Here is a 133,710-nt window from a genome sequence, read left to right as displayed (position 1 = left end):
CTGCATAGATAAGGTCCCAGACATTCCTCTGGCTGGAAGTGGGAGGTGGGATCTTACTGGCACAGGTGATGTGGAGCTTGGGATAAGTTCTGCACTCTGGGACTGGTGGGCTTTGCCTTTCAGATGCTGAACATTTGCAAAAATCCAAGGTGCTCAGAACAAAATCCCTGTTAAAGACACAGCAAATCACTGCTGAAATGTGGATGAGGATGTGGCACTCTGGGATGTGTTTTAGGGGTGACTAGGGCTTGGTGGTGGGACTGGATGGTCCTGAAAGTGCCTTCCAACCTCGATGATGCTGTGATTCCATGATTCCCAAATGCTCATCCCAGCTGCAGCACTTGGCCTGTTGAACCTTGTTGCATACAGGTAAAGATATTATAAAAGAAACCTCATAAAAGAACCTTATAAAGTATGGTTTAGGCCCTGCTACTCTAGCTAAGCTAACAATTAGCTTGAGAGCAGTTAGCACAACAAACTGTTCTGGTAAGAGAACCGTTTGCACCTGCAAAAAACAAGAAATCTGTCCCATGGGAATCCGTGAACAAAATATATAAATTATCCAGGAACAGAAAGATTTGATAGATAGGTAAAATGCCATTTACTAACCAATGAATTGAATAGCAAGAAAGTTATGAACCAACTGGAGTTATACATGAGGTGTTGAAAACTGTATAAAAATGGGATGTAACATTAAAGATTGGCTTTTTCTGCATGAAGAAACTGAGTCCCATCTGCTTATTACTGCAACAGAACCTCACGAGGTTCTTGTGGTCCCATTTCCCAAGTTTTTCCAGACCTCTGTGGGCTGGCAGTGGGACTGGGAAATCTCACTGGTATCTCCCAGCCTTGATGATTCTGTGACTAATGAGCTGGGTCAGACACAGCTTAATTAAAGCCATAACAAAATAATTCAGACTACTTATAAGATTAAAATACTCTCAGAAAAGTGTCTTAAGTGCTAGAAGGTGGAACATAATTTACAAAGTTAAGAATTTCAGAGTCATGTATCTTTTCCCTTCTCCCCTTTGTTTTCTGGTGAAAATCCTTACGATTGAGTTAGCTCTCAGATAAGGAACTTCAGAAAGTCAAATTTAATTCAAAACACAATTAGATATTTTTTAATATGATTTAGTTAATTCCTAAATATTGACATAAACTCCATAGGATTTTCTCCTTTTTTTCCTCACTAAAATGTATTCCTTGTTTGTTTGACTTACCAGTACTAAGATTTACCTAAGGTGCAGAAGGTTTTAGAAACTGAAACTAGAAAGCTATTTAGAAAAAAGTTAAGCCAATTGTTTTACTGAATATGAAAAAGGGCTGTAGAGAGGACAAAATACTTGCATGTTTGAATCCTAGACAGATACTGAAGTAGACACATAGATCCAGATTTCTGAAGGGAAAAAAGTGTATGGGTTTAGTGTAGATGTTTTTGCTATTCTAATTGCTCAATACTATTTAGTGAAAGAGCTTTTCTGCATAAGTATACATAATATATTTAATATCAGAAATAAAATTGAAAGGATGAAAGTATGTTTGCCTCCACCTAAGTCCTGTTAGCAAATAAAAATTAATGATCAAAATGACATCAAGAGGTGTGAATTTTCTCATTCATTATTCAGCTTTTCTTTTGTTGCTACATACACTATTTATGGTTCTTTGAAAATGAAGCTGTATGCATAAAGTGCCTGTTACCACTCCTATTATTGTAGCTCCTTTGCTTGGCCATAAGTCCTTAAATTATCAAGCAATAGTTTTTATAAGATTAATATATTTACATCTCAAATGCATGTGCATGCTGTTGCATGAATAAACTGAATGAATCACAAGCGTCAGAATAACAACTGCAGGCCACAGTGGAAGGAGAGATTTTGCTTTATTTTATGGGTGTGTGTGAGAGAACACTGAAGTGAGATTTTGGGAAGAGGAGATCAGACTTTATCTTCCTGCTTCCCCCAAAACCTGCACTCAGTAAAAGGTTCAGACACTCTAAAATTATAAGGCCAAAATGCAAATGTTGCACAAGTAACTACACTGAAGAATAATAATTATATGGTAAGAAAACAACTGGCAAAGGCTAACCAGACTGGATAGCACTACAAGCTTTTAAAAATTCATGTTTATTAATACTGATGTATGCAGTTAAATGTAGTAAATTCATATTGTTGGAAGCCAGATGAAATGAACCCCAGGGGTAACCAATTAAAGGCAATGCAATTATACAAGGATTTATTTGGAGCAAAATATTGAGGGGAGAGATGATATTAGGAGGCTTAGAGAAAATGAAGACATCAACAAAAAATCATAGAATGAAATTAAGATGGGAGGTAATCAGAAATGGAATAGGGGGAGAAAATCAGACAACTTCTACTGGAACTTGGGATGAAAAGGGTTTATTGACTGGGCGATTTTGCAGTGGGGTGCTTGTGTAAAATAGTTTAAAGCTCTAATTCTTTGTGTGATGATCTTAATTCAAAGAGATACCAGAAAAACAAGGGAGTACACAGAAGGGGAAAGCAGGGACAGGCTGCCTGGTTTGTGCCCCAGGGCATTGCAGAGCATGCAGGGTTGGCAAAACCAAAACTCAGCTGGAGTTGAATCTAGCAAAGGATGTGAGGGACAAGAGCTCTCCCTGTAAGTACATTTTGCAGTGGAATGAGGGCTAAGAAAGATGTTGGCCTGGGGCTGGGGAACCTGTGCCTAATAAAAAATAGGCTGAGGTGCCATTTTTTGCCTGGTTTGTCACTGCTGAGGTTGGTTCTCTGGCCCTTCAGGAGTCTGAGCCTCTTAGCAGAGCCCATGGGAGCCAAACCACACCCAGAGAAGAGAATTAGTGAGTGCTTGGGCTAATTAGCCATAGACAGGCCCATGAGAGGCATCTGTGGAGCTGGGGAAGTGGCCTCTGTCACTGCAGGGCCATTCTCTGTCACTCATCACAGTGAGGTTCCCAATGACTGGAAAAAGCCAAATAAAACACCCAGCCTGAGGAAGGACAAGGAGTGCCTGGGGAGCTAGAGGATGGCCCAGCTCAGTCCCTGGGGATGTCACACAACCAATCCTCTCAAGAAGCCATTTCCAGGCACAGGAAGGACAAGAAGTTGATTTGGAAGAGCTGAGGTGGATGTACCCAGGGATAATTGTGCCCTTCCAGCCCAAACACTTCCAGTGATGGCATGACAAGCTCTGTGTATGGAGGGAGAGAAGTGGACACCATATTCCTAAACTCCAGCCAGGCCTTTCACAGTGTTTCCTTCCATATCTTTATTGCCAAACTAGTGAGATATGGACTGGATAAATGGATGATAAGGTGGGTGGAAAACTGGCTGCACTGCTGGGCTCAGAGCATTGTTTGTAATCTGTCAGTGAGCCAAAGTCCAACAGTGACCAGTTACCAGCAGCGTGCCTGGGGGATCAATACTCAGACCTGGAGTGGTTTAAGCTTTTATTAATGACCAAGACAGCAGGACAGAGAGCAATAAAATTCCCACTGTGGAAGCAGTCAATGTACTGGGCTGCTATTTAGAAGGACCATGGCAAATGGCTCAGCACTAGTGAGGCCATGTGTCCAGTTTGGAGCTCCCAGAACAAAATATGGACTTTCAAGAGAAAGTCCAGCACAGGGTCACCAAAAGGTCAATGGGCTGGAGCACAGGATGTACAAGAGTCAGGGTGAGCTGGGACTGTTCAAACTGCAGAAGAGAATTGAATTCCCAGCACAAGGGAATTTATTGCTGCCTGGCTCACGGGAAGTTGCAGAGGACGGAGCCAGGCTCTTCTCAGAAGGGCAGGGTGACAGGACAAGGGGCAGTGGACACAGGCTGAAACGCTGGAATCTCTGAGTAGGTACCAGAAAAAGGAAATACAAGTATGAGTCTGGTCAGACTGGGGCCCAGAGAGATTTTGAGGTGGAGATCCTGAAAACTCAGTTGCACAAGCCCTGAGCAGCCAGGGCTGGCTGACCCTCCCATGGGCAATACTCAGTGACCTGCCTTTCACAGAATCACAGAATATTCTGAGTTGGAAGGGACCTGCAAGGTTCATCCAGTCCAGCTCCTGGCCCTGCACAGAGCAGCCCAAGAACTGATGGATTCTAGTGAGCATAAATTTGAAGACAAGAGAAGAAGGTACCGAAGGCATGGACAGGAGCTCTTTGCAGAGCTTGGTGCAAGGACATATCTGTGGAAGGTAATAGGAGGAAAACCTAATCTGAGTTTCAGGGAGAATAGCAAATCCCTTTCTCCAAGTTTCCTTTATCTATTGTATTTTTAGGACTTAAGCAGATCTTTCTTGTTTTAGCATATGATCTCTCCAGAGCTTTTCTTTCTGCTCAGTTTTCTGTCCAAATTAATTTAATTAAGAAGGCAAAACACCTAGCAGCCCAGTCTAGGCACAAAGTTGAGCAAAAAACCTCATTATAATAAAATAATTTTTCATATTATCTTATACACTCAGTACAGTAATTTTGTTTGTGGGCTGTTGTTAGAGAACAAAATTTCACCATCAGCCATAAGGAAGGGAACTTGTTTTTCATATCTGTCTGGTTGCCTGAGGAATTACCATAACATGATAAAGAATATTAACAGTTAAATATAAAACTGAGCTGAAGGTGCCCTTTTGTGCCTCGTCATATGAATAAATCAAAAGTTTGAACAGTGACATTTCCGTTGGGCTGCTTTTCTTCTCAAGGGCTTTTATTTTATAATCTTATAATTAGTACTTGCACAACAACTCTGTTCCTCTCAGGCACATTGCCAGTCAACTGTGCCCATCACGTGCTGAGTTTTGGGGCTCTCAGCACTCCAAGTCACAGGGAACAAATTTAATGCACACAACTCAGTCTGGCCCAGGAAGAAGGTGCCATGGAACTGGCAGGGGAACCTCTGCACTTCCTCATGACCAAGGGCTCCAGGTCACACAGCAAAGAGCTACAGAGGCATAGATAGCAGCTGATGGGGGCTTCAGTGGTGCTAAAAATTTGGATTTCAGTTTGGTTCCACAAGGCTTGACCTCATTCTAACTTGGTTTCCTTCTCTCGGCTATTAAATGGGGAGCAGACAGTAGCTACCTGCCTGGCATTGTGAGGATAAGCACAATAAACAGGATCCAGACACCACAGTGTGAAAGGTAGATTGTCTTTTATACAAATAAGGAACTGCTAGGCCTTCTAGCAAAAAAAAAAATTAAAAAGGGAAAGAGAAGGACTGAAGAAATGTGGCTACACTTGTCCTGACACCACGTGTGTTAGCACAGCAGGGCCGAGGTGTTTGCACCTCTCCAATGTGGGCAGTGCACCAACAAGCAGTCATTGATCAGCAGGACTTATGTCAGCACCTCTCATCCAGAAATTCTGCACAGGCAGTGCTCCCTCTCCAGAAGACGGGAAATCCATCAAGTGTTGCTCTCCCCCGTATTTTAATCTAAATTGGTGCGTGGGAGAATGGGTCAGAAAAAAGCTTGGCGAGATCTTGCTGTGTTTTATCACGTGCATTTGGACTGTTGGCATCGGGGTTTTTGGAGCTGCTCCGTTTTTCTTCCTCTCATTCCGTGTTGCTCAATCTTCTGGTCACAACTGGGAGAACAAATAGCATAGTTTATAATCTCCGAAGCATGAGCAGAACATGCTATCTTAAACTGCAGGCTAGCTATAAAAATAGCTGCAAATACTAACTATAAATATATAGTAACATAGAAATTTTAGGGGGAGAAAAAAAGCTAAAATGTTTTCAGAATGCCATTCATTTTCTCAGTTTCTGCCCAGCTCTGTGTGGAGCCATATCCATGCCCTTTGGAGGATAACTGTTTTGGGGCCCATGTTTTCCCTCTTTTTGTGAGTCTGCAGAGCCCCTATAGCCTGGATTCTCCCTTTAGTTAATGGTTAATGGAATTTTAGCTGAGGTGATACATCCTGCTTCCACCTACACAGCCCCTTCCCTCCCCCTCCCAAAAGAGGGTTAAGGGGGGATTTACATTTCTGCAGCTCCTCCCCTGCCTCCACACTGCTGCCCTTTGCATCCCCGTTGGGGATTGCTCCTGGTCTGAACAAAGGGAAGGGTCTTCAGCCAGAAGAATGGGGGTGCCATGTGTCTAAATAAAATCACATCAGCTCCTGGTGTTTCTGTTGCTGGTTTTGTGTTTTCCTTCTGGCTCAGCACTGGTTTAGTTTGTCTGGCATTTTCAGGGAATGAGATTGGGTTTTAGGAAAGAGAATCCCACCTTTCAACCCAATGATTGTGAGATCTGCATGGCAATTCTCATGACTGGGGAACAGGTTTTTTTGGAGAGGACACTGACAGACAGACAGAATGACAGGGCTTCACATGATTCCAGATGCAGATGCCTAAATTTAGTTTCCTGACCTGTAGGTGACTTCATGTGAGCTAAGCTTCTGCATCAGGGTAAGCTGAATTGCTCTCCCAACACTGCACATTGTACAGTGGAGTCTTAGCCAATTAAAGTAGTTCAGGACACCAGCATTTGAGATTAATTCCCCCTTTCACTATTCTATCCTGAGTCAGGCTTTTGAAATAATTTTGGATGCTACACTTTTCTTATTTTCTTTCCTTTTTAAGATTAATATCCTACTTTAGGGTACAGGCAGAGACACAGCACTGCTTTATTGTGACAATTTCATATTTGCATTATTTTTAGCTATTTATTTTATTATATTTCCATAGGGAATCCAGTAAAATATTTTAATCTTGCTAAATCTACTGCTGCAGAGTGGGAGGAAAAACTTGATTGGACAACCATACCCCAAGAGCAGTTTGCAATGTTTCACTGTCAAAACAGTGGCAAATTCTGTATAAAAGACTTCTAGGTCTACAGAAGGTGAAAAGTGGAGCATCAGTCAGCAATGCTGTGGATTTATGAAAATAAAATAAACAGAGGCTGGAAGTATAAATGAGAGCAGTGCCTGTGAATGGAGGAAGGAATCTTTCCTCCCTGCTCCTCCACTGGAGTTTTTTAGTCAGGAACTGACTGAGAAAGCCCCATGGAGAGTGGTTGGAAAGACCAGGATCAAAACCTCCCTCCCAGGACTTCCAGGGAAATGCTGTAGCCTTGTTTAGCTTAAAGCAGTTGTAGGCAAAGAGGAGAGTAAATTCTGGTAATGCTTCACGTGCATAGAAGCTGAAAGGTGTCGTAGTTTCTGCATCACTTTAGGATTTTGTGTCCAAACCATGTTAAATTTTTACTCCTTTGATGTACATACCCTGGACACAATCTGCAGACTAAACAGAATTCAACCAATAATTCTGCTTTTGAAAGCACATAAACTGCATACATGTTTAAAAACCCCAAATCATGTCACTGTGCTCATGAACAGTGGTCAGGGCTGCTCTCCCTGAGTTGTGGAGTTGTTCCTTAGCAACTGCCAAGGTGGCCTTTGGAGACAGGCCACCACCTGGCAAATGATGGAGAAATAATCTCAAATCAATATTTCATGGAGGAGATATTGTTAATAGATTGCCTATATGTAATTTACAGATACAACTTTCTGCCTATGAGTAAACTGTCAGGTAAAAATTCCTCTGATTAACAACCACATTGTTATTTCATTTCTTATGTGTGTTAGTATTAATCCTGCCCATTTTATATGTTGAATATTTGAATTCCAGCATTTGGTAGCTGCTGTTGTGGAAAAAAAAATCATGCTGATATGAAGTTTGACATTAAAATAAACTGATCAAGCAACTGCTAAAAACTCAAGCACTGTTTGCTTCCCTGGCTTGGAACTGAATTTGGAAGCATGGGTCTGGGTGTAGAGGAAAGAGGGAGAAAGAGGAAGAAAGTGATTTTGCTCAGTTACAGAATTAAATTAATGTCTGTTGAAGCTGTGATCAGGAGCTTCTGGAAAAGTCCAGCCTATAACCTGAGCCTAAACACCAGATCATCCATGTCATCCTCATGGATGGACCCTGCTAATCCAACTTGTAGTCCATTGCAGAATTGCTAGATGAGTTTTACCATCCTCCTTAGCTTGTATTCCAGTTACCCACTGCTTCTGAGGACTTCTTGGTATTTTTCAGTTCCTTCCCTGTAGAATAAGCCTCTTGAGAACTACACTGGCAGAATTAAATATCCTCAGCCTGAAATAGCCTAACCTGGTGAATAAGAATGTTCCTTGTGAAATTAGCTGCAATTTTTGTATTATTCCCAATGGCAATTCCATTGCTACTTCTCAGAGTACTGCACTGAAAATGAACTCAGTCATAAATGAGCTTTTTCAAAAGTTAAATATCCTCCCTCTCTTCTCCAAGGAAGTTCACTAATATGTGATATTTATCATGTGCTAGAGATTGGCTTCCACCACTACACTGAGGCAGGAATTTTCATCTTTTCCACTTGCCTATTCAAAGAAATTACTGCTGCAAGGACTTGTGGCAACCTATTTGGGAGGACTTAGAGAAGAGGCTAGAGATTCAAATAAAAGACTGATGTACACGAAGAAATTCTTATTTGCAGTAGGTGCAAAATCATCCCAATTTCAAATTTCAGGCCTAAAAACAAGCACACAAATCTTGGGCTGCAGGAACATGTTGCCTTTAGCAGAGAAGTTCTGTCTCAGAAATCCTCCTTGTCCTTGGCTGGTCAGTCCCTGGCCACAGCTTCTGCTGCCTCCTCTGCAGATGTGTCAGGGTGGCCTTGATGTAAACTCTGCATTGAGTTGGCATAAATCTCCTCTTCCTTTCCCTTTATATTTTGATTTTTTAGCTTGCTTAATTCCAGCCTGGGTAATAAAAACACCAGCCAATTGTTGCACAGGGAAGCAGGGAAGTGCCACTCTGGGAACGGAGCTGTTTTGTAACACTGCCTTTATTTGATGCTGTGGAGTACCCTTCAGCTCAGAATCAAATATTTGAGTTCCACAGGCACTGCAGAGTGAGTGGGAGAGGGTGAGAGTTGGACACCGAGGGGCTTGAAGCAACGGAGATGATAGAGGCAAATGGAGGAGCAAGTAACAAAATTTTGCCTGAAAGACACGAGACTTTGCAGGGGAGCAAGGCTGTGTGTAAGGTGTGGACCAGCAGCAGTGAACTGAAAGGAAAATGCTCTGAAGGAGACAGAATTTGGGAAGGGATGTGGAAGCATAAAGGGTGGCTGTGAAGGAAAGCAGAGAAGGAAGAATAGAACAAGAGAGTGAAACAGCTCCCTCTGGAGCAGACCTGGAACAGAGGATTAACAGAGATTTACCCTACCAGTACTGAAAGGTTAGAGAAATAAACACTTTATCAAGCACAACCAACTCTGGTCTTCAGCAAGGTAAAATACCCCAAACTTCTGTAAGGGACGTTTGATGGACCATTATGTTAGAAACAAGGAAACATGGAATGGTTTGGGTTGGAAGAGACCTTAAAGCCCATCCAGTGCCACCCCTGCCATGGCAGGGACACCTCCCACTGTCCCAGGCTGCTCCAACCCCAATGTCCAACCTGGCCTTGGGCACTGCCAGGGATCCAGGAGCATCCCCTTCTCAATTTGCCTGGAAGCAGCAGGGAGGCTGAGGTGCCACCTCATATCAATCACTTGCCACAGAAAATTCCCAGCTGCTCCTTTGTCTTTATTAATTGTATCAAGAGAGATGGAGCACTGGGTGTGGAGGGAACACACACTCTATTGCCACGTGCTAATTTGGACAAATCCCGAAATATGTTTGGACTTGTTCCTCTACTGCAAAAGACCCATCCTGGTCACCAAAGAAAAAAAAAATTACCATGCAGCAACAACCCCTATTCAAGTTTGTGACTTGCCTTAAAGCACAGCTAAAACCACTTTTGTTTTTCTGCAGAGTCAGACATTTATAGATCAATCATGCAAGGAGGTTTCCTGCAGCTCTGATTTTTAAAGACTTCCCAGGTGCTTTGTGTCTCCCTTTCAGCACTCTCAGAATCTATATAAAGTGAGGAGCTTGTAGGGAGCTGCTCTTTTGCTGTTTTTGATTGTTTGTGTTGCTGTTTTCTTAAAAGGTGATGTACATTTTGGGCTAAAGGATGCAATTAATGCAACTTTCCTGTGCTAGGAGAGGCCTCACCTGGGAAGATTATTCCATGAGACAGCAGGTGAGAATGAAAACATCTCCGTGCTATTCTCCTTTTTGTTTGCTTGGTTTTGCTTTCTGTCTTTTCACCATGAACCTGCCTGTGGGCACCTTTCAAAACAAGGTGGGGGATGAAAAGGTTGACTTTTGCTTTAGTAAAAGGAAATTGCTGGATTTGAGGGATCAAAGCTTGGCTGGTGATTTTGCCTGGCTGCTGGGAGCTTCAGGAAGGGAGGATACAGCCAGAGGAAAGCAGGTGGATATGGAGGACTCTAACATGGAGCATTGGTTAACAGGATTTGAGAGCCACAGGTGCCCTCAGCTCACCCCAGTGGGGTCCAGACTGATGAATTCAAGTATTTGCCTTTCACTTTTTCACTCTACACAGATTGGAGGTGATTAAAGACGAACTTGCAATAGATATCCTGGGAATGGTGGATTTCACATGCTTCCAATGTTCCTTTGTCATTAAAAATCTGTCATTTACATATTACAACTGCTTAACAAGCAACTGGAATATCGTGATAATAATAAACACCACACTGAGGTTATAATTGAGCCTTATTCAGGCATCTCCTCCTTTGACTGAGTCTCGCTTTGAGAGCCTGATTTTGTGCCCTGCCTGAGCAGTTTTGTGTTTTCTGGATGTTATGCACAGAAATAGTGAATGGCAGAGCTGAAGGACTTGTTAATGACAGTGGATGTCATTAACTAAATACATAAATAAAATTTCAACTCCTTAGTGGCTGCTGTGTCTAGATCAGTGTGTGACTTGCTCTCCTCACCTAGTCCTCTGTCCACTCCTCATTTTGGGGTCTCACTGCCTGAGTTTGAGGCTGTGAGTGTTGGGCTCTCTCTGGAAGGTCCTGTCTTTGTGCTGGTCCTGGAGGTGCTGCCTTTGTACAATGGTGAGCCCTCACCTGAAGGCTCACAGTGCCTTTGTGGGGCTGCAGTAATTAAACTCTTTGAAAGATTCCCTGGGGTGGGGTGATCTGAGGGATGCATTTGTGTGAGAGACACACGCGAGGAATTGATGGCATTTAAGCATTTTGCTGAAGACACCAGCTGTCCTGGAGGAACAGGAAAGCTATTGTGGGCCTGGACCTGCCTGCCTTCCTCTGGTGCCAGTGCTGCACAAAGCAAGGTTTTGTACCTCTAATGCTATTCAGCTTAGCAAAAGGTACAGCCTGGGACCAGTCAGAGATCATAATTAAAGAATTCTCAGCTTCCACCCCTCATATAAAGGTCATGTGTTCATATTTCAGTTATTTAAGCCAGCCTCCAGTGTTTGTAAAGTGGCTGATGTTCTCCTAGTGCTGTGTAAACAATATCAAAAACAAGGTAGAGTTAATTTTCAATTAATCTGAGGCATTTGTAACAGGGATTAGAAAAATAAACAAGTTTTAGAGTCATCCCTCCTCCTTCTATATAAGCATATTCGACCTTGTTAGACTAATCAGATTTTATTTGTAAAATTAACTGTAAAATTCTGTATTACTAATCCCAGATAATCAGCAATGACTCAAGCTTCATCCCCTTTTATTCCCTCCAGGAATAAAAATTATTTCTCTCCAGGAGAGAAATAATTTTATTTGGGTAAAAAAAAATGTTTGGGATATGAACAATCTCACTCTCTTTTTTAAAAAAGTTTGGCTTTCTGTGTTTCATGCTACATTGATAGTCTTCAGAATCTTTTTTAGCACTTCTGACATTTAGAAATATTTAAATATTATTATTGCTGTTAAATGAAACCTGAGATTCTTGCATAATAGCTTGCCTTTAGGAGTTTATATTTGAGTTGAAAAAAACAACAACATGGGACTACTGTGATGAAATCATAAGAACTGGCAACTCTTTTAAGTTTTGAAGTCAGGTAGGGAAGCATTTTAAAGGAGAAGAAAACAGCCTGGCAGGAGACATTTTCCTGATGATGAAACCCCATGGAATAATGAGTGGCCAGAGGATGCAGAGGGGAGATTTTAGGCCACTCTTCCCACTGCAAGCACAAGAAAACTTGAATCTTCAACCATTGAGTCTGCCTTGTATTCATGGCCTTTGCTAGGCTAATCCCTCTCTCCCCAGCTCCTTATCTGCTGAAAGTCTTTCTTTATCCTGATAAATGTTTGAAATGCAGGAACTTTGGGCACAGTCTCTGTCCTGTGCCAAGGGGGTGCTTGGGGAGGATCCCCAGGGCAAAAGCCAAAAGCAGAGATTGTGACTGATTTATCTGTCAGTAGGGTTTAAATGATGATTCAAGACTTGATCAAAAGGAGGAGAACTGGGCAAGGCTTGCTCCCTTTTCCCCAAAGGACTCTTATCCCCAGCACCAAAAGTCTGGAAAAGTCCTGGCCTTCAAAGAGGAAATGGTACAAGTTTGTCAGTGGTGTTTTAGCACTGGACAAAGGCTCAGAGAGCACTGAAAAGGAGATAACCCAGCAGTCTCTGGTTTCTCATTGTGGTGTAATTACAGGAGAGCTTTCCTGTCACACAGCTAAGGGTGTCCCTGGGTGATGGGAAAACTCTGGTGAGATCTCACTGCTGTGACTCCTCTTTCAGCACAGAGCATGAACAGGCGTGTCTGGTCACAGAAACAGCACCAGGGTGCTGGAACCGCTGGGAATTTTAGACTTTCTGTGCTGACAGGCACTAACCCCCAGGAAAACACTGCTTTTGACCTGAGGCCATAAAAAAGGCTTCTAAAGTTGAATGATAAAACTAAAATTATGAATGTGTAATTTAAATAAAAGTGTATAATATCACATAGTGGAAAACTTAGTTTTAGAATGTAGTAATGCATATAAAAAAATAAAACTCAACATCAGGGTTCACTGCTTTCAGCGGTATGGAGAGGTATTAATTCATGCTCTGACAGCTCATCCTACCTCTGCTTTTCTCTCAAAGTGCTGGATTTCATAGCCTGCCATTCAGGAGGGATGGCCAGAGTGTCCTAGCGTGAACTGCAGACTCGGTGTAACACAAACCCCTCGGTAAGAACTGAAGAACTGGGGGAACAATGGAGCCTGTGTGCAGCTCCCATCTGATAGTGGGAGCTCATTCAGCAAGAGCACCGAGCACAGAGTGGGCAGGAGGGAAATCTCCTCCAGAAAAGCTGACCTGGCACCCAGGTGATGGGAAGTGCGTCATGCTGAGCTCCCCGAAGGAGCAGCATCTTTATCTGCAGCTTCCCTGCTAGCCAGGGACACGACCCTGCTTGGGTGACAGAGCCCAGCTGGTGGCTGACCCTGGCACCTTGGGCTGCCCCTGGTGCTGCTGTGCCCTCTCTTCACTCAGGGATTAAACTTAAAAAGGAGGCAGTTTGATTTCACACCATAAAAAAACCTAACAGTATTGTTGCACCAGTGAATTGTCCTGCCCGTTTTGGTGAATCTGCCGAGAGAGAGACTAAACAGTGGTTCAGTTTCACATTGGTTTCTTCCTAGTATGAAAAACTGAAATTCACTCTGAGTTTGGACTGTATTGGTGCTGCTTCTCCATCCTTCTTCCCCTCCCCACGTTCTCTGACCTGTTTCAGGCTTGTGCTGCTTTTTTGGGAAGCTGTTGGCTTTGTGTTGCCGTCAGAGGGAGCAGGAGAAATGGCCCTTCCAAGTCAATCCCCTCTCAAAGTATGTTCAGCTTTGATTGGGAGGGGTGGGAAAAGGTTCTCCTATCTCTGTTTGACTCTGTTTTACTTTGAAACCATCAAACATCATTCCCCTGGCTTTGTCTGCCTCTCAAATTTGGGAGCCAGCAGAGGGAATATGATGAAACAGGTATTTAAGGCAATTAAGGAGCAGGCTGGAGCACAGGCTGAGTTATCAATCATTGCAAGATGTACCTGGAGACATGAAAGAACAGTGTAGGTTCTCAGCACATTCAGTACTGCAGGTACACAAGAGGGGCTGTCTGGGGATTTCTTTGTATTTCTCTTTTAGCTAAATCTGCAATGAAGTGGATAAAATCGTTACTTTACCTGCTCAATGCCTTATGGTTTCAGATAGTGCTCCAAATCAATACTCTGGAAGAGAGAAAATCAGGAAATAACTTTCCCAGAGTTCTGATCTAATAAAAGTTTAAGACTAAAGCAGGAGATGGACTGAGAATCCCAAAGTGACACACAGCACTTAGCTTTGGGTCTTCTTAATAAAAACCTCATGCAGTTCAAGTAATCAAAAACAGAACTCAGCTAAGGGAAATCCAGAGGATGGAAATGTTTTAGCCCACAAAAAAAAAAAAGAAATCTGTCAAGGATCTGTCTACATTCTACAGTGTCTTCATGTTGTTACTCCTGTTTATTAAAACAGAAATTGTGTGCTGATTTTTACAGTGCCCACTGTAAAACCCCTGCTAACTGCATTGATAATGTATTAGTGAGTCAGCAATAAGATTTTAGGCAAGTATTTGATTTTCTGTTGACAGGATAATATTCTAGTCATTACAAGGGGATAAAAATGCAAAATTCTGCCTGTCTACAGTTTAAATTATTGGTCACAGTCCTGTAGTTTGGAGGTGTGCTGGCCACAGAGCCCTTCTAGCCAGTAATGCTGATGAGCTTGTTAATGCCAATGGATTCTGGGTTTAGGGCATGAAACACTTCCAGAATGTGGCAGTGATCTCCTGACTTCAAACCCTGAGAAAGTGAGCAGGCTTAGAAAACTTTTGGGGAAAAGTTAGCTACACTACCTAATGAGTAGCTTTTTTTTCATTTTCTTCTGCTTTTACTTAGAGTTAGGATTAAGACACGAAAAAAAGACAAATTTTTTGTTCAGGCTGAGTTGTTTATTAAATTTTATTTAAAGTAGAAAGAGTTCTTTAGTACTTCTGGCTATCAAGCTAAAAGTGAAAAAATGAAGATGAATTTAGCTAGTTACAAGGTCTTTGAAAGCTAAACAGTCTAAGAAATAACATTTATGTTATTTATACTTTTGACCCCATAACTAAACTTTTGTGACCTGCTGCAGGATTTTCTATTTAACCAAATTACTTAAAATCATGAAAAAGAAGGAAAAAAAACCCAACAAAAAGAAACAATGTCCAAAAACTTCCATTTTGTTCCATACCTATTACTGTACTTTAAAACCCTAAATTCAAAACCCTTCACCATGTGACACTACACACTTCTATTCAACTACACACCCATGATTTTAACTCCATCACTCAGCTTTAAAAGCCTTTTTAAAAGCCTCAAATCAAAAGCAATGTTCCCTTAAGAGTTAGTGTCAAAAAGCACAAAAAACTTCAAAACTCCCAAGCTTCTGAGTTACAACAGGAAAATAGACTGGGATTTTTTTTCCTGTAGCTTCAGCAATTGAATTAAAAAAAAAATAAATATGTGTGATAATTTTTTTTTTAACGAAGAGGTTTTGTGGTGTTGGCACTTAAGCAAAACCCCACTAGGTGTCCCCAGTATGTCAGAGTTACTCGGAGGAGAATGTTGGAATTACTGGAGTCGGGGTGTGGAAGCAATGCTGGAGCAGCCTGGTGAGGTTTGGGAGGGTTGGGGCTCTCTGCTCCTCCTCCTCCTGATGCCCCCAAAACAGAACTCAAATTTGGTTCTGATCCTCAGAACATACCTGTGTCACTGGTGAGGCGTCCATCAGTGTTTTCATGCTGCAACAAGACTTTTAAATGTGTGTTCCTCTGGGTATGACCTCACACACACACACTGTAGGTGTGCTGTGCACTTAGAAGAGGATCAGACCTCCAATCCCAGTAATTTAGAACCTCAATATTTATCAGCATCCAGTGTGGAGATACCCAAGTGCATGTGCAGGCAAGCAGATTTTACCTGAGCTTGGAAACCTCTCGAGTCAGTGAAGGTCACCTAGCAATCAGAAGACTTTTTTTTCCTGAGTTTTTTGGTTCATTTTTTGCTGTGGGGTTAGGAATGCTCCAAGCACTGCTGTGCTACTGCTGCCTCAGATTTCTCCTTTTGCTTTGCTGGAAGAGGTGGGAAGGGTGTGGAAGACTCCAAGTCTCTGCATCTCTTCAGTGAACCCCATTTAATCTCATTCGTTGCCTTTTGGGTTGCCTTTTTGGACAGCAGAAGTTCAAAATCTCTGCAGAAAGAGGAGGTGTTTGAAGCCTTTCAGGCAGAAAATTAGCATGCTGACAAGGACTGTGGTTCAGAGTGTCTGCAACCCAAATTTAGCCTTACTAAATAAAAACCAAAATAAAAATCCCGCTGGTTATTTTCTGTGCAGTTCCGTCATTTTTGTGCTGGTATTCCTAATGAGCTTTGCAAATAATCTTTACAAGTAATCAAAATCTGGACTAAAGCTCTGTGAGGGGCACAGTGACCTCATGGCTAAACTTGTAATTGTAAATCTGTGCTCAGTGTTGTTTATGGTCTACTACACATCAGTGCCAAAGGTGGTTGGATTTTAGATTTTAAGGGGGCCGAGAGGGAAGGCAAAACCATTAGGAGGCACAAACCCAGGTACCCTTAGGTATCTATTCCAGTGCTATATTTGTTTTTAATATTGAATTCTGCTTCTGAAACATAAGAGTAAACAATCTTATTTGAATGTTTCAGTAATCTTTTTAATAAGTCTGAACACTAGCTCTCCTTGGGACCTCAAACGTTGCTGTTTCAAAATATTGAAACCATCCTCTATTTCCACGAGAAAATTGTTTTTAATGAACAGAGACTGCAAGCTCAAAACACACATTAGCAAAAACCAGATTATTAAGCGAGCTGAGCGCTCATGAGACTTGCAAATTGATAACTGGAGAGAAGAAAGTTCCCCATGTAGCCGCGGGGCAAATAAAGCAAGGGCAGAACAAGCACAGGACCTGACAAAGTGCTGCAATGTTGGCCCCAGGTTGCCCTGTTTCCAGCTTGGCTGAATGCTCAGCCTCTCTTCCCCAGGGCTGCTGCTCTTTCTCCTTGTTTCGAGTCCTTCAGGGCACATCTGTGGCCCTGTAACCTCCTCTGGGTAATTGTTCCCCCTTGTCCTAATGCTGGTGTTGCTAATAAAACTCTGCAGTAGCTCTGGCGCCTTCGTGCTTATCTTGCTGTGAAATGGGAGGCTGGACCTGCCTTGAGCAGTGCCGTGAATTCCCTGAAGGAAATCCTCCATGAGGACATCCAAGAGGGGACCTTGACCTTTTCAGCAAGGCAGACCTTGCTTTTGTGTCCTAAAAGGCAGAGTCAGGAGCTGGGGTGACTCACATGGGTTTGAGTGACATGTTTCCTGATCCAACACTTCTCCCAGCGTATTTCTCATCTCATTCTGATCTTAGTCATAAAGTTTTATGAGTGCTTTTCTTCCTGGCCTTTTTACCCTAGCTCAACGCTGCTAAGCAGCCCTTTGTTCCTTTTAGTCATCCACCCACAGCTTTCCCAGTTTTATTACTGCCAAGATGAATGCTCCTGCTTCTCTAGGCCATTCAGCACATATTGATTCACCCAACTTCTAATCAGCCTTTTCTTATTCTCCCGTGTGGGACTGGGAATCACCTGAAATTTAAATAGAATCCTGCAGATTAGGATGTCTGCAGAAGCAGATCCTCTTTTGTATGGGGCAGAAGATAAGCTTTAGGTTTCCAAATGCTCCAGCAATCTCTCTGACATGATTAGCACTCCAGGGAGTGTTCCTGTTATCCAGAAGGGCTTTAATTGTGCCCTTGGGGTATTGTGAGGTGGGAGGGGAGCCGACCTGTGCTAGGAAAAGATAAATCATCTATCACATATCTGGGTGTTTTGAAAGCCCCAGCAAACATCAGGTTGGAGCAGGAAGCTCAGCCACCATTCCTGCTGGGGGGGAATTAGCTCAGGGATAATTCCCCTGGCAGGGGAGGTTGGCACATCACCTGCCTCCAGGAGATCTGCTGTGTCCAAGGCACTCTATGGGAAGACATGGCAGCTTTTGGGGCAGACCAGGTGTGCTGTGGCTGCTCCCCATCACTTACAGTGCTGGCAGTTCAGGCTGGGAGGGATCTCAGCCCAGGGACTCCTCTCTGGCCTCATGGGCAGCAGATTTTGTTATTTTTATTTTTTTTATTTGTAACTCCTTTATAGGAATAGCTATCACTAAGGTCAGGGCTTCATCTGGTAGAAGAAACCTTGTTATCAAGAAGCATAGAGAGAGCAAGGATATAATTTTTCTCTGGTCTTTAATTAGTGGGATTTTTTTAATGGTTCCTTCACAGGCTAGCCCTTAAGGTTGCTGCTGTTTCCGACTTGTCTGGCTCTGCTGCCTCCTTCTTTCTCTCCCTCTCATTTCCACGTTTGGGTCTTTCCTTCCCCTTTTGCTGCATTTCCCTCCCCGCAGAGTTTGATGCTCACACCTACCGCAGGCTTTGCCCGACCTGCAGGAAGGGTTGACACTGACCTGTCATCGCTGTTACTCTGCCGTGCCCCGGCTGCTGCCAGGTGGCCAACAGAGCTCTGGCTGCCGAGTCATTGTTTGGAGACCTCTGCAAGCTTGGGCGTGTGGAACTGTCTCTGCTTGGTTCCTTTTACTTTGGCAGGGCTCCCCTGTGACAAACAAGGGCTGGAGTCTTGTCCACTAAAAACTTTGAAAAACAAAACAACCCGCAACTCGCATTTAATGTCCGGGTTTTCAGCCGGAGCAAACCAGGCTTACAAACCACGTGCTCTGCTATCTTTCTGCACAGACATGTCCTGTTCTTTGTGGAGCTTAACTTTTGCTGTAGGAGTAGCTCTGAGACTGATATTTAGTGAGCTCCCTAAGCCTTAATATCCACGGAAATATATATAAAAATACCCATCTATGTTTTCATAAAGTTTGGGATGGCTTGCAGGCCAGGTGCATTCTAGAACAAAAAAAAAAAAAAAAGTCTAGTTAGTTATACCAAGTGGGCAGCATGAGCAAGAAGCTGAACAACATTTGGTTTGAGGATATTTTAATATAGAATTAAATTAAGTGAATGGCACACTTGAGTCGACTCTCACCTGAGTCAGGTCCACAAAAAATGAGAATGATGCTTAAAAAGGAGAAGCTAGATGTGACCATCAGGCTTCTCACGCAGAGGAAGAGCAGACACTAGAGCAGGGGTGCATTAAGCAAGCAGAGAAGAGGTGACTGCTCAGAGGCCAAGCCCTGGTTGCCCTCTCCCTGCACACCCCAGTGTCCTCAGCCTGGCTCCCTGCCCTGGTGTGGGCGGAGGGAGGAGGAGGAGGAGGAAGGAAGGAAGGGGAGCAGGAGCTTCCACCCGTGGAGCTGAGCCTTGCCATGAGCTCCTAGCTGGGAGCAGGGCTTGGAGCTCAGGGGGCAGAGCAGGGACCCTGCCAGGGCTGCTGGGGATGGAGCTGGGTGTGACCCTGAGCTGCACAGCGAGATCTGGGAGGAGATGCTCAGAAAAAGGAGCTGTGTTTTCTTCCTGAGGATGGCTTTCTTTGTTTTCATGGCTTTATTTGAAATACCTTCACTGAAGAAATAATTTTCCAAACACCAGATTTCTTGGGAGAACAGGACAATTATTTCAAAAAAATTTTTTTTTTGGGAGGAGGAAGTGCACACACACGAAGTCTGTCAGGGATAATCCTTGGTAGCTTTCACGAAATATGATTCTAAAATCTAGGCATCTTTCGACACAGGAATCTAATTAATAGGCACAGATTTTTCTTCACAATGAAGCAATCCTGTCTAAGGCTGTTGTGCCAGCTGTGTGCTGGGGCTGAGAATTCAGGTATTTGTAGACAGGTCACTCGTGGGATGCTGAAAGAAATGATCTCTCGTTTCTTGTGACCAGGGGTGACTTGGTGATGAGTGTCTGTCCCAGTGCCACAAGGTAGAGCCTGGCACACACAGACTTGCCCTGTGCTGATGATACATTATTGATACAAGAAGTATTTCACCCAGTTACCCTGCAGACCTCTCCCACAATATCATCTTGTGCAAGTGCATTGAAATCTCTGTTGACACTGAGTGTGTCCGGCTGTGTCATTATGTTTCCAAACAAGCCACTCCTCCTCCCCATTGTTTCCTAAACCTCTCGCCGAAGAAATTATTTATTTCAGTGCTGAGCCACAATGAGAAAAAAAAAATATATATATATATGTACACAAAGCAAGCCCAAAAAGTCTGTAGGAGAGCACTTTTCAACTAGTAAAGGAAGGAAATGCTTTTTTTTTGGGGAGTGGCTTTAGGGGCAATTCTTTCATTACATTCTACTACATTGTTTTTCTTCTCCGTGCTGAAATTTTTTCAGGAGAGGGAGATGACTTGCACTAAGCAGATCCATTGGCTGACAAGTGTATCATCTGAATTTCAAGAATTAATTGCCCTCAAAAGAAAAAGAATTGCCTTTTCTGTTTTTCTGCCCTAAACATGAATGCTTTGGGATGGCAACTTGTCTGTTGACATGTTCTCTTCCTTCTCGAAGTATTCATCCACATTTAAAATATTTAGGATTTTTTTCAGGATAGGAGAGACTCTTGGGGTTTGGGGGATTTTTTGGAGTTTTTTGGGGTTTTTTTCATTTGTTTGTTTGGATTTTTTTTAATCATAGTGTACATAATCATTTAATAATAATTTAATCAACATTACTGGGTTGAATAAAGGTGTGGAACAAAGGGATCCTTTCATATAAGCACACGTTTACTGTCAGCACGGGAATATCTTGAAAAATGTACAGAGGTCAGAGCTTAGGACAGGTGATATTCTGTATCTCCACAGATATGAGTAGATAAGGAGATATTTACAGGCAAATGAAACCTTGTATTCCTGTCAGTTGAAAAGTTTATATGTTATATGCCAACTATGAAACTGTCTTAAAAAAAATTGGTCCATAAATTATTCAGATTAGAGCCTGTCCATTGCTGCCACTGGATTTTCAGGTGTCCAGTTAGAACTGGAATTAGGGCATGTCATGTCCTCACTTCTTTTAGGATCAAGCTTCTATGTTGAAAAACACCTCCACTGAGGAAATAAATATTATATGGCTTGGATGAGTAGAAAAGATACCATAAAAGTCTAAATGTTCTAAGAAATCCAGCTCATTAGGAAACTATAAGGACATTTCTATCCTGTGTAAGTGACTTTAGAAGGGTGGTGTGAAGCTGCCCAGAAAAACCTGAAACTGCACCAAAAAAAAAAAAAAAAAGAATTAAATTCTGAGGTCAGAGTAATTTTTCATTCAAAAATATTTTTGTCAGGAAACTCAAGCTTGTGTATGGAAATGTATGAAAATGGCAGAGATGATTTTTGTGTAACTGCACGTACAAGTGTTGCCTCCTGTATGCAGTCTGCAAAGCAGTCAGACAATGATAAAGTTCAAGTGAGTAATGGGGTTTTTTCTTAAGGGTTTATGTGTGCAGGGATTTATATATCCTGTTGCAATGAGTTATCCTGTGTGGTAACTTCAGAAATAGATTTAACTTCCTTGCCAGTTAAGGAAAGTTGTATATGTCAACATAGTTATTCAGTAAAATGCCAGATTACAGAGCAAGCTCTATAAGACCAATGGTAATGGTAAAAAAAAAAAAAAAGATAAATCTGGTGAGTCTGTAGTCACCCTATACTCAAGGATAGCAAATGTGGCCACTGCTCCAAATGAGCAGGAGCCTTATGTCAACTCATTTGGTCAGTTTTGAAATCTGAATTTCTTCATGTTTTAGAAAGGAGCCTGCCAGGTGCTGTATGCCTGTCTGCTTTTGGATTCTTACCCAGTTTCCTTATTTGAGCATGCTTCTAATTGTGCCAGTTAAGCAGTAAAACGAGGTTAAAAAACTCATTTGGATCAGAAATATCCACGGTGGATAAGGTCAGCATGACTTTTGGCTGCAGCAGTTTGCCTTCAGTGGCAGGGATTGTGCACCTGAGCTTTGGTGCCAAGGGATTGCCCATAACAGGGTCTGAACCTGAGCTCAGCCCTCATTTTTTTACAGCCTTGCTGATTGCTGGCCCTGCAGTGCAATGGCCTGGGTTGCAAACACCTTAGCAGGTAGCAGCATCCTAAATTGCAGCTGTTAAACTTGGCACTGCCTGCTCGACCCATGCCCTGCAAAGCTTTGCTGGAACTGCTCTCCTTTAAGCTGGTAACAACGAGACCTTTGCAATCTCTGTGCTTGTTTTAGTAAACTGATCTTATCTGCAGATCAAAATAGATTTTAAAGGTGCCAAACGCTGGCAGTATATCACCTATAACAACACTTTTGTTGCAACAGGTGAAGGTTTAAGAATGAACAGAACATTGGGCTTGGCTGCTCTTTGTGCTCCCTTCAGCTTCAGGGAGGCTGTGGGAGGGATGTGAGCCCCTCCACTGTACAGAGATGTGACTTTTGGGGCTCTTTGCAGTGTGCATTGCACTCTGGGCTCTGATTTGGGCTGTTATCACCATGTTTCATAAGGACAACATTTGCTTTGACACACGTGGTGTTTTTCTTTCCTGTGCCTTACTATTAAATCCACAACTAAAAGCACGTTGCTGTGTAATTACACACACATGTCTCGCTTTGGGTTTAGAAATAAAATTGCAGGCATCTGCAAGAGGCATATCTATCAAATCAAACAAATAAGACCCCTCTTTTAAAACTTGCCTTGCTTCTCCTTTCAGCCTCAGCTGGAATGAATTCTGCAATCACCTTTGGTGGCAGAGGTCTGTGGAGGTGCCAGGGTTTTATTTTCCATCTTCAGAAATGATGTTGTGATGATGCTGAGACACTCTACAGCACTTAGAGGGTGTTATATAACCAGTTAAGTGTGTGCTTGGAGGAGCTGGAGCACTTTGGCCAGGAAATTGAGCTGAGGAGAAGAGTCATCGTGGGTCAAGCCTGTGTCAGGGTGTGTGGTGGGGAGGAGGTCAGGCAGCCTTGGGATTTTGGAACAGAGCCGGATTGGAGACACTGCTGCTTTGGGATTTCTTCCCAAAGACTCTGACTGTGAAGAAACATTAAACCACAAAGGAGACAGGGTGTCAGTCTGTGGGCAGTGATGGAGAGGGTTGTCCTGAGAGCTGGACAGAGAGGTGCTCCATCAGCTGTGCCCTAGGTGGTGAACGTCTGCTTGTGGGCAGAGCTGAAGTCAGGGGGACAGAGGAGGTTCAAGGGCTTTCCTTGCCCCCTGAGCCCCAGCTGCCCCACAGCCTTGAGCAAAGACAGCACAGGGTCACATCTTTGCACTCTGCTGTCATAGTCACAGCACCTTATGGGACAGGAGATGGTGGATGAAACCCAGCCAGGGACAACACTGCCTGTGCTTGGTGGAAAATTCCCTGTCCATCCTGTAGTCCAGCAGCAGAGCTGGACTTTCCCTGCCAGCATCCCCTGGAGCACACCCAAAGCCTGCAGTGAGTTTGCACTTGTGCACCTCAAAGCTGTGCTCTGGATGCAGCAGGGAGCTGGACCCCCCAGATGTTTCCCAGGTGCATCATAGGTGCTATTAAACACAGGACGGGGAAGAAGAAAATAGACTTGTCTAGTGCTGTTTTGTCAAAATACAACCAGGACAAGTGCAAACTAATTAGAAATCGAGACAACTCCCATATAAAACGCAATGGTGTGTCATGTGTGTGCCAACAGGCAAAGTGATTACTCAGTTGTTGTTCAGGCAAAAATTCCCACTGAGTAAGGTCAGAGTAATCACCTCAGGATCTGTCCCTCCTGTGCTTGCCCCCAGTTGCCACCGTGCTTTCCATGTGAGGAGCTCCAGGCACTTTCTGCTCAGGGCTTTGCTGACTCAAGGCAAGGCTTGGCACGACACCTGGGCATCACCCATGCTCTGGGAGAGGAAACACAACCTGGTGGGCTCTGCCCGTGGTCCTCCTCCATCCCTGTGCCCACTGAAATTGCCACAGGGATTAGGCAGTGCTGCCTGTGGGAGTGATCACAGTCAATTGATCACCTTTCCATGCCATGTCCTTCACCCACTCTCCCCCAAAAGCTGTGCTGGTCTTTCCCCCACTGCAGGGTGGTGAGGGAGGATTGCTGGTACCTGCTGTATCCATGTGCCCCCTGAGCCTCACAGTGTCCTGAGGCAGGACCAGAATAAACTTCCTCTTAAAAAATTTTATCATGATACTAATAAAACAAAAGTAAAAACTTATTGATTGATGACTTCTGAAAAAGACCATTTGTGAACTTGGAAATCAGTCAGTGCAAGAGGATGCTATGAGGTTTAGTGTTGGACCTGAGCTACTCAGTTTTTCAATCTGTGTCTCAGTTTTGAGACAAATTTCAGGAGAAAATTCCCTGGAATTAATGTTTCCTCTAAAGAGAAGGGCTCCAATAATCCCTTTTTGCCAATGAGAGAAATGAATACCTGGGTGAAAGTGAAAAAACCTCTGTTTATTAATAAAAAATATGGTCTTGGGTAACCTCCAGGTGTCAGTACAGAAAATAATAATGAAGAAAGCCAATAGCACAGTTTGTACTAGTACAGTGTTTTGCTCCATTTGTACATTTTTGGGGTTTGTATGCACTGGGAATTCCTCTTGTGTTCTCTCAAGATCTGTAATGATAGAGCCATGGTATTTTTGGTGAAAATCCTGGATGTGTCAGACCCTTCCCACTTTTCCCTGAATCAGTGTTACTCCTCACAGCCCACCTCCAGGGCCTGTCTTTACCCTGGAGGTCCTTGGCTTGGTCTGGTTTCCTTATTCTGGGTCAGCTTTCAGGATCCTGGACCAAAGTTTTTGATTCCACAGGGCAGGAGAGGGTGGGTGTGCTTTTTTTGAGGGGTAAGACTGGTGGCTGCAGTCCTTTTAGTAGCTTGGGTAATCCTTAACATCAGTGTAACAAGCACTGCTAGACATTAAACTGTGTCACACTGTGTTCCCACCCTTCTATTTCAGGGATTTTCAGTTCCCTGCATCCTTTCCCCCCCTCTTCTGCCATGTCCCTGCAGGGATGGATTGCATTCCTAACTTAAATACCAGGGGCTCTCATCATCCTCCCACTGCTCCCCACTCACTGTCCTGGGCAGGCTGCACCTGCCCCTCTCCTGAGCTCTGGGTTTCCCTCCTGGATTTTTCAAACCTGCCCCAGGCCAGCTCCCCTCTGCTTCCCTTTCCTCCCTGGGCCCCACCCAGCTTTGTGTTGGAGACAGACAGAGATATGACACACAGCTCTGTTCGCCTGGATGATGATCTGTCCACAATTAGCCCAAATGCAAGCTAGCACAGCAAGAAGGAAAGAAAGTTACAGGGAGGGCTTGAGAGAAAATGTCCTGCTCTGTTGGCAACAGCAAAGGAAGAGGAAAAAGGATTTTATTTACAGAAAAAATTAGGCTGCAAGGTGGACTTCTGGGCCAGTTAGCAGGACTTTTCCACAGACAGGACCGTCCCCATTTGACTTAATTTCTTGTGCTCAGTAGTGATTTTCTCTTTATACTTCTCTTTATGTGCCCCTGGCTTGATGAACCTTAAAATCACAGAATGGTTTGGCTTGGCAGGAACCTTAAAGATCAGCTCCTTCCAACCCCTTGGCATGGGCAGGGAACCTTGCACTGGAAAAGACGGAGATGGAGCTTTTAAGATTGTGTAACAGCATTGCTCTGGGAGGAAATGTCTCCCTTTCTGCTTGTGTAGGTATTAAGTGTGGCTGCTGGGAAGGAAAAGGCCTGTCCTTTGGGAGAGTCTTATTAAGGGAAACCAGCTATTAACAGGTATATATGGAAAGGGTGGGGTTCCTTATTACTGCACTCATTTCAGCATCTCCTATCTGCCTCAGGAGTGCATCATGGTGATATCAGCCTTTATTAATATAAAACTGACTATTACACACCCCTGATTACCCCACAGGTGTAATTCAGTGGGTCTCTGACACTGCAGCCTATCTGATTAAAGTGGCAGCGGAGTGATCAGCGACACCAAATTAAGCTGTCAGTGTCAAGGATCTTTTGGTGTAAAGTTAAATTATATCCAAGGATTAAAACCTGGGAGACTGTGATCTAATTAGCTGAAGTTTATCCTGTGAGTGGTTGGGATGTAATAACTTGGTGATGCAGAGATGAAAATGCCCAATGGCCAATTTTCTCTGTGGGAAAGTGAGAAGTTACTTGGGCTTGGTATGTGCTGCATGACTCTTCTGTTTTTTTGATTTTTTTTTTTTTTCCAGTCTAAGGAATATACCATTGTGGAAAGATGTAGTCACTTTAATTCTTTTCCAAGCATGTATGGATTACAGAATTTTCCCTCTCTCTTTGAGGAAAAGTATCTTTATCTCATTCCTGTCTTTATTACAGAGTTGCCACAAAACTCTAATTAGGGAAAGCATGTTTTTAGTGGCGGAGCTGCTAAGAAATTAGTACTTCTGTTCTGAAGTCCAGTGTTGACATTTAAATGCTGTGTGGGAATAAAAAAGCTTGCATTTCTTGCAGAACGACACCAAATTATTCCCAATGAAAAATTTCCAGAAACCTTTCATTTTTATAGTACAGATGTTTTATACTCTACTTTCATACAGATTTTAATAGAGAGTTACTAGATAGTTTAAAAAACACCTTATCAAAGCAATTTTCTCATTAATTTTGTTAATATGAAAAATTGTTTGTTTTCTTGCTTTCTTGATAACACTCTTACCAAACTAATTCTGAAAAATATTTAATTCTGTTTAAAATTACTTTTTCTGTTGTTTTAGTAGAAAACTCTTCCCTCAGACCTTCCTGATCACCTTTATTCAGCACAGGAGTGGCTCAGTGTTTCACCTGGGAGCTGCAGGGTGGCTTCAGATGGGTTTTATGGGACTCAGCACAGCTGAGCATGAGTCCCACAATATTTACCCAGGCGTGAGACAGCCAGGTGTAATTATACTGGCTTTTATCATTTTCTCATGGCTGCCTTGCTGATAAGCTGTCCTTGGTGAGGGCTGCACGTTTCTGTGGCTGTGAGTGCACACAGAGACACCAGGGCTCCCCACTGCACCATTCCAGCCCCAAGGGGAGGGGAACTCTAGAATTGAAACTCTTCTTGTCCTGCTGTTGGTAGTGGGGACTGATGTGTTTCAGTCATGGCTCAGGATGCCCCTTCCCCTTTTACCCTTCTCCATACTTCACCCTGTGAAATCAAATCCCTCAAGCTGACCTTTCTTCAGAGAGCTTGGTGCCCAAACTGGCCTCATTCTGCACGACTTGGAAATAAAAAACCTTTCTCCAAGTTCCACTATGCTGTGTCCTCATAATAGTTCTTGCTTTCTCTTCTTTTTCCTCCTCTAAACTCAGTTGATGTGCAGAGGAGCCCAGTCAGTTCTGCCCTGTCAGTGAGCAGAGGTGGGAAGAAGGTTTTTATCATGGGCCAGTCAGAGGATGCATGTGAACAGGTAGGAGAAGTCAAACTGGCCTTTAAGGCAAAAGATGAGCTGAAAAAAAGGTGTATTTCAATTATAGTGAGAAAGGGATGAAAAGAATTGTGTGCAACTTAAGGAATGAAAAACGTCCCAGATCCTTTTTTTCAATTTCTTTTTCTATATGTCAATATTTAACTGTACAATTTTAGGGAAGGGATATCTTGGGATCATTACTTGTATTTCAAGCAGTGCCTTTGACCCACTCACATGCCAAGCTTGTCACTCGGTGTCTAAACAAAAGCTCTGCTGATAAGTAACCAATGCTGTTCCCGAGTGGACTGTACAGGAAATGTGCTGGCTTTTTACTCACTCGGTTTGCAGCTGGGGATGCAGACACCGGAGTGAAAGCTGAGCCTAACTCGTGACTGTCAATGTCAGGCATTGGAAATGGTCATCACTGCTCACAGCTGAAGTCTGCTTCCCATTCCCCAGCACCTTGTGTTGTTACTTTGTCAGGTTTCTCTCTTGAAGGATGTATTTCCCAGTCTTCTCACCTCTCTCTCTTTCCCTCAGTATTGCAATTCCTGTGGAGCTTCCTCATACCTTTAAAACAATTCCCACACCTCTTGTGGCCAGAAAATTCCCCATTCACCTCCAAATTATCTCTGGGGAGAAAGAGCAGAGGTATTGGGGATGATGTGAGGAGCTGGGGTTACATTTCTGCAGTGGGTTTGGGATGGTTATTTTAAGGGTAAAACCTGTAATTTGCTCAGAATTTATATTAATTTAATGAAAACAAAGTTCTTCTTCATGTTCCGTTTTTAATTGGCACTTTTAACATATCCTACTGTGTGTTAGCAAGAAGAAACATGCTCTCTTTATGCTTCCTCCCACTTTTTGATTGTTTTCCTTTCACTCTGTTCACTTCCAAGATCTGATCAGCCAATTTGTCTGCCTAAGGTTTCTCAAATATATGATTTGCCATGTGCACCAAAACATGCTAAATGGATAAAAATAAGGAATGTTAAGGTTTAGGTCCTCCAATCTCTATATATTATATTAATTTTCACAAGAAAAGCTAGATTAATTATTTTGGAGATGTTTCATATGGTGAGGACTCTTTCAGGCTTCCTCTCTTGATGCCTTTTTTTCCCTTAACCAGAAATACATGTTCTTTTGCCTGATGCCATTTTTATGCTCCTACCATTATCTCCCATGCATACCTTTTCCTTTAAGTATTTAATTGATGCTGGAGACTGTGCCCTGTTCAAAAACAATTACATTAATTCCTGTATTTTTCACATAATGTGGTGTGTGTCTGCTGCAGCCTACAAAGGCTTAATAACAAGGCTAAATGCTCTCTGTGGGTGCAGTGAAGATTAAGCTGGTCTGAGTATGGAAAAGTGCAGAAAGTAAAGTGGAGGGGGAAGGCTCTTTGTTCAACTGAAATGGGGTGAGAAACCTTTTTCTCACCTGGGGCCACACAGGGTTCCCAGGTACCACTGTGTCTCTCAGTGGCACACAGCAGTCTTTATTTCTTTATCACCCAGACCTGGGGTGAGAACACAGCTGCAGATCCCAGTGGGGTCTGTGCCCCTTCCTGCCCCACAGCACCAGGATCCTTCAGCCTGGAGCCCCCAGGGATGACACAGCCCCCACCTGGCACCTGTGTGGAGTTCTGCTCACCCAGCTCTGGGGCTCCAGCACCAGATACTGAACTGTGGGAGTAAAGATGATCAAAGGGCTGAAGCACCTTTCCTGTCAAGACAGGCTGGGAGAGTTGGGGTTGAGAAGAGAATGCTTCAGAGACACTTTAGAGCACATTCCAGTACCTAAAGGGGTTATAAGAGAGCTGGAGGAGGACTTTCCACAAAGACATGTGGTGATAGGACAAAGGGGACTGGTCTTAAGCTGAAGGAGGGCAGATTTAGATGAGATATTAGGAAGAAATTCTTCCCTGTGAGGATGGTGAGGCACTGGAATAGGTTGCCCATAGAGGTTGAGGACTCCCCATCCCTGGAAGTGTCCAAGGCCAGGTTGAATGGGACTCTGAACAACCTGGAATAGTGGGAGGTGTCCCTGCCCATGGCAGAGGGTTGGAAGAAGAAGATCTTTTAGGTCCTTTCCAACCCAAGTAATTCTATGAGTGGGGAAACAGGAGTCCAGGAGCATCCTTTGGGACAAAAGAGTGGAAATAGAGACTGGACAAAGATCAGTAGAGAGGATGAGGAACAGGGGTGGGAGGGACTTTGCAGGGCACCACTCTGAGGGATTTGCCATCAGGATGGAGGTTTCACACCTCTGTGCTCAAGTCAGCTTTCAAATCCAACCAAGCAAGGAAACAGCTCAGCCCTAGCCCTGTGCAGTGAGAGCTGTGTGTGGACAGGGATATTCCCTGGTGGAAAACTGCACTTGTGCTTGCAGTACAGGGAGAAGCTCATGATTTTGGGGAGGGTAATGACAGGAGAGGAGGGAGGCCACACTGCTGTATGTACAGACAAGGTGTTGCAAAATTATAGTTGTGTCAGCAGCTGGCCAAGCCACGTGGATGTAGTGAGGCAGAACTTGTTGCCTTTAGCCTCATTCTAGGGAGCCAGATCGGGTGAAGCAAATTTATTAACCCAGGATTTAATTTATAATTTCTCCTGGAGGAGAAAATTCAGAACGCATCTTGTTCTTTTCTCCCCCCTGTGCTCTTGCCATGCCCGAAAGGAAAAGTAACCAGCTGAGGTTTAAGGTGTCAGACAGCAGCCCTGATGCAATGGCAGTGCAGGGTGAAATAACCAGTTGCAAACCCTGCCTGGGAGCGTGGAAGATTTGCTGGTGCCGTGCTGAGGGACAAAGCTGCCCCTGGTGCCCGTGGCTTCCCAGGCACTGTCCCACCCTTTTACCTCTGGTGTGGGCACTGCCCTGGGTGTCACTGCCTCAGCAGACAGAAGTGCTGAGCCAGGTGCTGTTCAGGAGGGTTCCCATCCTGTCTCCCACAGGAATCAGAGTTGCGTAAGGGCACAGACTGGAAGTCTTGGTGGGGCATGGGGGAAAGGGAAGTTGTAATGGGATAAGTGTATGCAAGGCAAGATCCTGTGGGAGAAGAGAGGGTGACAGCCAGGTTTCTCTCTGCTAGCTGGGAGAATGGATCATTCACCTGCTGGTTGTTTTTCAGTCTCAATCTGCTCGTCATTCGTGTGTTTGACCTGATGTAAATTCCTGTTACCTGTTCATGTATCCATGCTCTTGTCCCCAGCGAGTCCCTGTGCCATCACTAACAGCTGCTGGAAGTGTCAGACTTGCTCTTCAAAACTAGATTCCTCCCACTGGGTTCAATTTCTCCTGGAGATGTGTACCAATGTGCCCTTTACACACCCCTGGATTGAGTGGCTGTGAAGAAACTCTCACGTCAAGCACACAAACCCTTCAATAATAAAAGGGAAAACCAAGGTAACATGATGTGAGGGTCTGTAACAGACCTCTGTGGTATGGAAAAGGATGCATAGTGATTTAAATAAAAAAAATAAAAATCCCTGTCATGACTGTCTGAGGGTGGGACTATGTGGTAAACAGACATGTCACTCTCCCAAAGGTCAAGAGAAAAATGTCAACAGGAGGAGGAATTGTGTGGCCAGGTTCCTCCAACATGGGAGAGACAGCTCATCTCAGAAATGGGAGGCAGCTAATAATGGACTGGCTATTTCAGTATCCTTCCTGGTTAACAGCAATGGATTGAACAATCCAAAGGTGGGAGTGAACTGAGTGATCATAAAAAAAGCTGGGTCACCACGATAATAATCGTGGATTTCAGGAAAGGTACAGAGCTGTTTGGCTGTTATCTGGGACAAGAGTCTAAAGGGTAAAGATGACTGGCATTAAGGTACTGTATACAAAACACGCTGGTAGACTTTCCTGATGCAGCAGCCAGCTGGAAAGCTTTGTCTGAAATGCCCTGCAGTCCCTGGAGACAAGTTTGGTACAGACAGACACAACCCTGCTTCAGATGTGGCACAAGCTCAAATGTGGGGAGCAGTTCCTTGGCAGCAGCAGAGCAGAAGGACTCAGCTGTGAACAGGGCACAGAGGATGTCCAGGGACAAATCTGGCCTTCAGAGAGAATGAACAAACTCTTAAAAGATTTGTGCTACGCTATGGGCTCTCTGGATTTGTTTTGTTTTGGGATTCCAGCACGTTGTACCTCGAGTGTTTCGTGTCCGCAGGAATGTGAGCAGCATGAAAATCAAGATTAGGGTGATTGAAACGGTGCTGTTTGTTTGCTAACCTGGTTCCAAAAGGTTATTCCGCTTTGTAGTGTGCTCTGAGTTATAAATGGAAGTATCCTGACATCTGGGTCTGCTCAGAAACGTGCAGAGTGAAGCCAAAGGTTCACAGTGCCCTGAGCAGTGCTGACGTGTTGGTGCAGTCTGGGGAGACAAGGGATAGAGCTCTTGCTATAATAATATTAATAATAATACTGATGAAAAACGAGAGATTTGAAAGAAATCTCATGTAATTACCAAAGCCCGGTGAATCAGCCAGCTTTGTTGTCTTGCAGCCCTCTTGCACACTAAATAAGTTCTGTTAGCTGCTGCTAGAGGTTCCTTTTACTGTTACAAAGCTGGAACATGAAGAGAAATATGTGCCATGTCCAGCTTTTCCTGTTCAGGGAGTCATTTTTTCCATGACGTCTAATCTTTTTCTTTTGCTGAACTGTCAGCAAAGCCAGACCACTTTGGCTTGGCATTTTGCCCACATCCACCTACATATTTTTCTTAACAGCAAACAAACTAATTAAATGCCTTTATCTTATGAGGCATTCCTTTCTCTCAGGTAGTTACTGATTAAAAAAAATAAATAAAACTTCTCACTATTTTGAGAAAACAAGAGATGAGTCAGTGTGTTCACAGCTTGGTTTATTATTAAATAAGAAACCAGGATCAAAAAAAAATGAGCAAGGTGGAAAAAAATGTGAGTGCTGTCATATTGTGTTTGTGGCCAGTGAGAAAAAGACTGTTCTCCCTCCAGTGAGCATTTCCAATATCTATTAAAATTCATGAGCAATACATTTGCACATGAAGGTGGACAGGGGTACATAAAAGAGGCAGAGGTACCTCTCATGTGAAAGATTATTGTAATAAAATGTAAATTTTAGAGACCGAAGTTCATATTGCTTCGTGCTCAATAGCCCTTTCAGTAATGCCAGCTGGAAGTAGAAAGGCAATTATTCAGAGTCAACAGAGGTTCTCCAACTCCAATAGATAACAATGGCCTTAATAAGAAGACAAAACTTCAACTAGCAAGTTTAAAAAGAGTCATGCATTTTAAAAGTGAATTAATTGGGAATGGAAAATTTCAGACAGGTCATCCAAGCCAACATTTGCTATTAGGGGTGTGGGGGGATAGCAGGATGTGTTCTCTGGAATTTGTAGCTCCCATGCAATTCTCCTGCTGGTTTAGATAAATTCCCTGGATATATGTTGTGTAGTGGGTGTCAGGACACATCTGTGCTGCAGGATGGCACAGGATAACAAGGGAGCAGGACACAGAGCCTGGCTGGGTGGTGCCATGAGAGCAGTGGAGCTGGATCTGAGATGGATTCTCACATCAGGATTGAGGAGTAAAGGTGGTGCTGGTGAGGGCAGGTGACTCTGGAGTTAACCTGAACTGATCCCCATGGATCTGAGCAAAAAGGTGCCACTGTCTGAGCACTGACTGCAGCACCCTGACCAGCCCAAGGCACCAGCCAGGCAGTGCTGAGCGTGTTGATAATCTCTTGCCAGGACAGCAGCCACTGTAATGCTCTAAGCTAAAGTGAAAACAACAATAAAGAGGTCTTCAGTTGTCTCCTTCCCTAATATTAAGCCCGGTTCTAGGCTTGCCTGTGTTTGTCTGGAGAACATTTTGTGCCCCAAGACAAACCAGGAGACGCTTGCTGCTATTACCAGCAGCCCTCATTCTCCCCTGGGAGGTGTTGCAAAATGTGTAAATCAGCTTAGCTTTTCATCCCTCGGTTTTCTTAATCAGGACTTCAACTCCAGCCTTTGATGCAGGCTTTACTCACAACAGACCTATTAAGTTATTTGCTCGTGCTATTGTACATCCAGGAGATCCACACATGCCCCACAGTTACATAGAAGCCATCCAGACTGACACCAGTGTTTATGCAAATCTCCAGGATTGATCGTTTGGCAGAGACTTTTGGGATAAAGTGCCAACTCTGTATTTAAAAACTACCATGCCATGGATTAGCATCCCAGCCCCAGAAAGAAAAAAAAAAAAAAAAAAAAAAAAAAAGCAGGAGCTATTGGCTTCCAGTGGCACCATCTCTAATCCCAGCCTCCCAGCCTTGAGTGATTCAGAAGCAGGCTAAAATCTCACATGCATTGTTTTGATCCCTAATTCTGCCTGGTCCTCCTCCTTTGATATGCAACAGAGAGCTGCTGTTTGCCAAGGGGTGATTAGGAGACACCAGATGCTGGAGGTTTGGTAGCACTGGGCAAAGTAGAGTCAGTGTGGCCTGAAAAAGCTCATGGGTGGAGCTGAGTGAGGTGAGTTTGGCCAGACAGTGATGGTGAGGAGGGCTAAATAACCCTGACACCAGCTCCCACCCTGCCTTCCCACTGGGCCAGCTGCAGCAGAACAGGCTCTGCCAACCCAAGCATTGTGTGCCGGTAGACAAATGTGGGAGCCCCTGTCTCATCCCAAAATAGCCCAAAAGTCATTGGCTTGTTCTAATGCCAGCCCTCCCCCTGTGGATTGCTTGGGCTCCACCAACCCTGCTGTTCCTTATCTTGGCCCTCATCTTAGCACAGGACCTCTGGGAGCTCATCCTTATGAAAAACACTAATCCCTCCAGGACGCTGCGCAGGCTCTCATCCCAGGCTCCTGCATTTACCTCATGGTAAAACAGGAAATTCCTCAGCTCTGCTGAATGAAGCCCTGGCCCTGCCCTGAGCTTTCTGGGGCGTTTCCACTGCCTTTGGGCTTAGATTAGCACTGGTGCCACGTGGGTGGGTGTTGAGGCTCCTGTGTCTGAGGGACCATGAGGAAAACTAAGGGACCAAAGAGTTGCATGGATCAATGTGTCTGTGTGCCTGCAAGGCCAAACAAGCAAAAGTGAGAGTGTCATCCTGATGGAAAACAGCCATCTGTGATTTGTTCAGGTGTGTCTTGATAAAAAAATCCATGGCAGAAAGCAGGATGGTCAGGGGTTGGTTTATTATGGGCTGAAGATCTCATGGGCTTCGTGTCCTGTTCTGCTGTGTCCTGATGGACATTTAAAAATAGGATGGCTACCCTGTAGGTGAAGAGTCCTCCTTCATTTTGTGCCAACTCAGGGCCTGTAAGCAAGGATATCACCCCATCATTAGGGCTCAGGCTGCTCACAAAGCTGTAATTTCTGTTCGGTTCTTGTAGACCCGTAAAACTGAAGAGTCAGCATCACCTGGGGCAAAAGGGTCATAATTCACTTAGGTTCAGCTCAACGTCACTGGATTAGAGTGTTGAGAGCAGAAGCTGCAGAGTTTGATAGAACATGAGCATCTGCAGGGCCTGTCTGGCTAAGATAAGGGCTGATTTGTGTGGAGGCACACAGTCTTTGACTGGTTCAGAAGGCAGATGAGATTTTACTGTAAGGCTAAAAAGAGCCAGTGCCTCCTGGTGTAATCCTGCATTGATTATTCTGGGCCAGATTCAACTCATTGTGTATATATATATCTTATATGTACTGAACAGGTATTTTTGTTTGCTCCTATGAACATAAAACTACAGTGTGAAAGCAGACAGGGTTGTGGTCTAGGCTTAAAACAAGGGACAGGATGGGTGTTAGGTCTCAGAAATGCAGTTTTCCTCATTGTGAAGAGAAGTGAGTTGCAAACTTGGCTGATCCCTGGTGCCAGGAGTGCAGAACCAAATATCTTCATTTAGGACAAATGGATGTTGAGTGTTACTGGAAAGGCTGTAGTAAGTCACTTGTTCCTATGATGACCATTAGCTTGCAGTCATCTTCTAGGTAATGTTGCTCAGGTTATTTGTGTTGATCACGAAGGAAGCTTCCAGCAGCCTTTCATAGAAGCCACCCCTACAGCTCACCCCTAACCCCTAAAATGTTGCCATGCAAACCCAATACACCCAAAAGATCACCTAGCATATGCCTCCAGCTCTGAGCCTTCCCTACACCCAGGAGTCCTCAGCCAATATCTCCAACCTTTCAGAAACTTTCCTCCATGCCTCAGATTCTTAGATCATCTTCTGTCAAGGCAGAGCCCTGACACACAAGACCAAAGAAGCACTTTTAGCTCAAGGTGGATTACACAATTACCCCTAGAGACAGCAGCACTTACTGGAGGTCTTTAGTCCCTGCTAAAAGCATTATGTTAGACTCAGTTCTTCTTCTGCACTCGTGTCCACAAGCACAACCCGACCCCAGTGTTAGCCCAGGAGCCTGGGCAGCTCAACCCAGACTGTTGGACAAACAGCGTTGCCAGCAATCTCTCACAAGCATCTCTCATCAGAGGACCCATCACAGGAGATACCTGGCTCTGCTACTCCTGCACTCCTCTGCCTCCCTCAAAACTCAGGAACGAGCCCAGTGCTCCATCTCCTACACCAAAACTTCCTCTTGCAGCTCCAGTGATACCCTGAGGTGTGCCCCACGACCTTCTCACTGCTGGGCTTTCCTGTGGCTGTTTAACAACAAAGTGGGGGCAGCCTGGTGGGATTTGTCTTTCCTTTCCCTTCCCTTTTGTTTTCCACCAGCCCAGTTCTCTTGGGCTGACTGCTCTCTCTCTGGTCAGTGCAGGGCACTCAGCTCACCCAGAGGCACAGCCCCACGACTGAGAAGGATGGGATGAATAAGTACACTGTGTTCTCCTCATTTTCTCTCCAGTGGTTGCTGTGGGAGCTTTGGCACACTTGCAGGGACACCCAAAGCTGGGTGTGCTACATTCCATCTGGCTATGAAAATTTCTATTTAATGAACAACCTAAACTGTGATTGAGTGTTGCTGAGTAGCCCTATTCGCCCTGTTTTAATAGTCTCTGACTTGGTCACTTATTTCTAGCCCTTGCAAATGTGTTCTTTTGGTCCTCTGTTGGTGCTCTCAATAATTAATTGGTAAGAATGTTACCTGCTGTGGTCTGAGTACATCCCGTGACCTGGGATGTGTGGGAGGAGACCCTGCACTGCTGCTGCTGTGCGGGGACTGAATCCTTGGTGATGCTTAGACCCTCGGTGCCATGGATTTCAGCTCTGAGGAGCTGTTGTGCTGTGCTAAGGCAGTGGGCTGAACCCTTCCTTAGGACCCCTGTCACGTCTGGAACAGCCTCTGAGACCACAGATCCGTGTTCATCCTGCATGTTCTGAGCTGGAATGGATGGTAAGAGGAGGCCAAGGAAAGAGGCAGCAGTCAGAGGAAAACAAAACAAACCCACAGCCTCCTTTTTGTTACAGGCTGTCAGTAAAACACCTGGTGGAGAACTGATTTCAGCTGTTACCTGACTCCAGGTGATATCATGGTGCTGTCTTGGGTGGGGTCTTCAGAGAACAACTTTGGTACAGGAACATTAAAGATGTAATGGCTGGTTCAAACAATGGGAGCCAAGGGAAATAAAAGAGGAGGATAAGAAAGTAATTGTCATAATTAGGCAGGAGGAGAAAACTGAATAGGCTGTGTTGGAGGCAGAAAAGCGCTGCTGGGTTACCTGCTGCAGGTGTTGAGCTGTAATGGCAAAGTCTTAAAAGGAAAAATTAAGAGTTATGTAATTAATACCCCATGAATAATGCAAATAGGTGCCCTCACAAGTAGTTGTATAACTGATTTTGTTACAGGGGTGCTGCATAATTCCACAATATGCTTTTGATTTCCAGCTCTCTTCTTGATGTTCTTCCTCCACTTTTCTGTTACAGGAATTGGCTTTCTTCTAAGTTTGCCATGTCTGTCCCCATTTTCCTATGAGACAGAGATGCTTAATAACTTGGCTCAGCTAAGACAGGAGGAAGTGAAAGGCAGATCCCTGGGGACCTCCTTTGTAGGAGTCAGGGAGAGAGAAAAAACCTGTAGTGACTGTGCAGGGTAACAGACTGAGTTACAGAGGATGTTGGCAGCTGTACTCCCACAAAACTCAAAAACAGCTTCTCCAGGGAAGGAGACACCTCCAGCCACTGGAGGTCACAGTGCAGCCCTGCAGGATACAGAGGGGAGAGAAAATCTCCACTGGAGAGGGCTGAAATACATGGGCTGTCCTTGGTGTTCATTTCCTCCCCGGCCCTGTGAGTCACTGAGGGTTCACCTTTCAGCTCTGGGTGCATGAATTCACCAGGATTCCAAGGGCAGGGTCCAGAAGAGGAGCAGGGGATGCAGAGAGGTGTAAGCACCCTTCCAGTGGCAGCTGGCACAGCTGGGGAAGGGAGCTGGACCCTTGGCATGGGGGGTGACTGCAGGCACAGCCTGGGTACAGCTGGGTCACCCTGTAGTGACAACACCCCTGCAAGTGCTGCCTCAAGGGACACCAAATGTGTCCTAGATGTGGGCATCTAGGAGCTGGCTTAAAGTCTGGTGGGTGAAGTTTGCACCTGAGTTGAAAGGAAGACAGATATGTTTGCAGTTTAATAACCTTTTTCAGACAAGAGATCAGCATTTAATGTAGCCTAGGCACAAAGCAGGCACTAGATTGGAGCAGCCATTCCTTGGATAGCCTCAGAACTTCCTATTTGCATGTATGCTAGAAAATATCTCACCCAGATGTGAGCATTTCTGGTGAAGAAATCTTCCTGTCCCAGCTTCTCTTAATGGCTTGATTGAAGGATGGGATGTCAAATAGCAGCAAATTTAATCCATGGTTAAAGGATTATTTCTTGGCTCCTCAACAACAACATATTCTATGGAAACCTGGTGATCCTATGTGTGTCACAATATAATATTTATATCCTCATTAGGTATTAATCATGTCACAACTCGGATCTGCAGCCAAACTCTGCTGGCATCAGATGTGTTTGTACTGACATCTTAACTTCCCTGCTGTTGGCCAAATGCCTTTTGGGCAAAACTGGAGGATTGGATTGGTTGTTCAGGAAGAGCTTTAAGGAGTTAAAAGCACTGGAGGAGGAACCAAACCCAAAAACTGAGGCTGGCTCTGACCTGGCAGGTTTCTCCAGCAGCACCCATGACTTCCCTCTTCTGTTTCACTCAACTCTCGTGGTCTTTTGGGCAGCAGCAGAGCTACCCCCAAAGCCCCAGTATCTCTCAAGAGCTGTGCCTCTCCCAAAACAGACCTCTCAAGAAATTAAACTTTCTGTGGAGCTGAGGCTCTCTCTCCCTGCAGGGCACCCCATGCCTTGCTCAGGAGTAAATTCCTCTGTGGCTGGGTCTGCTCCTGCCTCTCACTGCTGGCACAGGAGCTTTGATATCTGATCAAGGAAGGAAGATAATTGAAGCCTCTCAGGAGGCCTTCGAGGAAGCCATAATCCTCTGGCACGACAATGTGGCTGGAGAGGAGTGGCCAGGGCTTGGCACAGAGTCCCTGGCACTCACCAGGCACAGGAAGGGGCAAGGGGATTCTTTCAGCTGAGGTACATAAACCTAACTTTGCTGGGAGCCTTCACCCACTTGGCTGGAAGTTTTTACCCCTTGTATCTTGGTCTCTGGTGAATTTTGTTAATCTGGAATACATTCAGGAGCTTAGAGTAAACCTGGGGAAACAAACAGAGCTTGGGAAAACAGCAGAAGGGCAGGCAGAGACTTGATAAAAAACAATATAGCTCTGCAAGTGCCCACTCTGTGTGTGCATGTGTATGTCTGCAATGGATATAAGAAATACTTGGTAAATCCCTTCTTTATGGGCCAAAGAATGACCCTTAGAGGAGCAACAGTTATTAAAATATGGTGAAGAAGGCAGCTGGGGGACAAGGGGAGGAGCCGTAGAATGGTTTGGGTTGGAAGAAACCTTAAAGATCATCCAGTTCCAGCCCCACTGCCATGGGCAGTGACACTTCCCAATTGGACCAGGTTTCTCAGAGCTCCATCCAGCCTGGCACAAATAAACCACAATAAACCACTGCAAAGAGATGAGGCCAAAAGTAATTTACTTGCACCTCCTTTAGCTTTTGGTGATGCAGGAGCAGCAGACCCCTGTACCATTTTGGACCCAAGTTCTTGCACCTGGGTTTGGATTTGGGTTGTTGGGATGGAATAGGGTTGGAGCTGTTGTCAAGTAGCGTTGTAGGGGAATCAGTAGGAGTTTGTATCCTGTCTCGTGTGACTGCTAAAAAGAAGGTAAAGGTGACTTATTCTGCCACAGGAGGAGGTAGAAGCAGAATCCAAAGGCAGGATGCCTATAGACTGACCAAATAAATGCTTTAAAGGGTTTTTTAATGTGTGTGAATATATATATATATATTCATGCATGTATATATTTACATGTCTGAATATGTATAACAATACATATGTATCTATTAATATCTTAAAAAGGTAACTGAAGAACAGTGTCAAATTCTGTAAGTATGTACATATTTACTATAGCTAAAGTGGACACTGTGGTAAGTGGCTAGGATGCAGAAGGCATTTTCCCTATGAGCATTGTTTCCTAACTGCTTAGAGAGGAATTATGATTTGATTTTTTTTCCTTGGGCTTTTAACACAGGAAACTCTGAGGTAAAACCAAATTTGAGGAATACTTACCCAGGTCGTGTTTTCTGAGTTGGGGACAACCATACCAGTGTTCCTGGCTGAGGAAGTGGATGTTTTTGCCTCTTTCTTTGCAGATGAGGTTTGATTTCTTTCTGAAAGCAGCAGTGTCCCATGGGGTTGTGGCAGAGCTGAGATGTGTCCAACTCCTTTGTAAGCCTCGAGGGACACACACACCCTGAGGCAGCTTTTAGCTCTGATAGACCTCAGGGAGCTGGGATGGAGTGACTAAAGGGGAGAGCTCCAAACTGCTGTGGACCAAGCAGTCAGTGGGATCAGGTCAGCAAAGTTTTGCACAAGCAGAGGTGAGTTACTGCCATCTCCATCCTCGTGTTTTAGTCTGCCCCTGAAAGCAAAGAGTGATGGCCCTGCCTGTGAGCAGCTTGTGCTCACAGTTCGGTGGATGTGTAGGGATGTGAGAGCTCCCTTCCTGGAGAAGTGGCTGATTTTCAGGATAAAAACAAGAACTGAGTGTTGTGTGAGTGGGCACAGGTGTGCAGGAGGAGCGTGTGTGCAGGGCACGTGTGTGCCTGTGCAGGGAGGGGCACGGGCACCCGGCTGTCCCTGTGGGGGCAGTGAGGAAAGAGCCATGCTGAAAAAAAGAGCTGGAATGGCTCGAGATCCCATCCCTATTGCCTCCTACCTCACCCAGCCTCACCCTGTCCCGTGTACCTGTTGATTCCTCACAAAGAGCTCAGGTGGGGCTCATCAGTGGGTTGGTTCCTTCCCTGCAAAGCCCCCCTGACTTGTGACCCTTGTGCCAACTTGTGACACTGGAAGAGCCCTGCCTGCAAGCTCACAGAGGGGACAAAGTACTGGCACACACTGTGGCACACCTCAGAGCAGTTCTGGGAATTTAACATAGGAACAACCTGACTTTAAATGTTTTTCTGGGCGCTGTAGAGCATTGGCTGGAGCAGGGTGCTGTAGTGTGGGGCAGGAGGGAGCAGTGGAGGTGGCATTTGAAGGAGCAGTTCCAGTTGTCTGCAGGCATCAAGCACAAAGCTGGCCAAGTCCCATAGGTCGGCTTCCTTCTAATTTAATGGGAGTCAGATGCATAAAATCCCTTGGAAATAGGCTGCTGTTGTTAAAGGAATGACAGCCTCCCCTGGAGCACCTTTTCTTGGCTTGCTTCAGGCTAGAGAGTCTGTCACACAGTCCTGAAAGTACCATGGAGCACAACAGTCCCTTTCCAAGGGTGAGCCTGGCGAGCTGTGCCACTGGGGACTGCACCCTCTGCCTGATCCCAAGCCAGCCCTGCTTCCCCCCTGCCCTTCAGCTGCCAGCACTCACCCCAGTGGGGCAAAAAGGGAACCCCCTCTAGGCACACACCTCTGCCAGCAGGGCAAGGCTGGTGTATTCCTCCACATCTGTTGGCCTTTTAGTTTATTTTTCCTTTTAACTCCTCCAGGAAGGAGGAGTTGAATTACCTCTCAACTAATTGAGAGGTAAGGGAAGCACAGAGGGAGGAGGGGGAGGATCAGGTGTGTCTCAGATTCCTCAGTGGCACAGGCTGGTTCTGAGCCACGATGACTCCCAAACCCTTTCTCTTCACTGGATGTGCTTGCCAGCACAGCTCAATAACAACAGCCTTCACCATCGGGCTTCACCCTGCCTCGAGTGCCTGTTTTGGTTACTAATGAGGAGAAATGAATGGATAAAGTCCAGTGGCATCTGCAAGGCTGCCTCCCTGCCAAAAACTGGCTGGCAAAGCCCAGCCAGCCCCATGAGCAGGAGCCACCTGTGCTTGCCAGCACACGCCGAGCTGGCTGCCACCCAGGGCAAGACTGCTGCACAGCTGCTGCACAGCTGCTGCACAGCTGCCTCATCCTGGCAGGCCTTTGGGAAGCAAACACAGGGGGCTGTGCTGAAAGCATGTCTGGGGCTGTGTCTCTGGCACGGCCGTGGGGATGCCGGGAGCAGTTCTGCAGCTCTCTCATTCCCCAAAGCTGGCAGATGGAAGTGAGCCCCTCAGTTTCCAACTCTGCAAAGAGTTTTTGCTCTGGAAATGACCTAGAGCTGGAGCCTTTTTGGCAGAGAAAACGCTGTCCTGGTGAAAGGGAGGGAGGTGCAGGCTGTGGGTTGTACCTGTGGCCAGAGCTTGTCTGCATCTGCGCTGATTGCCCTGGTTTGCTGCACTAAAGCAAACATCTTCCCTGGAATTGGTGAAAAGGTGTCAGGAGCCCAGAGGATAAGGAGAGAAGAGAGATGATCCTGAGAGCAGTTTGGCTCAGTGAGCAATGGAGTAGTACCACCTTTCTTTAATAAATCACCATCAGAATCTGGATTTATGTTGAGACCTGGGGAATAAAGGCTTTTCTGCTTTGGGAAGTCAGTGGTCAGGCTAAGTTAATTTCAGGGCATCCAGCATCTTCTTCAAGCTGGGATGTCCTGGCCTGCTGAATAGATTTTAAATCTTACCTTTTCTTCAAGATGTAGTCTTTTGTGAGCTGTGGAGACTGGCAGAGGTTAGGCTGACGTCAGCCTTTATATTCACCACAAATGTCTAGACTTTGATATTGCAAACGCTTAAACCCCACTGCACGTGTACTTTTGGATGTAGCTACTGTGTGATAGAAGTTTCCAATGTCAGTTATAATTGTGGCCTGCTAAACCTCCTACAACGCCCCTAGCTAAGCATCTTTGCAAAAGCAAGGCAATGCTGGGGCAAAGCCAGCCTCACTGGGGGTTTTAAAACACAGCAGACATCAGTAATTCAGCACAGGACTTGGCATGTTTTACCTGTTAGTGGACTAAGAAAAGCAATCCTATTTAAATAGATAAAAGGGAAATGTATTGGACCCGGTCCTGCTGAGGCAGGGTCAGGGCATGAACTCCTGTGAAAACTGGCTCTGCCAGGATTTATTTCCTCTGATCCGATCAGGCAGTGGAGACTGGGGTGGGGGAGATTCGCCAGGCAAATTTCTCTCCCTGTGCATGTTCTGAGTTGGCCCATGGCCCTTATCCCTGTCACGGTCAAGGGTTACTCTGTGCCTCTGGGGCAGAGCAGACGGGCTCCTGCCTGCTCTTCCAGGGGAGAGTGCAGAACATCTTTCCCCTTCTCATTGCCACAACTGCAGTGTTTTTCTTACACTTCTGCATGTTTCTACTCGAGTCTCTTAGACAAGGCGTTTCTGTGTAGATCACAAGTTGCTCCTTATTAGCTTTTAAATGGTCTTAGCACTACATTGCTGCAGAGCAAAGCCTGAAAGCCTCTCCCACAGTATTTCAAAAATATCAGGTAAATAAGGTAGTGGCAGCACTGATTTTAAAGCAGATTTTAAAATAAATTTTTTAATCCTTCAATCCCTTTGATTTTTCCTCAAACCCTGCCGAGTGTTTCTCTATAAGCTCAGGACATCTCTGGTGCAGCAGTGAGGATTTTCCAGCCCAGCTGGGTGTCATGCCAGCCTCTCCAGGGTGACAGTGCCAGTGTCCCCGGGGCACAGCCTCCCCACCCTGCTCTCCATCACAGCTCACTGCCCTCCCAGCCCCGTGCCTCGCTGCCGACAGCCCCTGACGCTCAGCTCGACATGTTGGGATCTGCCTGTGCCACCTCCCCTGGAAAAGGCTTCCTGTGCTCTTACCCTGCCCTGCTTAATCAGCACTGGCTTTGGGGTGTGAGTGTCTCCCTGGCTTGGGTTGGCAATAGTAGTGGACATGGCAGTGCTGAGTAAATGATTGGACTCAATACTCTGGAGGTCTTTTCCAACCTAAATGGTTGTGTGATTCCATAGGAGTGCCTGGGTTTGGCATTTTACCACAGCCCTGGATGAAAGAGTGTCCCAGAAGAATGGAGAGGGGAGGCAGTGGAGCAGTGAATGATCCATCCCTCTCCAGTACCAAACTGCTGTGGCCAAAGTAGTTCCAGGCTTCATGCAGGGACCTGGGCACACTATCAGGTGATTTTGGCCAAAGAACAGGACGGGCAAAGTGCAGCTGGGCATCTTCCCTCAACACCCTGGCCCCAGGACTGGTGTCTAAGGAACCCACTGCTCTGTCTTCCTTCCTTGTGTGGGTCTCCTCCAAAGAAACACATCAAAAGCCAAGGAAGGGGAAAGGCTGGATGCTCCCTCCCCAAGGCACAGGGACAACGGGATCTGAAAACAGCTGAGCCCAGAGACAGCCAGGGAGGTAACACAGCTTTGCTCCCCATGAGCATTTTAGCACCTGAAGGCTTTGCCTGGGATTTTTGGAGATGCTCATGAGCTGGTCTGTGCCTCATGCCACCCAGCTGGGGTTAAAGGAATGTGGAGGAAAGGAGATATCCCCTCCTCCAGACCTCTCTGCTAAGGGAGCCTTGCAGAGCAGCTCCCACATGCCTTGTTTTCCTGATGTTGAGTGGAGCCAAGGTGGTGCAAGAGAGGAGAGGAGGCAGGAATGAAAGGGCTGAGGTTTGCCTCGGGGGCTCTCTGCAATCACCCAGCAATTCTCTCCCCTCTCCCGTGTTTGAACCGCAGGCTTGTCGAGTCCTCTCGAGGCCTGTACAAACACAGCATGGAGCTGCAGGTAAATAAATAAAGCTGCTGGTGCTGGGAACAAACTGCTGCAAAGACAGGTAATGCAGCAGGGGCTGTGCTGTGCCCCGGGGGTAGAGGCTGGGATGGAGGAGTCAGGAATGGGGATGGTGTGAGGCACCTTGGGGCTCCTGCACAGAGAGATGGCACCAGAAGGGGCTGGCAGGAACCCAGACTGTGCCACCAGAGCTGTGCAGGCACAAAAACCACATCTAGAGATGGAAAGGTGAAGGTTATGGTCACGAACATCATCTCACTGTATCTTTTCTTTTCTTATGTTTCTCCCTGGGCTGAAATAGCCACCTGGGGCTATGGTCAGATGCCCAAGGGAAGCAGATGAGCACAGTGTCTGCAGAAGCCCTGCAAGCAACCTCTGCCTGATCCTGGAGGTGAGCAGGAAGAGTTGATGTTCATCTCTCAGCCCTCTCACCTGCAAGGAAGCAGCTGAGGACCTGGAGCAGGCTCAGCTCCATGGAGCCCTTTATGTCGCACATCACCTCAAACCCACCTCCCAAGCCTACAGGGGTTTTTTTAAAGAACACACCTGAGACTGGAAAGAGACAAAGGAATACCTGTAAGCTTTAGGTCAACGGCCAGAGACTTCAGCTAAGTCAGAGGAGTGCACATACGACTAGGAAAGTCACCCGTAGGAGACCTTTACAAAACAGTAATTCCTAATTGCTGCATTAGAGCCAATTTAGCACCCCCACTCACCCCTCCTGCCTCCAAGGAAGGCTGGTTCACAGGGAAAAATACCCACTCCAATACTGGCAGCATGTCATTGCAATCCTTTGTTGTTTTTTTTTTTTTTTTGTCTAGTGCCAGCTGTGTTGCCTTCTCTGTAATGCATGTGCCTGTTATTGTGAAAGACAGCATGGAAATAAGGACTCATGAGTGTGGCCTCATGTTTAATTAGAAGCTAATGTACTATTATTATTAGACACTGAAGGAATGTACTGGCGAAGCAGTGTTTGAGCTGTTTTAAAAGCATTTTACAAGTGTACTTTCCCCTTGCCTTGCTGGTGTGAACCACCTTTATTAGGAGGTGCAAGACTGCTGTTACCTGGTCTTGCAGCTCTTTTGCACTTCGGGCAAGTACTGGAATTTAAGTATCTTTAATCTCACAGTCACAGGAGACTGTGAAATAGAAGGAATGGTGTGTGCTAGGCTAAGCCAAGCATTTCAGCTTGAGAGACCAAGTGGTCTGTGGCTGAATTTGCTATATTGAGACAGTGATTAAGAGCAGCTTAATGAAATATGGCCATCTTATTGTCTCCAAAGAAGTGGAAGGAAGCAGTAGGAAAAGGACAGTTTTGTTGAATGAGAAGTTTCACTGTCAGCACCTTTAGGAGCAGCTGGGACTGCCATGCTCTGCTAAGAGTGGCATTGCTTTGTAACTCCCATGTAATGGCATGAGTGTGGCTTCACCATCTACTTTTTAAAACCATTTCATTCTCCACAAACAGCTACAGCATAAGAGGAAACCATCCCAGTTGTACTTCAATGTGTTACATGCATAAAGGTTAGGTTATATGGAGCTTTATTCTACAATTTTGTTCTGTAAATAACAAACACCTCCCATTCCTTCAAGCTCCTGACTTTCTGTAAAGCTGTAGGGAATGTAAAACTTAGGGCAGTTTGGGCTTCAACATCCTTCAAGACAAGGTTGGATGGAGCTCTGAGCAACCTGATCTAGTGGAAGGTGTCCCTGGCCAGGTCAGGGGGGTTTTTCAGGTCCCTTCTAACCCAGGCCATTCTGTGATCACTAAACACATCATAGTTGTGTTCTACTGTTGTTGGTCAATGGGTTTTCAGTTGCTTTACCAAAATAGAGACAATTTGTGGAACACAATTTTTTATTAATAACAGGTCACATTTGTACTTCGAAAAGAGTGAAATTAAAAGGTGTATTAAAACATACCCACTCTAGGCAATCTATTTTCTTCAGTAGAAAAAAAAAAAAGCATACAACAGGTAGAAATCCTATATACACAGTATATCAGCCATCAGCCCCTCCAAACAGTGTTTTGCAAATTGGTACAATGGTGTTAGAACAGACCATCCAGTTCCAGTCCAGCACAAATTTCAGCTCTTGACTTGCTCATTTAAGACAAACCACTAAGCACCTAGTCCAGTTTACTGATCTCAGGATACATACCAGGTAGTACTGTACATGAAGACAGCAGTCTTAAGCTTTTACTTTTGCTTAGTTTTTTTTGGACTCCTGCCTTGTTATTAAGTCTGCCTCATAAACTTTTGACTACATGTAAATCTGTAATCAATGTCTCCATTAAAAAACATAGCAGAAACCTGATTAACTGTACCTTAAACAGCCGTTTCCTCAACTCCTGTGTTAATTTCAAGTAGACTTCTATTGTGCTTATTCTACACTGGAGGCTTTCAGCCCAAAATATCAATTGCTGCAATGAACCATGAATCCATGCCATCTTTTTTTTTTCTTTTTGTTTTGAGGAAAATTAAAAAAAAAAAAAAAGCATAATGTTAGTTCTTAAATTACTTTGGCACATCAGAAAAAAAAAAAAAAAAAAAAAAAGCAGGGGTAACACACAAGGCACATCCTTCTCTCACAACATCCTTGGAAGGAGAATGTCTGGATCCAGGCAGGGTGGGCAGGCACAGAATGAATGACACAGACCAGGGCAGACTCCAGCCCTCCTGGCCTCAGTCACACTCAAACACCTCAGTCCATCAGCTGCCACCGCTGGTGAGCGCATCCCTGCGCAGCTGGAGGAGGCCCTGAGCTCCAGCAGCCTCCTCACACCAGGTAAAAAAACACGGCTCTGCACCTCATGCTTAAGTGTCACTTAACAACACCGTAAGTGAGCTACTCCTGCTCTGCTGAGCAGGTGGGAGCAGAGTATGGCACTTGGCTCTGGGCATGTCAGTGTGAGCCCCGTGCTTGAGGAGAACCTCCACCGCCTTCGCGTGCCCCCCTCGCGCAGCCAGGTGAAGAGCCGTGAACCCCTCGCTGTCAGAAACGTTGATATTTTCTGCGCTCACAAGTTCCTCCACCACCTCAGAGTGCCCGTTCTCCGCAGCGAGGTGCAGCGCTGTCCTGTTTGAAGGGCCTCTGGCCAGAACGCTGGCCCTTTCATCCAGCAGCAGCTTTGTCGTGGCCAAGTGGCCGCTGCGGGATGCCAAGTGCAGGGCCGTGTATCCTTCTGCCGTGGCCGCCTCGATGTCGGCGCCGTGCTTGAGGAGCAGCCTGGAGGTGCTCGTGTGGCCGGTCCCGGCGGCGATGTGCAGAGCAGTCTGCAGCAGCCCGTTCCTGACGTTGACATCCGACTCCAGGTCGATGAGGAGCCGGGCCACGCGGTAGTGACCCCGCTGGGCGGCCAGGTGCAGCGAGGTCCTTCCGTCCAGGGTCTGCACGTTGACGTCGGCGCCGCGCTGCTTGGCCAGCAGCTTGACGATGGGGAGGTGGCCCTGCCAGGCGGCGTAGTGAAGGGGCACCCAGTCGTCCTTGCCCTTGATGTTGACGTTGACGCCTCTCCGCAGCAGGATGCGCACGATGTTCTCCTGGCCGTACTGGCAGGCTATGTGGATGGGGGCTCTGCCCTCGAAATCCACCTCGTTTAAGGATGCGTTCTTATCAAGCAGCATTTTGGTGCTGAAGTCGTCCCCGTTTTGGGCAGCAAAGTGAAGAGCGGTCCACTGGTCCTCGTCTTTGGCGTTGACGTTGATTTTCCTGGCCATAATCAGCTCCACGATGCTTTTGAATTTCTTCTCGATGGCTATGTGAAGAGGGGTGGACCCTTTCTTGTTGGTGAGGTTAGGGTTAGCATTGTACAGCAGGAGCCATTTGACACATTCTTCTTGGCCTGCTTCAACAGCCAAGTGCAGAAGACTGGAGTTCCCATCTAAAACAATATCAACATCTTGAGGCTGGAGGATCTTCATCAGCTTGCTGGTATCTCCGGATAAAATTGCCTCCGTTAGCTTTCTCTTCTGTATGTCTGTAGTGCCAATATCTACATGGATAGAAGGAAGAACATTTTTACCATGAGGGTGGCGAAACACTGGAAAAGGCTGCCCAGAGAGGTGGTGGGGGGATGGCCCATCCCTGAAAACATTCACCTTGATCTAGCTGAAGATGTCCCCACTCATTAACGGCCCATTCCAACCTAAACTGTTCTAAGATTCCATAGAAAAGGCAGCATCGCAATTCTTATGCCCATCAAACCTTACCTGTCCATGGTTTCAGCAATGAGCAGCCTGCAGAGCAATCCACCCCTCCAACCCACAGGAGTCCCAGAACATTTTCAGGTCAGATTTGGGCCCCCACTAATTCTGTTTCTGAAGACCAAAGGATGTTGTGGTTGATCTCCCTGCACTAACCATTGTTTACCCAACTGGAAAACAGATGTCTGGGGTTTGCAGCACTGGAATGAAAGGTGAGGGGGTCTTTACCACAATGGTCCCAGGGCTGCTAAGAAGGTGGCTTGAGTCCTTTCAAAGGTGCTCAGCTTTAGGCTTGGTATAACTGAAAAAGCCACAAACTCAGCTGGTCTGACTGGGCAGTGGCTTTAATCCCACGTCAAGCAGGATGCTGGACTAGTAGTGACCTCCCTTCCAACCAACCTGTACATGACTGATTCTGTAATTGCTTTAATGGGAGTTTACTCCTTTACAAAAGTAAATGAGATTTATTATTTCTCATTAGATCGTGTTTGGGAACCACATAATTTTTTTATTTTTTTCCTTTTAAATAACAACCTCCAGTAAACAAATTTGTAGTGCTGACAGCAAGAGAAAGCAAGGCTAACAGTAATTTCCAGAATGTTGTTCTACTCTCCAACCCATTGCCTCCCATGCCCCAGTCCAAACAACTACAAAGGAAAATTTGACCACTACCTGAACTCTCCCTTTCAAAGGAAAGGGAAAGGGATCCTCTGGATGAAAAAGCTGAATCTACAGATGAAACTCCTGAAAGCCGCTTGTCACTGGAGGCAAGTTTGGACTCAGAAGAGCTGCGGCTGAGATCCTCAGGGCCTTCCATAGTCTGTGAAATCCCTGAATCCAACTGGGACAACAACTCTGACAGACTGTAATCCTTCACTGAGAGTAGAGCAGGCTCCTGCTTCTTCTGGGAAAGTGCACAAATCCCCTTCAAGAGAAGCACACAAGCATTTTAGAAAGGTCAGCAAACAAATCTGAGCATGAAGCCCTACAGAAGAAACATAAATTTGTTAGTTTGCAGGTAGCTTTTAAACACTATTTATATTAAATGAAACCTATGAATAAGGTCACTGAATTTTTTCAGAAGCAGGAGGGCAGCTTCCATCAGTACCCACAGAGCCACTAAATCCACGTGGCTCTTCTGTCTATGATGGTTTTTAAGATCAGTCACACCCATGCAGTTCCAGCCTTTATTTCCTAACTGTCCTGCTCTCCCTCCATAGAATAAGATGCACTTGCATTTGGTTCTGCCCTGAGGTTTTCCTGAGCTGGTCCATGCCCCTGCTGTCATTTGTGCATTCCAATCCTTCACCAAGACCCACTTCTATCAGACAAGGTGGTGCTCAAAAACAGCAAAGACAAAGTTGCTTGGAACCTTCCAGGTGATAAAGGAGCCTGTTCCAAAACCCAAAAGTTTGAAAAAGAAGTGAAAGAGAAAATACCTCAGGCTGCTGCTCTGGGGCATTCTTGGTGTCCAGGTCCTGAGTTATCATCTCTTTTGTTTCATCTTCTGGTTTTTCACAAAGGGCCTCTGTTTCTGAAGTGATTTCTTGAAAGAAAACAAGAGAAGGTTTTAGCGCTTGGCTTTTTTCAGAAGGAGAGTTTCTGATATACCCTGCTGCCTTTCTCTATCAATCAAACTTAAAATCTCTGAGATACTGAGGGAGAAGGACTCCAGTCCTGATCATTCCATCCAGCACCTCCTCAGTGGGCACAAGTGTGCCAAAGGTACCCAGGGCTGCACAAACAATTCATTTTCAGCCACACCAGACTGGTGTTACACAGGGGTCACACTGCAGGACTGTGAAACGGGAACCACTGTACTGCTGGCAGATTTAATATGTTTTTTTTTTTTTTTTTAAAGATGGAATCCCTCATCTCTTCAGTCCTCATTCCTTGTTTGAGCAGAGGAGAGAGAAGAGGCAAATCTCTCCCATTGATGTTAAATGAAGCTATATGGTGACAGCACTTGCTACATCCCCCTGCACACTTTAATTCATAACAGGTGCTTTGAACAAGTTCAAACCTTTTACTGGCAGCAAAGTGACTGTACAAACTGTTTCATTATAAGAAAACAATTCCCTTTCTCAACATACAACAGCACAAATTTCAAGAGCCAGTTCCTTCAACGCTTTGGTACACTGCAAACCACACCAGCTCCAGCTTGGCCTGTGTCCTGACACACTCTATCAGAAATAAACAATTTCTGGTTGAATGGACCAGCTGGTTCAGTACAAGGCTTATTCCTGGCGTGTTTACATAACACCATCATGGTCAGGCATGTCCTCAGATAATCCCTTCCTCCACAAATGAGTAAGTGGCCTGTATCATTGTCTCCACCACACAATGTGCTCTATTTGTTCTGTCACAGAGCTTCTCAGCGTTTACCCCAAGGATTAGCAGAGTCCTGAGCAATAACATGACTCATAGAAGAATAAATGGGCAGCCAAGTTACGAGGAAATCTTACCTTGAAATGTTGGCCGTTCACCAGGATCATCTTGCCAACATTTTTGCATCAGTTTGATCAAGTTATTACATGAATGAGGTCTGGATTTGGAAACAGCAGGTAGCTCTGGGCGGTGGCCTTTAACTACTTTTACCATAATATGTAAAATGTTGTTTTCCTCTGTAAAGCAAAAGCACACAAATTTAGATGTCCCAGCAAAAGGGAATCACTTTTTTTTCCAAGAACATTAACAGTGCATTAGGCTGAAAATTTGTTTTCACACATTTTTTTCTAGATTTCTCATCAATAAGAGAAAAAATTGTTGGTTGTCTTCTCCAACAAGATTCCTTTTAATGCAGCAACACCTGCTTCTCATGTAGCACTTAAAAACAATTTTCAGCGAGTGACTGTGTTCTTTTTCCAACCATTAAAGATAAAGAACAAAAGGGAAGGAAAAAAAAAAAACCTCAAACAGTTCTTTGCTACCTCTGTTTAGATTTCCATATCTGCAGTAAGAAAACAGAACCTTAGGTTTTATTTAGACCAGGTACCTGAACTATTCATAAAGGTGAAGGAAGAAGACAAATCAAGAGGTGCAGTAATGCAGCTCCTGACTGTAAATCAACCACTGGGCTAAACGGAATCCCTCACTAGGGAGAAAAACTAAAGTAGACTGGAACTTGTTGGGACATGTTTGCTATACATAGGCCAGTCACAGACACAGGAAAGTCATAAAGAATAAATAGCTGTCCATGCATTTACTGCAGGGTGGAACAGGGCTTATTCTCACAGACAGCTGTTCTCTTTTTTTTATTATTTTTATAAGGAACAAATCTGTACCCACAATCTACAAATAAACTACAGAGCCTCTCTACAGAGGAGCTGCTTCTGAACAACAGCAGAGCTGCCTGCCAAGTTGGCTTTGCCACACACTGATCTGAAGATGTGCAGCAAACTCCAGCAGAAGCAAAAATGTGCAGACAAGGGCCCCTGCAGCAATACAGGTTCTGTTTTCATGACATAGGGCAAAGGAGGACTTAAGCCTGTGATCAGAATTTGAGAGTTTAAAAGTGTCTGCCACACAAGACTATCAGAATTTGGAGGTCACGCACAAAAATCTGGTGCTGGTGGGGCAAGAACTGTGCTAACAATGAGAAAAAGGAAAAAAAAATCAAGATAACATGCAACTTACCTGCAAAAGGCTTCTTCTGTGTAAGGACTCCCCAAACCACGATGGAAAAGCTACCAAAAAAAAAATTTAAAAGGTAAAAAAAATATTTCTACAATTTTTTTTTTTAACAAAACCAAAAAACTCGCAGAAATGTAATTTATTTCCCTTGTCCCTCCACTTTTGCATCTAATTCAGCTGATGAACACACACACACAGAGATGCAGCTAAGAGCCATGATTTCAAAGTCTAGCTTTGGCAGGGAGGAACCCGAGGCTGCAAACACAGGGACTTGCTGGAGGCTGCCAAGTCCGTGGTAGCATTTACCAACCACTCCACATCCACCCTGACAAAATCAGAGAAAACCTTACAGTGGATTTAATTTAATGCTTCTGCCCTGCAATATGACTTTAAAGAAATCCATTTAATTTAGAATAAGAGATAACTTTTTAATCTAAAGCTGTGATTTCCTCTTCATAATAATCTTGCCATGAAAGAAGAGCCAAAGATGTAGTGATGAAATCCACGGAAGATAACTCAGAATTTTATCACGGATTTGGAAAGTAGGTCAGGATGTACCTTTAGAAGGGAAATTAAAGGTGGGCAGAGTGCCTCCCATTGCCAGTTGCTAACAAATAATTTCAAGACTTGGGATCACCAGAAGTTGTTAAAAGGCCTCTACCCTACAAAGACTCTGCAAAACCCAAAGCAAATGTGACACATTTCAAGACGAGGTTCAAACTGAATCTAGGGGTTTCATGCTTAAAAAAAGTAAAAAAGGGCTCATTTTGCAGGGTTCCCAAAACAGCATTTAGGTGTTTCCATAGTTCACTGACCTGTACACATCATGCTTGGTGTCAAAACACCTGTTTTTCTCCTTGATGCGCTCTGGAGGAAGATAGGCAATCGTGCCACACAAACCATCCATGCTGATGTCATGGGAATGGGACAACCCATTGCACTTTGCAAGCCCAAAGTCAGAAATCTGCAAAAAGTAAAAAAAAAAAAAAAAAAAAAAAAAAAAGGAGGAGGAAGAAGGTGAGAAAAGTGCATGGTACTATCAGACTTTCAAGGTGTTCACAAAATACTTTCTGCAAAGAACAACAGATGCAACAGGATGACCCAACAAATACTGTGAAATGCTGTTCAGAAGTATTAAGCCAATAAAACATCTCTGGAAGCATAATGCTATGGCAGGTTTTTCTTTATGGTTAAGCTAAAAGAAGAAGAAGAAAAAGAAATAAAGGCAAGCAGTTTTTGCAAGCAGCAGCATGCCAGGCCATTACATAGCAAGCACAACAAACAGTCAAGACAATTTATTGTAATTTAAACCAGTCGAATTTAGCTACTGCAAACTACTTTAATGTAATTATTGGCCCTGCCACCCCCTCTCCCTACATAACCTCACATTGTAGGATGTGCTTGAATGTCCTGGCTCTCCAATGAACTCTGCAGAATCACTCTTTCAGATATCACTGTTACACTGGCCATGCCAACAAGGACCAAGCCCAACAGCAGAGCCACCAAGTGCTCCAAAAACCCAAATGGAAACACACACACATCAAAAACCCACACAGGGAACTCTTTCTGGCAGCCAGGAGATACAGCAAGTTGGTGCAGTGACACAGGGAGCACAGCTGAAATGAGCACAACAAGTGACAGCAAGTTTATAAAAAGGACACACCTCCACTTTAATTTGAAGTGTCAAGCAAATATGCATTCATTTGCTCTCAAAGGCATACCAATCATTGAGCAAACAGATAGGCCAGGAATTTCCTTTGTCTTACTTATTTCCCACTGGACAAAAATGTCTATTATGCCAAGTGGAAATTTCAAGGAAAGTCAAGTCTTTTTGGGCCACTGATTTTTGTCTCCATGTCAGATAAGATTCCCCCTCTCCCTAACTTAAACATTCTTTTTATCTAAAAAATACTCAGGTTTTTCAATGACTCATTCCCCTTTTGATCTTCACAGCTTCTCCTTTGAGAAAGTTTTCCCTCAAAACAACAAGCATAATTAAAAAAAGCTTTGCTTTTTTTTTTTTTTTTAATAGGCTCCGACTGTACACTTTGAGAAGTTTCTCTCTAAAGATACCACAAAACTAGTTGTAACATGTGTCCATTACTGGAAAGGGAGAAAACTGCTGCCAGCTTCAGCCTCCTGGAGAACAGGCAGGTTACACAGCCATGCAAGGAATCTCCCTTTGCCATAAAACAAACAAAGCAACCCACACAGCTTCAGCAAGAACTTCTCCCATGGACAAAGAGCTCAGCAGAGGCATTCTGAGGAGCTGGAGAACTCAGCTAGAACAGAGGTATGCCCAACCTGTTGTCCCTCTTTAATCTGTAGGGTAATGTGGGAATGACTTGAGAACAAGAAAGTATATACACAGGAAAAAAAATTTTAAAAGTGGGGGGAGAAAAGGAAAAAAAAGCAAAGGTATCTGGAGGAATAGCTTCTCATCCTTGTAGAGCTGCACTATCAAGAGAGGGATTGCTGGACTCCTCAAGGAAGCAAGCCAGGAAAGCACCAAGTAGTCAAGAAACCCTGGTCCACACACCAGGTCACCCTGGGAAGACCCAAGCCGACCACTGCAGGAAATTCTGCTTGATTCTGGGGCACTTGGTGCTCCAGAGGAGAACAAAAGCACAACCCCAGCATCCCACTGTGATGTCTGTGGTGTCAGGTTAATAAAAGAACCGAACGCTGCAAGTCTGGACGGATCCGACACGGTGAAGCGCCGCTCTCCTTTGATTAACGTGCAGCAGAGGCTTGTGCACACCTCAAGAAATCCAGGCATAATTAAAGCCACACACCTCCCTCTTTGTCTAAACAATGCCGTGTTTCCTACTGCGTGAGTTAAGAAATAAAGATGAAATGCAGGCAGCAGGGTGACGCTCCTGTGTTTGGAGCCACCAGCTACGGTGTGTGAATGTAAGGCTGGGGGCTAAGGCAGAGCTGAGCACTCCAGACAGAAAAAGTCACCCTACAAACTGAAAATCAGCTAAAGTACATGGCATACACCCTCCCTGGGCTAGCAAGAACTTCACCTTGTGGAGCTGTTCCTACCTAGTGTGAAGAACTGGGTATTACGTCAATTAATAAAAAAATCACCCGTAGAGCAGGGCTTTGATCATACCAAATTCTGCAGGAGAAAGCACTGGAAATTGAGGAATTGTTATCTTTCAGGCTGCAACAAAATAGTGAGATTCTGCAGACAGCTTTTCGTGGCTTTTATTAGTTCCTCTAGGGTGAATTTTCCACGGTACATGGCAGATTTAATCAAGCAGGTTCTTTAAACACCAGTGGGAACTGCGCAGTGGGTGGAAGATACAGCCATTTAACTTGCCTTGGTTTGCCTTTAAATTGCTTGCCAGGCACCTCGTTCTGCAACACCCTTTGCTGGGGAAGGCCGTGGAAGTGGAGCACCCTTCCCCACTCCTTCCCTGCAGCCCACCCTGGGCTCTGCCCTTCCCTTCCCCAAAAATCCCGAGGGAATCCAGTGATTCCAGGTGGGAATTCCCTTCGGAAGCAGTGCGCGGTATCAGCAGGGGAGACACGGAGGCGACGGGGCGCTGCACGCAAAACCCGCGCTGGGGAGAGGAGAAAGGAGCCTTGGCCAAAGCCCACGCACACACGGGCATGGTTCATGTTCAGGCAGCTCTGCTGCTCCAAGGGCTGCAGGAGAACAAACGTGAGCGCCGAGCACGCACGTGTTCTCCAGCAACGCTCGCTCTACCAGCGCGTTGGAGGCTGGAAACAGAGGCCTCTCCAAGCTCCTCAGAGAGAGATCAACAAGTTCTAGTGAAGGTGGAAAAACGTAGTCTGAGATACTGGTGTTGAAAACAATTTCCCGTGTAGGCTCCGAGAAACATAGTTTTAGACATAATAGAACTGTGGTAAGAATATTGCTTACATTTTTTAGATAGGACAAGACAGACCATATGCGTAGTTTATACATAACCTGGCGTGCTAAGAAATCAGAATTCTGATGGGTTCAGAAGAAATGGTTCAGGTTTGTGTTTTTAGATTACTGGGTAATTTGTGTATAAGAATCTGCATTGGGGAGAGAGCTCTTGTCTCTCACTTTTCTCCTCTCCTCACCCCCACCATCATCACCTGAAGAAGAGAGGAGCTGCAGCAGCAACATCAACCCTCCCAGGGCTTCAACAGGAGCAGCTTCTACTGATTGGGACTTTACTTCAATTTGGGACTCTATGCTGAAAACTTTTAGCATGGATTGAACGTTTGTGACTCTTTACCTTTCCAGACTGATGTGCCTTTACAATAAACAACTTTATAGCAACTAAGAGCTGCTTGGCTCTTTTAAAGAAAACAACCACAACCCGACTCCAAAGGATTCCAAGATCTCAGAAGATTTCCAGTTATTTTTTTATTTTTATTTTAGTTCAGTCTGTTTTTAATGCATGTATGCAAGGCTTTCTCTGCTTCTGTCATTCATGGATCTCTCCATTCTAGATAGTACAAAAACACTCACTTGCAAAGTCTTAGATGCTTTAAGAAGTTTTTTTTGTAATTTTTTTTTTAATAGAAGATACGCTCACGTAACTACAACAGCTACTACAGTCAGCTATTCCCAAGCACTGCAGGGATCTACTTCCCAGAAATAACATGAGTGCCTGGAAAGTGCTTTTTTTTTTTTACTGATGACTCCTGACAGACTGTCCTGAACTCTGCTCTCACCTCCTGATGTCCTGAACTGTGCACTAATGCTTTATGTCATTTTCCTGCAAGCAATACTCCAGAACCCACTGCAATGGACTCAGGGACAGAGTTCACCAAAAGGTTTTCTGCATCAATTACACTGGATTAATTTTTAATCTCTGCTGGAACATCTAGTATTTGTCTCTGTACAAAGTCTCTGCACTTGGATATTGAGAATGCCCCATATTTGTCCGTGGGGTATTCAGGTGTCTGGTGGCAGAGGACATTTCCTTTGTTTGCTTTTTCTGGGGGTAGGGGAAAAAGGCTGTTCCATTTCTGTTCTTAAGAAATGCCTGAAATTTTTAAGAAATTTGCACAGGTCCCAGATCTAGACTACTAAAAATTATGACTAAAAATTAATTCCAACACAAAGTGCACTCCAAACCTATCTCTTTTTGAATAGGTTTTTTTTTTTAATGAATGCACTTCAGTTTGCTTCTAAAAGACACCTTTCTGAAACAGACTATTTCCATCGTTCTCCAACCTGCCCTGAAACTTTTAACTCCTCCAAACCCATTTCAGGTGGGACATTTGTAATGCTCTTTTCATAAGCAGCACAAACCAGAGCCAAACACCCATTTTAATCCATCATGAACCTGAATTACTGTAACTGGGATGGCTTTGTTCCCTCCTCTGTGCCACCACAATTAGATCAATCAGAGAATTGATCAAGGTGCAAACCAGCTTTGTTGGTTGGGATTAAAGAGCCATGCAACAACAGCCCTGCATGGAAACCTTGATCAGAAAGGGTGGGAAACAAGCAGAAGGGACACACAAAACAAAGGCTCTCCTCATCTGTCATAACAGGAGAGCAATTGCAGCTGATAACAAAAGTGGCTGTGCTACCTACATCAGGCAGTCTAATAAAAACAGACAACTGCTCTTTACCAGCCTGGCCTCTGGGTATTGTTTGGACCTACAGCTAACAGCCTACACGAAGAAGCTTTCTGATCATGAAATTTGCCATCTGACCAGGCTGCTTCTAACTCCACGCTCAGAAATTTTGCAGCTGAAGCAAATATAAGTGAAGACCACAGAGGCAACCTTTCCATCAAGGCCATCAGCACAGTACAACACAGCAGCAAACTTCACACTGGTTTAAAGTGGAAAACTGGGGAGGGGAGAAAAGCAACAACAGGGAGCTTAAAGCAGTGCACAGCTGAGAGCAGCTCGTTCTGCTTCAAGTTCTTTACAAGCAAAATCTGGGAGATGAAAAAGAACTGGTCAGGCTTGTCTCTCTATGTGTACAAGAACCCACACATATATCCATGTATGTCTGTGTGTGTATGTGTACATACATATATATACATATATATACATATATATATATATACATATATATATATATATATATATATATGTATGTATGTAAAACAAGATGAGGAGCTGCAAAAAGCCCAAACAAGAACTTAAAAATAATGTTTCTGCCCAAAAGTATTAAGTTGCAGGTCGGCTTAATTTTTAACACCTGAACAAAATATAAAACTCTTGACCATGAGATTTTAGAAGGCAGAAAACCTTTGAAGCAGCCACAGAGATCACGAGGGCATGGTAGCTGGCAACAAGTTGGGCATGAGATTTCTGCACGTGGTGAGGTGTTTATTCTCCTACCAAGGGCCCTACAGAGAGATCCCATCACAGCAGGGAAGGAGCAAACTCACAGCCCACGAGGGCAGCGCTGGAATGTGGTTTGCTTCCCTGTGCCAGTGATTGCCACATCACAATAACTCAGAGGACACATCCAGAATGTGTGTGGAGGGCAGGAGAGCTGAAAAATGAGCTCAAAAGTCGTGGTCCAGTTGAGCAAAGAAGTAGATGTCAGAACAGCATGTAAATATTGAAAGACTGAATGTAAGGAACACTGGAGAAAGGGGCAAGGAAGGATCTTGTTGGTGCAAATAGAAGTAAAAGATTGACATGAAGGAAGAAAAAAAAGCAGGCTGATCCCTGCTGCTGGGATATGGAATAATCCTGCCAAGGAAAGCAGTGTTTAAGGCAAACAAGATGGAGCAGGACATGGCAGGGAAGGGAACTCCCACCACCAACTCACAAGGGAGGATGGATGCATCCACCTTCCAAAAATCAGCAAAGCTTTACCTGGCGCTGCACATATTACACACAAACATTTAAAATCACCAGGGAATCCCCCAACGTGCCTTTGGTAGAGTTAATACCTGTCCATCTATATCCCTGCTCGGGATAATCCCATCCTCCTAATTATCCTCCCAGTTCAGCACACGCTTATGTAATGCCCAGGCTTTATGATATGGAGGCACCCACTTGATGATAAGTTCTGTACAGCAGCACTGCCTTAGTCACCAGCCTCACTCAGGGCTTTACAGTGAGCTCTGTGCTCGTAAAAGGAGCAGGGTGTGTTTGCATTTAACTGCAGGATGGCACAGCAGCATTTCTAATGCTCTCCTCTGGAAGACTGACTGTTTCCTGGCTCAAGGGCAAACAGTTTGTAAAAGTCCTCCCTACCTCCAAACTCTTCTTTTGCAGTCTGCAACATCTCTTCACTCACCTTAGGACTCTATTAGGGACAGGTCACATACTAAATTAATGCTGACATTTAAAAACACTTCAATCAGCAGCTCCATTAGCCTTCCAGCAAGAAAATGCACATTAAATCGAGCTGCAGGGTCTGAAATTTAATTATAAATTTCATGTCACACAAAAAGAAGGTTTGGGGCCACATTTTTAAAGTGAAGGCGCCTCACAGAGTATGTTCATCTCTCATTTTGCATATAGATTCCTGTGCCTGCTTTGCTTCTTGGAGGGCTTTCCAAGATGCCTGTGGATGTAAAAGACTGCTGTCTGGAAAAGGTTTGGATTAGACCATTCCTTTCTGAACTCCATGGAAAGGATCTGAAGACCTTCATACAGAGGTGTTTCATACAGAAGTAATAGTTCAAGGATGTCAGCAATGACCTCATCAGTGACTTTTTAATTTTTGTACATCTTGCACTTTGCCCCCTCGTGTTACATCACCACCCAGATATAAGCTGTGCAGCAGGCACTTCAACCTCCCCTAACAGTGAGAAAAACACAGCCTTGCTATCTGCACTCATGGATGAGTCAAGAATCAGGAATTTGAGAAGTTATGCAAGCAAGCATGAACTTTTAAGTAAATAAATACTTAGCAAAGGCCACTCAGCACCATTGTGTGAGAGCAGGCTTTCAACAGTTCAAATCCTGATGTTCTGGTCATAATAGCATGACCACCTGTAGATGCCTCCTACCTCAGAAAGAAAATCCTTCTAAGAAATAAATCACAAAGAGGCCTAGTAAAAAAGATGAGACCATCACAAGTGTGATTTCATCAGTGGCACACACCTCTTATGGCTCCAACCCTCCCATGACATCAGGAAATCTGTCTTTATTAATGAAAACTTCATTTTTAGAATGATACAGACAAGACCAAAGGCACTTGATCAGTAAGGGGACCAGGAAAACAGGGAACACATTGATTATGGCACTGCTAAAAAAAATAAATTAACACTAAAAAAAAAAAATAGGGAAAAAACTGTATTTCAATCTCTGGGCTCTCTAAAAAGAAAGTTGAGAAAGCAAGCACAGCCTCCTTGGTCCAGCTGACCACAGAACCTCCAGCAGACAAGGCTAACAAGTTTGCCAGTTTACTCTGGAAATGGTAACGAAAATAATTTCATGCTGTTACAGCCACAAAAAAATTCCTTTCAGTGACCTCTGGTATGTATGAACAGTCAGGACACAGATACTTCCTCACTGTACATGCTCTGAGCAAATGGAAATGAGCTGCCTCTGGGAAGGCTCCTCCAGACTCCAGCTGGAAATGAGATCTGTGCATTTAGTGGTGCAGACAAAGACCTAGAACAAGGCAACTGTGGCAACTGTGGAAGTGCCAAAGATGATTTAGAGTTTCACACCACTTTTCTCTCACTGTTCTCATCACCCTGCTGCAAGGAAATTTGTAGCAGGTCTCAGAACCAGAGTTTACTGCATCCTTCTAAAATTTCAGGAGGGTTCTCACAAGTTCCCTAACCACAGCTCTATTTATGTACTAAAGTGGTGCATGAACCAGGTGGATTTATTTAAGGGTGGATTTTAATTTGGGAAGCAGTAAAGGTGGGTCCCTGACAGAGTGTCCAGGGCATACCTTGACGTGGTAGTGGGCATCCAGCAGGATGTTTGCAGGCTTGAGGTCCAGGTGGAGCAGAGGGGGGGACATGCAGTGCAGGAAGTTCATCCCCACGGCTGTCTCGTGGATGATGCGGAAGCGCAATTCCCAGGGCAGGGGCTCGGACGCCAGGAGCTTTTCCAGGGACCCTGTTTCCATGTACTCCATGACCAAACCCACTGGCTCTCTGCAGATGCCATAAACAGGAAGGATGTAGCGAAACTTTGCCATTTCCATCTTCCTGGCTTCTTCCAGTAACTCCATGCGCTCCCTGGGTGGAAGAGAATGGGAGGTGAGGGATGGAGCAGCTGTTTCTGCACAGGCCAAACACACACAAAACATTTCTTAGAAAACCAAACATCCCATTTTGTGATCATCCCCTGACTGACCCATGCTGCATCTCACCAGCCTGCACTCCAGGTGTATTTCCATATTTACTGATTTGGGGGGTTATGCTTTCAATGGCAGGTGAGCTCTACCACAGGTGAGCCCTACATTTCCAGTGTGAATATCCCAAGTGCAGAGCCCATCTCCCTGCTCTGCTGGTTGTGCTGTGCTGTTCAGAAGGAGGGTGATACATGTAGAGCCCAGGTTTAGCACTGCTGTAACTCCTTGGGCTGAAGTCATTAACTTTTTGTGAGTCATAAGGCTGTGTTATGAAGAGAGGCCAGTCAGCATCATTTCAGCAGCCCTGCTGGTGCATCCTGAGTGTACACAGACCCAAAACTTGGGAGAGGAATCCTTGGAGCCACCACTGAGGGGAGCAAACTGCCTGCTGTAACCAGGGAGACATAACAAAAGCCTCCCCAAAATACAGATTTGACAAGTCCAAAACTGCACTCAGCTCCAGCAGGTGCCAAAAACTCCCAGCACACCATTCCCAGTGATGTAACAGCCTGGCAGCTGTAATGAGCACCCCGGGTTGTTTACAGGTCACTTCAGCCTGACCCTGCACAGGGTTAAGTGTTACTCAGTCCCAGCTGCAGCCTCCCAGGTCAAGACCCTTAATTGCTGTGCCTTTCTTCTGCACCTCCCTTACAGCCTTCTGCAACAGCCCAGAGGCTTCAAGCTGGAAAGAGGGAACAAGGGTCCTCTCCCCAGGCTGCCTGTGCCCACAAAGAGTGACCACACTTGATGGTTTAAAGAGTCTTCAGTCTGTAAAAACTGCATTATTAGTGATTATGAACCCTGCCCAGAGCATCTTTGGGCCATGGGCACTGACACATCACTACTGCTGCCACAGATTCACAAAAGAGGGCACAGGGAGGTCAGACAGGTAATATTTCCTGAGCTAGACCCTCTCTTGTTACATAACAGCTCCTGCAATGCACCCAAAGACGTGCACACTGTCTAATGGACAACAGTACCTGAAGTAATAGGACAAAGTTTGTGCTCTCTGCCACCAAGAAGTGATGCCAGTCACCACTGTGGGAGTCTTGTGGCAGAGCCTCAGCTCAATCAAACTGTTTTGGTTTTAAAATCTCAAATCCAAGGCCAGCTAGTAGCACTGTCCACTTCTAAAAAGAGAAAACACCAAGCCCAGCCTGCACACTGCCAAGTCTTTTCTTCTCACGTGTCCCCCAATGCCTGGATGATCTGGGAGAAGCTGAAACGCAGCCTGTGAGGAACTCTCAGATTTTGGGAGCTGTCATTTGTCCCCCAGATTCTCTGGAAATGGGATCTGCTGCCTGCTGCTCACCTGCTGTGGCAGCCTGCAATAACCTGCTGCAGGTAAAATCTCCCCCCAGGGCATAGCCGGCAGCAAAAAAAACATTTCAGAGGCAAGATCAGGCTGAAAAATGGTTTAAAGAAGGATGTACACGCTGAGAGAGTAACAACAAAGATAAGGGAAATCTTTTTCTCTTAACCATGTTGGCTCCTGCTGCTCCCTACAGCAACTTTCTTGTGAAATAATTGCCTTTGCAGACAAGTACCCAGTTTGCTCTTTGGCACGCTGGAAGGGAGCGCCCATGAATAACACAACCAACTCCTTGCCCCCAAGCCACACGCATAGCCAGCATAATTCACCGGGCTGAGCGCTGGAGTCAGGGATGTAAAACACCCGTCTGAGCCCTCCCAGGCAAAGCAAGGACCCAGCAACAGCCAAGGTCTGACAAGAACCACTAAGCTCCTCGGAATGGGGTTCTCAGGCTGGCAACAGCCTCAGAGAGCATCGCCAAGAGCACAGATTGGCTGCTGGAAATGGGGCGTTTTCTAAAATAGAAAAACCCAGAATTTTCTGATTCATTCAAATAATTTTTAAAACAACAACAAAAAAAAAATCTTGCTTTCTGCTTGGACCAGATCCAGTTAATTGAGTGAATTAACAGAACAACAGGCGAGTGCCCTCTGTCTAATTTGCCTGTTTAAATAAAGCCCCCATGCAACAATTACCACCCTTAGCACTTTCCCATACCCAGAGCATTCAAAACTGAACCAGCCAGAGGCTTGGGCCAGCCGGGGAGGCTTTCAGACAGCTTTCAAAAGGGCCCCTGTCACCTTTTGAAAACAGAAAAGGAAAGAACACAAAAGAAGTGAAGAGAGCCAAAGCAGTCATTAGCGGGGTGCTGGAGCGCGCTTGCATTAATGGCATTAACACAAACAGCTCGTTAAACCGAGATGTGCTGCACCAGGCACAGATCAAAGGTCTCTCCCTTGCCTTGCCTTGCCTTGCCTTGCCTTTCCCCTCGCAGGATGCCACGGGCGCCAGGCACAGACCGAGCTGTTCCCGGAGCGCTGAGGCTGCTGCGGGGATGGAGCCTCCAAATCCGCATCCCGGGATCGAAGGATGCGGCGGGGCCGTGCGCTGCTCCGGCACTCCGGAGCTCTTCTGGGACAGCCAAAGTGCAGGAAAAGCGAAGCTCCTGGTGGGGTTTTTCAGCCCAGAGCCATAGGTCTGGCTTCTCTCATCATGGTTTTTTATTTAATAGCCACGCGATTAAAGGGTCAGAATTATCTTCTCGAGGCGCCTCGGTTCCACTCCCCTCTCCGTCCAAGAGTATATCCTAACTTTATCGTAATAAAGGAAAAATAAAAAAGGGAAAAGACGGGGGGTGGAAAAAGGGAGAAGGAGGAAACGGAGAAAAAGGGGATAAAAATGGAAAGGGGGAAAAGAAGTGGGGGACAGAAAGAAGAGGGGAAAAGAAACAAGAGGGAGAAATAAAAATGGAAAAAGAAAAATGTAAAAAGAGAAGTGGACAAACAGAAATGGGCAAAGAAAAAAAAGGAAAAAGGGAGAAAAGGAAAAAGAAAAAAGGAGGGGAAAGGAAAAACATAAGGAAAAAAGTGGGGAGAAGGGGGGAAAGGCAAAGAAAAATAAAAAAGGAAAGGAAAAAAGGAAAGGAAAAAAGGGAAAGGGAAAAAAGGAAAAGGAAAAAAGAAAAGGGAAAAAAGGAAAGGAAAACTTACACACAGGACAGCTGAGGTCATGTAAATGATGGGCTGCACACACTTTCTCCTGTAAATAGTACCAAAGACAGGGGCCCACACATCAAGAGCTCCAGCACTGGGTCCAGTGCCAAAGAGCATCTCTGTCAGAGCAGTCAGTACAGATCAGTCATTTTCAAAGCAACTAGAAATATTGCATGAATTGGAGACCTCCAAAGAGCTGTCTGCTTCCACTCCACATCAGACAGATAGGGCTGCATTCCTGGGATTCTCCTGGAGAGACAAGGACCTTGCTCTTGCCCACTGTCCCAGTCCCCAGGGCCCAGCCCTTGTCCCACAAACCCTGCCACAAGAACAGCAGGAATTACAGCTGTGCCTGCATTTGCATGGATCCAATCTTTGTGCCCTAGAGATAACACTGCTGTAAAACTACAACCTTAGACTCACCAGGCAGTCCTCGAAGTTTTATATTCCCCCACCACTACCACCACATTTCCCTAATGGAGTCTGAGACAGAGCACTTAAAGTTGCTCCAGAGAAACTCAAAACTTGTAACTGGGGCCATTTGTGTGAGCCAGCTCCAGCCACAGAGCAGCCAGGCTTCTCCCAGCCCAGGGGAGATCCAGCCCTGCTCTGCACTCAGGAATTTAAGTTAGCTCTTCACAAACTGCTGGTGGTGCAGATGGGGGTCCACCAAATTACACCACCCCTGAATATCCTCAGGAACCCTTCTCCTCTGCATCATGGCAAAGCTTTTAAGAGCATACAGTGGCCTCTGCTCTGCAGGGTACATATTTAACAACTTCCACACTGCTGACTCCCAGAGAAGAATGTGAATATGAGAAGACAAGAAAAACCACTGCATGGTCAGGGCAGAGTATGTTGGGAAAAGGAAGAAAGTCCCTTTTTTCAAGTTAACAGAAGTCAGCCCTTCTAACAGACCTCTGCAGTTCTGGTACCAGAGGATTACAGGACAGCCAGGCTCTCCCCTACTCCTTAGGAATACAAGGTGACTCTTAGGTTCTCCCTACACAGAGGAGATCTTCATTCACCTTCACCACCTAAATAAATACAGCATCCACTGACAGCGAGGCATTTCTAAAACCTCCTCAATTTCAAAGTCTTGCTCCATTCCCAAATCCAGGATGTGCAGAGCGAGATATATGTAGGGCTTTGCTTGTTTTTTTTTTTTTTCTGTAATCAAGAATTTTTTTCCACCTCCACACCCTGTAGTCACCCCCATAGCCAACACCTCCAGTAAAGATCCCTCTCCAGGAAATGTTACACCTCACAGTCAGCACGTTTATGTTCGGCAGAAGAAATCAGCACAGGATTCTCTCTCTCTCTCTGAGCTTGCCACTGTTTTCCTGCAGACAACACTTCCATTCTGGCCCACATGGGTAAAGAGAAGAGACTTCACCCTCTCCACTGCAAGTGCTGGGGGAGAGACTCTTTTGTTCAGATTTACATTGAACCTCCTCAGACTGAGAGCATCCCACTGAGAAACGAGATCTCAGGAAAGTGGGAGCAAGTAAGGTGTGAGGAATGGAATTTGGCTGGATTGTCTGAGAGGGCTTGGGTTTAAAGGTAAAAAACACTTCTGGCTCTACATTCAGTTTTTCTTCTGCTTGAGACCACTTGGCTCTATGATGTGATAATTGCCGAGGGAATTACTCCAAATCTCTCACTGTCTGCAGAAACACAGTAAGAGACTACACAGAGTGTTACCACCACCAAGCCATTACAAAAAGGGTTTTAATGTGGTACCAAATAAATACATCAGAAAAAGCCTCGGTGCTTTTCACTTAATGTTTCTGATACCACTGGCAATTCTTCTAACTCTTCACAGGGTTCCAAGAAACAGCTAGTCAAGTTAATCTCCTGGATTAACAATCTAATTACACAGGCTTGTTGCAACCTGCCAGCTAAAGAGGCTGTGTTTGATTCTGTCTGTGCCCCCCACCCCACCATTTGAATAGCACAAGTTTATTAGAAAAGTTTTGGGTAAAAAGTCTCAGCATAACCATCTCCTGAAAGGAGTTTGATAAAGTAGCCCAAGAATCAAAGGAGAAATTAAAAAAAAAAAAATCAGTTTACGTTTATTTTGCAGGGTCAGCTCTTTAAAAGGCCAGGAACATTCCAATTTCTTATCAATACTCTCCTCAAGCATCTGAAGCACAACTTCTGCAGTAAAATTAATTGTTTTGAGGAGTGGTTCATTAAAATCAATCAGAAGCTGCAGGAGCCCTATGGCCTCAAAGTTCCCAAATTCTCAAGGCATTTTTTGCTTACTGAGCTGCATATTTTATGGTCTTCCAGTAGTTGCACACCCCATAGCCATGGAGGGACAGGTGGCTCTCTACTGCACATGGTATATATGGAGAACTGATAGCAAATCTCAAAATTAATTGTTCATATTAAAATAGGTGACAGCATCCTTTGTCTCAGAGGGAAAATTAATTTTTGGAGTAAATGTCTAGATTTACATTGCAAATGGAAAGTTCTAGCTTATTTTTAAGACATGTTTTAATCTTAACTTCAAAATTAATCAGGTACTATTTTGATCAATAAGCATGAAATCTAAAATCTCCTTTGAGGTTTTAATAGTAGTGGGCTTGCAGATTAGCATAATAAAATATACTCTGCAACTTAAAGGTTTTTTCCATTTTATTTCCAGACAGCACAGTTACCCTATGCAAATAGTAAACTCTTCCTCTCCAAAGGACATTTAATTTCATTTACTGCACTCTATAAGCCATGCCTACTGCAAAGTCAGCAATTCAGATACTGGAAAAGATGCTCAACTACCCCAGAAATCCTACAGAAGAGGGGTTTACAAATGTTTTCAGTCTTGGGCTAGCTTATCTCCCTCCCTCTGCAGGAAAGGCACCAACAGGAAACCTTTCGTGACTGAGCCAATCCACGTCTCAAAAACTGAACTTCAGAATCTGCTTGTGAGCTGGTAGAGATCCCAAAGATCAAGTGGAGCTGGGAAAGCTCCAGGAACACGGCTTGTGCATTTTCACCTCCCTCTGCACAGAGGCTGAGCCTGCTGGAAGCCACTACTGTCCCTACAACACAGGGATGTTTCTGACAGCCTTCCTCGTCTAGGAAAGGAGACCTGCACTCCATAGCTCCCACCCCTGAGGTGTTCCAGGCCAGGCTGGATGGGTTTGGAGCAACCTGGGATAGTGGAAGGTGTCCCTGGTCATGGCAGGGGGCTGGAACGAGATGAGCTTTAAAGTCTTTTCCAACCCAAACCACTCAGTGATTCTGCGGTCGCACAGCGTGAGAACGGCACAGCCCATTCTCCTCCCAAGGACCCACAGCGAGTGACAGAGGGCAGGGCAGTCCCACCGTGGGGCACCTTTACCTGCAGCACAATCCACCTGCACGGACTCATCCCGGGCAGACAGACACACGGAGGAGCGCTGCCCCATTTCCCAGCGCGGCTCCTTTCAGCGCCCGCTCCCTAAAGACACCAAACCCGCGGCTCCAGTCCCACACCCCAACACCCCCAGCCCCAGCCCGCTGCCACCATGTGAGTCACAGCTTCCAGGGAAAGGCCCGGCTCTTCCCAAGCCCCTGGATCCCAGGCACATCCCCACTCCTCCTGCCCGTCCCATCCCATCCCATCCCGGTGCGGGCCCGCAGTGTCCGTGCAAGCCGGCACACGCTCAGCCTGGGCAGGGCAGGAATGCTTCCCGCACGGCTCCCAGGGGACAGGCGAGATATGTGGGATATTCCATGGGATATTTCATGGGATCTGCTGCTTGTGAGACGGGCAGGGCTGCACACAGGGAGCGCTCGGTCGCCCCGCGGCTCCCCGGCTGCGCATCCGCGGGGTGACCGAGGGCTCTCAGTGCCTCTGTGGGAACAGTCCCTTGTCCCCCCATTGCCCCCCATTCCCTTTGTCCCCCCCTTACTTCTCATCCACATGGATGCTGGGCGAGCACTTGATGGCGAGCCAGGTCTTCCAGTGGAGGTGCCGCACTTTATACACCTGGCCGAACCCTCCCGAGCCGATCTTCTCCCAGCTGCTGAACTCGCTCTCCTCGAAGGTTTTGAGCAGCCCCATGGCCCAGGGGGAGCCGCCGTCCCTCGCCATGGCCGCTGCCGTGCCCGGACACCGCCCGGCCCCGCGGAGCGCAGCGCAGCCGCCGCCGCTGCCGCCCCGTCCGCCCGCCCAGGTGAGTCAGGTGTGCCGGGGGGGACCGGGCTGCCGTCACTTCCTGGGACGGCCGAGTGGGTGGGTTGTGCACAGCTCCCTGTTCTGTCCCGGGCCGGGCGAGCGGGGCAGTTCCCGGGTTCCAGCTGCCCCGGGGCGATGCTCCTGTCCGGAGCGATGGGGCGGGAGGGGAGCGCCGCGCTCGCTGCTGAGCTGTGGCAAATAAGCTGTGACAAATAAGCTGTGACAAATAAGCTGTTAAATAAAGGAGAGGGGTGCGCCAGCTACCTCATTCCTGCCTTTTCTCCTTCGCCCCATTCCTGCCTTTTCTCCTTCACCCCATTCCTGCCTTTTCTCCTTCACCCCATTCCTACCTTTTCTTCTTCACCCCATTCCTGCCTTTTCTTCTTCGCCCCATTCCTGCCTTTTCTTCTTCGCACAATTCCTGCCTTTTCTTCTTCGCCTAATTCCTGCCTTTTCTCCTTCACCTGCCCAGGGAGCCACAGCGGGTCCCTGTCGCTCCATCCCTTGACCCGTGCAATCCCAGCCTGGTGTGCGGGACTGCAGCCAGCCTGCCCCAGGCTGCTGTCTGTCCAGCCACGCTCTGAAGCAACAATTTTTAGGCTCTGGGAAGCTGTTGCCGACAACTCAGACGTCTCTGCGTTTTAGTTGCCCGTGGGATTAGAAGGTTTGATGATCCCAGTGCTATATTTCAGTGCCTGGGTCCTTTTGTGGATCTAACTGCAGGGAGCACAGGACCCCCACAATTTGGGCTTTTTTGGAAAAAACCTCCAAGATCATCAAGTCCAGCCACTGGTCGATCTCCACCTTGCCAACTAAACCGTAGCACTAAGTGCCATATCCAGTTTCTGGAACACCTTCAGGGACGGGGACTCCAGCACCTTCCGGGGTACTCCTCCCAATGCCTGACCGCCCTTTCAGTGAAGAAATTCTTCCTGATTCCAACCTAAACCTCCCCTGGTGCAGCTTGAGGCTGTGGCCTCTCGTCCTGTCCCTTGTTACCTAGGAGCAGAGCCTGACCTTCCCTGGCTGCCCCCTCCTGTCAGGGAGTTGTAGAGAGTGAGAAGGTCCCCCCTGAGCCTCCTTTTCTCCGGACAAAAACACCTCTCAGCTCCCTCAGCCATCCTTTACTGGACTGATGCTCTAGATCCTTCACCATCTCCTTTGCTCTTCCTTGGACACATCTCAATATCTTTCCTGAATTTAGAGGCCCAAACTGGACACAGGGTTTGAGATGTGGCCTCAGCAGTGCCCAGCACAGAGGGACAATCTCTGTCCTGGTTCTGATGGCCACACTATTCCTGATACAGGCCAGGTGCCATTGGCCTTCTTGGCCACCTGGACACCCCTGGGCTCATGTCCAGCTATGACTCAGACCAGGGTAACAGGGTCTCACCCTGTTACTGAGATGCTGCAGTTGGAAGGAAGGAGCCTGCACCCTTTGGTGTGTAACAGGATTGCTGAAGAGGCTGTTCCAACCTGCATCACAACCTTCACACCTATCACAGGTCTGAAGGTTAATAAAGCTTGTCTTTGTTTGCTATACTGAGTATCAAACTTGAGGTGATTGTTCCAGGCAGCCAGTGTGTGTCATTTAATCTGGCAGGTTGGGCAATAGATAGAGGACAATGTGTTTTAAAGCCAGGATAATAGCAGTTCTTTGCAAAGCTCCATTTAAAAAAGAGTCTACAGAGACATTTAATTACTTTCAAAAGACACAGGACATAAAGCCTGTTCTCAAGGCTTTATTCCACATGGATTTCTTCCTACTTAATTTACTCTGGATTAAACTAAACAATGGCTTACTCTGACTGAGAGCATCTTTGTATAAATAAATCAGGAATAAGAAATAGCTGTGTGTAGCGACAAGCCCATAGGTCACCTCTATGACCTAACAACACACCTCTATCTGGTCTCCTTCTCCTGGATATCATCCTGACTTGTTTAATTTGGGATTCAGGTCTCAGTGGATCAGCCTGGAGAGTGTGCCATGCTCTCAAGGAGCTCTGCTTAAACTGAAGGGGTTTGGAGAACCAGGGCCCTGGACATTTCTGGAAGAGTGCACAGCTTTGTTCACAGCAGATATTTTATTCCTCTAATGATACATTGTCATTCAAGCCCCTGTTTCCCTGGGAAGATGGTGGAAGTTAAGCAAGACAAAACCCAGCTTGCATTTAGCTGGCAGTTAAGTTTAACCAAAAAGTGAATAGTGCACCTTCTGCCTCTACTGTGATTTGACAATAAATTCAACAAACACCAAGAAAGAAAGGAGTCAGAACGCATGACAGAAAATGGAAAGAGCTCATCTGAGAGAATTTCAATTACTTACATGCTTTCAAAAGGGCTAGTCCTAAATAACATTCACATTTAAGGTGCTTAGAGGACTGGCTTCCCAGGCTCTGAGCTTTTTCTTTATGAAGTGTAGGAAGAATGGAAAAGGACACCAGAAGAGCTCCAAGAAGCAGAAAAAGAAACCAGCAAGGGAATTCCAGAGCAGTCAGGTCACTGAATAAAAATGAATAAAAAAATAAATAGATTAGTTAATTAATTAATTAAAAATTTAAAACATCCTAACAGTTGGCCAGGCTGACAAACAACAGTTTATTGAGGTTTATTGAGGACAAATCTCGTGCAACCAAACTAATTTATCTTTTTGTGGCAAGGTAACCAGTCTCATGTAGCTCCTTCTCTCCTGTATGTGTGTGTTAGCAGGGGCACCACGGAGAAACTCTCTTCTCATTCTGCTTCATTGTCTTACATTATTTCCCAATCCTTTCAGGATTCAATCCAGTGCTTCAGCTTGGTCTTTTTAGAATGAAATGCTTCTAAAGGGTTGCTTGGCATGACTGAACTCGACCAACCTGGTGCTTCAGCAGGTCACAGGGCACCTTTGTCCTGTATGTTAGAGCTAAAATATTTTGCTTTTACATTCTGTGAACAGACAGCAGCTGGCAGCTAGGTAATAGCTTTAAAGTTGATATAAAACAGCAGTAATATGCAAAACTGTTAAACAAAAGTCCATCTATCTGTCCACTCTGCAAATATTTAGCTGTGTTGGATTTTTTCTACCCAGATGGTGCAATAATGCAGCTGGATTAAGCTCTGAAGGAGGCTGCCATCCCCTTCTTGTGCTCCTATTCACACGGCTGCGTTTGCACTCACGTGGTTGAACAGTAACTGAACCAGCTCAGTGATCTCACTTTTAAAAAACTCCCTTGGTTAGTTTTAAGCCAGATCAGAAAGCTGGCCTGACTTACCAGGTGCTCCTTAATGTCAACAGCAAGGAGGAGAGTGGGCTGGGAGGAAATTGCCTTGGAAGGAGGTGATGAAAGGGGCAGGCTGCACCTTGGAGAAGATGCTGCAGTTCCTGGCTGATCTCACTTAAAGCACCCTCACAAACCCTGGAGAATTGTGCTGTGGGAAAATGAGCAGTGGGAAGACAGGGGAATTCTGAAACCAAATATAAGGAAAATTTTTTAAAAAGCAAGGTGCAGATAATCTTGCTGAAGTCAATGACACACTGGGCTGCTCTGGGCACATGTATGAATTTTTGTGAGTTCAGAGCTGAAGGTAATGGCAGCTCTGCCTGCTCAGTACCCCAAGAGTCAGATCCTTTATAAATTAATTTGAATGCACAAAAGTCAAGCCAGAAATTAAAAGGCAGGTTGAGGACCACACTTGGGCCTTCAGCAGAGTGGTTTTAGTGCTTGTAATAGCTGAACAAATGAGAACAGAGGTTAATAAAAACCTTGTGGCTTCCTTGTAAAGATGAGAACTTTGGAGACAGAGAATTGAGGCACATCATCATTTGCTGGAGATCACACAAACTCCTTGCTGTAGACAAAAACAGAACAAACATTGTATTTGATGTGATCTAGTGAGAAAATTACTGGTTTAGGGCTTAGGTAGGCTTTGCAGATTGCTTTTAACAGGTCTTATTTCATGAAATTATATGCTAAAAACCATATCAGGGCAGCCACTCCTCTCCCAGCCACCAAACTTTAAAGCTTGTGTAAAATAATAGCACTGCTTAGTGAACCAGCTTTGAGATTTTTTTTTCCCAGAGACAAATACTGTAGTTTTTCTCTGCTGCTTTCTTAGAAACTACTGAACTCTGTTGGCTAACATTTGTCCTCTGCAAGGATAATAAAAAAGCCCTGCACTCAGGAACCTAATTGAGAAGTGTTAAACAACCCAAATTTTATATACAGCTTGTTATCAGTTCTGTTAATGATGGACAATGTGAAAAAATAATAATTTTTAAAAAATTAATCACATTTGTATTAGCAGTGCAAATGACTAACATGGTTGTTTCTGTGGTATTGGGGAGAAGAATGCCTAGTTTTAAATTTTAATTCTTAAACCTCTGAGAACAGAAAATGCATTCTGCATTATTTCCTCCAGCTCGGTCTTGCTCCGCTTCTTGGCAGCCGCACTCTTTTTTTTTTTTTTTTTTTGGTTACATTCATTTTCCTGCTGCCGGCTGCGCTGCAGGGCATCACCTGCAGGCATGGTCAGAAAGCAGAAAGGATCTTGGGCAGCTCCTCCTGCTTCCACAGAGCCCGGGGCAGAAATCCAATTCTAATCCCCCGGGATGCCGAGGCAGGGCTGAATCCAGCTCCCAAATCCCCCAGGGATGCCGAGGCAGGGCTGAATCCAGCTCCCAAATCCCCCGGGATGCCGAGGCAGGGCTGAATCCAGCTCCCAAATCCCCCCGGGATGTCGAGGCAGGGCTGAATCCGGCTCCCAAATCCCCCGGGATGCTGTGCCGGGGCTGAATCCAGGTCCCAAACCCCCGGAATGCCGTGCCAGAGCCGCAGACACCGCGCTGCTTTTCCATCCTTTATCTGATGCTCCGGCTCCGCCAGAACCGGTCCCGGTGACTCACGGCCACCTCATCCCCGCGGCGCACCAGGAGATGTTTTCCAGGCTGGATCCCACAAATCCCGGCAAACGATGCCTCGTTCCTGGCGGAGCCTTCCTGCGGGGAGGCACTGGATGGAGAGGGATAAGGAAATGTGCGAGGCACAAGCCCCGTGTGAGCTCAGGGAGCTCCAGGCACCCCCCGCCCTCCTCTATGGGACAGCGCTCGCTGCGGAGAAATCAACTCCAGCATCATTTCGAAAGTCGGGCACAACCGAAATTCTGCTTTTCAAACCCAAATAGGTTCACACAAAGTCGTTTCGGTAAAAAGAAATTTAAATTTGCTATCAAAACAGGCGCGTCTTTTCACCAGAATGCTTTCAAATGGGTGGCATCTTGGGGTGCTAATAATCTTAACAAAAGATCGTTAAAATCTTAAAAAAATATTATTAGTTTTAACATAATATTATTAAAAATATTTACATATAATTTGAAAAAACCGCCGAAAAAACCCTGAAATTCGTCATTGGTAACTACTGCATACTGTCTACCAGAAACATGAGTGTTAGCAAAACCTCTGTATACAAACTAATACAAAACTGTAAATTCTAAAATAGATTACTGACAAAAAAAAAAAAAAAAGGTAACTTTTATCTTTGCAAACCCCTTGTGTTTGCAAGCTATGCAAACTATGCAAATAATAGTGAAATAAGCCAGGCGCCTAAGCAATAATAGAATAAAACCCTGGAGTGTCATTAAGCAGCATAACCAAGAGCAATTATTTTAAAAAATTATTTTCAAAAATAGCTCTCCATTAATAAGTTATCATCCCATTCGGTCTGACCCTACAGTTGATTGTGTCTTACAGAATGTATTTAATAGGCTCACACGAAGATGTGGGAGGGAATTTTGGACTTGCAGGCTGTATTCTTGCTCACATTCAGCTCCACAGCACAAGTACAAATCAAATAACGCCGTGTTTTAATGTGCCATGTGAAACCCTGAATGGCCTTGGTGTAAATTAACCTTGGTACCTGCACTGAGGGCAGCAACCTCCCCATCAGGCACGGGGAGTAAAATGTGGGATATTGGATTAGAGACTTCAGGTAAGCTGTTGTAAAAACCTGGAAAAGGCTCCTGTGTGTTCTGGCTGACTAATACTTTCCATTATAAAGGGATCTTTGCTTTCCATTATAAAGGGCTCTTTCTTTGGGAAGGGTTAACACCTCTGCTGTTTGTTGCAGGCCTTTGATATTTAGCAGGGGAAATCCCAGAGGCTACAGTGGTACCGATCCATTGCCCAGAGAAACGTGAGTCAGTTCTACCTGTGCTGTAAAGGATTAAAAATGCTGCCTCCCTGATTCATGCCTGATTAAAATCAGGCTGACACCCACATGTGTCTGGCCTTCCCCCTCTGCACGGATGGCTCAAGTGCTCTTGAAACATCATTTTACAGCCCGGCATATTTAATGTGATTAAAACCTGAGCACGGAGATCCCAGCTGCCTGCAAAGCAGGAGGTTTTGAGGCAGGAACAGCGCCATGGGACGAGATTTTTACACCCTTTTGTTGTGACTATATTTGTGACAGGGTTTATAAATTCCTTTGCAATATTTCCATTGTAACAAGAAAGCCCCTCTAATAACTCCTGAAATATTTTTGAAGTCACTAAATAAAGCTAAGAAACCTGCCAAAATTTTTATATTCTTTTATACATCTCACAAGCTGTTAGCTAATTTTTAATAATTAACACAGTGGGCTAATAAAAAATGGGATGTTTTACTTGCCAACTCAAACTCTTTGTCTCATGCATTGGCTCAACATTTCCCCCATTATCTGAATGTTTTTAATAAATAAATGTACACATACATATGCTATATGAATATACAGAACTTTAAAGTTTCCTCTCAAAAAGGCTATAAATGAACTTATTGTATGTGCATAGCATTGTGTTGATCTTGCATATATTCTCTAAGCACATCAGAATAATTTAACAAGAAAGCTGAGAAAACACAGTGCTATATACGAGATTTGACGAGGATAGAAGTGAAAACTTTAAAATTTGCTTTATTTAAGAAAGCAAACCTCTTCCTAAGAGTAAAAAGAGTACTTTTTTCATAGTAAAAATCCAATAAAAGACTGTTTTTCTAGAAATCTATCTGAATTCCCAAACCCAGTTCCATTCCATCTCTGCCAAAACTGTTTTGACTTGGTCAAGACTTATTTGTCACCATCTAGAGATTCTGACCCAAACCTTGGCTGCATCCAAACTCCAGTGACTTTCATTGCCATCTTTATGCCTAAGGGAGAAAAAATTGAAAATAATAAAAACACAAACTACAAACATAGCATTTGCAGCAGAAAATAAGAATAACATCTAATTAGATTGCCAAAACTGATAATGTCAGCAATTAAAAGATGAATTAGGTTGTTGTTTACTATGTGGCACTCAAACAAAAGACACTCTCTGTGATGGAACACCTGCAAGAGGGCTCCAATAAGTAGTTTTTATCAAATATGCAGCAGGTAAGAGAAAATAGAAGATACATATTCATAATAGTATTTTATGGGTTGGATTTTCTTGTCCCAAAATGGAGGGAACAGATTGTTTATATTACAGAAGCCGTTCATATATTTCTGAACTCTCTTCCGTGGATACAACTTGGGGGGCTAAAAAATTTCTTCAGACAATGTCAGTGTCAAGATTTTCACAGTTGTAAAAGCTATACAAGCAAAAATTCCTTTTTATTTCCTTGGTTTAACCATCTTAAGCTTTGCTAACATGACGGAAAACCTAATGCAAAGTAGTAAATTGTTTCACACTCAGCATGTTTAAAATGGAACTAAACTTTAAAAAACTTTCAATTAATTATCTGGATCTCGAAATCAGAATGTTTTTAAAAAAATATTTTATGGTTTGAGCAAGAATCAGCTGGTAACATACCTGAAATGAGAATGGCTGCTGAGTTTATGAGCTTTTTGAAGATGTTTGTTCAGTGAATAACTCCAGGAGAAATGTTTTGACAGATACGGAATTTATATTTCAGAATTCCTCTTGGGAAGGAAGACTTAGACTCATGGAAGGCATGCACATGTATATGACAAAAATTAATCCCTGTTGAAAAGGGGAAAACCACACTAAATAGCTGAAGAAGTTTTCAAGTAGCTTCCTCAAATATTTCCAGTTTGTGTTTTTTAGAACTTGTTGATTAAGGACCCCCAGTGAACATGGGAATTCTCTGCACTGGCCATTGCTACTGCAGATCTGCAAGAGCAGGGTGACAACAGATCCCACTAAAATATATTCATTTTACAGCACAGGAGTGATCACAGCTCAGGAAGCTGAAGGAACAGGCAGCAAGCATGCATAAATTACAGCAGCCCAAACTGAATGTTAATGTGTGACCACACTCACATGATTAAAACTTACTCTATTTTCAGGCAACATATTACTTCTAAGTATGGAGTACCAATCCAGAAAGGTGATGTTGTATTTTAATCCCTGAAATTCTTAGCTGTTGAGATTAGAATTGGTATGTGGGAGTTTTTATCCTTAAAAAAAAAAAAAAAAAAAAAAAAAGGGAGGTGGGAGGAGGTTGGCTAGAGTTCAAGACTCTGAGAATGCAACTGCATGTACCTACAGTAAGCACTCAAAAGGAGGAATCAGGTATTTGCACAGCACTTGCAAGAGTCCTAGAAATGTGTGCAAATAAATGCTGGATTTGATGCAAAAAAATAAAACATTTCCTTAATTCACACGAAACCAAATGCACATAAATTTGAAGCTTTAGTCTCATTTGGAGAAATACATTTTATCCTGCTGTTTATTACACTCACCACATGCACTCTCTTGCTGTGCTGTCTTAAAGCTGGTGAAGTCCATGAAATGAAACCACATCCTCCAAGATCACAGCTGTAGGCACCTGAATCACTCTGTGTTTCAACATGTTTATGTAGATCAGAGGAGCTCTTAAAGCTGAAAACAAGGTAAAACAAATAACAGATATAATAGTACAGAGGAATAGCCTTGTGGTTAATGTTTAGGACTGGGAGGTAGAAATTTTTGGCTCTGACAATGACAAGTGAAAGCGGAATTTGTGTAAATTGCTTCTCTGCCTCAGTTTTTCCACCTGTGGAAAGGGGATAGTGCAGACGTCTCTTTGATGTGCTCTTAATTTCTTTTTCCATTCCTTCTTTCTTCCCACACATCCACACCATGCCCAAATCCAGGTTATTTTTCCACAGCTATCACCCTTTCTTTATGTTCATGTAGAGAAAATTCTTGTCCATTACCAATAATCCTCTTTGGTTTAGAAATTCCAGTTATTTCCTTCTATCCACACACAATGTGATCTCAAAAGTACTTAAATATTGATGCATTTTACCTCATTTCCAGCATCCAAAGCCTAGGTCTCTCATCTTCTCAGGAAAAATTAAAATAATTTGCCAGTGCTTATATGTGCAATTTGGTTTGTCACCGTGCCACAAGCCTCAAATTTTCTCACCTGCTGTCACAGAAGTGACAATGGGATTATGGTGTCAAAATTGGATGTGTGCTTTCAGTGAGGAGGCACTTGTGCTCCCCATCCCACAAAGGCTATAAGAAACAGTATAAGAAGGCTATAAGAAACTATAAGGCTATAAGAAACTAGTAAAGGTAATAGATAGAAAAACATACTTTCTGTTCTTTATCACAGCTTCACCAGAATTTTGTCTTCTACATGACTAAAAAAAAAAAAAAAAAAAGAAAATGTCAGTTTAAAATTAGCATATTATAATACACTTGGGAATAAAATATACAGAGAAAAAAATGACATCAAAATGAAATGCAGATCCAATAAAGAGAGCAGTGAAATAATGGTCGATTTGCAGTGATTCAGGTTACTAGATGGTGAGATCGTGTTTCACCCTATAGACCCTGATAAAAAGGATGATTATTGTTTTGCCCTTGGCACTTTTGGAGGGTTTTTAAAAGGTGGATGTTGTCTGGAGGCCTTCTGAGGGACAAGCACTGTCAAATCTATTTTAAGGGTGTGAGGTATTACCACTCTCACAAGGCAGCAGGAAGAGCATCCATCCTCTGCCTCCCTGTTCCACAGTGGGATTTATTTCCTCGAGGCACAGCCGTGCTCAGGGCTTGCTCAGCTGCAGGTTGAGATATGGGATTGCTCTGACTCTGGATTTGGGACAACCCCTGGCAGCTGGGCAGGCAGGGCTGGAATGACTTACCCTGAACAAACGCTGCTTTGTGCGTCTGAATCAGCCACGTGGTGATTCGTAGGGAGAGCCTCTTTGCAAAGAATGCTTGAATTTGGACAAAAGCTGGGTTCCATAGGAATTTGAGACCATGCATTGTTTTATAATCAGCCCACTGCTTTACAGATGTCCAGAGAAAAACAGTCACGTTGTCTCAGAAAAAAAAAAAAGTAAATACAATGCGTTGCAATATTCCAGAATCACTCCCTGCACAGGAATTCTTCCTCATAGTTTGTCTCGGACCAGGAATTTTGTTTTGCTTTTCTCCCTAACATAAATAGCTTCATGTGGAAAACCCCTCTGGAATAACTTAATCTGGAAAACTGTGTCAGTGAATTTAACAGGCTCTTGAAATGGGAGTATCCAAGTTTACTTAGTTGTCTGCCATGTAAATGTGTCCACGCAGGGAGCGATTTCAGAATATCCTCAACATTTGCATTCACACCTCAGCTTATTTCAGAATAATTTCTTATAGGTAAGCAAGCTCTTTAAAAAGAAATTTCAATATTTATCAGCAAGCTGTTATGCAACACACTGGGGTAGGAATATGGGAATGTCATGTCTGCACTGGCACCCTGCACCAACATGCAGAGGTGTGTGCTGCCAGAATTGCTAAAGAAAGCTGAATCATGACCCAGGGATGTAACTAGCTCCAATATCTGAATGGATTTAGGTTTGTGCCTGAGCAGCTGGGACCCTGGGATGCCTCCCAGCTCCCTCAGCCAAGTTCACTCACTGGGATATGACACAGGCTCACATCAGCCTTGCTCCTGCTCCAGACACCTTGAGATTTTCCCTGCCTGTGCAAGCAGAACACAAGGCAGAATGATCAGGGGACAAGGACAGTCAGGCACGTTGTACAGTTCACAAAGTTTTAATCACAGCCAGAGTACCTAGAAAAAAATAGTTCAGTTAGCCATGTGCTTTATTTAATGTATCAGATCTAGCCTAATGTGTTATGCTTTAATTAGAAAAAAAAACAAACAACACCCAAACCAAACAGCATATTTAAGCAGCTTCATTAGTTAATAAAACAAACATAAAAACTCCATTTGGATTTATTTCCAATCTCTTTCCAAAAGCATCTTGAGTCTAATCTAATGAAACGCAGAGCGTCTAACCATCGATGTGTGGAGTTGCAGCCAGTGAAAAATCGTATTTCCTCAGGAATGCCACTGGAAAGCAGAATGTACCCCGACCGAGCAAGTCTGCCCAGAGCTGTTTGTGTGTTTGTCCAGGCTGAGCATTCCCAGGTCTGGCTGCCCGGCTGGAATGTTCCCGTTCCCAAGGCACAGACCCGCCCGCCGCTCCGCATTTCCTGCGCGTCCGCTGCAGCAGCAGCAGCAGCAGCAGCGCGGCTTTCCTCCTGCTCTCATGCTCCGGGATTCTTTCCCAGCAAGTCATCGCTGGCTTGTGGGAATCCCTGGGGACCCGAGGGAGGCTGTGGTCAGCTCAGGGAAGGACCGGACCGTGTGAGTGAGCCTGGCTGTGCGCTGCCAGGTGAGCAGGGCTGCCGCCCCAGCTGGAACACACCTGGGGCTTCCGCCCAGCCCCGGCTCCCGAAAGCAAATAAGGAGAGACTAAACATCTGCATGGGAGCCACTGCAAAAGAGAAAAGCCCCTTGAACTTTTTGGTTCGAAGGCACAGAGAATGGAATTTCCATGCCTCACAGGCACAGGCAGCTCTTACTTTTCCAGCATTTGTAACACAGTTGACCTAGGTTCATTTATCAATTTTCTTAGCTGATAAAACAATGCTTGTAACTCTGTTGTTTACCTGACCCGTAGTTTATCTAACCTTGAGAAAAGAATGTTTTATTTTAAGAAGCTCTAACTTACCATGTTGCCTCATGTGATCTCGTAGCAGCCTTTCATTGGCAGAATGTTTCCCACCGTTCTGTCAAGCAAAATTTTTTGTGGTACCACTATTTAGTGGTAATACAAAAAACTTTTGAAAGACGTATTAATTAATAATTTATTATTGATTAAGCTGCCAGTTTCATTAATATAGTCATATAGCATCGAGACAATTTCAATATTCTTTTTCACTACAAATTTAGTTTAGGCTGAATGAAGAGCATTGTTTATCAGTAAGTAAATATACAGAATAATAACCTTTTCAAAAAACCAACCGTTTCAAATTTGAAATCTTCTGTCAATGCACCCACTTTCCATCAACAAAACATCCACAAATCCTAAATATATTCCAAGCACTTAAAACCAGGACAAAGACACCACCTGTCCCTCTGTTTTTAGCTTTCAGGAAAGCACATCATGTAATACACAGTTGGTTGAGGTAGGGACAGTTCTGGTGAAGAAAATGCTCACCAAACCCACAAAGGCAAGAGAATTTCTGTGCTTCATGAACGCAACAACCTTTCTGGAGCACATTCTGCTCTCATGCAATTGACTTCTATGCAAGTAGAAATACTTATTAAATTACACATTCACATTAAATGAAAATCTTAAAAATATAAACAGAAACGATAGCATAACCCCTTGCTGTTTTCTGAAACTTGCTTCTGTGCATGATAAAAATACTCAGTGTTGTTGACCATCCCTCCACAAGTAGGACATGCTACAACCTTTTGTTTTGTGGGGGTTCTTAAGTGCTTACACCCACACCTACAGCTAACCCTACACCTTCCTTTAAATACACCTAAACAACCTAAACCAACCAATCAAAAACAAACAAAAAAACCCCTGCCCATGAGGACTGTGCTTTCTTATGCAGAAGCAGAAGAAGTGATCACATACTTAATGTCTGACTGTTATATTTTTAGAAATGCACAAACTACTTCTTTAGAAAATAAAAATCATGTCAGCAGTGTTGCAAACACCACAGGACATTTAACCCTGCAGATGTCTGTGGCACAGGGTTGTGTCCAGACAGTTCTGAAATATCTCCAGTCTTCACAGTCTCTGGAGCACCAGGAGGATGGGGAAGTGAATAAATGTCAACTGTACATCTCCAGAACTCCACTTACTGTTTTTTAAAAATCTTGGCACTTTCTGTCTTTATATTTAAATTCACATGGTGGCTAACCACAAGCAATCAACAAGACACCAAGCAATCTTTGCATTTAAAAATCTCTGTCCTCAGATCTCTTGAGCTCAGGAACTTTCTGATGCTGAGGACACAATGCAAATTTTAATAGCAGAAGTAGAAAGCTCTGACTGTTGACATGTGACAAGGGGAAAATTCCAAGTGGTTTTATGTTTAGGTGTACATAGAGCTAAAAAACTACTTTCAAGGGAAAACTTCAGATATATGTAAAAGAATATCCTATCATCTCATGCAAGGAGCAGCCACGAGTGTCTCTCATCTACCTAACAAAGTGACAACTAAGCAGAAATCTCCCTTTTTAGAAAGGTGAAATCATAGCCTGCACCCAGTCAAAGACTGAAGAATCAAGAGGACCAAATGCAAATTCAAGAACAGGAGGCAGGGAAAGAAAATATTCTTGATGATAAGAATAATCAGGTGAATCAAACTAAATGACACTTTGGATATCTTTAGGTCTCAGAAATGAATACATAAAATTGAGTTAACAGAAAAGGACTTGCCTAGCTCATGTAAACAAGTAGGTGCACAGTGAGTCCATTTCTGATCTTCATCAGGATGCTCTCTCAAGAAGAACAAGAATGCAAAACCTGGATCACAGCCCACATCCACTCCAGTGCATGGAATACAGGCAATTCCCTGGCACAGAGTTTTGAGCTACAGATCCATGTACTTAGTAAAGTGTCAGAGCCCTAACATCTTTATTAAAAGACAGGAAATCCTGAAACCTCACCTTGTCTACAATAGATTTTGCACCTCTCTTGTAACTGATACTCATTGCTTCTCATCTTTTCTAGCACAGACATTGAGAACAAATGGTTTCACTGCTCCTAAACATCTTTGAAGACACACCATATTCCTTTTCTTCCACATCTGACTTTTCCCCATTCCCTTATTTAGGCTATACAGCCAGAGGAGCCCCTTCATCTGTCCTAATGGGTTTTATTTTCTAAAGTTATAATCACAGTGATGTGTGATTTTTGTTCCTCTTAAGGACTAGAAATTTTACACTCTCAGGTCGCTGGAGCGAGTTGAGTTCTCCAGACAAAAAATAATGCATGTATCAGCTAATCTCCAGAAGGTAGATGAATACACTTATATTGCCTTGCATCCACCGATGGGATTTTGTCATTAATAACTAACCCCAAAAGCAACTTTAACTCATAAATTGAAGAGACACATATCTTGGGGCTTCACCAAGAGGATTCCAATCAAATTTGGACTCTGTTGGCACATTTGACAAAACAGACTGATTAGCTGAAAGCAAGCACTGAACGATCTGTTCCAGGAGCAGAGTCCCACAAATTGCCTTATTATCCTTGACTTCTCATCTGGAGAGGCTCTGCTGCTACCCTCCCCAGGTCTGAACGGCATGCACAGCAAATACAGCCCATAGTTTAGCCCTTACTCAAACAATCAAGGCATCTGCTATGAAAGGCTGTCAGTGGAATGTGGCTCCAGCACAGCCACGGGCAGGACATCACCTTTGAAGCCACGACAATAATTTTAACACAAGAGGTAGTTTGCAATATAGAGAATGCATTGAAAATGCTCTTTCTTACCACAGAGCTGAGAAAAACTGGGGCAGCAGTAGGTGTGCTTCCCTGGATTTGGAAGGATCAGGTGGAGAGAAGGAAGAGGAAGCTCACCATAAAATGTTATTGTGAGGGAGACAACCCTGATCCTGGCTGGAAAAATAAGTCAAAAACCTGCTCGGATGGTTTGTGCACGGTCACCCACAAGCAGAATCATGAGGAAACCCAACCCTGCTCAACTGCCAGTTACTCTGAGTTGAGAGCTGCCCATGGATAATAGGAACTATCCTACTTAAATCATAAAATAGAAATGTTTTCACAACTATTTTAGATAGGTGAAGAAATATCCAAAGATCTCTCACAAGTTCCTCTGCACTTAGAGCACAAAGCGAATTTTATAAGAAACGTTTATATGTGAAATAGTTTTTGAGATAGTATATTTTAATTTTTTTATGGACTATCTTTCCAATCACACTAAACAACCTTTTTTTTATTTGTAACAGTTTCTTCCTCATTATCAGAGGCATGAAGTGCAACATGTTCATGAAACCACATTGGGTTACTGAAGGTAACATAAACCAAAATAGAAGCATGGAGAAGACAAGATGGTTTTGGCAGAAAATCAACTGACAGGAACATAGAATTAAGTGCTTTTAAAAACCGAACAGACACCAGTAAATATTGCAGTAACATTTAATTAACTCGCTCCAACACAGAGACAATTACATCTACTACAAAAATGCAGAAAATTTTGCAGTATCCACAACACAAAACAGGTCCTGAATTCTCACCTACCATCTCCTAGATGAAAAGTCTGTCCAGAATAATTGAGTAAATGCTCCTCATTCTTTTGAGCAGGGATGTGTCTGTTCATGCTTTTCTGTTGGTTTATTCCTCTGTATATTTTTACTTTGTCCCCTTCCTTCACTTCTCCCTGCTCCTGCTCGAGGTTTGTTAGAGCAGTGCAGGCAATTCCAACAGAAATGGGAAGACTGCAGAGTAATTAAACTGAGCTGGGTGTCAGGATGCAGCACCCCACGAGTCTGGACTTACAAGGGGGGACTAAACCTGAATCATCCTCTTCTTCAGTCCACAAAAACCCCAGAGTGAAAGTGGGCTGTACATTGCATTTTCTGCACTGTGAAACAGGGTGCCATTAGCAGCACACTGCCAGCAGTCCAAATTCAAAGGGCTCCCCTCAGTTCCCAACAGTTTGACCTTCAGCTTCTCTGCTGTGCTGGCACAACTTTGTAAAGCTACGCATTGAATTTGGGACAAGCAACTGCTTTCAACCAAATCAAACACCAGGGACAGGAAATGGGAAATGGGTGAAACTCCTTAGGCTGATAACAGCTGATTAAAATGTAAATATCATTCAGGTTGTGCAAAGAAAAATACATAAATGTACAAACCCTATTTTATTTGGGATTACCTGGTTTTTGCCATTCTAATCTCAGCAGAGTGGATTAAAGCAAGATGCTGGGCACTCTGTGTGCAGAACAGAGCATTCCCACAAGGAGTTAATGCTGCATTCTCAATTCACACTCCAGAGTATTTCACAACAGCTCCCCGAGGCAGACAAGCCCTTATTTCCTCGGAAGGGCTTGAAACAGGATCTGAGAAATCCAAGGTCCTGTGTATATGGAAACAGAGAGGCACGTAAAGGTGAGTCAACTAAAATATTGAGCTAGACAGATGGAAAACCACTTCACCTCTTAATCAGAGCAGCCATACGGGGCTTAAACTCATTTTAATTCCTTGGCACCAAAACTTTGAATGTTTCAGTGGAACTTTCCTAAATATTCTTTGTGTAAACAGGAGAGGAGCGAAGTTTTTGGGGGTGCTGCCTGACTCAGAAGATTTACCTGTGGGGAAGCTGGAGCTGACACAGTGAGAGGTACCACAAGTGCTGGGGGAAGCTGCATGGGTGATTTTCCAAAGAGAATTATGTTCATTACTGTGGGAACATACTTGCAGGCGGGTGGGAAAGGTAAGCAGTTTTCCCTGCCCTCAAAGTTCTGTTCTTTCACACTGTGCCCTACCCCACCTCCTGGGGCTGGTGGAGCCTGCCTACTAAGTTGGGAAACATTCTTCTAATTAATAAAATTCACTACATAGTTGGAACTTGAAAAAACATGTATAAAAAGAGGTTTTGCAGAATGCTGTGGGCTCAAGGATTCCATCAGCCCCAACTGCCCACTTACAAATACCGAAAAGTGGAATATTAAATCAATTAACTGGGGTTTAAACATGTTTTTCAAGCGAAGACTGTGCTTAGTGACAGAGGCAGCAAAGAAAAATTCTGAGGGCTTTGAACTTTTTCTGAACCCTCTTTATTTTTTAAAATAAATAGGCCAATCATGGCAGTATGTAAGGACTGATTGCTGTGCATTAAAGGGCATCAGTATCAAAAATAACTACAGCAAGAAATATGATTTCTGTAAGATATCAGTCATAACGGCAATAAGGTTTGTTTGTAACAATAGATTGTAATCTGACTATAAAAGTTATCATGAATAATGATCTGTATTATATGCTTAGGCTTATAGCTTTAAAAATATGGCAGTACTACATGTGCAATCCACTTGTAAATAAAATTTTTTATTTAGAGGTTCTCACAGGTTGATTTAACAACAGAACTGCCTCTTTCTATAAAGAGAATTTGTGTGTCATTCCTTACTTCATTTAAGAAAAAATTAATGAAGACAGGTATGAGAGCATTATGTGAGTATAGATATTCTAAATTTGGGGTCTAAAGGATATTTTTAGGCATCCTATATGAAATGTTAAGAGGAAAGTGGAAATTATTATAGACCCAGTGAGGCAAAGTTTACTAAAGCAAAGCATGGACTGTAGGCACCATCAGAAAACAGAAATTACTCTGCTCCATCACTGCAGTATATTTACCCCAATAAATACTGATAATAAATACTCCAATATCACACTGATTCTAATTCCAGTATGATACACACGAGAAATAAAATATCTTTGTAAAGCACCACCTTTTGGTCTGACGTTGCCTTGCATGGAAATATTCTCGTCCTCATTAGTGTTTGTTCTTAACCTCAAAAAGATATTGTATGTCATTAATATTATCACAAACTCTGATATGAAAAAATCAGAGATAATAGAGAATGGGATTTAAGGATGATAAACTATGACTCTTTAAAAGACACAGAGAGACATAAGGAAAAGATGATCAAAGGCTTCTGAAAAACGAATTTTTTGTATTGATTAATTGTTCACTGTTTCAAAACCAACATTGGATATGTACATATGAGGTTTGCAAAATTGTTTAGTTCCACAGTTTTTCAGTAACTCAATTCAGTTGTTTCTTCTTTGCCATTATTTTTTCAGTTATATCACTTAAATGAAAGAGCAAAACTCATAAAACAATAATTGTGGACCAGATAGACAGTTTTCCTGAACAATTTTTTTCTCTAAGAGCAATCTTGCTCGAGAGTTACACCGAGGGAGAAGGTAAGGAAATGTCATCACATTCATGGGTGCAAAGCCAATGCTCACTGGCCATAAATAAGAGCTGAGGTTCTGAGGGCAGGAGGGACAGAAGGTGCTTCCCCATAAAGTCATATCAATATGAAACCACTTCTGATCAGGAGTGAACACCCTCAGGACTCAGAAAAAAAAACGTATCAGCATCAGTATTTGTGTTAACAAATTTTTTATTAACATAAATTTTTATTAACATAAATTGTTTTCATTAACAAATTGTTAACAAATTTTATTCTTTTTAATTTTTTTATTAAAGCTGTTAATAAAAGTGTAGTAATTGCTCTTGTCTTGGTTTACTTGGTACAGAAATAGCACAGAAGGGATAAATGATCTTATTTAACACAGGACTTTCAAAAGTGGTCAAGCTACAAATAATTTTTAGTTGAAACTGATCTTAGCAATGTTTGAACATCAAACTTACATGAACAGCTTGGTGAAAATGTCTGATTTCTCTTTGCAAAGAAAAAATCCCAAACATTTCCAGCTAACCAAGGAAACATCAGATTTTGTTGTCTTTTTTTTTTTTTTTTTTTCACACCAGCAAAAAACACACTAGATCTGGCTACAAACTACAAGTTAATCATGGAACTGAGTGTATCAAAGTTTTTCACATATGCTCTTAAAACACAGGAGAAGTTGCATCTTTGTCAAAAAGATCATTTTAGTCCCAAGAAAGAGAAAGAAAATTTGAATTCAAGGTCACAAATGTTATTCAAATATCACAGAGTGGGTCAGGTTGGGAGGGACCACAGGGGCTCATCTGGTCCCACATCCCTGCTCCAGCAGGGCCATCCCAGAGCACAAAGCACAGGATTTTGTCCAGACAGGTCTGGAATATCCCCAGGGAAGGAGCTCCACTCCCTCTCTGGGTGATCTGTTCCAGTGGTTTTCATTTTTGTCTTTGCTACCGTGATAATCTCATGTTACAAAGATAGTGGGACACGCTGTAAGACTGAGCAAAAACTCCCCATTGTGAGCCAGATCCAAAGAGAAAATGGAAAAGAAAATGGAAAAGAAAATGCCAACATCAAGTATTTCACGTCACAATTCTGCCAACAAACTCCTCCTGAGTGTAGTAAATTCATACTCTGTGGGTAGCCTTAGCAGAGAAGCTGTTAATTGCTATCTACTGATAATGCAGCAAATAAAACTTGCAAATGTCAGTGGCGAGCAGATTTCCCACTGTCCCACAAATGCAGCAACACCTGAGTGCTTCATACCTCAAAGCACAACTTTCTGCACAAAGGCACTTCAAAGATTCAATAGGAAAATTTTGTAAAAATCAGGATTTCCTTAGGTACATACTATGACACTCTTCGGCTTAGGTCACAGAGACATTGTTAATGTTGGTCCAATTCTCCTTTTTTCACCTTTAATTAAAACTCATTCACCTTTAATTAAAATGTCTACACCTGTAATTACACTTGATTACAGTGTTAAGAATAAAAAGCAGGATACACAAGAGCCAAACCAGCTATATTAAAAAGTCTGGTATATTATTGCTATTACATCCACAGAGTCTGCCTGTAATTTTCTGCAGAATTTGATTTTTTTCTGTTTTCTTTTTGAGTACATTTAATACTATTTAAAAACTGTAAAATACAATAGCCATCATGATAACACCAGTGTATTAAGGAAAACACCATAGAAACAATAAAAGTCTCCCTTTTCCTGTGAAGATTCATACAAATCCTAATTTAAACTTAAAATTCTTATCCCTGAAAGGGAAGAAAACTCTGCCATTAAAAACACTTTGTTAAAATCTGCACCTGCTGAGGCCCTGATCTTAGAAGAGAAAACCTCAGCAGAAGTTCTCATGACATCACCTCTTCACTGCCTTTCCATATTAGTACTAGTTGTCAATACAAACAAAAATCCAGGATAATCAGAAATGAAGGAAAAAACCCAAAAAAACAGGTATAAGTCTTTGTTGAAGGGCTTAATGCAGGTGGGGCTTATCAAAGCTCAGGTAAACTGAAATCAGTGTTATATTCCAGGTAAACTGAAGTCAGAATTACCTTCTAGTCTTGGAATATTGTCCCACAGACTCTGTGTGAAAGGTGAGGTGGGAATGACCAGCTCTTCCCAGCTGTGGGTGCTCCTTCAAGTGCTGCCCAGTGTGATTGCAAAATTCCCCCGTGCACTTCTCTACAGAGCAGCATCTTTCCATTCACACATGGCAGCATCAATCCAGCCTTCTTAAATTTGATTCCTGGGGCCACTGCCTAAAAGTTTGAGTTTTATTACATTTCTGTGAGTTTCTCTTGTAAAAATAGTAGTCAAGATTACAGTCTCCTCAATGACATGAGTATTTTTTAGGGGTTTTTTGTTGTTTTTGTTTGGTTGGGGGTTTTTGGTTTGGTTTTTTGTTTGGTTTTTTGTTTGTTTGTTTGTTTGTTTTTAATTACTAGATACCTTGAAATAAGGTATTTAATAAGGATTTAAGTCCATATTTTGCTAACATTTACATCTTGCCAGAAGCCACAAGTTGTAACATTTTCATTACAACCATATGGTAAGAGTCCAATGGTCACCATCCCAAACATCTGCTGAGGGATGTTTCTTATAATCTATCAGATACTTACAGATTAATTATAATTTTATCATTATAAATAATATTATAATGTATACTATTATATAATAGTAGAAATAATATTATAATATATTCAGCCTTTCTTAGAATTTAACTCCACGGCAGGGCTGCAAAACCTCTTTGCACACTGAAAACCCAAGCAACCATTACCAGGAGTGCAATTCCAGTCACTGGCACCAGAGTGGGATCCCACAGAACAGGGCTGGCTCCATTTTCTTGTTCTTCTCAGGATGCAGCTCTGGAGTCAGCACAGCTGCTAAATTGATGAGAAAATTGGTGGGAAGGAAAAAAAAAAAAAAAAAAAAAGGGAGGGGCATTTGCAGCTCAAAGCTGTTTTTTGGGGGGAATGGTACAGTGGGAAATCAGTTTTCTGCTCAACTGGATGCATGTTTGTATAAAGGAAGCCACAGGAATGTAAACCAATGAGAAATAGTTCCACTGTTTTTTTGTTAACTCTGAGCAGATAGAACAACAGCAAACTTCATTAAAAAATTCTTCTGGCCCATTCCCTGTGGTTTTCCACCTCCCTCCTCTTCCCTGGGTTTCTAGCTCCAAAGATCTGCCAGATCAGCTGCTCTGAGAGCCACTCCCTGCCTTGCTTTATTCCCAGCACTCTGGATTAGATTTTAGGGTTCCAGGAGCCTCTGAGCAGATCAGCTGACGGATTCCAGTCAGCAGCAGACTTCGGGAGGAGGATGGCAACAAGCAACAGGGAGGAGGCTCTTCACTTTCTCATACAGATCTGGAAGACAAACTCTGCCCAGTAGCCTCAAGCATTAGTGTAAAAGCCTGACTGTGTCTTCCCTGATGCTCGTGCTGATCCCACTGATTAAAAAACGTGGGTGCTGACATAATTCCGGGCTGAAAAAACCAAGTGGGAAAGTGGGAAAACGTGCAGGAATGGCTGTGCCAACTCCATGTGTTGAACAGGCACCATCCACACGACTGGCTTTGTGCTCTTTGTACTTCCAGCTACTAAAAATACCCCTCTGGAAGTGTTCCCCTACCAGAAAGGGAAATTCTGGAAGGCTTCCCAGAGAAATCATGGTCTGGTATTCCAAGTGGGACTCTCCTCACGTTGTAACAGGTCAATCCAAACTTCTACAAGCAACCTTTTCCCTGAAACAGGAACTCCTGGCATCCCTAAAGACAGAGGGAAAGGCAGGAAGAGTAGTGTTTATGCTGGACATTAAATAATCCGTGGTCAAGTAACTTTATTAAAGTTATTCCAGCCACGGTATTAATACCACTGGAACAAAATATCTCAAGTTATAATTATTCTAATTGACCAACGCCAGTATCCACAATATCCCAATGACCAGAGGCAAAAACCACCAGAGGGAAAACTGTGGGAAAGGCTTTGAAATCCTCCTGTCCATGATGGCACAGCCTCCCCTTGTCTGTGCATCCCACCTGAACATCCACATCCTGCTTCCTTCTCCGTGCATCCCACCTGAACCTCTCACATCCCCTTCCTGGTTTTCATATTTTATTTGAACCTCCCCCATTGCCCTTTCCTCCCATCCCAGCTGAACACCCACAGCTCTCCCCCCTTCCCTCTACACCCCACCCACCCTCTAATCCTTCTGTTTGTACTTCTGTTAGTTTAGGCTCAACCCCACTATTTTCAATATCCTTCACCCCAAACACAGGCACCTTTAAAGGCAATGGAGAGCTGGAAGGATTCTGCAAGGATTTGCAGCCAAGCACAGACCACACACATTGATTTGCTGCTTCCAGACTGATAAGTGTCCTGTACAACCAGAATTTGTGATTTCTTTCAAGCATTAATTGATAACAGCAAGTTCTTGCTCTACTTGAATTACTCCTTAAACCACTCTTCATTTTGATCAAATGCTTACAACTTAATTTCTAGACACCTTTCCAAGTAGGCAGACTCAGAAACAGTAGCTGTACTGTGAATAGACAAAGTAAATTCAGAAGGAAATGTGTGTTTTGTATAATTAGAATGACAGCTATACCCTTTACCACCTACAAATGCTCTCAGGGTAGAGTGCATGATTTTAAAACAACAGCAATAATCAGAGGACTCTTTTCCAAGCTCTTTCTGCTGGGAACACCTCATATCTCTATTCAACCCACTTCTTACTTAAATAACCACACAAGTATATCATGCCTGGAGGAAAACTTAGTGCATGTTGGGATTTGCATGTATTTCATGGGAAAAAAATTAGTGAAAAAGGGAGGAGAGTGAATGAGAAATAGGTGCATTTGCCTTCAGGACAAAGTTTCCAATTTTTCTCTTGGTTATGCAAGATAAGATTTTTTTTTCTTTAAAAATGGTGCTTTGTCACTGATTCCAGTCTCTTCAGCAAATATCTGTTAGCACCAGCATGGACTTCACAGGAAAGCAATAAAGCAGTTATTCTATGCTTTTAAAGACACACAGCCCCAAAAAGAACCCACTCCTGCCCAAACACCCCCAACCCATGCACCCGTATTTGCAGTTCAGCAATCCTGAATTTCACTCCCTAACAAGGCCACAAGTGCCATCTGTATGTCAGCCAGGCAAAGGTATTTATTCCTTTGGAAGCTCTGATTAGGGTCAGGGCATTAGTGTGGAGAGAAGGGAAAAGGAGCATGAGCATGCAGTTTATTTATTATTTTTTATCTACCAGCTGGTATAACAGACTGAGAGCCATTCTTTTGTATCTCCCTTGGGAGAGCAAGGATCTAGGGTTAGCACTTCCTCACCCTTTCTTGCAATGAGCTGATTTGATTTTTAGAGGGTTTTTTCAATTGTAAAGCCCCCCCCTTTACCCCAGTGTCACCCCCTTGACAACTCTCCTGTGCCTGACTTGCATGCAGGCATCACAGAGGTTTATTCTGTGCGTGAGAAAGGACAATCACCCTTGAGAAAAGCCTGCTCACAACCTCACTTCCACAATTCCCAAAAGCCATGAAACGTGGGCCTTCTTCATTCTCATATCACTGAGCATCTCACAGCTTGGTTTCTGCATGTTGCTGCACATAACAACACACCGAGCGTGTGAATCCAAACCTTTGAGTTTAATTGATGGCAAATTCACACACTGAGCACACATCAACACTTCTCCCTCTAACAGAACAGGTAACAGATCCTGTGCAATAATCACTAATTAGTGCACAGCCCTGCAGCCAACCACAGCCTGCCATCAGTTCTGCACAGCAGGCTGAGCTTGTATTCTCTCATGTGTTTTTTAGCTGTACTTCCAATGTTCCTAATTGTCCCTCAGGCCCCTCTTTCCCCCCAGCTCTGAACCCTTTCTTGATGCTGAGAACACAGGGGCTGTTCAGCCTGGGGAGGAGAAGGTTGTGTGGAGACCTCAGAGCAGCTTCCAGTGCCTGAAGGGGCTACAGGGAAACCAGAGAGGGACAATTCATGAGGAACTGGAGTGACAGGACAAGGGGGAATGGGAAAAAGGGAAAATTTACTTTAGATATTAGGAAGGAATTCTTCCCTGTGAGGATGCCCTGGCACAGGATGCCCAGAGCAGCTGTGGCTGCCCCTGGATCCCTGGCAGTGCCCAAGGCCAGGTTGGACATTGGGGCTTGGAGCAGCCTGGGACAGTGGAAGGTGTCCCTGCCCATGGTGGCACTGGATGATTTTTAAGGTTCCTTTCAACCCAAACTATTGTGTGAGATCCAGGAAGGGGACAAGAGGCCTCAGGCTGTGCCAGGGGAGGCTCAGGTTGGACATCAGGAAGAATTCCTTCACAGAAAGGGTGGTCAGGCACTGGAAGAGCTGTCCATGGAGGTTTGGAGTCCCCAGCCCTGGAGGTGTCACCTGGACATGGCACTCAGAGCTCTGGGCTGGGGACAAGGTGCAGATCAGACATAGTTTGGACTCGATGATCTTGGAGGTCTTTTCCAGCCTGAAAGGATTCTGTGATTTTACATTCACTAAACATGGAAGATACGAGTCCTGGCGACTCCGAGGCTCCCCTGAGCTCTGTGCAAAGCTGTGCTGGGACAGGCACTGAAATAAATGAGCACGAGGCTTGAGGGAAGGCTGGCAGAGCTCAGAGCTGCCTGGTGTCTGCTCTCATTAACAACAGCCTGCACGTCATTCCCGATGCCACAACTCTGGCCAACAAGCCACAGCTTGTGCTGCCTCCTTCCCTGAGCTTCCATCACCCATCACGGCAGCAACCTGAGGCTCAGGTGGGCAGGAGAAGGGTGGGAAGCTGTAGAAAATGAGCATCACTTGTTTCTCCTAATTTTACCTCCTCATTCTGCCATTACAACTGGGTTTTTTTGGACTTTTTGGTTTGGTTTTTTGTTATGTGTTGTTTTTCTTTGGGTTTTTTTGGGTTGGTTTTTTATTTGGTTGTTGTTTTTTTGTTGTTGTTTTTCTTTTTTCCCCTACACTTCCAGGACACCCTAAAAACCTTCTAGAATCAAAATCAGAAAAACACAGGAAGGTACTCAAGTGACAGCAAAAATAATAGAACTGAAAAACTTGGCTTAGCTGCTCTACAGACATTGCACCCAATAATCAGCTTTGTAAAACTGTCAGCAACTAACCAGGCACTGTAACTGGCCAACACAACTCCTGGATAAAGCAGGAGTACAAGGGAATTACACCCCAAATGTTGATGGAATTCTTACTCTGGGGGTGACACTGAAATCTCCAGGACATTTTCTGCTCAGATATTGAGAATTTAGCAACAGTGAGCTTGGGCTGTTTGGATGAGTGATCCAATGTTTCAGCCATCAGCTGTGCAAGAGAGCTGGAAAGGGACTTTTTATGAGGGTATGTAGTGATGGGACAAGGGGAATGGCTCTAAACTGAAAGAAAGTACAGTTAGGTTTGGTATTATGAAGAAATTCTTCCCAATGAGGGTGAGGAGGTCCTGGCACAGGCTGTCCAGTGAACTTTTGACTGCCCCTGAATCCCTCGAAGTGCCCAAGATCAGGCTGGACATTGCAGCCTGGAGCAGCCTGGGACAGTGGAAAGTGTCCCTGCCAATGGCAGGGGTGGCACTGGGTGATTTTTAAGGCCCCTTCCAAATCTATTCTGTGATTTAAAATTCTACTGCAGAACTCTGTCTGAACTGAGATGGCAGCAGTACAGATGCAGAACAGCCCTGCAGCACCCAGGGGAGAAAATAAATCCAGAAGAGCTTTCTCAAAGCATCTTAGAGCAACAAACATCCTTTCCAACTGTGGCTGCACTGATTTTTTAACAGCTTCCTGCCATGATCAGTGCAAAAACAATACTCAAGACAATCAAGACAAGCTGATGAGAAACATGAAATACTTTTTTTCCTTTGTCCTGCTGCCACCATGAGATTTTGGGTTTGCTGTAGAGCAGAAGTCCCTACATGGAAACAAACCTTGGTAACTATCTCAGAGATTCAAGTCACTTGGCTGCATTTGTGTCTCCAAAACTGCTTTTCAAGCAGAGCTTTGCTGTGCATCGTGGTGTGGATGAGCAGATCCTTCTCCCACGTTCATCTCCTCTCACAGATGAGGCCAACCGTGAGAGGGCCAAGAATACAAGGCTTAAAGAATTTTCCAACAGGTACACCCAAATCAATAATAAATGTCAGGCCAAAAGGAATCAGGAGTGACATTATTATTACTGTAAACAGCACCAAGGAAATCTCATCACTGGCCAAGAATTCACAAAGATATTTACCCCATGAATTTGCATGGGGTACCTATAGTTTGGATGTGACACACTTGGATGTGTGGTATTTATTCCATTCCTGGTTTTCCAGATGAGAAATTGAGACATCTTTGTGTATGCAGAACAAATCACTGCCAAACTGGCAGGGAATTCAGTTCTTGAAATAAATCCAACTGTTACCTGGATGTTAACTTCAGGCAATCTCTGGAACAATACGAGAGTACAGAAATGTGGCTGGTTAGACTGGCAGGAGACTGGCTGGTAGGATTCTGCAAAAATACTCACTTTTCACAATGACACAGTTTAACCAAAAAAAAAATTTTAGAAAGTGTAGAAACACTTGATACAGTCAATTTTCCTGAGAGAACTGAGCACAGAAACCATGAAAGATTCCATCTCTTCTGCTTTCTGTTATTACCAGTAACAAGCTACAGAATAAATATTTTAGAATGCTATCCCATGTTTCTGTAATTTAGGATGTACAAAGTTCCACAGCATGAGGGTTAATCTTATTGCTTTTGGGGCAAATCTGAGAGATTTGAAGGAAAAAAACGTTTGATATCTTAATTAAGGAACAGTAAAGAATAACACTGGCAGAGAAAGGATTCTGTACCTCGATGCTCCTTTACTTCAGAGCCCAGTGTGCCACAGACAGCATTCAATTAAATAATACTCTTAGCAATAAACAATGACAATACACAGAACACCACACAACATCACTCCTTTGGCTCCAAGTAATTCCAGTTTGTGACTGAACAGTTGTTACGCAAAAATCTCCAACACGTGGCTGAGAACAATGAAGCCTTCACATCCTACAGCTGAAAAGGCAGGGAACAAATTGGCAAGAGGAAATTTAGATTGCACATCCCTTTTGGAGTGGTTTTATTTCTTGTGCAGTCTGAAAAAAGCATCAGTACAACTTTGGTATTCACCTGGAAAAGGCTTAGTTGGGAGAGCAGTTGCTGCTTGTCCAAGGGAAGCTCTGTCTGAAAAGGCAGCAATTTCCAACATCTCCAAACAAAACAACTTGAAACAAAAAGCAAACAGAATAATTTGTTCTGGAAGGTTTTTTTCATGGTGCAGCACACCCAAGATACAGTTGTTTTCTCATAGGGATGTTAGTAACAGGAGTAATAATAAAATCATGCTGGGAGATGATGAGGCACCACAGCAAGGGTTGTGGAGAAAATCACAATCCTGTCTCAAAGGAGTGCTCTGGGAAGATCAGCTTTTAGAGAGCTTTCTATTGCCTGGCCTAACCAAAGGCTTTCCAGTGGTTATATTTTCCTCTCCTGAACATTATTTAAGGTAATTTTTACAGTAAGAGAAATCACCCACTAGAACAACCCTCCTAGAGTTGTGTCACTGGAGGTTTAAAAGATGTAATTAGCCAGGATGCTGGTGAGTGATGATTCTATCACCTCACCTATGCTCCCTTTCCCCAGAAAAAGGCTGGACCAGATCAATTATCTTTTGAGGTGCCTTCCAGCCTGGGCTGTTCTATGATTTTGGGGATGCTGAGACTGAAGAGGGACATTTCTACATGAAAACTAGCATGCAAGCACTGACTGCAGGGTCATTCCTTCTAAAATCACCTGGAATCAACCACTGCCAGAAAGGCAAGATCCTATTGCCTGTATGAGGTTATTGAGGCAAGGTAGCCCAGGAGGGATGCCAAACCCCAGAAGAGTACAGAAAACCAGGAGATTACATTAGGATAGAGATTTTGTGAAGCCACAGAGGTCTCTAAAGGTTGATTTCCTCTGAGTGCAACTCTTACCAAACAGGAAATTATGTGTTAAAATGATGCAGGTTGATTCAATGCAGCACAAATGCCACTGTCAGTAGTACCAGCATAGTGCAGATGGATTCTGCTAAGGCAAAAAACCTCTTCCTCCTCAATTAAAAGCCTAATCACCATTTACCTGTGTCTCAATAAAACTCTGTGTAAAAATTCTGTATTTACCATAACAGCTCGACCTAGGAGTTGCTTTCCTTCCCTTTTTCCTCCTTTTCTCATAGTACCCTGCCAGATAATGTCCTTTACCAATTAGGCACCAAACACGGGGGAAAAAAAAAAGTTTCAAGTACATAAACAATATATTTAATAAATAAAACCTAGCTTCCTCTTGCCCAATGATTTGGTATGAAAGAGAAGCATTTGTAGACAGGACAGCTGAGGAGAAATTGAACTAGCTCAAGCCAATGGTGAAATAACCCAGGAAATGTACTCAGGATATTAGGAGGCTAAAAAACTACAGGATCTCACAGTATTTGTGTGAAAAGTACCTAAGGAAGACAGAAGTGAGCAGGGAATTAAAAATTCTCTTTCCCACACCATTAAAAGGTACCTTTCTTTCTGATATGCATCCTTGTCCCATCAAATACTGATCCCTCCCATGCAGGTATTTTATAGAGCAGTTGACATTTAAATAAAAGTAGTTCTGCTCCTCTGACACACAAAATCTGTCACCAGAAACCCCTTTCCTATCCCTGTCCTGCAGCTTTACACAAAGCCTGGTACACTAAGGCTCTGGACACAGCCATGGCACCAAGAAAACCACTGGAGGTTAATTTTAACACCCAGACATTTAGACTTTGGGAGAATTTGTTGTAGAGATTATAAGGCAACCTTTAGGGGTCAAGTAGTCCATGTTAGTAGTAACTTTCAAAGCTGAAGTCGTTCCTACTCATATTTCTGCTAAAACATACAACTTTTTCATAAATATGATAAGCACAGACAGGATTTTTACAACCACCAATCCATCCTCACTGTCAGCACAGCAGCTGCTTTACCCTCAGAGAAAAAAAAACCCCTTCAGCACAGTTCTGTGGCTTAGTCTGCTGCCCCAAAAGACCTTGTTCTTCTGCCACAACAGAAGGGGTTTGCCCTTCAGGATTTCAAGCAACATTTTACACACACATATATATATATATATGTGTGTGTGTGTGTGTGCATATTATATATATATATATTTAGTTTATTCCTTTTTGCTATCAGCTCATTTTCCCTGTGGGAATAATATTATCTTCTTGACATGCAAAAGTCCAGACTGCATATCCATGGATGGAGAATGAAATGAAGGGGTACTGTCAGCAAAGGTGTTTGACCCAACCCACAATTTTGCATCCCCAGCAGCCATGCAAACCTTGCCCACTATACACTGGGGCACACTGACTCCGTGTGGCAGGACACAGAATATGCTTCAGACATTCCTTTTTCTTTTTCTTGCACTTCACACAACCTTGTGTGTGGCTGTGAACTTTGGGAATAAATTTTGGAAACAGAAGGAATAGAATCCGTATGTTTTTTCTGTGAGAAGGGGCAACGTGGGGATGAAAAAACTGCTGAACCGTGTTGGTAACAGTGTTTTTCACACAAATACTCACCAGGAACACACAGTAAAATACAAAGGCTATATATATATATATGTATATGTATATATATATAAAAAGAATGCTTTCTCAAGTGTTTATTACACGATGAAATAAATCTAATTGAAAAAAATTCACATCCTGAATTTCATCAAAGGGGACTGATTGCTCTTCAGACCTACTAGCTAAAAGCAAGATTGAAAGAGCAGGTTTAAAAAATTACATAAAACTGTATCACATTCTTCTTTCAGTTTGTAATTGGTTTGATTGAAACTTGACTAGAAGACCATAAAAATTTGCTTCAGCATTAGATCAGCTCTCTGGCTCAAGTAACACTAACACTGTCTGAAGGGTACAGGGTTTTTCCCATGACTAAAATGGAAATAATTGGTAATATTTTCTTCCACACCACACTCATGCCCACCCCAAAACCCCAAATTCCACCTACTTTACTGATGTTGTTAGATACAAGACCTAAAGAAGATAACAAACAAAGATAATTCTTGTTTTGCCCCTTTCAGTCTTCACATTTCAGTCTCTACCAGCTGACCACAAGGACATTCCAGCCACTGTGAACAAGGTCTTCAGATGTCATTTCCAGACTTGGAAAGAAGTGACATGGTATGAAAAGTGAAGTGAAAGGGTTTTGTATATCACAAGTGCTGCAAAATTTAGGATTTCCCTGCTTTGGTTAAGGTGTGTGATGATGCACCTGTCAAATCTCAATCTTACTGCACAACTGCAAGGGGCTGCTAGATTTGTGGTGAGATTTTTTTCTTTTTCCTTTCTGTTATTTTTTAAGACAGCGTGAGGTCTAGAGACAGCGTGAGAATCTCAGACTGGGGTGCTGCAGGGTGATCTGCCAATTTCAGCTTAAATTTCCATGTATAAACATTTTCCCATCTCTGTTTGGTATCCAGCAAACAATCCTAGTAGAAATTTCCCAAAGGTCTGTGTGGGTTTTTTTTTTTTTGTGTGTGTCTCTGAGTAGTGTCCAGGCCAGCACTCATTCCCCCAGTACAAGTTAGTAGCTGTACATCTGCTGCTGCTGCTGCTCTGTCTGCACCGGCTGCTGGCCCGGCTGCTGCGGCTGCTGCGGCGCCGGGGGCTGCAGCACATCAGTCTGAGGCACTGACCTCCAGCTCAGGGGGTGCTGATCTGGGATCTGGTTGCCCAGGGGAGCAATGGAGTTCACCAGGGTGGTCAGGTTTATGAAATGAGCCACGGACTGGGGGTTGGGCGCCTCGGGCTGCGGCGGGAGCGCAATGTCAGTCTGGCGGTTGTGCAGCATGGCCGAGCCGCTGACCGTGTCGAAGGTGACCGTCAGGATGGAGTTGTCCAGCTGCAGCTGCCGCTCCGGGGTGCTCAGGTGGCTCACGGCCACGGGCTGCAGATTGGTGAACTGGGTGCCAGCTGCCGTGGTGATGGGGGTCACGGTGATGTTGGTGAGCCCCACGGAGCTGGAGGGGGCTGTGACGTTTGGGTCGCTGAGGGTCACCACCACCTGAGGAGAAACATAAAGGTGACCTCAGCCTTGTGGCTTCCAAATGGCCACCAAACACCAGGGAAGTGCTGGTGGGCTCACATGTCCACCATGAGAGAAGTCACACGCAGATGGGAATGTAGGAAACTTGGAATGTACGAACTTCCATGTGTAGAAGTAAGATGGTGATAGGAGAGAGAGAGATATGCAATGTTCAGAACAAATAGCCAAATTAATTTTCACTCTTTTAATCACAGCTCCAGCCAGTTAGTGATATTTAGCAAACAAGTTGATGCTAACACCAGAGGAAAAGAAAACACACATGAAGATCGTATTGGTCCAACTTCTTGGGTTTTGAAACCCATCTTTGTATTACACCACAATTATCCAATCAGCTCCAAATGTTCCAACCACTCTTTTGTGATGCTTTTTAACCAAAAGAAGATTTATCCCTCTAAGCAATGCCACTCATCACCCTCCTCCAGCAGCTCACCTGTTGGATGCTCTGTACAGCTGAATTAGTCTCATCTCCAACATTCCCTGTGAATTCACCTTCCTTCTCTGTGTATTCACTGAAGGCAGGGTCCTCAGGTACTTGAGCTTCCTCCTCCTCACCTGATTTTTGTTTTTGTTTCTGGCCACGTTTAGGACCTTTTATGTGCTGCTTCCCTTCTGGTAGCTCACTCTGTTCCAAGGCTAATTCCGGCTGGAGCAACACATTTCCAAACAAAACATCAAGTCCTTTTGTTTAGTGAGGTTCCAAGAAAGAGACAATCACCTGAAGCTGGTTTACTGTCAGTTCTCGAGCAAAGAAACAAACTTTACCAAAATCCTGGCTCCAGGGATTGAGACCTCACCCTGTAATTACATTCTGCCTGTTATACAACCAAGCAGATCAGCACCTTGTGGCTGCTTGGACATGTTCCACTGGGGCTGACTCTAAAAAAGCACATTCCTCACCCATCAGCCCACGCCCAGCTATGCTCTGTACCCAAAACGTGATGTCCCATCTCACTCTGCAGCAGGCCTGGAACTCACCTGAACAATCCCAATTGAAGAGGCATCAATGGTCGTGGTCTCTGGCAGTGGCTCTAAATCATCAATCCTGACTGAAAGAATCTGAACACAAAGAGGTGTCAGCTGCAGAACTGCAGCAGTGCAAACCACAGTCAAACAGCACAGCATTTCCCTAATACACCCCATCACCAAGCCAAAGTGATGTAATCTAACATTTTACACATAGTATTTAATACAGGGAGTTAGCTGTGGCCTTTTAAAACAACCTTTTGGCATATCATCTTTTCCCTCTTGCTGAAACCCAGCAAAATTTGAACACAGTAAAAGAACATGTCCATTTTCATATTCTAGACAGAACATAATCCTCTGGGAAGTGATGAATTATACAGAAAACAACGTGTTTGGAAAAAAATTATTATGTTAGCATTTCAATTTATAAACCTATTAACTGTGTCCTACTTCATTATTTTCAGACGAAGCTACACATCTCAATTCATCAAAGAATAGAGACAAACTGTCCTCTGGATCTCAGCTATGTAGCTGCATTTTAAATCCCCAAATCAATAAACAAAGCATTTTGTTGACTTCCTTCACAGTCATCATGATAAAACAGGAAATCAATGCTAACGAAAAATTGACAGTTAAAAAAAATTTTAAAGCCTCAAAGGGAGCAGAAAAGCCTTAGTCAAACCTAAACAAGAAATGCTGAGGAGACATTCAGAACACAGAAAAAGCCCCATTGGGGTCAGACAAAACATCCCTCTAATCCAGATTCTCTCCAGTCAGCATTCATCTTTAATACTGAAAATAATTTTGCATCATCAGCAGATGCTGCCATCACCTCTCTATTCACCACTTTTTTCAGATCATTTCTGAATACAGAGAACACAATGGGGAAAAAAGAATCCATTATACTCACTAATGGATGGAGACAAAACATGAAAAAACATATATTTAAGCTGGGGCAGAAAAAGAGATTTAAATAATCAGAAGAACTTCATTTTTAGGGACTGAGAATCAGATAGTGAAATGGCTGATTCAGTTAAGTCTACGTTTCACAGATACTACTTAAAATTGGGCCCAAAAGAACAGAAAACAGAGAGAGGGAAAGAAAGTAATTCCTTTCAAGTCACTGAAGGCCATAAACATTCTTAAAAAAAGAGAAATTTAAAAAATTCCACAATCCATCACTCAAACTCGCTCACCTCTGGGTGTTTACGCCTCATGTGTCGACTCATGGACGCCCTGGTAGAAACCTTTGTCCCACACAGCTGACAGCTCTGGGCTTCCACCTTGTCATGGGTGAGCTGGATGTGCTTCTGCAGCATGTAATCAGTGACATACTTCTTATCACACACTGAACACGTCCACTGTTTTCCTACTGGTGGCAGAGGGAAGGAAGGAAACCCAATGGATGAGCATCAGTTTGCCAACTCCTCAATGACAGCAACAATTTATGCTGCTAACAGCATGTGCAACATTACTCTCAAGACTGGCCAGTCTAAATCAAAATCAAGGAGGAAAGTTGGGGTATTTTTGTTGGATACTGTTTTTTAGAGGGTTTACCTGTATGAATCAGCTTGTGAGTCTCCATTGTATTTCTCTCACTGAATGTCTTGCCACAGAGCTCACACATGAAATCTTTGATTCCTGCATGAAAAACACATTTGGCACCTGTGAAAGCAGCCTAAAGGTATCTGGGACAATTCTGAGTTTTGTATTAGAAACATTAAAAAAGTGAAAATCACAGACAAAAAAAGGCATATGCCCAGCTTCACCAGCTATTTTTATCTAAACCATTCCACTATACCCAGCAGAAAAGAAATCCCAGAGGAACTGATGTGGGAAGTAAAATTTTGGTTTAGGAAATCACAATCTGAACACTAACAAAAACAAAACTGTAGATCTACCCTGGACCAAGAACCTTAAAGAAAAGCAAAACCTGAAACCAACTAAACTGCATTTATTTGCAGAACAAGCGGTCTTGGCTGAGGACAGGACAGAATCTCACTTTTCAAAGAGCAGAACATGCATATTTTATTAGTTCTTGTCATACTGTCTGACTGTTTTAGGTAAGAGTTCTCCTGGAAAACATTTAACTGATTCAGTGCAACTTTTGTCCATCTCTGGAGCCCTCACCTGTGTGTCTCTTGTAGTGCTTCAGCATGTTGACTTTCTGTGCAAATTTTCGGTGACATTCCTTGCACTCATATTCCTTGATCCCTTTGTGAAGCTTCATGTGGTGACGAAGGGCATGTTTTGTCTTCATTCCTGTGAGACAGAAGGCACAGGACACTCAGTCCATCACTCCCATCTTCAGGGGAGAACTGAGGCTCATGTTGTTAACCAACAGCTCTATTTTATGTTTGCTGCGAGTCCACAGTTCCATATTTTTAATTGTTTATGTAGCAATGCACTTCATCATTATTATTCTATTTCCAGGAAAAAAGCTCTGGAAAACATCTGAGTAATCACTGACAGAGAAACAAAATAGCAGGGACAAGCAGAGATAAAACATCCTTAGAGGTGTCAGACTTACTACTACCTTTCACTAAAATACCAGCTCAGATTTGTTCAAGTTATAACACGAGAAATTAAAAAAGCTGAAGTGACTTTGACTCTTAAGGCTCTTACAGAAAGAAATGACTCTATTTTAAGCCTGTAAACAGGCCAGAATGAAAAAATCAACTTTCATTCATTTTAGTGCTGTAAATCAGGCATTCCCCAAGCTGACAGAAACAAATGCTACCAAAATCAGTGTTGTCTTACAGGCCACGAAACCAAACCGTACAAAATTAGGGCAGCTCATGTAACCATAATGCTCCTGATTAATACATTTTCTACCTCTCAAAAATGCAGGATTTACAGCACTGCCACTACTCTCAGCGTGGAAGCTGTTTTAATTCAGATATTCACCTGCTACTCAGTGTCACAATGAATGGAAAACAAGGCATCAGACATACCTTTGCCACACTCTGCACACAAGTATTCTCGGATATTATCATGGACTCGCATATGTTCTTTTAACATGTCTTTTCTAGCAAATGATTTGCCACATTGCTCACAAGCATGACTTTTTACACCTTGAAAATAAATTTAAAAGACAACGTAAACAAAAAAAGATGTTAATGAGTAATGTGCATCTTCTAAAAATTGATTAAAGTGGTGAATTAGAGGGCTACACCCTCTATGCTGAAAACCTATGCTGAAAACCACACCTTTCATGGATATTGTAGCCCAAATTAAATTAGAAGACTTTGAAGAGAGAGGAAAGCTGGCTTTTTGTGTGAGAGAAAAAAGATAAAGCCTGAGGTAAGAGAAGACTGAATAGCATGAAATAGTAATGAGCTGTTAAAAATGATTTTGCAATAGCAGGTTTCAGCCTGTGTAATGGCGAGAAGGTAGCATGGATAAGAATTTGGAACAGAATACAGAATTAGGTGAATCCTGCAAACATATTAACTAGGAATTTGGACTGTTTGTCCAGATCAAATCTCTTCATTAATATTGCCTGCTTTAGAAAACTGGTTTACTCTAAAAGAATAAATATTATAGTTGTCTTATTGTAACGTAGAGTGAAAGTCCTCTAGGAAAAAAAAGGCACTGGCAACAGAAATTTCTCTTTAATATTGATAATTATAAAGAAACACAACATTTTTACCTGTATGTATAAGCTTATGTCTTTCCAGATTTCCTATACTGTTAAAAATCCTCCCACAGATTTCACATGGATGGATGTATCTGAAACCAAAGAGACCAAAGACTGTGATTCTTCTCTTGAGGCAGAGGTGATTCTCAGGCATCTCTGTCACTAAGTATTTCATTAGCTAATACTAATTACTATAAAAGTTGCTTGAAGCACAAGTTTTTCTAAACGAGCCTTAAGAAACTCCCAAGCTGACTGCAAGCTTGGGGCAGTCTGGCATTGCTATACACTCAACTTTTTTCAAAAACATTTATTAAAATCGCTGATTTATACTTTTCAAAGCCCAAACTGAGGGGGCTGCTGACTCATCAATCCGTGTGAAGCCAATCACTAGCGACACACACTTCAAGCTTGCAATAAACATTTTAACCCCCATGTCACAGTTATTTTAGCACAGCCAAATTCCCTAAGAGCAGCCCAGGTGGCAGAGCCATTAGAACTCCAAGCAGACAGCTCTTCTCAGTGGAACAAGCCTTACTTCTGCACGTTGGGGTCGGGCAGGTTCTCCCTGTGGATGACCATGTGCGCGTGGTACGTGGCCTTCAAGGCGAAGCGCCGGTTGCAGATGCTGCAGCCGTAACCCTTCTCCTTGTGCACGTCCATGATGTGCTTCAGGTACTCCTTCCCTCTGCCAAAGGTCAGCTGGGGAATGAACCAATAGTGAATGCAAGGGGGAAAAAAGTCCTCGGGCACGGCGATGACCGGGTAACATCGAGCAGACATAAATATCCTGTGTACCACCAAAAATCCTGTGTGCCACTGGATGGGAAATCTGTGACAGCTGGATTTAGGCCTGGAACTCTTTGGAGATTACAGGCACGCTGCTACAGGACATCAATTCACTCTTTTCTCTAGCTGGAGATGCTGTCTCCACTTGTGCACAAGAGGACCTCAAGTTGTTCGTGGACTGAGGAACAGCCACGTTTAACCTCCACCAGCTCACCTTGAGTACTGTGAACAGTTCTGGTCACCACAGTATAGGGATGATATTAAACTGCTGGAGAATGTCCAAAGGAGAGCTACAAAGATGGTGAAGGGTCTGGAGGGGAAGTCTTGTGAGGAGCCACTGAGCGCACTTGGTTTGCTCAGCCTGGAGAAGAGGAGACTGAGGAGAGACCTCACTGCAGTCACAACTTCCTTGTGAGGGGCAGAGGAGAGGTAGGCACTGATCTCTGCTCTGTGTGACAGTGACAGGACCTGAGGGAATGTCCTGAAGCTGTGTCAGGACAGGTTTAGGTTGGATTTAGGAAAGGATTCTTCTCCCAGAGGGTGGCTGGGCACTGAACAGGCTCCTCAGGTTCTGGTCATTGCAGCAAGACAGAGCTCAAGGAGAGCTTGGACAATGCTCTCAGCACATTGGGGGGTTCTTGGGGCTGCACAGAGCCAGGAATTGGACTCAGTGAGCCCTGAGGGTCCCTTCCAACTCAGCTTATTCTGTGACTCTGCAAGAGTGAGGACATCATAGATGGAGAAAATGTCTGCTGGGCTCTAGGGGCATGGTGAGCTCCTGCCTGCACGCTCAGCTTTGGTAGCAGCTCCTGAAGGGCTGGAATTTCCAGGCACTGCAGGGCAGTTACTCTGGATCAGCTCCTGGAATTGCAAGTTATGACAGACAGGTGCTCCAGATGTGCACATCCATACGTGTTCCAGCATGCCAGGGTGAAGTGCCAGAATGACATGGTCTTTTGTTCCAATTCTGCAACTAGCCAGGGCATTTCTAACAGCACTGCACAGCTCAGTGAAGATGTACTCTGAGACCATTAAAAACAGATTTTTTAAGAGCTCAGAAGAGATTTCTCCAAGAGTTATCTGTATTTGTTCTCCCTTTGGCTGTTCAGTGTCCCCATCTCCTCACATTAAATCCCATTTTCTACAACTGTTTACTTCACAAACATTTGCAAGAGCACTAACAAACCCCTCAACTTCCAAAAAAGATCTTTCTGATTTGAACGGCCCAACTGCTCTCACTTGGAAGCACACTATTTTATATAGTTTATGTACTCATGAAGGGTCAGGCATGAAAATCAGCACAGTGAAAGCAAGCACATGACAAAGTGCTGTGACACCACACCTCCACATGTTGACTCACACAAATTTAAAATCAGTTTCCACTTAAAAACAGCTCCCAGGTAAGAAAATTGAAATATTATTATCCCCAGGCCTTAAAATGAAGATAAAGTAAGAACTTTCACCACAGTAAGTGTAGGGTGTGAAATAAACTGATTTCCAGGGGACAATTCAGTGGCTGAAAAAACAAAAATCTCCTATCTCTCTGTTAGTTTTGCTGTTCTCACTGACTGGTTTTGCACCCCACCTGCTCCAGAACAGTGTGCTCACCCAGGAAGGGCACAGAGTCCTTAAGGACCTGCTATTTCTTTAGAAAATGGCAAAAGCCACACAGTGAGAGGTTTAAAAATCCTTCCTCTCTCAGCTGACAACTGAGTGAACTACGCTCCAGCAGCACTTCCAACATCATCCTGTTAGTCAAGGAGAAGGGCAAGAATAAAGTCACACTGAACACAAGCAGCAGTCTCACTCCTCCAAACTGGATATCCACTAAAGAACCTTCTGACCTCATAAAAATATATCAATTTGTGGACTCTATCAATCAGAAATGCTGTAATCATTTTAAGTTGCACATAATTAAAGGGGAGTTCAAGATGTCAATGTCCCTTTATTGATCGTTCCTCCAGTTTTGCTGGTTTTCTTCCTCACACGAAAAAGTGAATGTATCTGTCTTTCTTTTTTTAAGTATTTATCATACTCCTTACAGGACAACACCTCAATTCTTATGGAACAGCCTCAGTTCACAGATTAGAGGTAAAAGCACTGCTGAAGACAGCCGACCTGACAACTGGCCTTCCCTTTGACAACCCTTAATGTTATTTAAAATTCTGAATGATTTATAGATACCTCCACTCCCTCCCCCATCCCAAAACAAGTTAATTTGAAAGTATTTAAAGCTACCTGGCACCTTTTGCAGCTATACTTGTGAGGCTCTGAATCTGCACTTTCATCAGAGTTGTCGTCGTTTTCCTCTGATGAGATTCCAATTTTACCAATGAACTCTTCCCTCTGGTGATCATCCATTAGGGCTATGTCCTGTGCAGAGTGGGAAAGAATATTTTGTTTTAATAGATTAAAACTTCTTCAAAGAGTAAGGCCTTGGTCACCTTTTGCTGCCATGAAAACTGCTTTGCATTAACTGCTGCAACACTATTTATTTAAAATATCCTCTTGCTTCATTCAATCCAGAGTTTTTCTGCCCAGGACCACATAAGGAATAACTTATTCAAACAACTAATATTAATTTTTTCTGCATATAAAAGGAACTTTAATGTAAAGAGATTCAGCTGGTGCAATATTATATCAATAAAAGCATCTTTAGGAGCACCGCTGAATGATACAATTCCCTTTTAATTTTATTTAATTCTTTACAATTCAGTGCTGGCAAAACAACCTGCCTTTTCTAATTGATTATTAACACAATACCTTAAAATGGACATGAATATGATCTCTCAACACATCCACCCTGAAAAATTTCCGTCCACAGATCTCACACGTGTATTTCTTGTCTCCATGTGTTAGAAGGTGTTTGTTCATATTGCTCCTACATGAAAACACCTACAAGGAAAAGAGAAGAAAGGAAAGAATTTTGGATCATGTCCAGCAGGGCTACAGTTCTTTGCAACATATCCAATGGAGAGCACAGAACACATTTACTGTCTTTTTTCATTCATTCTGGCCAGAAACATGCAGGAGCTCCTGTTAGCCAGCCAGCAGTCTGCCTCAAAACTGCTGGCATGGCAAAATCCAGGGGCACAGTTCCAAGGAACTGACTGAAACGAGCTATTCCTCAGGGGTGGACTTCCAAAAAAAGCTGCAGCAGAATTACATGGAGCAGGATTTGAAATATTTAGAGTGTCTTTTGAATCACAAATCTTCCATCTATCTCTAAAAAGATATAGCCACAAAGTCTACCTTGACTGACATGAAACATATCAAAAGCATTAAAACCAAAGGTCTACACAGCAACTTGAGAGTTCTTGAGCACTTTTTGCACCATGAAGCATTAAACATTTATAAAATCACAAGTTAAACCCACACTTCTTGTGACAACAGTGACTTAAGATCATGAGTGTTGAACATTCAAATGCAACCATGTCATGATTATGCCATGAATTCACTTTTATTCCCCATGGAAGAGGGTTCCCAACGCATATACTCTACTCCAGCTGCTTACAACCAGCCAGAAAAACTCCATTTTAAATAACATAAGCCATGAGATTCCACTGACACACACACAGTGGCCATGTGACACTCTACATTGTGCTGTATGTCCTGAGGAAAGTTCTGGCCAGAAATGCATTTTTGCTCTTGTCTTTGTGCTAACAGCTCCCACCCTCCATGGCCACAGCGGGCTTGGATAAATAATAGAGCTGCAGGTGTTTGAAGAGGAATCTCCAGACTGGACTCCACACCCTCCCTGGGCAGATGTTCCAGAGCTCTGCCACCCTCAGTGTGAGGAATTTCTTCCCCATGTTGAGGTGGAACTTGTGGTGTTTTATTTTACGGCCACTGCTCCTTGTGCCGTGGCTGAGCATCACCAAAAAGAGTGTGACACCATCCCCTGACACCCCTTGGAGATATTTGGATGGATGGATGGATTCCCTCAGCTTTCTCCTGTCTAGACTGAACTGCAGCACCACTGGAGCCACAATGCAGAGCCTCTCATGGCACACCTGGCACAAGCTCCTACCTTCCCACACACGGGGCACCCCGAGGGCTCCTTCTTGTAGCGAACCATGTTCTCCGTGCTGTGCTCAAAGTCTTCTCTCTTCACACGCCTCACCCCTTAACACAACAGTCCCCATCAAAAAAACAAAACAAGAAATAAACCATGGCTTTCCACTCCAGCTGCAGGCCTTTTCAAGAGGAGACTGGGAAGAAGAGGGAAACACTGGGAAGGGCCTCAATGCAGGGTTTAATTGCTAACAAAAGTGTGACTTCTAAATTAAAAGTGTGTTTTAAGAGTATAGAAGCATTCTGCCAAAGTGATGTATTACAGCTTATTGGTTATTAAACCAACCGTGAAGTGTCTGAAAACACTTTTGTCAAAAACATTTTTGTCAACACGAGGAAACAGGCAGACCTAGTAGGCCTTGGCACTTCAATATGGTATCTGGATCAAAAATTCATCCTCACTAAGAAAGAGAGGAGAGGAAGTCTCTAAAGAGAGATGCAACCATCCAGCATCAGCTATGATGCTCAGAGAGGATTTCAGACTTCTTTCTCTGATACTTTCAGGAGAGCAGAGGGCTCCTGCTCTTCTGTGACAGCTAAGAATGAGACACTGCCAGTGTCATACAGCCCTTTGTCCTCTGGTTCATGACACAAAATAGACAATCTGGCTGTTTTTCAAATAAAAAAATCACTTTTGGTTTTATCATCTAACTCACTAACCACATTCTAATACATGTTGAGCAATGTACCAACTTTTTCCAGTCCTTGACTACCTGTAATATCATTAGATGCTTGAGATTCTGAACAGTAAACTCTCATAATCTCATTTTCATATATCCTCAAGTGTTTCAAAGATAACATGCCACTGACACTGTATTTATTTAGTAGTCACTCTCAACTGTATGTGGCAAGTTAACTCTCTGCCTTCAGATTTTCAAGTTACCACATGAATTTTCAAAAAGAAAGAATATATATATATATATATATATATATATAAGAATATATATTTATTTTTTCTTTGCAAAGAAAAAAATATATAACTAAAATCAGCCGGTCTAAACTGCTGCATAATAAGCCATGTAGGTTCCACATGACTGTTAATAGCTCTGGACCCAGTACTGTTATTTTTCATAAATTTCACATTTTGCTTTAACTTGAAACTCTGCATTAGATAACTGATAATAAATAAAAGACAGCCACCATCCAGAAGAATCTAATGCACACTATCATTTCCTTAACCTGCCCACCTCCACTGCTGTTTCAAGAGAAATAATTAGGTTGATCTGCAGTAAATTTACCTTCCAAGTGCCGCCTTTGATGGTCCAGCATGACATCCTTCCTGTAAAACATCTTATTGCAGATCTCACATGCAAACTTCTTATCTCCGTGCTTTTTCTTGTGTTTTGAAAGGTTGCTGTTTGTAGAGAAGAATCTGAAACACATCTCACACTGGAATGTCTTGTCATCTGTAAGAAAGAGAAACCATGCAGCTCTTTACAGCTGAAAACAGATTTTGTATGTTTGTGAGACAGGTGGTTCTTCTGTTGGGTCTGGGTTTTAAACATGTAAACCATGCTCTAAGGGCAATTACCTGGGTGATTCTGGACTGACCATTATTGTGGGGCTATAAAAGTAAACCAGGATGTCACTTTCTGAGCATAAGATCACAGCATAAATAATATGAAAAACCACAAAGGATGGCTATGGGAGAAAAGGACAAGTTGGAGTGATACTAAGAAAAAAACATTTAGAGACTACTGCAAGTAGCTGGAGAAAGAGCTGAAGAAAGCTGAAGAAAACTGTAATCCTAGAAAACTGCAAATTACTACTAATACTGGTCCTGTTTCCAGTTTCTCTGTTTCAGAGGAGTGAGGTGGAACTTAGTTTCAGGGGGAAAAAAGTTAAACAGAGATGATGACACATTATCTGTAAACAAAGGAAACACCAGTGAGGATATTACACAGGTGAGCAGGAGATACCAAAAAAAACCCAATTCCTAAGTGGATGTGTTGCTCTACAGATTATTGGTTACACTTCTCTTATCAAAAAAAACCCAGGTTGCTTCTTGTGATGATGACAAAAACCTAAATCCCTACTCCCCTTCTGTAGTTTATCTGCTGAGATGGATTTGGGGACATCTTCCCAGAATGGAGCAGAGATGGCAGAGGAACAGTTATCCATTCTCACCTGTCCTGCAGTTGTGGAATTCCAATGCACTCTCTATCCGAAAGGCCTTTTCACACGTGGTGCACTTGTATCTGTACTCACTGTCCACCTGAGGAGCACAAACAAGCAAAGCCAAGTCACATCTGACAGACAAATTCTAAACCTCAAATACCTCTTCTGTTTTCTGTCCTTTGCAATTTCTGTTGTTTCAAAAGGGCATTTAACTACGCAGCAGTGCAAAATTCTGATGCTCTATCATCCTGCCATCTGAGCTATAAAAAAAACCCCAAAGACTATGCTCCTGTGTGGATGTGGCAGTCTCCCTGATACTGCCCTGGTCTAACACAGACACAGAATGTTTGAGAAGCAAGATGTGATCTGACTCATCTTCCAGAAGAGGTGGTAGCAATCTGAGAGTTAAGGATCCTGGTGCCAAGCAACAATGGAAATTTTCACTAATAAGGTGCCAATACAGGTGTGTTTAATATTTCTATGGCAGCAGCATCAAAAGGTAGAGCTCACACATTAAAGGAGTGATTGGTGGTGAGAAATTAAAAAGGACAAGCAAACAAGAATGGAACAACCCTATTTAGCAGCATAACTCAAGTCAGGTCTCACCTCTGTCTCATGCAGGTCCAGCTAATTCCAGCTTGTCTTGCTGGAATTGATGCCTGAAAGCAATTTTCTAAAGAGAAAGGGCTAGCACATGCACAAAAGTACTTTTCAAATTCATCAGTTATTCTAAGATAACTCTCTGTCCTTTCTCACTCACATGGGATACCTGCTCACATGGAGCTGCCCAGCTCACACCTGGAATCTCACTGTGCCTTTCCACATAAACCCTGCAAGAGCCTGAGAGCCCCTTCCACTCACTTCATTCCTGCTGTGCTTGTATGAAACGTGCTGCTTCAAGCTCTCCTTCCTGCTGAACAGCTTTGCACATTCCTCACATTTAAACAGTTTGTCACCTGAGGGGATCAATCAAGATGAAAGGGAAGTAGTCAGTGATTGATAAAAACCAATTCCAGGCAAGACAGGGGAAACCAAAGCACATGCAACTGCAAACAAACAGGCTAGCAAGGAAAAATTTAGTAATTCAGGAGGCTTTAACCATTTAACCATTTTGGTTTAGTTTCCCCACCCTTTTTCAGTGATGATTTTTTCATGCAGCTCTTGGAATAGGACACTGATCCCTGGAACTGCAGATCACAGGTGGGAAAACACTCACCTGACATTTACACAGCTATGTTATCCACGTGCTGTGAAAGTGAGGGTGACATTTATGCATATATTTAAAGGCAATAAAAAGCTTTGGAAAAAACATCACATCCTTGCCCTCATTTAAAAGTTGTATCTAATTCAAATTTTAAATACTTTTAACTTCAATTTTCCACTATTATCTTTTCATGCTTTGGTCTGAAAAACTGAAATAGTTTCCTAGAGAGAGTTATAAGAAAGAAAAAAGCAAAACCAGCTCTCTTATAAATACTATCCCAATATCTCAATACCTCAAACGAGCCCTGCTGTTTAACTCAAAGGTGGAAGCAAGACACAAAATCAATGCCCAGGCAAGGGAAAAGCCAACCCACCGTGAGAACGGATGTGCCTGCTGAGGTTGCTGCTGTTCTGGAAGATCTTACTGCAGATGCTGCACTGATAGACCCTCTTGTGCTCCCCCAGCTGCTTTATGAGCTTCCGCCGAATCCCGTGTCTACTGGAGAGAATTAAACTTCTTTTGAGGGACATGGTGTTTTGGTGATGAGCAAACCTACTGGATTAGAGAGAAAGGCAGCGACTGAAAGCTATCCCACAGGTTGCAACAGAGTTCCACCAGCTGGCAAAAGCTAGAGGAGTGATAAACTCAGCTCCTGGCAGGAGGGAGGGGGCCTGGATGGAGCTTCTGCAGCTCCAAGGTCACCCTCTGGAAGCTGCAGATGTCACTCACTCCGAATTTTCTTCACCCAGAACCAACGAGGCAAAAGGCAGCAGCAGAGATTCTCTTTGCAGGCCCCTCAGAGGAACAGAAAGGATCTGTTCTGCTCAGAAAACATCAGCACTATCTCAGCTTAGGAAGCTTGGCAGCCCCCACAAAAGAAATGTATTTGGGCAGAGGGCAGCAGGGTGCCAAGCAGCACTGTGCCATTTCCCAGCACAATCACCTGCTGAAATGCCTTTTTGATGGCCCTGTGTCTGTTAAAGACTTCAATATATACCATTACCAGCTAATTCATAAAAATTGAGTGCTCTATTATACAAAAAAAATTAAAATTCAAAAGGCCAATTTTACCAAGACAAAAAGACATGAAAGAATCTGAATTAATCACATGATACTTAAGAGTTTCCCTGAGGTTCTGTTATACTGAAGTTTCCCCCTCCTACTGCTCCAAATCTGGAGTATCACATGCAAAATCAACATGAAGTCATTCATGAGCTAAGATGACAAGCAAGACTGAATAATAATAATAATGATTAACATATTCTGAAAGAAAAAAATCTCTTTGCCTGTCTTATCACTAGCATTCAATGGCAGTAAATTTCACCTTGCAGCTGCAGGAGGCTTTTGGAAACATACTGAATAAAAGCAATAATATGATGAAAAAAGAAATTTTCATTTATGTTATGCTCCAAATTCCTACCAGTGTACAAGTAGCACTCAAAATCACCTCTTGAAGCAGCAGCAGCAGCATCACACAATTTCATGCTGATCGAAAAGAGCATCTGTGGGCCCAGAAGTTGAGCAGAACTGTTGCATGCTACATCCATCATCTTAGCTACAACTAAGAGGAAATTCTGCATCCCAGAACACTTACTTTGTCACTGAGCTGATGCTGTTTGTGGTGCTGGGCATCTTTCCTAAAACCAGATCCATAATCCTCTCTTCTGGAGCTGGAGGCAGGGCCACCTCCTCTGGAGGGACCTCAGTGACAGCATCAGCCACACGTTCCACTGCACACACACCAAAGAAATAAATACAGCAGTAATGTGGACAGATGGAAGTAAAACCTCAAATGCAGAATTTGTAATAAGATGAGGCACTGGACAAATCAATTGTCCACTAACACACTGAAAGAATCATAGAACAGTGAGGGTTGGAAGGGACTCTTAAAAATCTAATCCAAACCCTTGCCAGAAGCAGGGACATCTCAACTTTTTCTAATTTCTTACCTTTCCAAGTTATTACTGAAGGGTCAGTTGACCAAGCACCATGAAATTTCCTATTAGAACATCCCTTCAAGGAACGTAAAGCCCTTTCTAAACTAAATTGGAGGTAGAGAGAGAAAGATTTGTCCTCTTGAGAGGAAGGATGCTTCCTCTCCTGTTCCTCCTTGCAGTTCTCATAACCACTACCCTGTGTTTCTCTGGGGCTCTCTACAAACCAACACAATAGAATGCAGGTGACTGAGGGTAGCTGCTGCTTTCTAGGCCTTCAGAAATAACTAACAAAACTTGTAAACTGGCAGCTTTAATGATCTAAGTAAACTCCATGTTGTCTCTCTTCAGTTTTTTAGGCCTTTCTGCACAGGCATTATCACAGATGTAGAAGCAGATACATTCCTTAGCATTTTCCACATTTCTGTTTTACCTGCAGAATCTTTCTCTTCATCAATGACAAGAGGTGTTTCTACTTTTGCTGTTTTGGCTTTCCTTCCCCTCCTGGCCTTTCTCCTTGAGTCTGTGCTGGCACTGGCTGCATCACTTGCCACTGGTTGATCTGCTGGCACAGCCTCTGCTGCTTTCTCTCCTTTCTCAGCATCATTTTGGCTGCTTGGGGGGGCACCTTTGGCTTGTTCCAGGTGACTCAGCAAGTGCTCTGGGTGGATAGGGAAAAACAGGAGAGTAAGGAAGAAATTATCCTGAAAACACTCAAATGGAACTAGCTGAAGCTCATCTGTCAGGTCCATTCCACACTGCAGAGACTTAATTCATATTATTCCAAAAGCAGTCACGATACCTTCATAAATCAAAGCCTACAGTTTATTCAACAGTCACAAGAACTCAATTTTTAAGGAGATTTGCTGATATCACAGTAAAAAGTTTGTGTTTCTAATAATGGATACGTTTTTCCAAATGCCCAAGTTATTTACTGACCTAAGTCCCCCTTTCAAAAATGATTCATCAAACAGCCAAAGCTTCTAAATAATTTTAAGGTCTTCTGAAAAGTGCATAAAATAGCTGCAAATAAAATGCAGAAAAAAATATGTACTTCATTACCCTTACTAAATCTGTGCCATAAATACCAGATGGACAATATCACAAAGTATAACCTGGCATCACTGACCTTTACACTGCTCATGCAGCTCCCTATCTTTGGTTTTCCTGACAGTCACATCATCTTCTAGATCAAGTTTTATTTCTTCTAGAGTCGACATTACAGTTGTTTGTCCAAAGACTGAACACTGCCATGGTCAAAACATCCAAAACATCCTTGTCCTACCTTCCCTACTACTGCTTTCCTTAAAGGAACACAAAATTTAAAACTTTTATCTTACTGCACCATGGATGGTGCACGGCTTCACAGCCGTGGAAGAGCAGAATTCTGCTGATGGTTCTCAGTGCTCTCCCATGAATTTCTAGCACTTCCTACCTGTCAGCAGCTGGGGCTCTTGGAAAGCAGATGAACACACTTTACAGGTCCACTGGCTGGGTTTTGCTTCTGCTGTTCCACTGCCTTCTGGAGTGTTCACTAAATCACAACAAGAAATACTGAAAGGCTTTGAAAATGGGAAGGTGGTAAACCCCTGTAGCTTTGTTCATCTTGCAGTAACTCCCTGAGTATCACAAGGTGCAATTTAGGCAGCAAGAGGCCCCTGGGGGCAGCCAGGACCATTTCAGGATTCTCCAAACATGAAGAGTTGAACTATCAGAAGATATAAATGATGCCAGGAGAGAGAGTAACAGTTCCCTAGCAAAATCCTGAGGGCTCCTTTATCACTTTCTAAAGAACTGTATTCATAAAAGGCGTGACATAAAGCAAATTTTAGCATGTTTAAAACCAGAGTTACCAGTCTTCTTCTAGGTCAGCTGAGGACAGAGGCAGGAGAAACCTCCTTGCTCTCTGTGAAGGGCATTGCAGAGTAAGAACACTTAGATTAATGGAAGTAAGGGTGAGGACAATGAAAACCCGGATTTGAGCAGTTTCATTAATTAGATGTGCTATGAAAACACATTGACTTAAGAAAGGTAAAGAAAATGAGAAATTAGGGAAAAAATGAAAACTGGAATAAAAATAAAAGATAAAAAGAGTTACTCTGTTCACAGTCCTTTGTATTTCAGTCCTTAGATGATACATTGAATTTGTCAAGAAGACCTGATAAATCTGATTCAGAGATTTTCTTGGCACACAAAAAGCTGAATATCTCACAGTGTACAAGACTCCTGCTGCAGAGAAGGAGGATGACACTGAAGTCAGGGTAAGTGAATGGCAGCACAGGGAATTTGAATTGTGCCTCAGTTTCTGCCACAGATTTCCTGGATGGTCATTACATGTCAGCTCATTTCTCTCTGCCTGAGGACCCCATCTGTAAAGGGACAGTAAAATTCTTCCCTCTTTTCAGTTCTGGCTCTTAAACCAAAATAAAGGATTCTCTGAGGCAGAGGCTGTGCCCTGCTACAAGATACATTCAACCCTCTGCACTACAGAGGTGTGATCTCATCCATGCTGCAATAAATAAATAAATAAGAAATTACTTGGCAAAACAGCAACAAAAATTCCTTCTTCACAGGCTACATAAAGCAAACCAAGATTCTGTGTAAATTAATTGTGCCTGACTCTGCTCTTCCCTTGCTCCTTAGTTGCTCCTTGCACTGTTTTGTCAGGAAGAGTCAGGTCTTTTTTAAGTTCCCACTTCCTCAGGTTTCCAAAGCAGCTGCAGGGCAACCTGACTGAGAACCACAGATCTGACAGCTGGCAACTGCTTGGTATGGCTTGAGACAAACAGAATCAAAAGGAGAAAATTTTGTTTTGGAAGCACTAAAACACGACATCAGTGGGAACACCTCAAAATCTAAAAGGCAGCATTTTGTTTCTGCTGAAGTTGGACTTTCAGGCAGTGGGGTGAAGGGTGTAGGAGGAGCTGTTCCAATTCTTCATTTTACCTCTGGAAAAATCAATAATGCCAAACTGAAAGACAACTCCCTAAGCAACTTCAGTTTAGCTATGACAGAACCCAAGCTAACAAATGGATCCTCTGATCAACTTCTCTGTACATGTCTGCAACAACTCCCCTCCTTTCCCCCGGGCTACTTGTACAATTAATAAGCAAAGTTTAGGAAAATAACCTCGCAAAGAACAGACCTAGAATGGTTTTCTTTTGATCTTGTGTATTCTGAGTGTACTTTCTAAAATTTGTGTTAAGTGGGTTCTTAATTTCACTGCTCCACTTAGCAGAGACTGGTTGGGGGGAGCACTAATTTGTAATGAATCTTTGGGACAGAGTTCCTATGTCACTACCAGGTATTTCCTCAGCCAGATATTCTTTGCCAAGAGGATATGTATTACTTGTAACTTCATTTAAATTTGAATTTCTGTAATTTAGAACAGTCTGAACTCTAATAGTGGCATATCCCGTGATATTATTGTAATTTGAGGATGGCCAGTGTTCTTGTTATTTCCAGACATTTGAAATGTCTTCTTCTAGCACATGGCCTGATCATCTGAATTCCTGCACTTTACACAGGCAGAATGAAGATTTTCTTGGGGATTGCCCCCACCCCAACACTAACCAGCTCCAAAGTCAGGAGCACTTGTGATTTTCATGAAAATAATCTGCCTAAAAGTCTAATTGCCCCTCTGTCACTTTTTAACCTGTGTATGTACTTTAAGCACTGTGCCCATGAAAATGTAAAGAAAAAAACAGGCTTTCAAATCCTCTCTAAATTAGTATTTGCCAAAAGTTATATATCCATAGTACACGTGTAGGAGTGTTACACCTAACAGCTCTGCAGACCTGTATCTGTCCTCTATCTCCCTTAAGAGCACTGTAATTTTGCATACCTGCTGGATCAGCTGCTAGTATGCTGGATTTCTTGTTTTTTTTATGGGGTAAGACAGCAGATGAAGGTTTTGAAGAGACCTTATTATTCCCCTCTTTATCAGATTCCATTGCCACCAAGGAGGTATCTGTGAAGAGGAAAAAAGAGTTCATTTTCTTTACTGTCCAGACCCTTTGACTCTTGCTCTGTGCTGAGGGCAGTAACCATAGTCAGAAAGTTTTATTCTGTAACAGGCCTGCAAATAAATTCTCATGTAAAATTTTAACCAGAGCATTCTTAAAGCTGAATCTCACCCACTGTGCCTTAAATATTCTGGAGTGTACTGTGAAGTGCTGAAGAGAGAGAGCAGGGCATACTTCAACAGTATTTTTAAATACCCATAACCCCACAAAAACACATGAACAGGTTAAACTAAAGAGGGAAAAGATTAAACCTCTCAGTTAATGCCAACTGGAAACATCTCAGAGTTCAGAAACATGTCAACTGCATTGATTCAGCTGTAGCACTTGAGACTCTGCTTAGGATCAAGGGCAGCCATAAAGCTGATACTGGTGGCAATGGCCTCTCCCCAGATTTGTCACCCCAAATTATACCCAGCATAGCAGTAATAACATCCAGGGAGTACTCCCAGCTCAAGAGCAGGAAGAAAACGCCCTTGCAATGCTAAAGGATCTTGCCTTTCAGCTGTAGAAATGGAAAAGTAGGAGAAAACAAAAGGGGAAACACTGGAATTTGTGGCAATTCTAATTCAGATTCTAAACTATTTGCTGCCTTTCTTTCCAAAGCACAGCCACATGGATCTTACATTAGTGGGTCTCATATGAAGCTGCATAAGAAAGATCTAGTTTATTAGAACTGTGTAACAGTTCTATGCAAACCAAACCATTTTCACTGCAACTGAAGAATGGCTTCTTTAGCAAATCTGCATACAGATTTCTCTGATAATTGAGCTCCTTTGCTGTTCTACCCAGAAATGCTTTTGATACAACCACCAAATCTTTAGTTAAGGACTATTCATCCAGTTTGTCCACTCTGAAGAGGCTGAACCATTAACTAGGCCACCTGTTTTAAAAAACCTGGCTGTATCATGGTGAAGAATCTACACTTTCCTCTTGCAGGGCACCCACGTGTGCAGACTGGCCTGACTCTGCAGGATAAGAGCCTACTGCATAAACAGCACTGACAACTCCAACAGCCAGGGACTATCAGTCCCTGCCAGCACTGGGCCCTTAGGAAGGAAGAAAGGCCCCCACACATACCATTGGCAACACTAGTGACCTGCTTCAGCACTGGCTTTTCCATTTTTTTGGCGTAAAAAGCTGCATACCACACTCGCAGCTCAGTTCCCGGGGGGATGTCCTGGCAGGTGGTGAAGTAAATGTCATTGTCATGCTGGAAGGCAGTTAAGTTTTGATGCTCATACTCGGTGGCTGGACGCACCATCATCATCCAGTTGCAATCATCTTCGTTTGTGGTGTCAAAATACACCAGGGGCCCTTCCTTCTGGAACACCTGCCAAGCAAAATGTGCACAAAATAAAAACCCAGAGAAGTGAAACAAAGGTAAGGAAAAAAAATATTATTTTCTGCTTTTGCAGTGGTTTCTTTTCAATGGACGTCAGGGACGAAATAAGCTTCAAGTCTTGCATCAAGGCATCTTTCACTTAATCACACCTTCAGATGAAATAGAAAACCAGGAGCAAGATGGGAACAAACTGAACAAAATCATCCCAAGTGTTCTTTCTACAGCCACCAGATTCTCAAAAATTTACTTCATACATGACTGGAAGGGTATCCAAGCAGCCATCAGTCCAAGGCACATTTCTAAATCTTTCTACTTCTGAGTTAGGTATTAGTGGAAACTAAGACTGAATTCCATTCTTAATGTGCATTTTTCCTACCAAAACTTGTCAAGAGAGGAATAAAACAAATGCAAGACAGAAAAAAACCCCACTAATTCTGCATGTTCCATAAACCTAATGCATATGTGGTTCATTAGGCAAATCCAATCAAATTGAAGAGACTCATTAAAAGAACTGAGTTTCTAGTTTGGTTCTTCTGTTCCTTGCCCAGAGAATGTTTGTTTAGCTCATCTCTTACAGGGCACACCTAAAAGATGTTCCAAATAATCCTCCTTCACATATCTTTGTTTCCATAGTGTTAGACAGCATTAATCCATCACAGGTAAAACTGACTCCTTGCTTTTTATTGCTTTACAAATCCTGTGTCTTACCTTCAGGGGAAAAACTGATTCTTCCTCCAGCTTGAGAACTCTCTTGGATTCAAAGGGGCCAAACTGGGTACGTTTCACCAGCTGAGTCAGAGCAAACACTCCCTCAGTCCCATCCTCCAGCTGTCTTATCTCCAAATTAGAAGGCAGAGATGATCTAAAAATTTAAGAGAGAATTGAGGAAAAAAAAAAAATCACAGAACTGATTAGGTTGGAAAAGACTTCTGAGATCATCAAGTTCAACCTTTGGCTAAACACCACCTCACCAGTAACAGTTATGCACTGCAGGAACCCATGGAAGAAAGAAGTCAGCATTAAACACAAGTGTTTCTGTGCTCCCAGCCTCTCTCTTTTCCCAAACAAGCTTCTGAGAAGAACTACATGTAGTAAATACTGTTACTACATATAATACACAGAGAATATCTTCCCAAAAATTCGCGTGGCTGGCCCCACTGTATTGGTTTTACAGGCCAAATGCAATTCTGTTTTTTCAGGTCTGTGCTAACAGATGAAAAGCTAAAAATAATCAGACAGGCTACTGGCTGCCCTGTAGAGGTTGACACTGGCTGAACTGCTTTACTGCCTAGATAAACACAAAAAGATTGCAATCATAGTGATAACAAAATGAACTGAAAAAAAAACCCAACAACTTTTAGTTTGAAGCATACAATAAGCAGCACTAGAGACAGAGAAGTTCATGAGATGTTTCTCAACACTTTGTTTCTAACCGAAAAGCATCCATTTAATCTTTTCAGTAAGACAGAGAGAACAACAAACGTGGTTAAGCAAGCAGACTGTTTTTAAAAGATTCATATCCAGTTTGTGGTTAAACTTGCCCTCAACCTCAGATAACTCACTTTCAGCTATAGTTCCCCAGAGGTAGAGGCTGCAATTAAATTTCTTCTTTCCTTTTCTTATCTAAACTCATTTCAGCTGAAAAGTCTTCAGGAAAATAAATACATTTATCTGTAAAAGAGTCAATTTTAAATTCTACTCTCAAGCCTACAGTCCAGCAGCCCACACTTCCACGAGGGAAAACTCAGCATTTGCACGTCAAAAGGAGATTGAAAACCAGTGTATGCACCATATTTGCAAACATTTTCAGTTGGAACATCTGGACATTGAAGTGCAAGTTAAAAAACAGAAAAAAAAGGTAGGAAATAGTTTGTCACTGAATGTGTGTAGTACAGGCTGGAGACTTACTGCACTGCCTATTTTTTCTACTTAATAACAGCACCTCCCTCACCAGCTTCAATTATTCCAAAGAGTATTTTTAAATTACCAAGCACTTGTAGTGTTAGGGCTGTTAACCATTAACAGCTGCTGGAGGGGATCATCCAGGGCAGGTTTCCAGGCACAGGAAGGCAGTGCCTGGCACGAAGTGCAGGGAAATTCCTCTTCTGGGAAGGCCCAGAAAAGTAGGGACAGCTCCTGCACAGGTGCAGCCAGTGTACTCAGTGGGACACCAAGAGCATCCTGCCCTGGCCATGGGGTGGTGGCACCCACATGGCAGATCCAGCACATCAATATTTGTTACAAAATGATGCTGGGAATACACAGCACGGCCTACACAGCCAGGATGTGCCAGACTTGCTGCCCACGGGCCTGTTTTGTGCCTGTGACTTCCCAAGAAGAAATATGGAAGCCCTGCACACATTACACAAGACATGAAGCCATCTGAACACTTCCCTTTTTGGATCTGTACTACACCTTCACAATGGTTGCTTCTTTTCCTTAGCTTTGCATTCTACACTTCAATATGAATTTTGCTGACAGTGCCTGATTGTTTTCCCTGTAAAAATCACTACTCAGTGTTGTTTTCTCCCAGCTAGATTGAATCTATTTGTTTCTTTTGGCAAACACGAGTGTTTCTGCTGCACTGTCACAGATTTGCTGACAGAACTATTACCCCTAATCGTTTGCAAAGACCCACAATAATGAAAACAACTTGTTTTTCTTCTAAGTGGATGAATGACAGAGTTCATACACATGAATGAGAAATCCTCACACACTTCTCTGAAATGAATCCAGTGTATCTAAGGGGGATAAAAGTGGCAGGTACTCAACCACGACAGGAGTCATCACCCCATCTGGCACCACCTGACTTCTTGCCAGAAACCTCAGCAAAGAAACCGAGTCCTGATGAGCAGCAAGTTATTTTTTTGGCTTCAATTCAGTGCAGCACTTAAGTGTGTTCATCAATTTTTCTATTTAATCAAGGCCATGTGCTTTCCATAGATTATTGTCATCCTCTGGGACTTCGGTTTCCAGCTGTCAGTGTGACATCCACTGAATAGCAAATATGCTTTAAAGGACTAACATGGGCGTTGGGTTATTCAGGAGCAACACAAACATTTCTTACCTTGCCCTGCTCAATACAAAGGAGTCTTTGACTGTCACCACTGGGCCCAGCTCAGGACACTCTGAATCATGGTACTGCCCACAGTCCTCACACCCTGCAAGGAACCAGACAGAAAAGGTTGGTGGAAAACACTTTTGTAAGACAGTTTCCTCCCTCTTTCAAGAGAAACCCAGCACCAAGCAAAATACATATGTAAAGAGGCAGATGTTTATTTGTGTCGCTTAAAAGAACATAAATAATTGAACACCAAGTTGATAGCTGGCACCTGAATAGGTGAGATAACACACACACTGTGATCAGTACCATCAGAAGACAATTGTTTAAATTCTCTCTCAAAGGAAAATAAATGCCTTACACCCACAGTAAATATTCTGCTTAAAGATGGCATTATTCTTCAGATAAAGTGCTGCAACACGTAGCAGCTAAAGAAAACCACATCTCTGCCTTCCCCAGGAGCTGGGCTGTGATGAACAGCTTGGGTAGTGTGGTGCTTCCAGTGACACGAGTCACAAACCCAGAAGCAGCAGAGAACTGGCACAGGGCTCAGCAGGGCACCAGCATGTCCTGGGAGCCCAGCTGTGCCTGGCCACACACACTTCTCACCCACAGGGCAGGACAGACACCTCCAAGGTACCTCCTGGTGCCTTTCCAGACAAGTCAGCTGGCTGCACAACACACTCTGGCCACCTCATTCACTGTCAGCCTAGCTAAATTAACTTTTAATTTAAGTGGCTGTAAATTACCCAGAACCGAGTGGTTCCTAAGAAACAATTTTCAGACCAGGATAATTTGAGGCTTTCTAAAATAAGCTAACTTAACAGGATACCAAATGCTTATACACTGCTTCACTGTGAAAAAAATAGCTGTCAAAGTGCCCTGCCTGGTCAGCTGCTGACACAGCTTCAGGAGAGATCATCACACACGGGTTATATTGCTGTGGTGCCTTTTGCATCTCAGCTCCACGCTTACAAGGGCAAGTCAGGAAACACCAGAAAAGGTGCAAAGTAGAGGGTCATTACATCGTTTCTTTTGGGAAGACATGACAAAAGCCAAGTCATTCCAAGGTATATCCCCTCTGGCAAAGGGGATTCTGTGCTCCTAACTGGAGGCCTCTCCCCACCCCCCCAGGTATTCGTCCCAGTGAACAAAAGGACTTCTAAATCAAGGATTCCGAACTGCTTCACGTTTCTTCTGGCAACAATACCAGCGTAGCAGTTAAAAAATACATACATTTGACAAACAGCATTTCTAGCTGGTGCAATCCCCAGGCCTGGTCACTGCCTCCTGTCGAGCTGTTTGTGCTGCCTTCTGGTGAGCCAAGGAATGAAACAACCAGCTCTTCACACTATTTTTCAGCAGAAGGAATTTCCCAGCCTGGCTTGCTGTACAGCACCACAGAGTTATTGTACCAGAGGAAAGGATCCATGGGCAAGTGCTACTCAAAGAGCACCAGCACCAAAGCTCAGCCTACAGCTGTCCTGTTTACTGTCCCACCATTCCCGTGCTCCAGGTGTGCCTGTAGGCCAGGCTGCCCTTACTGAAATAATCTGGGCTAATAGCAGATTTCCTAAACCAGAGAGGGTGGAGGATCCACATAGGAATGTGTAAACCAGACTGCTGAAAAGAAATGGACATCCAAAAGAGGGTTGTCATAAGCAAGGGGACAGGAAGGAATAGCCTGAGTAACAGCTTCTCCAACAGGCTTTGCTGTGGTAAGAAAAAATCACTTTGTCATTTTCCTTATCTCCTGACTGCATCAGGGCACTCTTCACCTCTGCAAAGATAAGCCTCTGAAAGGTGCAGACAGCACTGCCCACAACTACAGGCAGGAATAAGCAACACATTCCTCTCACTCCTTTGCCAAGGAATATGACAATGGCATTATGTGGCACAGCTCCTTTTCCAAGGCATGCCCTACAGCAGCCATTCCACAAAGCTGTTACACTTACCATATGTGACACTTTCAAGAAATTACAACCCCAGGAGAAACACAAAAACAAGCATGGGAATAATCATAAAATACGCCAGAGACTATATTCACACACTTATTAAAAAAAAATTCCAAAATTCTCCTGTCTATGAAATACATATTCGAGGATGTTTATTAATGGGAGTGCAGTGTCATTTACAGCAGCTCACTTTTTCAGAACATAAGCAGTCCCTATGTCGCATGGGAAAAACTAATTGCAGAGAGCACAAGAAATAGCACAAGACATTCAGTGACCACAGCCCCCACTGGAAGGGAGAAAATCATGTTGCATGACACCTTCCATCTAATTAGGAGTGGCATCACAACCCCATTCTTTCTGCTGTCCACCAGAATCTTTTTATGAAGGGGAAGATAAGGTAACCACTATTGGTATCTGCATCCCAGTAGAAATGGAAACAGTCAACACTATTTTTGAAGAAATCTGGTGGAGGGAGAAAATTGAACTTTCTGACAGTTGCCATAAATACAGCTGTGGATCCAAAAAGCAAGGATGTGCTCCATTCTGCTCTGCCCTGACTGAATCCACAATATCTGGGCCCTCTCTGCTCACACAAGGACTCTACATCCTTTAACTCTTCTCCACCTGACACCAGGTCCTGCATGTCCAGGCTGGTAATGAAGGGAAGGATTACTGTGGGACCCAGCACTGCTGGAGCCTTTCCTCACCCACCACCACCCCAGGAGCCTGGATCCAAGGCCTGGCACTCAGGGTTACATAGAGGGCACAGCAAGAAGCACAGGCAGTGAATGCCACGAGTGACACTGGCCAGGGCAGTTGGTGCATCTCAAACCGGGCTTTTTCTGAAAGAATTACGAGTCTGCCTGCCCCTGCTGGGGAGGTGCAGATCCCCAAGTCAGGCCAGAGGTCAGAGTTATCCCCAGACAGCCCTGGCTGCTAGAGCTGGTTGTATAAACAAACGGCTTACATGAGTGTCAGACCTTCAATCTCACTCACTTCAGCCATGAAAAAGCTGGGCTGCTAACTCACATTCAGAGGTTTCATTGTGTGTTTGCCAACAGCGTCAGAATGTGTATGCTTAAATTACACAACCTCCTCTCTATTAATCCATTAGCTGTTTGAGCCTCCTTTACATAAAGCAATTTTTCTAAATAAAATCTTAAGTCTGGTTTAGTCTTTCATTTCAAGCATTCTGAGTAGACAAGTCACAGAGCATGAGAGTTAGATAATTTTCCTAATACTTACAAATAAATATAATCTCCTCATTGCCATCTTCAGCCATTTTTTAAAACCTGCCAAAATACAAAAGATGAAGTTAGTTCTGAATTGACTTACTTTCTGTATCATATAAACATCCCTTTGTGAAGGAATGATGCTGACTGACCCAGAGCCCACCCAAGGTCCTTGCAGGAGTATAAGTGGAAAATTAAAAAAAAAAATCAAAGTTGTTAAAAAGCTCCAGAGACTGCTGTATCATTACATGTGCTGCAGACATCACTACCAAGGAAGCCTTAATGTCTGTGGGTTCTCAGGCATTTCTCTGTGAGGAAATGCTGTCTCCTGCTGTTCCTCATCTCTGACAAACTTCCAGCCACTCCTGCATCCCCTGCTAAAATGCTCCCATGGAGCCTCAGAACATGCAGGGCCAGAAGATAATCCAGGTCAGCAGCAAACACTGCAGGAACAAGGCCGAGTGCAACATTTTATTGAACTGTAGCTTTAAAAAATTATCTCAGAAAGGCCAATGACCTATTTAATAATTACAGTAATCTTAAAAACTTAAAAACTGCAGATACAGACACAGATCTCTTCCAGAGGCAAAGGTATATTGTGGTACTGAGCACCAGAAAACCTGGGGAAAAGAAATCCTGCCTCTGTCACTGGCCTTCCACAAAATGGTAACTGACCAATTTGATTGCACAGGTAAAAAAGGTTAATGTCAGTCTGTATTAAAAACTTGCATGAACACTACTGCCCCTCAACAATTAAATTATGGTTGGAAAAAAGTCTGATTATGTATAGCTAAGACCACACAAGAAGAGAGTTTTTCAATTTTCTACCCAAAAAACCACTCTCCTCCTCAAATAAGCAATTTTCCCAATGGCCAAGAAGAGAGGCAAAGCAACATGAAGATCATGACCAAAAGCTGAGAGAGGTGAAGCTGCAAAACAGCGAGTGTATTGGCCAAGAAGAGGACAGGAAGGAGTAAGAGCTTCAATCTGTGAGAGGGAGAGGAAACAGGACACATCGAACTCGCAGAGCCCTGTTTGAAAATAGATAAAGCATTTGCTACTACAGCAACAAAAGCCAAGCCAGAAATGTGGGAGCACAGCCACTACTCAGGGTCAGGACTCTTCAAGCCCTGCCCTCCCCAAATCCACCTGCCAGCAGCAGGACCCCTCCCTAACACTCACTGCTGTAAAGGGAAAACTCTCCCCATCCGTGACACAAGCTGGGCTTTTCTTGGCTTCAGCTTTGGTGGATTAAGCTCAAATAACAGAACAAGCGTTTATATAAAAGCCCAGTGCTGAGTGCAAACAGCAATTCAGGAAATTTCCCCAGAAGCTCTTATCCTGAAAGCAAGGTGAACGATGCAACAAGTATTTAGGGGAGTCCAAGCACAACACTGCAAAACAAGTGATGTGAGTTGATGTAAAAAATTATTTGCTTTGCTTTTTAACCAACTCTTTCTAAACTATTTCAAGAGCGGTATGCCCCGCTGTTTTTAGACAGTTTGTGTCCCGACAAGACTTTAATCCTAAACATGGCTGAATTAACAAATAATAGCCTTGGTCAGTGGCTCAGGGGCACAGTGCAGCCACACCACCCGAGGCATTCTCCCTCCAGGACTGTGCCGCATCCTTGGCAAAGAGCAGGCTGGGGACAAGTGACATTACAGGAGCAGCAGCTCCGCCCTGTTCCAGGGGCCGCCAGATGAGAAGAGCAGCGGAGGGGCGGGGAAATCATCAGCGCTGCTCAAGGTGATGGGGAGGGAGCGTGAAGGGCCCTCGCAGGTGCCTCAGCATTCTGCATTAGCGCACTCCCGTCTCTGCAGCAAGGGCTTCTTGTGTTCTGCACATCACAACAACGCTCCTGCTCCATCGCCACCCCTCGCTCCCAAACAAACACCGGCACCTGCTTTACAATTCTGATTCACACGCTCCTCACCCATGAGCTTTAGAACTCCCCCTCCCCGATCTCAGCTGGATTTCCCAGGAGTTTCTGAAATAAACCACACCATGCCACCCGCTCCAGCTGGTAAACAGAGTCACGATGTGCCACTCACATGATGGCACTGAAGACAGGCTTCAGAATTGTTTTTGCCCTCATCTGCTGTTGCTATGGGCCACGTCTGATTTTTTCTTTTCTTTTCAAACATTTGTAACAGAAAAATATTCCATGAAGTCACTCATCCCACTGCTCCTAATTCTGTTCATGTTTTGCAGGGATAATCAAAGCTTCTGGGAGTTTCAGGTATTTTTTACATAGAGAGCAATCATTAGCAGTCAATAATCAGGAGAAAAAGCCACACAGAGGAAATGAGACCAGGTACAAAGCCTCATTCTGATGGCAGTGAAAGAGCAGAAAACCACATTTTTTGGCTTGCGTAATTAGATGTGTGATTTTATGCCTGAAAGTGGAGCCACAGAGCTATGCACAAAAATTCCAGCTGCAACACAGGCCTCTGAGCACATCTGGAACTTGAGAGAATGCAAATGACGACACTGAGGGGCTGCAGCATGGCAGGTACCTGCTTGCAGCCCATGATGTGCAAAGATACTGTCAGGGAGTGTCTTGAGCTGTAAAAATCTAAGAATGGATGTAAAATCACACTTTCCCCTTATAAACTATTAAAGAAAGAAATCAAGATCGAGTGCTAAGTTGAGCCATTTTGATCTTGTTGATGGATTTAAAAGAAAAAAAAAAGTAGGTCAGAAAAACGCATTAAAACCTGTGCTTGAACTTAATGATCAACAAGGTAGAATTAAAGTTACCCTTTCTTCAGTCTGAGTTTCTACGAGTGTAAATAACTTGAGAACACAAGCAGATGGGTGCTGCACGTAGGTATGTGGAAGGATGCACTTAACAACGCAGTTTTCCTCATGATGTAGTAGAAATTGTTCATGCTACTGCTCAAAGGAATTGCAGAACATCTGGTAAACTACAACGAGGCCTTGTATTTCTGAAAAAAATTAGGCCATTCTATCAAGTATTGTTGAGGAGGGAGACGATTTCTAGGCCGGTCAGGGGGGCACGGAGTAACACAGCAGCTGGCGGGGTCTGTGCCACCTGCCCTTCCCGCGAATAAACTACGCGCAAAGTTTAATGGCCCTGAGCAGAAAACGAGCGTACTGCAGAAAATTTCACGTGTGCGAAGCCCCGCAGACCGCGGCTCCCCTCCTTTTGTCTCCTCAGGAGCCCACCGCACCCTCTCCCGGGGCACACGCCGGGGCAGGGCAGCATCCCCACGCCTCCCTCCTCCTCCCACCTCTTCCCTCTGGATCACGCCCTCGCACCTGGGAGCTCCCACCCCCTCCTCCATCCCCAACCCCCTGCGGCCAAGCCGAGGCGCTCCCCGCTCCCGGCCCCGCATCCCCGTGGCCGCGACGGGTCCGTGGCCTGCCCGGCCGAGCCCGCGGGGATCGCCCCGCGCCCGCTCCGCGCCCGCCCCTCAGGGACCGCGCCGCCGCCCGGAGCCCGTCGGGGCCCGGGATCCGGGAGCGGCTCCGCCGGGTTTTGCCTCGGACCCGCCTCGCCCCCTTCGCTACCGCCCTCCCGGCCGCTGTAACAAAGAACAGGCGGCCTGGAGGAGGCGGCGGCGGCGGAGGAGGAGGAGGAGGCGGCGGGGCCGCAGCCGCCGCCGCCGCCCCGGGAGCGCTCGGAGCGGCCGCCGCGCCCGCGCCCGGCCCCGCCGCGCGTCCCCGGGAACGGCGGGAGGAGCCGCGGCGGGGCGGGCGCGGGGGGTCCCGAGCGGGGGTGGCGGGGAGGGCGCGGGGTGCGGCGGGAGGAGCGCGGGGAGCCGGCGTTACCTGCCCCGGGAATGGCCAGACCCGGATCGGATCCGCGCTCCGGGTTCCGATCCGCTCCGGAAACCACGCGCCAGCGGAAGCCGGAGCAGGCGGGCGCGGAGCAGGGCGGGAAGTGTAGTGCGGCGGGGCCGGCCCCGGCCCTGGCCCTGACCCCGGCCGTGTCCCCGGCACTGGTCCTGCCTCACTGCCCGGGCAGCCGCCACCCGCGTCCCCTCCCGGGCGGGTCCCAAGCCTCTACCCCCGGAGCTCTTGGCGGCTGCTGCCCCGGCCGGGCTGGAGGTAGCGGACGGAGCACCCGCCGGCTTTCCCGTCTCCTCCCGGGCAGTGCCAGCCGCGGTGGAGGCGGCCCGGAGCGGGCAGAAACAGAATCACAGGATCGGTCAGGTTAGAAAAGACTTCCAGGATCATCCAGTCCAAGCTATGACTCGACACCACCTTGTCCATCACAGCACGGCACTGAGGGCCGCGTCCAGTGCTTCTTTACACACATCCAGGCATGGGGACTGCACCACGTCCCTGAGCAGCCCGTTCCAATGTTTAATCACATCAGTGAAGAAATTCGTCTGATATCTGACCTGTAACCCTCCCCTGGCGCTGTTTAGGTGGTTCCCCCTCGCCCTGTCCCTGTTCCTTGGGAACAGAGCCCGATTTCCACCTGGCTGCACCCTCCTGTCACAGAGCTGGAGGGAGCAGGAGCATCGCCCCCGAGCCTCCTTTTCTGCAGGCTCAACACCCCCAGCTCCCTCAGCTGTTGGAACCCTGGAAACTGAGAATTTTAGACTTTCTGTACTGGAATTTGAGACTTTTTGTGCTGACAGGCACTGGCCCCCAGGAGAACACTGCATTTGACCTGAGGCCGTGGAGAAGGCTTCCAAAATTAAATTATAGAACTAGGATGATGGGTGTGTAGTTTGAATAGAAGTGTACATTAGAGTTTAAGGTTTTAGACTATAGTAATATATATAAAGCAAGATTGAGGTTTTAGGGCAGATGTTTGTCCTTCACCTTCTTCATGGGTTTGGGTTATATTGTATGATTGGATAGAACAGTCTGCATTGCGAGCCATGGGTGGTTGGTTATTGGGTTAAAAGTGAAAATAATTTAGGTGGCATTTCTTAATTGAACAGTTTATCCTTAAAAGGTCTTGTAGAGAAAGAGATAGGGCCCCATTTTTAGTTTGGTAGCTAGAAGTGCTGTAGAACTCACGGTTTGTGGGACTGTAATATAGATAAGAACTAATAAACATCTGAGTCCAAGAAAGAAGTGACATCTTGAGCTTTTAATCCCGACCTTGGCAGAAAGAAGATAAGCTGTGACACTCAGCCACTCCTCAGAGTGCTGCTGCTCCAGACCCTTGCCCAGCTTTGTTGCCTTTCTCTGGACAAAAGCCACATCAGGCTCTCAGTGGGCTCAGCGCTCCAGAATGAGAGGACATCATCTCAAGTTGCACCAGAGGAGGTTCAGGTTGGACATTAGGAAGAATTTCTTCACATAAAGCGTGATTAGACATTGGCAGGGGCTGCCCAGGGAGGTTTGGAGTTCCCATCTCTGGAGCAGTCCAAGGAAGACCTGGACATTGCACTCAGTGCTCTGGGCTGGGTGACAAGGTGGGGATCAGTCACAGGTTAGACTCAATCACCTTGGAGTCTTTTCCAACCTAAATGATTCTATGATTCTTAAACCTTACATTCTGGCATTACCAGGATCTATCAGTGCCCAGCCCTGCTGTGCCTGCCAGCACAAATCATTTAGGGGTTTAAACCTTCATTTGTTTCCACCACTCCAGGCAGTGGCCAGGGCAAGAAGCAAACAGGCTTTTTGTATTCAAGCAAGATGTCCCAGTATTTTGCTCTGCTGAGAAGTGTTGCCTGCAGTGGAGTCTTCCCAAAGCCTTTTGCAGTGTTCCTGCCACCATGGTGTGACTGGTCAGCCTTCACTGTCAGAAAACCACTGGAGATCAAAAGGTGGTGGGAAGCTGGCACCAGTTCTGTTTTCTCCAGGGAATGTACTCTTCTCACATCTGGCTATATCTTTAACAGCTGGCAACAGCCAGGGCCTTTCTTGATTGTCACCCATCCCACAAACCCAAGTACCAGTCTCAAAAGAGGTGTGTACAGGGTATTCTCAGAATGGGTCAGGCTGGAAGGGACCAGAGCAGGTCACCAGGTCACATCTCCCTGCTCCAGCAGGGCCATCTCAGAGCACATGGGAGAGAGTTGTGTCCAGATGGTTCTGAAATAACTCCAGCAAGGGAGACTCCACAGCCTCTCTGGACAGTCTGTTCAGGGCTTGGTCACTGCACAGGGAGGTTCTGCCTCATGTTCAGGTGGAACTCCTGTGCATCAGTTTCTGCCCGTTCCTCTCATCCTGTGGCAGAGCCTGGATCCATCCTCTGGGCATCCCACCTTTAGCTATTTATACACATTAATGAGGTCCCCTCTCAGGTGTCTCTTCTTCAGACTGAGCAGCCCCAGCTCCCTCAGTCTTTCCTCAGAGCAGAGATGCTCCCAACCCTTATTTTGTCACTCTGCTGGCTCTGCTCCAGGAGCTCCTGTCCCTGCTGTGCCGAGGATTCAGAGCTGGGCACAGCAGCCCAGAGGTGCCTCCAGGGACGGGCACAGGGGCAGGATCACCCCTGACCTGCTGGGAATGCTCATCCCAATGCACCCCAGGGCACCATGGCCATAATGTGACTGTCTTGTCAGGTGCTTGGGGAACATGAAACAATGCAGCATTTGAATTTTCAAAACATTGTACTTGGCAAAACATCGCTAATTTCAGGATGGGGGACCATTTCTTCTTTCAAAATGACTCACTAGCAGTTTTAAATGACTACAGGAGTAGTAACGAGAGTTTTTTAAAGGATCTAACTGCATGTTCAAATAATTTGCTTTTTCAAGGACTGAAGCTGACTGGTAGTTTTTGTATAGTCTGTTTTTACTTATTTTCCCTGTATATCTCAGTGCATACTCACATGGACTTCTGCCTGGTTTTCTCCAGCATCCAGCACGGTTTATCCTACTTGCAGTGTATTCACTTTGTCAGAATAAGTATAAATTAATTCAATATAGTTATCTCTATTTTTACAATGCATGTGAGTCTGGATCCTGCAGCTCTAAAATTAGTTTTTTCAGCATTAACCTCAGACTGTGAAATTGCATCTTATGCCAGGCTCACCTGGGCAGAGAGGTGAAAAATTGAAGATCCTTTATATTTATTGTTTAAGAAGGATGAACTGGAGGGAAGAGTATGGTGCCACACTTGGAGCTACATCCATTCTCTCCCTCATCCATGCTCTCTCTCACAGATCTTGTCACTTTTGTTAATGTACAGGAATCGTATCACACGGGTAAAAAAACTCACCACAGATTAGAGCAGGGAGGAAAAGGATGAAGGATTGTTAATAGGAGACTATCAGGAAACTTGAGCTAAGCACTTAAATAACATGAAATAAATAGGTGTGTAAATATGGGCAGTAACTCCCAGTAAGGGAATGTAATTTACAATTCCT

At 44.1% G+C, this 133,710-nt stretch overlaps 2 protein-coding genes, 1 long non-coding RNA gene and 1 pseudogene across 10 annotated transcripts; 1 reads left to right on the top strand and 3 right to left on the bottom strand.

The window, feature by feature from the left end:
• Positions 1 to 46,263: 46,263 nt before the first annotated feature.
• RIPK4 (receptor interacting serine/threonine kinase 4) lies at positions 46,264 to 68,607 on the bottom strand. Its single transcript, XM_014880655.2, has 8 exons — positions 68,426 to 68,607; positions 61,092 to 61,383; positions 53,065 to 53,213; positions 52,253 to 52,302; positions 51,082 to 51,240; positions 50,056 to 50,162; positions 49,289 to 49,541; positions 46,264 to 48,405 (listed from the first exon to the last, which is right to left on the bottom strand). The coding sequence occupies exons 1-8, from the start codon at positions 68,605 to 68,607 to the stop codon at positions 47,228 to 47,230; spliced, it is 2,370 nt and encodes a 789-aa protein (XP_014736141.1). The 3' UTR covers positions 46,264 to 47,227.
• A 7,170-nt stretch (positions 68,608 to 75,777) lies between these two features.
• Positions 75,778 to 84,203, bottom strand: LOC148224983 (histone H4 transcription factor-like; annotated as a pseudogene).
• A 788-nt stretch (positions 84,204 to 84,991) lies between these two features.
• On the top strand, positions 84,992 to 86,403 carry LOC148224982 (uncharacterized). The gene is made up of 2 exons (XR_015802011.1): positions 84,992 to 85,070; positions 85,224 to 86,403. It is a non-coding gene; the product is annotated as an uncharacterized LOC148224982 (long non-coding RNA).
• Positions 86,404 to 95,751: 9,348 nt separating this feature from the next.
• PRDM15 (PR/SET domain 15) lies at positions 95,752 to 130,274 on the bottom strand. Of its 8 annotated transcripts, none has more exons than XM_014880641.2 (25): positions 130,200 to 130,274; positions 126,415 to 126,461; positions 123,221 to 123,314; positions 120,862 to 121,015; positions 119,889 to 120,141; positions 118,631 to 118,756; positions 116,222 to 116,320; positions 115,220 to 115,447; positions 114,447 to 114,582; positions 113,226 to 113,407; positions 112,510 to 112,604; positions 111,658 to 111,745; positions 110,769 to 110,936; positions 109,487 to 109,581; positions 108,220 to 108,351; positions 107,695 to 107,829; positions 105,206 to 105,369; positions 104,683 to 104,762; positions 103,985 to 104,104; positions 103,161 to 103,292; positions 102,588 to 102,671; positions 102,227 to 102,402; positions 101,043 to 101,123; positions 100,498 to 100,710; positions 95,752 to 100,025 (listed from the first exon to the last, which is right to left on the bottom strand). In XM_014880641.2, exons 2-25 carry the CDS (start codon positions 126,449 to 126,451, stop codon positions 99,546 to 99,548), a joined length of 3,552 nt encoding a protein of 1,183 aa, XP_014736127.2. In that variant the 5' UTR covers positions 126,452 to 126,461; positions 130,200 to 130,274; the 3' UTR covers positions 95,752 to 99,545. The 8 variants fall into 8 exon arrangements, with proteins under 8 accessions (XP_014736127.2, XP_088016591.1, XP_088016590.1 ...); XM_088160465.1 differs by having other exon boundaries at positions 102,227 to 102,399; XM_088160464.1 differs by having other exon boundaries at positions 113,226 to 113,404.
• Between the last annotated feature and the right edge of the window lie 3,436 nt (positions 130,275 to 133,710).

Source organism: Sturnus vulgaris, chromosome 2, assembly GCF_052056855.1.
Source record: "Sturnus vulgaris isolate bStuVul1 chromosome 2, bStuVul1.hap1, whole genome shotgun sequence".
NCBI lineage: Eukaryota > Metazoa > Chordata > Aves > Passeriformes > Sturnidae > Sturnus > Sturnus vulgaris.
This window is presented reverse-complemented; position numbering and strand designations above follow the sequence as displayed.

What these genes read in the sequence shown, in the direction of transcription:
- RIPK4 (XM_014880655.2), bottom strand. Translation starts at nt 68,607, where the DNA reads ATGGCGAGGGACGGCGGCTCCCCCTGGGCCATGGGGCTGCTCAAAACC. An exon ending in ATGCCCACTACCACGTCAAG is followed by an intron (nt 53,214 to 61,091) that starts GTATGCCCTGGA and finishes TACTTTTTGCAG; the next exon opens with ATTTCTGACTTTGGGCTTGC. An exon ending in ACCAAGCATGATGTGTACAG is followed by an intron (nt 52,303 to 53,064) that starts GTCAGTGAACTA and finishes TTTTTTTGGTAG; the next exon opens with CTTTTCCATCGTGGTTTGGG.
- PRDM15 (XM_014880641.2), bottom strand. Translation starts at nt 126,451, where the DNA reads ATGGCTGAAGATGGCAATGAGGAGATTATATTTATTT. An exon ending in TTTGTATTGAGCAGGGCAAG is followed by an intron (nt 121,016 to 123,220) that starts GTAAGAAATGTT and finishes TTAAATTTTTAG; the next exon opens with ATCATCTCTGCCTTCTAATT. An exon ending in CCCGACCCCAACGTGCAGAA is followed by an intron (nt 104,763 to 105,205) that starts GTAAGGCTTGTT and finishes CTTTGGTTTCAG; the next exon opens with ATACATCCATCCATGTGAAA.